This window comes from Asterias rubens, chromosome 14 (assembly GCF_902459465.1).
Source record: "Asterias rubens chromosome 14, eAstRub1.3, whole genome shotgun sequence".
Taxonomy (NCBI): Eukaryota; Metazoa; Echinodermata; class Asteroidea; order Forcipulatida; family Asteriidae; genus Asterias; species Asterias rubens.
Window position 1 is genome coordinate 2,191,952 of NC_047075.1, and position 133,724 is coordinate 2,325,675.

At 39.4% G+C, this 133,724-nt stretch overlaps 6 protein-coding genes across 9 annotated transcripts; 2 read left to right on the forward strand and 4 right to left on the reverse strand.

Moving 5' to 3' along the window:
• The first annotated feature begins 1,359 nt into the window (after positions 1-1,359).
• On the forward strand, positions 1,360-2,340 carry LOC117299548 (ryncolin-1-like). The gene has a single exon (XM_033783097.1). The coding sequence runs from the start codon at positions 1,360-1,362 to the stop codon at positions 2,338-2,340; it is 981 nt and encodes a 326-aa protein (XP_033638988.1).
• Positions 2,341-9,337: 6,997 nt separating this feature from the next.
• On the forward strand, positions 9,338-41,156 carry LOC117299423. The gene is made up of 6 exons (XM_033782960.1): positions 9,338-10,349; positions 35,901-36,617; positions 36,928-37,065; positions 37,659-37,796; positions 38,877-38,948; positions 39,512-41,156. Exons 1-6 carry the CDS (start codon positions 10,269-10,271, stop codon positions 39,824-39,826), a joined length of 1,461 nt encoding a protein of 486 aa, XP_033638851.1. The 5' UTR covers positions 9,338-10,268; the 3' UTR covers positions 39,827-41,156.
• Positions 41,157-43,959: 2,803 nt separating this feature from the next.
• On the reverse strand, positions 43,960-48,495 carry LOC117299469 (formin-like protein 20). The gene is made up of 2 exons (XM_033783009.1): positions 48,330-48,495; positions 43,960-45,248 (listed from the first exon to the last, which is right to left on the reverse strand). The coding sequence occupies exon 2, from the start codon at positions 45,233-45,235 to the stop codon at positions 44,147-44,149; it is 1,089 nt and encodes a 362-aa protein (XP_033638900.1). The 5' UTR covers positions 45,236-45,248; positions 48,330-48,495; the 3' UTR covers positions 43,960-44,146.
• A 6,781-nt stretch (positions 48,496-55,276) lies between these two features.
• On the reverse strand, positions 55,277-104,717 carry LOC117299088 (epidermal growth factor receptor kinase substrate 8-like protein 2). Of its 3 annotated transcripts, none has more exons than XM_033782511.1 (21): positions 104,668-104,717; positions 80,978-81,127; positions 79,951-80,051; positions 78,917-79,227; positions 77,905-78,066; positions 76,718-76,867; positions 76,096-76,166; positions 73,474-73,631; positions 72,585-72,697; positions 71,577-71,792; positions 70,589-70,812; positions 70,091-70,259; positions 69,578-69,666; positions 68,957-69,104; positions 67,880-68,140; positions 66,432-66,489; positions 65,737-65,817; positions 62,965-63,130; positions 62,159-62,291; positions 60,190-60,358; positions 55,277-57,441 (listed from the first exon to the last, which is right to left on the reverse strand). In XM_033782511.1, exons 2-21 carry the CDS (start codon positions 81,046-81,048, stop codon positions 57,422-57,424), a joined length of 2,871 nt encoding a protein of 956 aa, XP_033638402.1. In that variant the 5' UTR covers positions 81,049-81,127; positions 104,668-104,717; the 3' UTR covers positions 55,277-57,421. The 3 variants fall into 3 exon arrangements, with proteins under 3 accessions (XP_033638402.1, XP_033638400.1, XP_033638401.1); XM_033782509.1 differs by having other exon boundaries at positions 62,965-63,157; XM_033782510.1 differs by lacking the exon at positions 104,668-104,717 and adding an exon at positions 83,216-83,367 and having other exon boundaries at positions 62,965-63,157.
• A 14,898-nt stretch (positions 104,718-119,615) lies between these two features.
• Positions 119,616-124,163, reverse strand: LOC117299506. The gene is made up of 2 exons (XM_033783053.1): positions 123,989-124,163; positions 119,616-122,191 (listed from the first exon to the last, which is right to left on the reverse strand). Exon 2 carries the CDS (start codon positions 122,152-122,154, stop codon positions 120,613-120,615), a length of 1,542 nt encoding a protein of 513 aa, XP_033638944.1. The 5' UTR covers positions 122,155-122,191; positions 123,989-124,163; the 3' UTR covers positions 119,616-120,612.
• Positions 124,164-125,653: 1,490 nt separating this feature from the next.
• On the reverse strand, positions 125,654-128,985 carry LOC117299682. 2 transcript variants are annotated; one of them, XM_033783237.1, is made up of 3 exons: positions 128,713-128,985; positions 127,850-127,932; positions 125,654-127,286 (listed from the first exon to the last, which is right to left on the reverse strand). In XM_033783237.1, the coding sequence occupies exon 3, from the start codon at positions 127,077-127,079 to the stop codon at positions 126,546-126,548; it is 534 nt and encodes a 177-aa protein (XP_033639128.1). In that variant the 5' UTR covers positions 127,080-127,286; positions 127,850-127,932; positions 128,713-128,985; the 3' UTR covers positions 125,654-126,545. The 2 variants fall into 2 exon arrangements, with proteins under 2 accessions (XP_033639128.1, XP_033639129.1); XM_033783238.1 differs by lacking the exon at positions 127,850-127,932.
• Between the last annotated feature and the right edge of the window lie 4,739 nt (positions 128,986-133,724).

The window sequence follows — 133,724 nt, forward strand, 5'->3', positions numbered from 1 at the left end:
CGTACGGTACCGATTCACACAGGGATTTTCACTGTCATTGCAATGATGACCAAACCAGAAAATGTGACTAAATTCTCACTGATAGACAAGGGAGTAATGAGGTAATTGAAATGTGAATGGGATTTTTCTCGGAGATGCCTGGTATTAATGTTGGCTGCAAATTGCCTCATGTGACATAGCCTTGTCCAAGGCTCTTTATGCAAGCACCGGCCCGCTCTCAATTCACAAACTGCACAGATACTATACTGCACGGGACTTAACATTACTTAATACCGTGGGGTCGAAGCTTTGCTTTTCGAGGTATCAACGAGGTTACAACGAGGTAGGAAGAGACCTCGTTGTAACCTCGTTGATACCTCGAAAAGCCAAGCTTCGACCCCACGGTATCAAGTACTGTTAAGTACCGTGCAGTATAGTATGCAGTTCGTGAATTCAGAGCGGGCCCGTGCTTGCGTAAAGAGCCTTGGACAAGGCTACATTTGACACGGCCTAATCAATAAATTGTGATCATAATAATTATAGGGTTAGACAGTCCCGATGCATTTTTTATTTATTTATAAAAGACCGATGATGAAAACACGGGGCTGTCAGAGTAAAGCTGTACACAATCAGGTTCCATACAAGTTCTACCGCCAACAACATAGTCTGGCCTGAAGATTACTCTGACGTCACACTTCGGGGCTCGCGAATTTCGCCAGAAATCTGCCTGAGTTGAGCCTATGTCAATATCCTGATGGTCACGCGGTATGGATGTACCGTTAATCTTGCATTCATTCCGCAGTCATTATTATGCGTACACTGTTACATTATAAACATCATTATATGGATGTACATGCACTAATAATGCCATGTACGTTGTGTCCAAATCAATGGTTCTGTAAAGCCAATACTTCTATATTGTGGGTGAGGACAGGGGACCAGCTATGGTATAGCCAAGCTATTGGGTCTGACCAATACGCAGTGTTGTAGCTTTACCATTAAAGCCAATAAGTCACCTAATATTTGCAGCCAATAAAATTGTTACACGTTGATTAATTTACCAGTTGCTGCTATAATAGGTTGGTACTGAAGCGATGACGTCAGAGCCTTCATGGTATCTAATTTCACAAACTTAGCAGAGCCTTTATAGGCCTGTGTTATAGCTCAACGATCTCACAGTCGCCACGATCTCAAAGTCGCCCAGCAAGAGACGGTACACACACAAACGAAGACTACTGTACAACAAACGTTTTCTACGGTGGATGAACTGATACTTAAGACGACGAAATTATTTGTTGCTACCCTTGGGTTTGAGCGTCAATTTCTTAGCAACAATTAACTCACTTCATAGCCACATTATTTAACATTGCCAAGATCACCATGAAATATATCGTAGCCGTCTTTATGTTGGTTTGCTTGATGATACAATATGGCCAGTGTGAGCGATTTACTTCAACTCTGTATGGCGCTACCAACCGAGCCTTACTGAATCATGGGTTTCGGTGGAAGACTGCATCTTCTCCTGTGATCTGTGGGCGAGACTGCTCTATGGATCCACAGTGTGCATCATTCAACTACCAAACAGATAACTATGTTTGCGAATTGAATAACGTCACCAGAGCACAACACCCTGGTAACTTTATCGAATTGCAAGGAAGTGTCTACTATGATGAAAAGGCGGACACTCTTTCATTTATTGTTTCCGGTTTAAAGAGTAGCAGCAGTTGTCTGGAGTTGTATCAAGCTGGTTACCGAAGCAATGGCATATACACCATCTTTCCTACAAATCTGATTGATGGGTTACAGGTTTACTGTGATATGGAGTCAGATGGAGGAGGCTGGATCGTGCTCCAGAGGAGACAAAATGGCTCCGTCGACTTTTACCGTAACTGGACTGAATACCAATCTGGGTTTGGTGATCTGCAGAATGAGTTCTGGTTGGGGAATGACATCCTGCGTGACCTTACTGGATCAGGACAATGGGAGCTCAGAGTGGATATGGAAGATTTAGAGTCCAATACCGCTTGGGCTTTTTACGGTGAGTTTGCTGTTACAGGTGACAACTACACTCTCCATGTCGGTTCATATGATGCTCAGAGTACAGCAGGTGACTCAATGACATCACATAATGGAAGTCAATTCAGTACAAAGGACCAGGACAATGATGCAAGTGACTCAATGAATTGTGCGGTGAGATACAAGGGTGCCTGGTGGTATTTTTCATGCTTTCATTCTAACCTGAACGGAGAATACTTCAAACCGGCTGATTTGAGGATAAACGGACACGGAATAACATGGCAGGCCTGGAAAAGCTTAAACTCCCTGAAGAAATGCAGCATGAAAATACGGCAAGTGATATAATCTCAAATTCCTACCCCGGAGTTGGAACATGAATTGATTGACTTGTTGAACTGGAAGGTTATTTTCATTACTGTAAGAAATTCCCCAGTGCAAATGAACTGAATTGATTTGAGCTCAAACTCTCCGTGATGAACACAGATAATAACGAAACATCAACGTTAGGTTTTCTTATTTCAAAGAAAATGTAAGAAAATAAAAGATAAAAACTGAAACAAACTCCGATAAATTCAACGTGAAAAAAGATAAAAACCTTTATGTAGAAAGCTAAATAATGTCTTTGACAAAAGAACTGCAGATGGGATATAAAAACATCGGTCTAAAAATGTTGATTTCAACTCAATATATCAACACGTACAGTTTTAAATCATTTAACTTTCTGATTATATTATTAATGGTTACTTTGTGTTAGATTTTGACTGTTGCAGTGATGACAATTATATGTAAATCCCGGTTCACACTTTCTGCGAATGCGAATGTGATGCGAATTTTGACATCACAAAATAATTGGATAAATCGCATCAGTTGAAATGTGCTGCCAAACCCCTTTGAAATATTCGCTGCAAAAACGGCCATGTGACGTCAAAACGCGCATCGCATTCGTAGGAAGTGAACCAAGCTTTGGTAAAGTCCCGACGTTTCGACAATCTGATGTTGGCAAGAATAATTTAATCACACGGTTGTGTGCAAGAATTGGTTGAAATAAATAATTGCAAATATCAGCAGAACTGAAAAACTATTGCCTCAATTACTGGTATATATTTTTTTATATAATTTACGGAGCGGGAGTCAAATTTGTGGACTTTCAATTGAAAGAAATGTCATAATTTTTTTGAAAATGAATATAGATAATATTTAACATGGAGAATATGGAAAATGTTGATAATATTTTTTCTTTCAATTGAAAGAAATGTCATTATTTTTTGGATGACAAAAGAATAAACAGAAAGTTAGGAATGTTTCAGAAATAAAAAAAAATTGAAATAGTATTTCCTCTTTTAAATTTACTTAATGTCTTTATTTTGATGTATGTAAACCCTAGATTAAAGTAAATAAAAAAAAAGTCAGTTTTTGAATGACTATTAACATTCAGTGATTCCTGTGTGTGTGTGTGAACATTGTAGTGCTGTGAATAGTAAACATTAACTGGGGGGGGGGGGGTAATCGCGGTAACGTTTCTCAAATTGTGTAGACTCTATCTAAAGGGATTTTTCTTCCTGCGTGGACAATAATTATTTGCTCCGGATTTACCTTTTGAAATGAATTTTTCACAGATTAATTTTGTGTAAAACTACATTAATATATATAGGATTAAAACAATCGAACTGTTTCAAAAGCGTGTACTCTATCTTTAAATAGTGTTTCACCTTTTAAAAATATTTAATTGCCATAATTTTTATGTTGTTTAAACTTGAGTTTAAATAAGGTCTGGCGTTCGACCCTACTAGCAGTGTCTTTTTAGAAGGCTTCATAACAACACAATACTCAGAAGCAGGTATCTGGGCCCAATTTCATAGAGCTGCTTAAGCACAAAATTAAGTTAAGCAGAATCTGCTTAGTAAAATTAGATAACCGGGAAATACTCCACTCAATTGTTTTGCTTAAATACCACAAACAATGTATATGGCATGACATTTTGGCCAGTAACAATAATGTATAAAATCACTAATTTGGTATTTTGTGTTTACATCCTTTCGTGATCAAAACACTTCCCCCTTTCCATCCTCTTCCCCACTTGTTCTGTTTCCCCACTTCTTGTATCTCTGTTTTTTTAGCAAATGACGCAGCAGGCACTTCTGGTAACTTGAATTCCCACTGACACTTGTAAATCGCTACACCGCGCCCTCTTACTGCATGCATGATCCAGTCAAGTGGGTTGAATCATGCCGTAAGAGGGCGCGCTATAGCGACGTACACCCGAGCGCGGTACTACTCTACTATCGATCACTGACGTCTTGCACGAAGACTACCAAAACTAGATAGAAGTAATAAAGGTCATGCGCAATAGTCGTCTACCATAATAATTAATAGGCCTACATGAAAATAACAAACTTGTGAAAATGTTGGCTTAATCCGTTTAACTGAGTCAAAAGAAAAAATGTGTCAAATAAAAAAAATATGGTATAACCATGCAAATTATGTTCAGTGTGACAACCGAGCTGAACTTCGAGTTTTTTAATTTTCGAATAATGACTTTATTTAAAGAGGGAAATGTTTAATGGTTCTAGGAACTGGTTATCATAAAGCTTTCACACTCAAGTTAAATAACTATGTTTTGGATTCCAAACATGGAGATAGAAATAGTCTACACCCACGTCCAAACCAATCCTAGTGTTGGGGTCATGGATGGTGGATATCATGTCCAAAAACCAACCCCACACATGTTGGGGCCGGTCCCAACAGTTTGGGCATCTCAACTGTAGTTGGGTTTGCCCATTAGGACTCTACAATTCAGGCTGTAAAGTACAGGATAGCCTCCACCAATTCTCACTATGAAAAAAAAAAATACAATTTTTCTTTAAGAACCGTTCTTTTTTTTCAGAAAGAACTATTGTTAGAAAAAGTAAAAATAAAAACCCATACAACATCCAATTACCAATGTCCCAACTATAGTTGGGGGTTTGTCCCAACTTAGGCACTCAATTATTTGGGACCAGTCCCAATTATAGTTGGTGCGGTTGTCAAGTTGGGACGGAACAAGGATACCACGGCTGGTGGATATCATGTTAACCTCTTCTCAAAACCCTGCCTAAATCCCGCGCCTACGAACCCCCTTCGACGCTTCAGTAGGCCCCCTCGTACCCCGCACCTCGAGTGGACTGACCGAGATAATACCATAAGCACATGGAGACCACATTCCTACCCGCGTTAATATCGACAGATCCCAAAAGTCAACAGCACCAATCTGTACTCCGAGAAAATGACTCTATCAACCGGACTCAGCACCCCGGCATTGTACCACTCTGATCCCCCGTGCTCCCCCTGGTCCTCGCGCCGCTGGAGTCCTTTGGGTTTTCGGAGTCTTTATGGCCGTTCTACATTCCAGCCTTGTTCAGAAGTGGCTGTGATTGACTGACACATTCGACAGTTAACCCGTCTTGTCCTAGATTAGAGTTTCTAAATCGCATTTTGAAACTAGAAAGTGCAAAGGGGGCAATCTCCCAACAAAAGCACAAAGGAAACACTAGTCGAAGTTCGAAGGAATATTTTTCTTCAACAGTTTGAGAAAAAGAAGGGGAAAAAAATAAAAAAAAAGGCACAGGGGCTTCGTAAACGACGCCATTAACAGTGCTGTACTTCAAGGCACTGGACACTATTGGTGTGTCCCAACATATATAACAACTTGTCAAAGTTTTGACTCAACTCATCATCAGAATTGCGAGAGAATAATGACAGAAAAAACCCTTGTTGCATAGAATTAATTGAAATGTGTGCTTTTTTTTATTTATAATTCAGTGAATGAAAGACTCAATTATAACTAAAGCATGACTCAATGTATGACTCATGCATTACTCAATCAAGACACGAGCAAGACTCAAGCAAGACTCAAACATTTTAAAGTGCTTGCACTATAAAAGAAAAAAAGAAAAAAGAAAAAAAAAGACTCAAACATGTACCCCCAAAACTTTGAAGTATCTGATATTCTTTATTTGGTTCATTATGGTATCCAACCAGAACTGCTAATTTTGATGAATTCCGACTTTAAAAAAATGCTCGTTGCAAACGCAAGTTCAGTACAAAATTGCGCCCCATTGTTACAGATTGGAAATTATGTGTAGGCCCATGTAGGACTAAGAAACAAAATTACAGAAAACTGTCATTGGCATGTTTGAAATGTGGACACTTTAAAATTGCACCGTTTGGTTTAGGTGTAATATAGACAAGTTTCCCCCACACAATTGTGTAGGGCCCAGTATTGTGTCTTTCATCTCCAATGGCTTTGTTAGATGATGGGACACTGTATTCGATTGCACTGTTTCGTTTGGGTGTATACAGACAAGTTTACCCTAACCTAAAATTTAATGTAATAGTATTGTGTTCATCATTATCTCAAATAATGGCTAATGCCCTGCAGTGATTAAAACGTCAAGTTCCTTCCTGCCTGCCTCCTAAGGATCCGGACGCGCAATCCGGACCAAGAGACAGGTAAATAAACTACAAGCAAGTTTAATTACACGTTTAATTGTTTCCTCATCCGCGCTCCATGGATTTCCTAAGTCAATCAATCAGTCGATAATAACAGTCAATACAGGAAAGGAGGAACTGATTGATATTGTTACTGCAGCTAGAACAAAGCGCCATGTACACCAAATAATCGAGTCAATGTCAAGGTCATGTTAAAGAAACTGGACACTTCTGGTAATAATTACCAAAAATAACAGAAAACTAACTTAATGACGAGCAAAGGAGAGATGTTGATACTATTTTGTATTATATAACTGACATACAGATCCTTGTCATTTGATTGGTGGAACTTACTTCACGTGACATTCACTATTACTCCCATCCGCACCGGCGATCAAAAAGACCTATTCGCCCATGGGAATAGCATTTCCCATTCAACAGTTAGGATCATCCTTGTTCCCAATGTTTTTGAGCAGTACAGCGCCGCCGCGTCGCTGCTAAAACAAAGGAGCACCTGTGCAAAAGGTTGTCATCCGATTTGTGCATTGTTGCCGCTACGCGGCGCTATATGATTTTTGGTTGCCAGTAATTTGTGTGATTTTTCATAATGCTATACATCAAATGACAAGGATCTATTTTATTATGTCAGTTATATAAAACAAATATTGAGTGGCTTGTTCCACTTCACTCGGCTTCGCCTCGTGAAATGGAACAGTCTAAATTTTACCTTGCGACAATATTCCTCCCATTCCACTCTGAGCCACTCAATATTTTGTATACTATAAAACACTGTGAGAAATTTGCTCCCTCAGAACAAAGAGCTGCTCTGAAGTAGTTTTTGAGAAGGAGGCAATTTTTTTTGAATAAACTTCAGGCCTGAACTGAAGCCTTTTATTAGGCATCTGAAAGCACACACATTGTGCATAACAAAATCATAAGGCTACGTCCAACTTATGCAGGACGTCCAACTTCTGCAGGCTTCATCATGTCAGTATGTATGCTGCATGGTTGTGAAATTGTATGTACCTCGTGTGAAAGGACAAATTATTTGTTCTTTTCTGTCAAAGTTCTCTTGCAAAACTTGTCAAACATTGCTATTTTAGTACGACCATAAGCAAGGGACCCCAGTTAAAGTGCTTTCGTGTGAAACGAACATCGTTTATCCATGGTTTATCGGTCACCTCAGGTCTGCCAGAGATCCTGGCTCCATCTTCTGACGAAGGACTGTATCTACTGACTGGCGACTGTCCAAAGTGGATAACAAACAAAGACAATCAGGAAAACAATATTCCTGACTCCAAAAATACCATTGTATCCGGTGTAGATTATACCGCTAGCATAAACATGGAGCTCGAAGTTTAGAAGTATTAATGAGGTGCGGGTATGTCTAATGGTAGACTCGATTCAAGTCTCGTTCTCGTGCGAGAGGTCCCTAAGCATATCCGCCGTCAAAATGTAGGCATTGATTGTGGTCGCGGTTTGGGGAGTTTTCTGACGTTAGGCGATGGGACTGAATATAAAAGGACTCTCTTGGGACTTGAGTCAAGTCTAGTCCAATGAGAGAGAAATGGCATAATTGATAACAGTTGTGTCTCTCATTTTATTGTAAGGAGATGTCACACGATGGTACCAAAATGCATCAGACCGCGATCCCCTCAGAGACTGTTTTTTACAGAATTAACCAGTGATTTCATTGGATGTTTATCTCCTTTGCCCATTAGTTTACGCTATTATGTTATCTCTGTGGAATACAACCTTGAAGCCCCGAGGGTGTTATTTTACCTACCCTGTGCCCCCCACCCCTCCGCACGTGTTACGTTGTAAAAATTAAAATCTACAATTAACATTTCCAATTTGAGGAAATGGTATTAAGAACAAAGAGCAAGGAACAGGTACAACAAAGACAGAACTCTGAATTGAGCAATCAGTTCAGAACGATCACAAAACCTGACCAAGTTGACCAAAGGGGAACCAATTTGTCATTAAAAACATGTTTCATACTTGTCTACTTTTCGAATCATTGTAAGGACAATAATTTGGTACGACAAAGACAGAACACAACATGAAGCACCCATTCAGTACTGAAGAGTCACACTCTCTCAACAATGCCCAATCCGCAAAAAGGTCAAGGAGTTGTGACGTTAATACAATCGCATGACCTTCAACAAGGCCCTTCAAAAGAAAAAAAGAAACACCAACTCGTCACAAATTACAGCCAGTCCTAGAAGTTTTCTTCACACGACCCGGACCACACGGACCAAAAAGTGGCAACATTTTATTAAAGGCTCTGGACACTATTGGTAACTACTTAAAATCATTTCATTGTCAATAGTATAAACACTGACTTGGTACGAGCAATGGAGAGCTGTTGATAGTATAAAACATTGTTAGAAACGGCTCCCACTAAACATGGAGCAATCTAGTTTATTGCTCCATGGTCTGAAGTAACGCAGTTTTGAGAAGAAAGAGGTAGTTATTTCTCACTCAAACAATAAAAGACTTCAGCTGGAACTTTTTTTATTGTGCATATGAAAGCACACAAGTTCAGCAGAGTGTTTTTCCTGTCAATATTCTCTTGCAACTTCGATGACCAATTGAGCCCAAACTTTCACAGGTTTGTTATTTCATGCATTATGTTGGGATACACCAACTGGGAACACTGGTCTTTGACATTTACCAAACATGCCCAGTGCCTTTAATACAGCCCCACGTTGAAGTTGACCGTTGGACTACAATTATTATACCCTCATAAGAAAAAAACACACTATCACTTGGAATTGAGTGCAGCTTGACATTAGTGCGTACGGTCCTTCGATACAATCTGGTTTTGTCTTCAATGGTCGACGGGGTACCCGTGAAAAACCTTGAGTGCGTGTATCAACAGCTCTACGACCCTGGCCATTGAAAAAGGTGACAGGCCTATAAAAACACAACAACCCACTACAAGGCCCGTAAAAAAGTTTATCTGGCGATTGTAGTTTGTGGTACTTCAATGCGGTGAGAGAGCGTGGCCTGTAGAAACCGCAGCGGGGCTTGAAGTTCGCAGCACACGTCGTGTTTCTGTGGGACTGTTATTAGACCGGGAGTTGCGCTGAGCTAGTACGGAGCTGTTTTTTTCTTCTTCGTAAAGCGGATCAGCAGTTACAAAAGGAACTTCAGTGCCGTGAAAAGATTCGAGTGGAATCAAATATAAGCCAAAACCACAGCGAAGTACAGATTTGGGGCTGGTGACTTCTCATTCAGAGACACACGTCTTGAGTTCTTTACAAGTGCCCACAAGTTTCTTAGAAGGAAACTTTCGCGCTGTAAAATATACAGGAAGCCAACACAGTGCAGTCGGAAATCTGCAATTAGCGAAACAATTTATTGGTGAGCAGTGACGCTACGTGTATAAACATCGGCCCCCATTTGGGTGAGTGGTCACTCCACACTGCATGTATTGCGTCTTCAAGGTCAGAACGTGGAGGCTGGATAACTCACACTTGTTGCCACTACAAGCAGATGGAAAACCAAGCTACGGAGAAGTAAAATCTGCATTCCGTATAATGACGTAACTAATTACTTCAACTGACCACCATTTATTGAATCCGTACTTGCGAACCACAGTGTATTTCCTTCCTCTATGCACAGCGCAAGGACCAGCTAGATTTCCAGAACCAACTTCAGAAGGGTGACTTGGATTTGACGTTTCATTTCGTGGGAGGAAGGTTTGAAACAGGTGAAGGGTTTGGAGCAACAGGTGCGCCTAGATTTGTCTTTTTGTAGGAAGTGTTTTTCGTGGAAAGGAACAGTTTTTGTTCTTCAAGATGTTTCCGAAGGGAACAGTACCGGACAAGCTGGTGAAGAAGGAGGCGATGGTGTATCTTGTAGGTGAGAAGGATGTACAGGTAAGATATGACAATTTTTGTATATTTATTTAGTTTTTGTGTGTTGCTCAGTCTTAATAATAATAATAATCTTGTGTGACTACTGCAGTTTACTCGACCATTAATTTACCGTACAACTGGACACTTTAGTTATGTCAATGTCACGTGAGACGATGTCAATCTCACACACTAACATTAGTAACCTAGCAATAACACTTGGTTAACTCAACTGCAATGAATGAACAAACGAAAAACAGAAATAACGCAGAAAGACTTTCAAATTCTGTTTTGTGATGTCTTTGATTTCTCTTTCTTTGCATACCTCAACTTGTCAACCTGTTAAGTTGCGTTAATCGTAAAAGGCCGTGTCACACATTACTACCCTATGGTCACACGAGGCACCTTTAGTGCGAAACAGGTCAACTCGTACCCAAGTCAACTCGTACCCAAGTCAACTCGTACCCAAAATATTGTACCCAAGTCAACTCGTATCAAAGTCAACTCGTACCTAGGTCAACTCGTACCCAGGTCAACTCGTACCCAAGTCAACTCGTACCGTACAACCTTTAGTGGAGCTTCAGTACAGTGTGTGGGAAAGAGTTTCTATTCCAATTTGATGGATTTTATTATTCTGTTAAAAACTAAAGGACCCGTACGCTGTAACTTCTTAAAGTCACTTTGTAGAAAAATTTCACCGCCGAATGTATACTCGTTAACTAGTGCTGACCATAACTATAATACAAATTTCGTAGAGAGCTATTCGAGGCTAAAAACTATGGATGGAGGTAGTTGCGATAACGTAACCCTCCTCTCGCCGTCGGGAGGGAGGAGGGTTACGTTATCGCAACTAGGATGGAGGTAGCTCAAACCCGAAACAGGTCAACTCGTACCCAACTTGGGTACGAGATGACCCGAATTCGCTTAAACCAATGACCAATCTAACTTCGAATTAATAGTATAAGTTGTACCAGGAGAGACCATGCATTCTACTGCTGTATAAATGTGGAAAGTAGAAGCACATGCAAAGCCCACTCTATGGGTTGTCCATGAACGCACGAACACCCTCAAATGGTAAATTGATAAAGAAACATGCTATCAAATTCAAACGGTCGTTCAAACTCATTTTTTGAATCGCATCATTGTGCGCTCTGGCGTCACTGTGGTGGGTTGGCACTCATCCACCGGACACAAACTCATTGGTAAACATTTACATTTCCTATGTATTACCATAATACCTCATTGACTTAATTTTATGGCCAATGTTTAGTTTCCGGGAAAAGTTCCTTGACGTTTATTTACACATCTGTAAATCTTTTGTGACGCTAGGCCACCCCCATTAGCTTGAAGGTCACGTGGTTCCTTCTGGTCTCACACGCTGCTGACTGACCATGACCACGTAAACCCAATTCACTCGTAAAAGATTGCATAATACAATAAACGGTTTCAAAGAAATAATAAAACCGGGCTTTAGGCCTTCCGACTGGCGACAAGAAATCAACTTCCCAAGAAAATAATTAGCGAGTGTGATTAAATGCACTAAGCTGTTGACCATGATTGTAACCATTCACTATGATGTAACCCTAACAAACAAAAAAGTGACGTTTACCGCTCGTAACAAGGGTTGACTGTACATGATATGTACATGTACATGTATAACGTCGCAGTGTTTGGTGTGTAAAGTAAACCCATAATACGCATTAACTTGGCACAACTTGAGAAAAATCAATTGTTAGAAATGACTTGGACACGAAGTGACTTCGGTACGAAGTGACCTGGGCACGAAGTGACCTGGATACGAAGTGATTTGGGTACGAAGTGACTTGGGAACGAAGTGACCTGGGTACGAAGTGATCCTGGGTACGAAGTGACCTGGGTACGAAGTGACCTGGGTACGAAGTGACCTGGGTACGAAGTGACCTGGGTACGAAGTGACCTGGGTACGAAGTGACCTGGGTACGAAGTGACCTGGGTACGAAGTGACCTGGGTACGAAGTGACCTGGGTACGAAGTGACCTGGGTACGAAGTGACCTGGGTACGAAGTGATTTGGGTACGAAGTGACTTGGGACGGGTACGAAGTGGTCGACAGTCGGGCCATCCGCCTGTATGCTTCGTTTTTGAACACCAATGCATTTTCTCCTTGGTAAAGGGCACCATATGAGGAAATTGTAAATTTCTACTGGAGCATTTCAAGGGCATTAAGGCAATGACCAGGGAGCATGTATGCCATCGCCTTCGTTGCCCCCCATAAAGTATCATGATGTAGGCATACAAGTGCCCGAGCTGAACTGATATTCACCAGAAAATACGCAAAACCATTGCGAGTTTATTCTAGTGACGTTCCCCAGCTGTTTTACTATTCCATACACCAAATCATGACCAAACCTACTCCAGATTGTATTTCCTATTTGCAACCTACTCCAGAATATATTTCCTATTTGCAAATCCCACTAAAGCTCCTTCTAAAAAAAATAAATAAGGAGTTATGTGGAAATCCTAGCGAGGGGGTGGGGGGGGGGGGGGCACTACATTCTTCCTCTGTAATTGATTACGCCGAATGGTGTAGTGCATTGACCATTGACTGTTGACTGTTGACAAAACAGATACTCGATCGGATATGCAGTTGTACATGGGAGCTTTCCGTTGTAATATTTATGGTATGCAGAAAGGAAGGGAATTAAAAGAAACTATCTGGCTTAGTGTATAAAATTATACGCAGTGTAAACATTTAAATCTGTGCCCGTTCAACCGTAGTGAAATCAACAAAATGCCAATTGCCAGTTAAAACACCCGAGGACATGCTGGCTATGGAAGAGTGAAAAAGATGACGGACTTGTGAAATCACGAGTTAGCTGTCCAAGCATGGTACTTGTCTACTTAATTCGCACTTCAAAACACATCATCGTTGGGACTTCCTCCCAAACCCATACCTTTTTCCACACCTGAGGAATTATTTTACTCCTTTCACACGAGAGCAATTTAGCAATAGTTCCTTGCTAATTGTAGCATGATTGTTATCAAACTTACAAAATGTTCCTCGCGTGAAAAGACAACAACTTGCTTCTGTACTGTCCAAGGTCTAACTTGTGACAGTAGAGGAATTTAGCAAGGGTCCATTGCTTAATTGTAGCACGCTTGTAAAAAGTTCACCCTCGTGTGAAAGGACTAGGAAGCATCCTTTCACATGAGAGCAATTAAGCAATGGTCCCTTGCTAAATTATAACATGGTTGTCAAATGTTACCCTCGTGTTAAAAGACAACAATTTGTGAACTGTCCAAGAATGGGGTTTGTCAACTCTTTTCAATCATACATCAAACCACATGGTTGGACCATGGTTGGTTTCAACAAAGGTTCCTTGCTAAATTGTAGCAAGCCCCTTTCACACGTGAGCAATTTAGCAATGGTCCCTTGCTAAATTGTAGCATGCTTGTAAAATTTTACCCTCGTGTGAAAAGACAACAATTGTGTACTGTCCAAGCATGGTACTTGTCTACTTTCTTCATACTTCAAAACACATGGTTGGATCTCCCATGTTGCCCAAGAACCTTCATCAGGGATTATTAAGGAATTCGGCACTGTTGCATTTTTTTTTTCACCAACAGGCAACATGTGGCAAAGTGTCTGCTTATAATAGAGAAAAAACCATAATCATATTCTTGACATTCCATAACGACAGGTGGATTATGAATAATATTTTTCGGCTTGGAGGTGAGAAAGGTCAGCGGACTTTCTTGGGAAGTTTGCCAAGCCAATTATTATTATTATTATTTTTTTTTTTGAGGGGTAGTGCGTCCTTAGGGAACTTCGGCCCTTCTGTGGCAAAACAGTCTAAGTTTAAAATAAATAATGACTTTCAGGCATGTATGCTTCTTTTTTTGAAAGGGCAAGGGCACCAAGGCATGTTCTCCTTGTATTGGTAAAGGGCCCCTATACGAGGAAAATGTACACTTCTACTGGAGCATTTCAATGACACCAAGGCAATGATCATGGGCAATCGCCCTCGTTGCACCCCTGAAGTATCAGGCCTGAAATCAGACGGTATTTTCTTCTTCAAATTATAAAGAAATCCTGCTCTTTGGTCAACTGCTCTATTGGCCTGCGGACACTTTTTTTTCAAAAGGTCTTTGGAATCTATGAAAAATAACTCTGTCTGTTACTTCATCAGTGTATCACTTCGTAAAGTTTAAAGGCAGTGGACACTATTGGTAATTACTCAAATTAATTGTGAACATAAAAACTTACTTGGTAACAAGTAAAGGATAGCTGTTGGTATAAAACATTGTTAGAAGGTGTGACTCTAAAGTAACGTAGTTTTCGAGAAAGAAGTAATTTTCCACGAGTTTGATTTCGAGACCTCAGAATTAGATTTGGAGGTCCAGAAATCAAGCATCTGAAAACACACAACTTCGTATGACAAGGGTGGTTTTTTTTTTCTTCCATTATTATCTCGCAACTTCGACGACCAATTATTGAGCTCAAATTTTCACAGGTTTGTTATTTTATGCATATGTTTAGGGGCACCAAGTGAGAAAACTGGTCTTTGACAATTACCAATAGTGTCCCGTGTCTTTAAAAGACTCTGCTGTTTCCTCATGTTTATTGCTGCCATGTGCGCTATGATCTTGATGGAGTACCGCTCAATAACTTGTAATAACAGTTACCAAAAGATAGAAAGGCCATCATTTCAACATACCTTAGAATTTGTATCCCAGTTTCAGTGTATTTTTTTGTGTGCCCATGCACACCTGTGTTATAGATCTTAACCTTTTTGCAAAACAATCTTCCGACTTTTACGACAACCACGTGTTTTCTTTAACCCAACGGAATGGAGGATGATTGGTCCCTAGTGTTCAAAACGGAACTCTCGCATTATTTGAAAATTGGAACTGAATGTCGATGTTGTTGAAGGCACTGGACACTTTAGGTAATTACTCACAAAATATATGTTAGCACACGGACACACTTAGTAAAATGAGTAACAGAGAGCTGATGGTAGTTTAAAACATGAGCAACGACTTCCTCCGATTTAACGTAGTTTCTGAGAAAGAGGTAATTTATCAGACAAGTATCTCAATCTCAGGCCTGAGTTTCTGAAAGTACACGTGCGACAAGGGATATTATCCGAATCTTGAAGAACAGGTAAATTTAAAACACTCCTATCATATTAATAGAGTCACGTTTCGATGCAACAACAAGGATTGAAATCATTGAACGGTAGCAAAAGGGTTTCCCCCTTTCACCCAGCAATTAACTTCAAATAACTCAAAATCATTTTACTATGACCTTTTATGCATGACCGCCCTTCCCACTTTCAACTGAGCTAAAGCTGTTGACAGTTAACTGGGACAAAGTAAATAACTTCACTCATTGTAGTTTAGACAAATTGTCGATTGAGGAAAAAATGCTAAGCCTTCATAACCTTTTTGTAGAGTGCATTTACCTTATGTATCCACAATTTATTTAAAGACATTGGACACTATTGGTAATTGTCAAAGACCAGTCTTCTCACTTGTTGAAAATAACTTCTATCTCAAAAACTACGTTACTTCAGAGGGAGCTGTTTCTCACAATGTTTTATACTATCAACAGCTCTCCATTACTCGTTACCAAGTTAGGTTTTATGCTATTCATTATTTTGAGGTATTGGCAATAGTTTTCAATCAAAATGTTCACAAGCGTTAGACCTTCCAATACCCACCCCCCCTGCCCAAAGTGTACGAAGAAAAAATATTGATTTTCACACCCAGATACTTGAATTGCATGCAAACCCTGTTTATTTCTTCATTCTTATAATTCTTAATTTGTGCGTTGTCACTGCACTTGTTATAAAGTACAGTGTTCTCGAAGATCCACGCTGTATTCTAAAACCATGACAGGTGGCTCTGAAAAGAATATCATTACCACCCCCGCCCCACGTACCCCACGCACACGATCTATGCCTGGAAAGTAAACATTATCCCCCCACAGATTAGTACAAAAGGGATTTACATAATCCCTGGGAAGTAAACACGCAACATTCCACACTGTGGTATAAATAGTGGATTGTATCCTACTAAGCCATAGACCTTTATCACGGTGTTGTCATCTTGATTTTACTCCATTGCAACTCAATGTAACCAAACTGAGGCTGGATGAAATAATAGTCTGGTGCCATGTTTGCGCAATGAATGTTAGCATTCATTACTGTTATGGAAACAGGGAACACGACCAAGACGGTGACAGCGTGATAAGGGCTATTCTCGATGCACATCCATAATTTCGTTGTCACTACTAAAGTAAAACCATTTACCACAATTACACAGTGCAGAAAACAGATCGTGTTGGACGGTCCTAGCTCTATGGTTTGACTGTATAGACTATAGTCCTAAGCTTGCCCTACTACACTATAACATAACAATTAACATTATTAGCGCTATTCAATCAAGATCATAGCGCACATGAAAGCAATTAACATGGAAAAGGGTGAGTCTTAAGAACTTAACGAAACGTAAAGTTGGACAGGGGTCCAACACCGACTAGAACATCTTAGCATGGAGGTTCCTACCTCCATGGTCTGAGTTGATTCGATGAAATTAAAGAGAGTTAATTGCTTCCTAATTGTCTTATGGACACTCGTTAATTATGGGTGATCAATCCTCTATGATCAATCATACCGTGTTTTGGAGAGAGTGTACGGCGCAGGGTAGCCTTTTGTCAAGGACTTTGTGGTTTGGACTTAATAGAGTCGCTATACCAAGCGAACAGCAGGGAGACCAGGAAGGCCTTGGCAAGAGGCTAGTCACAGGGAGGCAACGCGGGTGATGGATTCCACCGGTCATTTGTCTTGAATGCACCTTGCAAGTTCTAGAACATTATTTCACTTTGGCCAGTTTATTTTTGAAAGTTCGCCAAGTGTAGAATGAGAACCATACAGTCATGCAACCTCGCCCCCAAACCGCGGAACATTTCTCCCTCTTTTTATATATAGAAGTACATGTAGGATATCAGTGGTGCCGACAATCCTGGGGGCGACTTCCGCTTACAAAGACGCACAGTCATTATACTCGATAAGTGCCAAAGGTAATCTTAAATGTTGATCGCCACCCGTTAATCCATTTTCACGCAAGAACAAAAATGGTAATGCACGACTTATTTGTTAGGTGTGAACTTCATTGGGGCATGTTTGTGTATCTTATAGTCGGGGTGGGTTTGTGGTGTGGGGTGGGGGCGGGGTGGGGGTGGGGATGGGTATGGTTTGGGGTGGTGTCACGTGTATGATGTGACATGTGACCTGACATGTTTACAAAAGTATCTTCTACTCTCTAAATGTGAAATAGTGAAAAACACCACTCTTTACATTTCGAGCTGTCCCTCATATGGCTCTTCAAAAAGAGTGGTGGTTATTTCACTCTTTTAGAGGGGTTTCACTCCAGGACAGAGTGAAAAAATCACTCAAAAAGATGCAAACTTCAATCTTAAAGAGTGGAAGACCACTCGAAAAAGAGTTGTCCTTCGTCATATGGCTCTTAAAAGAGTGCTTTTTCACTCTTAAGAGAGTAGTGTCGTTTGGTGGGGTTGGGGTGGGGTGTGGTTGGGGTGGGGTGAGGGTTTGTTTGGGCATTGGTTCGGGTGGTGTAGACGGTGTGACCAACATCACATGTTTACTAAAGAGCCAACCAAGGCTTGACTGTAACCTGCAGGCAGTAGGCACGATTTATACACAGCTCAATGGGGACAAAAACAATAAAATCTTGTATTATTTTGTTTGGAGATTGATTTCACCGTCTAGTTTGGTTCGTAGGCCTTGAACGCACAGCAATTTCCCTCGGGTATAAGGGGCACTTCTGTGAGAGGAAAATGTAAATTTGTTCTGGAACTTTGCAAAGGGCACCACTGCAAAAGTACAGGGCAACGCGGCATAATTTTGAATTATTAAAGTGAATGCTATTGAAAATCACATTCAAATCGCCTCAATCAAACAATCAGAAAATTCCAAAACCGTACACGAAAAAGTACATGCACTTCAATTTTATAATCCGTAGAACCAATATCAGATAAGAAAATTCAAGTCTATCGCCTGATAGCTACGGGTGCCAGCTGCGTTTGTTACTCTAATCTTTGACCGTGATCTATATAGCGAGTAATTATAGTGTATTAAGGAACTTGACAGCGCAAATACCGCAGGATTGCTCAAAATGATAGCGTAAACTGATGGTGTTATTTCCTTTTTTACTCAAGTCCATGCCCGTTATTGATAAGACATAATGACCAGGCTATATAATTGGTAACACACAATGACCATGCTATATTGGGTACTGTTTTTGTACGGCAGCTTACTTTCATATGGGATTTCTTGGAAAATATTAAGTTCTTTTTAAACCACAAGAGAAATGGCTGGCCGAGTACATTTTGAAATGACTTGTGGTTCAATAAAGACATATTTACTTGAGTGGGATGAGAACCAACGACCTCCGGTTAAATGTTTCGACCCGACACAAACTGAGCCATCTATTTTGAAATGATTTTGGGGGTTAAACAAAGGCATAATGACTACAGCGGGATTTGAACCAACAACCGCCGGTTTTAAATGCCGGTGTCAGATGCAACTGTGCCCGCCATGCAATACTGTCCGCTCCGGACACTTTTACATATGCAATCGTGTCCGGGGCTATGCAAAAACCTTCCGACGGACATGTATGACTAGACTGTAGGCTACATGTGGGTGCGCGCGTAAGCACTGAACCTACGTATTATATACAACATGAATATTCACGTATTTATGATTGCAGCGAATACCCAACGGCCGAGCATTTCCCATGTTGTTCTTCATAACATGCACTTTAGCTTGTAAACAAATGGCGAGTGTGTTCCGTCGACCAAGGGCGTTTAATTTACTGCAAGGACGGTTTTGCACGGGGGGCGGACACAACTGCATGGGCAAATGTGTCCGGGCGGACACAATTGCATTATGCAGCAGCGTCCGGACGGACACGACTGCATATGCAAAATCTTCTGGAGAACAATATTGCATATGCAATAATGTCCTCTGGATAGTCTTGCATAGAGGACATAATTGCATGCGATACCGGCACTCTACCACAACTGAGCTACTAGTGCCAGCTAGGTGGGCGGTCTCATCGTTGTTTCAAAAAGAAAGAAAGAAAATTATGTTTTTGGTCTGCCCTCGTTATATATAATTTTCTAATGAGCTATCGGACGGCCACTTGAAGGTGAGGGTCACACTTTAGGGGTATCGACCCAAGGGCACCGGGGCAGTTTCTCCTGTGTAAAGGGCACCTTACGAGGAGATTGTAAATTTCTACTACATGGAGCATTTCAAGGGCACCAAGGCATTGACCAGAGACCAATTGCATTGTGAATTATCGGGCCTGGATAACATCCACCATAGTAGGTTCGCTATTATTTAAAAACTACATCGTCATTTATTTTAATATAATCTAACTTCCGTCATGGCGAGGATTTTCCCATGCACTCACTTGAAATAATAAATAAATAAATAATAATTACATAAATAAATTGAAGGTCCAATGTTTCACAACTTAGCACAATAGTCACCCCGTCCCTGACCCTCCGGGGACTTGTAGGACAGGACAATCGTTTTATGGTTTATTGTTGGAAAATGAACATTGAAGAAGGTCAAATTTATAGAAGTTAAAGGCACTGGACACGTTTTGTAGTTTCTCAACATAAATATTAACCACAAAACTTACTTGTGAGATACGACTCCCTCTGAAGTAACATAGTTTTTGAGAAAGAAGTAATGTCTCACCTTAAAGATGCTATGTCAGATTTTTGGCCGATTTGACCTCAAAATGTTGATTTAAAATTCAATTTTGATGGGGGTCGAGAAAGTTACAAGCTTTCAATTGAGCCATTGCTCGAAAAATTCCGCCAATTATTAGTAGCAGCGAAATTAAGTGCTCAAAAATAGTTTTTGTCGGGATCCAGAATCCCGACAATATATCACGTGACCAATTCTTATGTGTTTTATAAGAAACATTTTTGTCATGGTTCCTGACCATTAAAGGTAAAACTTAAACTTTTTTTTCCGTAAGAGCGGGTGACTGATACTCTTAGAAATTTTCAATGTTTGGGGACATAGCATCTATAGTGTTTGAATCCGAGAACAAGACTTCCCAGCCTAAAGCCCTTTTCATGCATCTGAAAGCACCCAACAAGGCTGTTTTTTTCTTTCATTATTTTCTTGCAACTCCGATGATCAACTGATCCCAAATTTTCGCAGGTTTGTTATTATTGTATGCATTATATTTATTTTCAATGTTTGGGGACATAGCATATATAGTGTTTGAATCCGAGAACAAGACTTCCCAGCCTAAAGCCTTTCTCATGCATCTGAAAGCACCCAACAAGGCTGTTTTTTTCTTTCATTATTTTCTTGCAACTCCGATGATCAACTGATCCCAAATTTTCGCAGGTTTGTTATTATTGTATGCATTATATTGGGATACACCAAGCAAATATGGAGTGGTCTTTGTTGAGTCGACAATGCGGTTGCCCAAATTTCTGATTAATATGTCCTTATTGTTTTGGCTAAGTGTACACTTGAATAACACAGACAGAAAAATAGCTTCAATCAAGAAGTGAAACACGATTCTGTATACCCATGTCGCTAAAACTTAAAAAGCTTATTTCCGCTGTGGTCCTCTTGGCAAAGTGTAGGCCTAGAGCCCTAGTCCTTTCTCTATGCTGTTACCATAAGGAAAGGACCTTTGCTTGTACTACAACATAGATTGAAAGTTAACCCAATACCTCAGCCCTGAACCCAGGTCACCTCACCAATTTGGCAAAGGTTTACCTAGGTCAGATCGGAATCTCCCATCGGAACCTATACGAGGGAATATGTACCCAAATTCTTCTCGCTACGAGATATAAGAACAAGGCCAGTATTGCGGTAAGATTGATGGGTCTTCTGGAGGCCTCGTTACCCCCCATTTCCGGCGAGGGGATTGGGGGGGGGGACAACCCCTCTATCTACCTCCTTATTTTAGAAGAGTGGATGACGATGTTGGGTATAGGGAAACACCTGTTGATAAAACACCTGTTGATAAAACACAACAGCGGTTGTGCATTTATGATGCGTGTGCACACGGTCATGGGCCTGTATGCTTCGTTTTTGAAAATGGCAAGGGCGCCAAAAAAAGACCATGGCATTTTCTCCTTGGTAAAGGGCACAATATGAGGAAATTGTAAATTTCTACTAGAGCATTCCAAAGCCACCACCAAGGAGCGAGGGCACCAAGGCATTTTCTCATTGGAAGGGCATGCTATGATACTGGAGCATTCAACCAAGGGCACCAAGGCAATCACCAATGGGCATTTAGGCAATCACCTTCTCACCTCTTGAAGCTATTGGTGACCGTGTGTGAACTTGTCAAAAACAATACTTTGGAGAGTATTATGAGATTGAACAAAGTATCGCTGTAGGCCGAAGCCCCTAATATTTAATTTAACAACGGAAATTATGTTGTAATTAAATTATTTCTTAACATAGGAACACTGATCTGACTAATTACCTCTCGGGCCCTTTGGTTCGTCAGGACTTCTCCTTCATTCAGAAATTTGTTTCCAAACTGATTGCTTTCCAAACTTCTTGAAATACTTTAACCGACCGTACACCAGAAAGGGATGGTAATTGGCCACCAATGAACAAAATTACGTAGCCCGTTTTTGTGTCACTGCCAACTTACATATTGTTGTTTTCGGTAAAAATCACTAATATGCCTGCAAAAAGTATGAAATATTTCTGCTCATATCCTAAATTATCTCTGACCAATGGCTTTTTGTGTCAATGTTTTATCTTATCGTATACGTACAAAGCATTGGCCCATTTTGGAGGAGAAATTTCGTGGCATATTTTGTTAACAAAAACTGGTGACCTTGCAGCTGGCTAATAGTAGATTGCTTGTAAAAAAAATTGAATCAGGCGGGTATGCTTCGTTTTGAAAGGGTAAGGGCACCAAGGCATTTTCTCGTTGGTAAAGGGCACCTTGTGAGGAAATTGTACATTCTTATGTCGCATTTCAAGAGCACCAAGGCAATATGACCAGGGGGCGTGGGGGCAATCGCCCCGTAGTCTCTGTGAGGTATCAGGCCTGCTATGTAAGAAAAAAGCCTTGGCATTTCGTTGAGGAAAACTGAACTTGTGTCCATTTTTTGATTGGCGTGTAAAATTGAACAACGCTAAAGCGAAACCATAGACCTAACACTTTCAAAACCTAGTGTTACGAGTCAAACCTTACAATGCAGTATATTTCTATGGGAATTGGCGTTGAATCACCTTTGCTCTGTGATAAACCGCATGAGAAAAAAAGAGAGAAACAAGCCATAATCTGCGGTTGATTTCCCATGTTAATCGTTGTGTAAGGCTCAGCCTCGACGTGCCCGAAGGGACAGCGGTGCGGCCGTTGAGGCTTACCAGGCGCTGCGCGCTCTTGTCACACGGGGCCGCGCTCTCGTTGGCCCCCGTCCCCGAGGTACCCGAGCCCCGCTCGACCTCTTGAAACTTGATCCAAGGGCGAACAAGCAGTGTTATTACAACATTACCACAATATTATGACAATATTATCCAAAGCTACCATCAAATACTTCAATAGAAACGAAAGGAAGGTTACCCTTCTCAAATTTGCCCTCTGGTTATTTTACACGCTGTGTGACTGGAAAGTTGTGATTAGACAAAAAGCACCATACAGTATAATACAGAAAACGGCCATGTTGCAAAACTGTGAACTACTTGTGTAGTTTTTTATTTCAGCCAAAATATTTTAAGGACTTTTGATTTTGGCGAGGGTGACTGTAAAAGTCATAAGACAAAAAACTACGTGCAGTACAATACAGAAAATGGCGATCTTGCGAAGTTTTGAACTATTTTGTGTACTTTTGCATTTCAGCCTTAAAATATTCCAAGGGACTTCTATTCTAATTTTGGTTAAAGGTGACTTTTTCGTTATCTACTTTTAAGACTGTAGTACAATACAAAAAATGGCGATCTTGCGAAATTGTGTTGTGAACTACTTTTTGTACTTTTGTATGTCAGCCTTAAAATATTATAAGGACTTCTAATTTTGGTTAAGGGTGACTTGCTCGTTATCTACTTTCACGACTGCAGTACAAAAAAACAAATTGTGATCTTGCGAAGTTGTGTTGTGAACTACTTTGTGTACTTTTGTATGTCAGCTTTAAAATATTATAAGGACTTCTAATTTTGGTTGTGGGTGACTTTCTCATTATCTACTTACAGGACTTCCGTCCTGCTTAGCACCTTTTTGTGTTAATAAAGTAAAACTAACCGATCTTATAACATAATTATGAGTTTTGTCACTGTCGGGGAAAAAAATTCAATCTCTGAACTTGCTCTCAAAAAATGTAGACCTACATGTACTATGTAGGGACATAAAGCAAGGAATGTACAAATGCAGCTCTGTACTCGTGTGTAGGAATTTAAAAATAATCTGACCTTTGGGCAGGGCATTCCCTTAAAGGCAGTGGACACTATTGGTAATTGTCAAAGACCAGTCTTCTCACTTGGTGTATCTCAACATAAGCATAAAATAACAAACCTGTGAAAATTTGAGCTCGATTGGTCGACGGAGTTGCAATTAAGATAACTATGAAAGAAAGAAAAACACCCTTGTCAAACGAAGTTGTGTGCTTTCAGATGCTTGATTTCGAGACCTCCACTTCTAAACTTGAGGTCCCGAAATCAAATTCGTAGAAAATAACTTCTTTCTCGAAAACTACGTCACTTCAGAGGGAGTCGTTTCTCACAATGTTTTATACTATCAACCTCTCCCCATTACTCGTTATCAAGAAAGGTTTTATGATAATAACTATTTTGAGTCATTACCAATAGTGTCCACTGCCTTTAACGTGTTCCGTAACTGGTTTTTAGTAGCAACATAGAGCTAGGTAGAACAAGTTACTTGTCATGTCACTAGTCCTCATACAAAATTTCGATCTTGTTGCACTTTGGGAAAATCAGAAGAAACAATTTTATATTTTAGAGCTTTCACCATGTTTATTTATGTGAACAAAATGTACCAACTTTTATCCAAGAGCCAGATATCGTGCATGCAACTCCGAGGTGTTGCAAGTTTTTTCGTTTATACCCATGCCGTAAATCAGGGCACCTTAACCCTGCTTGGAGAAATTTTAATGATACCCTTTTTCTTTGATTTATGAGTTAACGTTGTCAACTCAAAAGCTAATTCCCCCAACCCAAGGTCAAACTATAAAGCTAAACTTAAGTAACGCTGTTTGAGCTTTTGGAATGTTTTTTTTTTCTTCGCATTTTTATCTTTTCCACTCCAACGTTTTTTATGCCCTGTCGTAAATTTCCCTCTTGCGTAAACACAAAAATAGATCTAACACCACCTGCATTTCAGCTGCGTTTCAAGCCCCTTATTGGGCCGTGGTCATGGTTAAGGGGTAGCCCTCTTTACAGCCACAAAAAGCTTAGTGCACAAACCGTAAAATTAACTGTACTATTCTCTATAATTTTTTGTATTTGTCGGGTATGAGAAGAAGAAAAACACCCCACATAATACCGCACCAATTTCGGAAGTGCTTTTAGGGCTTTTTGGGTATTCATAAAAGATTAACCGAACCGGCAACTGGTAAATTTGTTCCGGGTTTATTATTCAGTAACACGTATAGGTGTTTTTATTTTGTTACGTTGATGGTGATTATTATTTTCAAGATTTTTTTTTTTTTTTTGGGGGGGGGGGGATTATTCTGCTCGACTACAATGTCATAAAATTGATTTTTTTTTTATTACTCTTTGCCTGAAGTGTCTTTTAGAGAAAGGTGGGGTTATTTGTGTAACTGTTGTGACACTATACGCCAACAAGTCAATTTAAAGGTGTTTTAGGACTGTGGTCAAAAACACAATTGTCTAATTTTAGTTTGAAGGCTAATGGTCCAGACCTGGGCCCAATTTCGTAGAGCTGCTAAGTACAACAATTTGCTTAGCATGAAATTTGTTCCTTGATAAAAACAGGATTACCAACAAAATGTCCATTTGTTGCATATTTTTTTTTTACTGGTATTCAGCTGTTGTTTGCTTGTCCTGGACCCCGAAGTATCAATGTGTTTTACACGCGTGCTGAATATTGTGCATGTTGTTTGGGACTATTTTTCTCCCAACTCACACATTGGTAGTTTGCCTATTACAATGTATAGCATAATAGGCAAATGCCATATATTGTTGATCACACCAAACATTATTAATGTGCCAGCGACTAATTTGTCAGCTCACCAATCTTGTACTCCGTATATTATTAGACCCTGTCACGTATAGGTTACAAACTTATGTTCCAATTATGTTCCGACACCCCTAATGTATTTTCCAAAATCCTAACCCTATAACCCTTATCCCCAACCCTCACCCTAACCCTTACCCAAACGTGCACATCGTGAGGGGTTGTCAGGTCAGAAGATAGGGGGTGTCAGAACTTTAAAAGAGGAGTGTATAATATAGCACTGTGCCAGTCACAATCACTTCGTTTTCAAAATGTGTCCTATACACGGGCAATGTGACATGTGGCATCACATGTTTACAACAGAGCCACCAAGCCTGAACGATTTGTGCACAGCTCAATGGGTGAAATAATAAAATCTTATAAATTTATGGAGATTGCACTCTTTATTGTTAGCAACTTTTAATATGACGAACAAAACTTTTTTCAGCTGTTTGTCTTGCCTGGTAGAAAGGCACAATAATGTACATGGTCACACTAAAAAATTGTTTACAAAGATCGCATGGTTTATATTTCTCGATGTTCCAAACTATGCTCATGAGTTATGTGCAACAGTGACTGTTCCGATCAAAAAGTATGGTACGTACGATTGAAGCAAAGAGCTGTTTATGACTAAACCGGGGCAGCATTATACACCCTGACGGTTGTTGTAATAAACAACAAGTGGCAGTGTGGCCAAATAAAAAAAAAAAAAAACAGTTAATCGTCCGTGTTTTTCCAAAAAGAGAAACATAAGGGCCTTTTTATTTTTTATTTCTTTAAAACGTGGCCGCCAATCATTTTAATTAAAACTGGCCACAACCAATTCTTCAGTTCAAAGTCACCGCTAACTTTATGTAGTTATATATTCTTAAAAGATCAGGGCCCAATTTCATAGAGCTGCTAAGCACCAAAAATTGCTTAGCATGAAATTTCTTCCTAAATGAAAACAGGATTACCAACCAAACTCCATTTTGTTGCACATTGCTTGTAACTAGTATTCAGCTGCTGTATTATTCTGAAAAACACGTTTTCATGCTCAGAGCAAATTCTTGTGCTTAGCAGCTCTATATAATTAGGCCCATTAGGTATAATGAGAAAAACACAGATAAGTTGTATTTTCTTTAAAGAAAACATGAAAAAAGTGTGGCATAAAAAAAGGATGCGGGAGGGGACGCTAAACATGTTTTGTTTTTTACTCGGCCTAAAGGAAAACATTCAATTTGAGAGTGTTCGACCAACTGTGTATATTATTGCGAGTGTGTGTTTATAGCTGAACCTATGATGACCCCAAAGCTTCTACATAAACAACACCACGGGTAAAGGTTTCAAAAAACTTGAAAGAACAACTTCATAGTCAAACTGTGTGTACTGTAGGCATTTTTTTTTTGTATGTTTTAAAGACACTGCACACTATTGGTAATTGTCAAAGACCAGTGTATCTCAAGATAATATGCATAACATAACAAACCTGTGAAAATTTGAGCTCCTCAATATATTGGTCGTCGAAGTTGCGAGATAATAATGAAAGAAAAACCACCCTGTTCACACGGAGTTGTGTGCTTTCAGCAGATGCTTGATTTCGAGACCTAAAATTTTTAACTTGAGGTCTCGAAAACAAATTCGTGGAAAATTACCTCTTTCTCGAAAACTACTCCACTTCAGAGGGAGCCGTTTCTCACAATGTTTTATGCTACCAACCTCTCCCCATTACTCGTTACCAAGTAAGGGTTTTTATGCTAATAATTATTTTGAGTAATAACCAATTGTGTCCACTGCCTTTAAAACGTTTTGAAGTCAAGTGTGTATAACCATTCCGTACGAAAAAACAAAAGTGCTACGGTTTTTGTGCAAGGCCAGAAATACAATACTGACTTGCAAGTAGAAAGGAAAAGGAGATTGGTTTCCCCTCTTTCTGGACACAGAACGACCATTGCTCCATAGAACACGTGTATAAGGTGTTCATGAAGATGTTTAGAGACTCCGTGTAGCACCAGAAATACAATAAAGACTTGGACACAATCTCTATGCTTTATTTCAAGAGAATTTAAAGACTCAAGGAGACTTGAGAGGAAAAAAGGCTTCTTCTTTGTTTCCCCTTTTTCCAGATCCAAAACACCCATTGCTCCAAGAACACATGGTTCAACCATAGAGAAAGGATGGTTCAATGTTTCAACCAAGGTGTTTATTACGACTCTGTGCAGCACAGGAAATACAAAACAGACTTGGGCACAATATCTTTGCCTTATTGCAAAAGGCTCAAAGACATTTTGAGAGGAATAAATGGACTGGTCCCCCTTTTCCCCAGATCCAAAACAACCATTGCTCCATAGAACACATGGAACAACCAATGTGTTTATTACGACTTCTCACAGCACCAGATATACAACAGATTTGGGCACAATTCCTTGCTTTATAATAAGACAATCCAAAGGCTCAAGAAGGAGATTTTGAGAGAATCCTATAAATCCTATGAAATCACACGCGTGAAATACACCGTGAATGTGTTGTATATTACACAGTGACCCCCCCCCCCCCCTTGGTGGGGTGAGCCCGTATATCCTGCTTATCCCAGGGGGGGGGGCTTACTGGGTATGGGTGCCACGGTGCCAACTACATCCCCTTAGGATTAGGGTACCATGGGTGTCTAATTGGCGTAAGCAGCTAGTGCCCCACCCTCCTTAATGAAACAAGAATGGCTCCAATGTGTGTGTGCTCATTAGAGGGGGTCTTCTTAAAGAGGTTGCTGGTGTGATGTGTGAACCACAAATCGTCTTATCTCATTGGACGGATGATGGACGGGTATTATTGTGGGATGACGGAGGTAGTTAAGCAAGTCTGGTTGCGCAATTAACGAGTCGAGGAATGGTGCCTGGCTGTACAGTGAGCGATTCAGCATTTTTGCAAAGCAATTTTACATGCACACTGAGTGCTGATTATTGAGTATTGGGATACTTCTTAAAGGCAGTGGACACTATTGGTAACCCTTTTTGAGCTCAATCGGTCATCGAAGTTGCGAGATAATAATGAAAGAAAAACCACCCTTGTCACACGAAGTTGTGTGCGTTTAGATGGTTGATTTCGAGACCTCAAGTTCTAAACTTGAGGTCTCGAAATCAAATTCGTGGAAAATTACTTCTTTCTCGAAAACTACATCACTTCAGAGGGAGCCGTTTCTCACAATGTTTTATACCATCAACCTCTCCCCATTTCTTGTTACCAAGGGAGGTTTTATGCTGATAATTATTTTGAGTAATTACCAATAGTGTCCACTGTCCACTGCCTTTAACAGGCCCCGATACTTCACGGAGGCAACGAACGCGATTGCCCCCTTGCCTCCCTTGGTGCCCTTAAAATGCTCCAGTAGAAATTTGAAATGCCTTGGTGCCCTTGCCCTTTCAAGAACGAGGCATGCAGGCATGTTTCTACCTACCTCCACTGTCAGCATATAGTGTCAGGCTACACTTCCTTGGTTGGGATAGGCCTACTCATATGCTCTAATGTATTTAAGCATGGAGGAAGAACATATTTTCTTCCTCCATGATTTAAGTAAATACCCTGCCCCCCTAGGCCCGACCCCGCCCACCCTCATCTTACCCTTTCACCTACATCTTCTTCAAGTAGGTCTGCGGAATGTAATCCATGGTCCCCCCCCCCTAAATTGCTCTCTCCATCTGTTTCACATTAGAATCCATTCGGGAAAGTGGGATCTATGATATTACATGTACATCGTACATCGCGATGTACATGTGTATTTTAACCCCTCCTGGTTTGGGTCACTGGGTGGGGTGACTGTTTTCCTCCCTAGATTGTAGCTGTGTGTTAAAGGCAGTGGACACTATTGGTAATTACTCAAAATAATTATTGGCATAAAACCTTTCTTGGTGATGAGTAATGGGGAGAGGTTGATGGTATAAAACCCTGTGAGAAACGGCTCCCTCTGAAGTGCCATAGTTTTCGAGAAAGAAGTAAATTTCCACGTATTTGATTTCGATACCTCAGATTTAGAACTTGAGGTCTCAAAATCAACCATTTAAACGCACACAACTTCGTGTGACAAGTTTTTTTTTCTTTCACTATTATCTCGCAACTTCGATGACCGATTGAGCTCAAATTTTCACAGGTTTGTTATTTTATGCATATGTTGAGATACACCAACTGTGAAGGCTAGTCTTTGACATTTTACCAATAGTGTCCACTGCCTTTAAACCCCAGTCATTATTTTGGGGGCCCTTTCACGCGAGCACCAATTAACAAAGGTCCTTGGCAATGGGTGTTGTATGTCTGTCACCTTGCTCAATAATGTAACAAGCTTTTGCATGCTTTCCTGATTTTACCGACGCCCCTTGTTTTTCAGAGGGTGGAGGTTGAAGGTCATTATTGTTAATGCACAGAAAATGTACTCGGGATGATCTGTCCTTGTGATTTATCGCTTTAGCTGAGGCGATTTTTCAAAGATCTGTCTTGAAGAAAAAACCCACAAGGGTCCTTGTCATTATTAAACAAGGAGGACTGAAAAAGCAAAGGGTCCTTGGTTATTATATGACTTTCACACAACAAGAATTTGCTTTTTCTTATCAATGATATGTTTTTTAGTCAGTCTGTAAAGTGTAAAAGGAAGGACCTCATTGGTTATTATTATATGAACGCAACAAAGACCTCGCTAAAAATTTCACCAGGAACGAGGGCACAAGATTAGAGAAAGACCTTCTCACTAAATCTTACCCATAGATAAAGATCTTAAAACTGCACCATATAAAAAGTAAACAAGTAATGATGTATGTCCATTTGACCAGCGTCCACTTATTCACAAATTATCCAGATGCAGGAACTTGTAAAGCTTCATAATTAATGAGGATCAGATGAAACTTCGAGATAGCAACAAAGTTTCGTAATTTCATCAGAAAAGAGGAAACCTGTTTTTAGTTAAATAATTGCGCAACATCAGATAAGATTCCCCATGTATCATCCAACCAGCGTTATCTCGAAAGAGGAAATCTTCACTTCGAAGTAATCGCGTATGAACTCATAACTATATATGGAACGCCGAATGAGCAAAACGTTCTGATCATCGGTCAGATGGTCAGTCTTCTACATCGATCGATCGGTTCTTTTCAAAAAGCCGAAATTGAACGTGTACAGACGTAAACAGACCCTTTAAAGACACTGGACACTATTGGTAATTACTCAAAATAATTGTTACCATAAAAACGTACTTGGTACGAGCAACGGAGAGCTGTTGATAGTTTAAAACATCATGGGAAACGGCTCCCTCAGAAGTAACGTAGTTTTTGAGAGGGAGGTAATTTCTCACTCTAGTATTAAAATACTTCAGGTCTTTTTAGGCATCCGGATCGCACGAATTAATTGTGCAACAAGGGGTTTTTTCTTCCATTATTCTCTTGCAAATTTGATTACCAATTGAGTCAAAATGTTCATAGATTTGTTATGTTATGCATATGTTGGGATGTCTTTGACAATTACCAACAGTGTCATGTGCCTTAAATGACTTGACCGCAAGACTAATCATGACTCTGCACGCAAAATCCACATCAGTGATCAGTTGGTGATCAGTGATCACCGCTCATCAGTCAGTGACGTATATAGTTGGAGGGGAAAACAGCTTACAGATCGTGAGTCACACCATTAGGTCCCAGACTTAGAGGCAGACACGTCATGAGATAAGACAACTCATTAACAAACCTCCTGTATCCGCAAGACAGTATTAACTCTTGTGTATTTTATTAAGGGCGTGCGGTTCGACCACCCCGCCCTGCCCTGAAGCACTTTTCCCCCAGCACAGCACATGCTGTTTGAGGGACGACTGTTGTGAAGCACGCAGTTGCACCGGGGTTTTTGAGTGACTGGCCGGCAGGACCAGTCTAGCTTGTCTTTTCACTAGACCATCACCTTTTTCATTTGTCCGTATTTCATATTAAATAGGGACGTTTTTCAATGCCGAACCAGCCAGTCGGGCCACTTGGAGTGAGTTTTGACTAGGCGTCAGGTGTTAAAGTATTCACATTGCCTTGGATCGGTCGAGTTGGTCTTTGAAAAAGCGTTTGTAACCGTTTGTTATCAAATGCATATGGTTAGAAAGATGTTGTAAAAGAAGAATACAATTATCCACCCTCAAATGTTCACAGGTTTGTTATTTTATGCATATATTAAGATATACCAAGTGAGAAGACTAGTCTTTGACAATTACCTATATAGTGTCCAGTTCCTTTGGGTGGGCTTTTTCTAACAATGTTTTATTATACCAACAACTCTCCAGCGCTATTAACCACAGTAGGTTTTAGTTTATTAAAAGTACACCCTGCCTTTAAACATGTTTCTCTGGTGTGAGTGCTTCACACGAGTCTAAGTTTGACAAAGGAATGTTCTGGTACCCTATATTGTAAGCGTCGAAACATTATGTATGTGTTTCCGGTACTACTACAATTAACCGCAATAATTACTTGTCTACTTAAATTATGATTTAAAATGTCATTCTATTGAATAGTTACATTAATAAATCGTACTATACTCTAAAAACTTCAAACTATAGTCCAACCACACAAAAGTGCAAAATTCTCAATTCAAAATCCATACGGACTTTTCGACAACAAAATTATATCTGAGAAAATAAAGCGGTAAAACCTCCAGGTTATCTGGGATAGAATCCGAAATTCAAAAGCGAATTATTCGGAAGAATGGGTCCGACTATACGGCACGACCAATAGAGAATGTTTGATCAGCTTAGAGCGGGCTCCACACTCCTAAACAACCCCCGGGGAATCGCGCCTTTCAACCCCACGACAAATACACTTCCGACTCGGTGCACAATAGGTGGAACACAAAACCCCCCCGTTGGAAATCCGCTTCGAGAACACAGACATCAAAGATTTGTGTTTCCTTTCCCCCCTTCTATATACCACAGTGCAAAAGGGAGTTTGGATCGGATAATATAAAAAGGAAAAAGAATACAGGACTAACGAAATCGCGGTTGGAAAGAAACACTACGGGTGGCGATTTTTTATTTATTTTGTCCGGGAACAGTACCCCAGTACCTGAAGTTCTTTCAGAAAACATGGTGATATGGTACCCTTGTTACGGGGTATGCTCAAGGGTAATTACAATTGATCACAGGTGCACACTAGTGGTACATGGAATTTACCGAGTGGGTATTGGATGTTCTCCCCCGTTGCTGTGCTAAGTGAATGGGGGGTTGGAGTGTGAAAGGAAAGGGCGTCGAGTCTCTACTTGCCAAACCCCTGTCAAGATAACCTGTCATGAAATTAGACGAGCTTGTAAGGTGTCAGAAGTTGGTGACTGACAGTTGTGGTCTTTTCAAAGCATTTCTTTCTACTGGAGATCGTTTTTTCTTGGGATTTATATTGACGTGGAGTAACTTTATAATATCACACTCGTACAATCCACATTCTTTGAAGATTGATTTGTCTTACTATGTAGGAATGTGTGGTGCAATCCAGCACTTTTAAAGGAGAAATAATTATTATGCAATATAAATGTTGGTTTACCCTTGCACCGATGTGTGTTGCACTGCAGTATTTTCCCGAGCTATGTCACGAAACATCACAAGCATGTTACTCGAGTGGGATACGAACCCACGACCATATCAATTATAGAGCAGTGTCTTATCAATGAGACCACCGATATTGCCCGGTAGCTATACAAAAGTAGTTCGAATACTATATTTGAGCAGCGGGTACCATTTTTCTCTTGCAACTTCGATGACCAAAATCGAGTCCCAATTTTCACAGACTGGTTATTTTGTGCCTATTTTATGTTGGAATACACCTTGCTCTATGAACACACCGAAAAGGTCAGAGGTGGTGTGGTTCAACCCATCAACCCTTGTTTGTCCCGTGTCCGATGTACACAAGGGACGCAGTGATAATTGCAATAGAGTTCAGTCGCGGTTCAACCCTATGGAGGAGCTACCTCCATGCTTGGAGGTACCTCAGCCTACTTTTTTGATTTACACATCACCATGAGTGCCAGAAAACACACAAAATTCATCAGATTTTCTGGAATCTTCTACTTGGAACATGTGGCGTCTGTATGTCCCCCCCCCCCCTAAGACCCTCCACGAACTCGACCAAATAACATGATGTCCTTGTCTTAAAACTTTCCCCAAAAACATATTGTTGGCCCGACGTTTCGACCCCAGCACCGCGTTCAAACCAGACTTTACTTATGCTTAAAGGCAGTGGACACTAATGGTAATTGTCATAGACTAGCCTTTACAGTTGGTGTATCTCAACATAATATGCATAAAACAACAAACCTGTGAGAATTTGAGCTCAATCGGTCATCGAACTTGCGAGATAATAATGAAAGAAAAAAACACTCTTGTCACACGAATTTGTGTGCGTTTAGATGGTTGATTTCGAGACCTCAAGTTCTAAATCTGAGGTCTCGAAATCAAATTCGTGGAAAATTACTTCTTTCTCGAAAACTATGGTACTTCAGAGGGAGCTGTTTCTCACAATGTTTTATACTATTAACCTCTCCCCATTACTCGTCACCAAGAAAGGTTTTATGCTAATAATTATTTCGCGTAATTACCAATAGTGTCCACTGCCTTTAAAACTTTTACCCCAAAACACATTGTTGGCCCGAAGACTTTACTTACATGTGAAGTAATTCTCGCAATCTTCTTTTCCACACTATGCAAAGCTTCAAGCATCACAATTTCAAGGGCACCAATGCAATGACCAGGGCAGGGGCATGAGGGGCAATCGCCTTGGTTGCCTCTATATATGTGAAGTATACAAATTCTTGCAATATTTCTTAATATCTGTCACACACCATCAAATCTTCAAACACCGCAAAACCTCCAAAGATCCAGATTGTGTTTGTCAAAGCATGATCAAAGCTAGCCCTGACGGCCTTACGCTTTCGTATTATACTACAGTATCCGTATCAACAATATCAACGATGTTTTCGAGGAAACTGCGAGTAGGCATACCTAAGCAACGTTTGATACCAACAAGATAACGTTTCTGTTATCTGTGCTGCATATTGTTTTTACCTATACGCAGGTATTCGGCAATACTATTTCTCGCAATGCTTCTTATTTTTTTTTCACACCATATGCAAAGCTTCAAACATAAACCCCAAACAAATAAGGTATGTTTTTGAGGAAACTGAGTAGGCAACATTTTGATATCATAAGATAACGTTATCTGTTGCATATTGTTTTTTTACCAACGCAAGTATTCGGCTTAAGATTTTTTCCCGTGTGTGGTCGTCCGCGTCACCGGCTCGTAAAAGTCAAGACGCACACGTAGTCCCATGCGAGCAATCCCGCGTTCGTGAGTGAAGGGTTGCGAGTCCATGTGGTTGACCCACCACTAATTGCCAACAAAATGTGCTTATCATTACTCAACAACTCTTACTTGTGGCAACTGTCAAAGATCAGGGCAGACATGTAAGCTAAATTTGTTGAAAGGATAAGGGCACTAAAAAGGCATTTATTCCTTGAGGGCACCCTATGAGGACCCTATTGTAGTACTGGAGCATTTCAATGATACCAAGGCAATGACCAGGGGCCATCGGGGCAATCGCCGCCTTCGTTGCCTCCTTGGAGTACCAGTCCTGACTTGACTCAGTTTCATCATGTTTCATAAGCCTGTAAGCACACAAACTTGCTTAGCACAGAAAAGTATTGCTTAACAGAAATGGGTTACCAGCCAAAATTATAAAGTCTACATCGTTGTGACTTGTGCCCCACTCAATTTTGGCTTAGCATAGAAATGTGTATAGCAGTACTTTCTGCTTAACAGATTTATGAAATTGGGCCCAACACCCTCAAGTGGTGTGTGCCAGCATAATTCACCAACAAACCATGGAGGTAGAACATACCTCAATGAACGAACAAGCCTGTGGACATTTGGGCTCAATTATTGGTGTCACCGAAGTTGAAAAAAAAAAATGAAACGTTTACCGCGACGATCGGACGTTCAGATACCAAGTTATTGGGAGCATACTTTGATGTCACGAGTCACAATGGTGATACAGGAACCAAGTAATAAACACGCACAACTCTCCAATACTCATGACTTGCTGGTTTTGTCCGCTTTTTAAGTTACTCATGCGATGGATGACCGATTATTTTCGTAATAATAGACTTTGTGCGAGCTGTACATTCTATCACGTACTGCTCTTTACATGACAAGTCGGCCGTTAACTTTTAATTTCATGGGATTGTTTATTTTGTAAGCACAATTTTTTCGTCGAATTTACAGTTAAAAGCAGTTGTGACCTCCATTTCAACTTATTATTTCTTTTATCTCTTTCACTCTTCAAGGTTGCGCTGAAAAGAGCAAGCAGAACGGAGGTCAAAAGAGCAGCGATCTGCGCATGCGCCGTCGTCCTAACAACCCTCATCCTCGTCGCTGGTACACTGGGCTCCATAACACTGTGGTTATCATTCCACCACTCGTCACACATCGGCCATTACGGCCTGTTCGATGGGAACCATGGACACGCTGGTATCTTGCCAACTTCCGTTGGCAAAACCGAAAACGAGGCTGCGGCGGGTCACACGCCACACGGGGACAAAGGTCAAGATGACGTCACAGAATCTTTCACCGCGATGCCAGGGGTAGCCACTGATGCCGGTGACATCGTCATTGATGAGGGAGACCGAGGTTCCAGCCAATCAGCGACAACGACCGCTAAACCAACTCATCATGAGGAGCAGACGACGGAAACAGCGCCCTCTGTGGACGAGTCCAAATCCTCGGTTTGGGAGAGTTTCTCCGCGCCGTTGTACTCCTCCATTTTTGGGAGACCTTATGACTACAGCGAGTACGACGAGTCGGATAACCCGGAGGTAATCTCGGGGTCAGGGCTCATACCGGATGCTGAGGGCGGGGATTATGTTGAGATTCCGTACAGGCCGACCGGTGGTGGATCAGACTACTCGACCTATGACCCCAGCTACGACACCGGAAGTGACCCCGATGTGGACAGTGCTTCCGGGTCTGGCTCTGGTGATGATGAGGAAGGAGAAAATAGTGGGGTAAGTGGAACACAAAAAACAACAACCCAAAACGACTGCGTGGACACCAAAGTCATTAGTTATGCAAGCTAATTTGCATACTGAAATGGTTTAGGGCTAACCATGGCACGAACATTGTTATCACGCGCAAAACTTTCAACTTAAAATCCAAAATATTTTCATTAAAAAATTTCTGCTTGCCTTGTTTACACTTAGATAATGTTTTGTTGCTATTTAGCCTTTCAATATAAAAGAATCTGCTTGGGTCGAAACGTCAGGTCATTAACTACCTTTTGCAATTTTTTTTCATTCATTTTGTTTTTGTTTTTAGGATTACTTTGTTCCTACTTTTCAAGACACTCTCCAAGTCGTGAAGGAGGAGCGAGTTCCGAAACTGACCACTCCCCAGGAGTTTACGGCGGTCCGGTACCCGATACCGGTCACGGACTATCGAACCCTCTGCACGCCCGTGAGTATTAAAGGCCTAAATTTCGTCTTGGTTTCATGGTAAAGGGTTTAGGTACTTTGTGTAGGACACAAAACACAATGTCAACAGATTTACATTCAATTTACACAGTTTGAAGATAAATACTGTGGTAGAAAGCTTCTCTTAAAATATTATTTGCTGAGGTGGTGAGTTTTTGATAATGAGTAAAACAATGTCACTTAAAATAATAAATGTCGTCTCAGTACAACGTATTTACGCGACTCTCCTGAAAACATTGATCTGTGTGATTTCCACTTTTTTTGCCCAACAATCTGACGACTAATGAAGCTAAAATTTGTACATGGAAATTTGATTACATTTGTACATCTTCATTCACTGTGAGTATTCATGTAATGGTCAAAAACTAGATCAGCAAAACCCTTCAAGGACACAAGTGTCACGACCGGGACTGGAACCTACACTCTGCCGAGCAGAAACGCAAGAGCTTGAGTCCGGTGCTCTTAACCGCCCTTAAGCACTTTTCGTTTTGTAAGTCATTTAACAAAAATCATCCACGATAGAAATGTAACAGCTATCTCTGAGTATTCATGTATTTTAAAATTTATTCATGTCAGAAATCCTGTACGATCGGTTTCATGAGTGACGACAGAGTAGAGGTCATCGAGACTGACCTTCAAATGAGACCTCAGAAACTGACGGTTCTTCAACGAGGTGGTGGCAAACTGTTCACAATAATACGAGATGAGGCACAGGTAAAATATGTTCTTAATCTATTCATGTATTCATTCATTCATTCATTTTGTATTTTTTGACAAATCCAACAGCACCAATGTTAACATGTTGAAAGGGCAAGGCCATTTTCCATTGGAAAATCTTTAAAGTCAATGGGAAACTTTTGAAGGAGCACCAAGGCCAAGATCAGGGGCAATTGAGGCTTCCGTGGCCTGGCTGATTTTCTACCTTCCGCCCAGGTAGTAGTTAATAAATAGGACAATTGTTTCAGAATTAAGAAGTCTCCCGAATTCCGAAAATCTACTCCATGGTAGTAGAATATAAAGCAAGACAAGGTCTCAAAAGAACGTAATCTACATAGCAAGTATATACACCTATGGTGTTACTGCTTTAACCAAATTATTGATACCTCACCATGCAATGCCTCAAATCCCATAAACATGCAAAGAACATTACTCATGTTCGTGGTTGCGATGTTGGTATAAATCCCCCCTTAGTGCTTCCGTTTTAAATACCGTTGACAGGTAGCAAAAGACACCCTACAAGAATGCAACCAGATCAAGGACAATGACAATGTTTTCCCAGGCAGTGTGAGTCAGTTTTTCCGGGTCAAAATAACTAGGGATCCGAGTTATTAGAGACCAATTCTGAGTCATGTGTTTGACACCAAAACGGGGTCATGCTGGCCCGGATGTGGATATGACGTCAGAGGACCCTGCTCCGGGGCTCAGCTTCACCTGGCGCCGATTTCACAAAGATCTCAAATTGATCGCAACTTCAAATCAATCGTAGTTGCTAAGTAAAGTGTGATGTCACAATACAAATCTCTATGGTGATACTGAAAATTTGTATTGCGATGAATTTTATTGCTTTGTGAAATCGGACTTGTAAAATTAATGTCCACTGTCTCTATCCGTAAAGGATATAGGAACAGGTATTGGATTTACAGAACCAGTGATACCATTGGCTACAACGTACGTTCATAAACAATGTGTTTGATGTATTTTCCTTTGACTGTCGGTAAAAGGGTGTAATATTCTAGTAAGTATAATGCGCAACAAGAATAATTGGTCTGTATATTCCTGTGTTTATTCAATTAGGGCTACAGGGCGATATTATTGGAGGAGACCGGTATTTGTCTTCTCGCGAGACTTGAGGATATGCAAAACCTGGTGAGTGTATTACGGGAACAGATATACATAGATAAAGAAGATAATGGCCGCTCCAAATACTGCTTCTTTGTGGTTTTAAACAGTAGCTTTTATGAATGGTTGATACAATTTGCAGTTCATGGTTTGGTCGCCAGTGCAGCTATTGAAACAACAAAACAACTTTTTGGAGAAACAAAGTATTATTATTATAACGTGATCCTTATAGACTGGTCCCCTTAAAAGGGCTGGTATTGGCTTTGTATGATATACACGTGTACGCCAGATTGAACTGCGAATCTCCATGACCATTAAGGCCATGTGAAATGAACGCAGGGTCAAAGATGATTATGGACGTGGGCTGAGGCAGATCTCTGGGGTAATTCATGAGTCTCGTAGTGTGACAGCAGATGTTCAGGCTACATTCGATGGCTCAGGCTACATTCGATGGTGCAAACTACAACATGTGGAAACAGCAAAACAACATTTCTTAGAAACTAAAGTCCACATAACGATGATCAATCGCTGCATGTTATTTTGACCCCTTTCACTAATTCCGTTGTTCCGCTTTTGATATTTTCTTTCAGAAAATTCGCAGAAATTCAGCCAAGCCGATCATCGAGCAGCTCCGGGTGACTTTATCTCTCGAGCTCCCGGAGCAGCTTCTCGGCCAGATATCCGGTCCCATCACGGAGACCTGTCGCAACGTCCCCGTATTCTGGGCACAACAGGTGGGCGACGGTGACGACATCAGCATCATCAACAGACTCAGAAGGAGTCTACTGCCCTCAAGAGGCGGTGATTACAGGGACGAGTTGACCATAGAGGGCGGTATTCACTTCCAGTGTTGCTGGTGTGCCGACGAGTACGACCCGTGTCCGTGTCAATGTGGCTTCTTCTAAAACATCTTCGGAACAATACGCGTCTGTAAATATTTACATATTATTATTGACCTGCATTTATATTATTTTTTTTGTTAATTAATTTGTAAACGTATTTCTTCAGACAATACAAAATGCGATAATTCAATATAGTAACTATTTTTTGGCATGCAGCTAGCTGTATTTTTTCAATGGCTAAAATCGCTCTGTTAATACCTTAAACAAAATGACACATTGGAAGCACAGTGCACATAATAAGTGTTCATTTTTTTTTTTATCGAACCTCAACAAAGTAGGTCTACAGAGTTGAATCAGATAACTGTAACTTTAAATCTGTCGTATTTTTGTTCCGGTATTTGGAAAAGGGTGCACGCTCCAAACGCTTTAGGCCCATACAATAAACAATGCAGTCTGTAATTAATGAAAGTAAGGGCATTTTAGTCCAACAATTATTTGATAATTTCAGACGCAGATATATCTCGTGACAATCTGTTCATCTATGCTATACTTGTGATTAATCACAATCAGTATCTTTCTTTTGGCGTACAGGTTGCAATTTTGTGTTCTATTTTAAACGACATAAGAATCCGCCATTTTTATTTTTATTATATGACGCGGGTTTACTTTGCGGCCGACAATCAGACAGTCATTATTTCACTGTCTTATAAAAACAAAATGTGTTCATTTTTTCGTACCTCTTTATGTATATAATTATTATATAATTATTATAAACAATAGCATTATTATTAAACAAACTGAGATTGTAATAGATCGATGTAATCATTCAACGGACTTTATGCAGTGACGTCATCACTCCGCCATCTTGAGAGCTAAATAATGTGATGCAACCATAAAAAAAGAAAATCTGTGCGCGTGGCCCACATAATAGACTGAACTTTGCCCAATTTCATAGCGGATAGAGACAGGGATTGGTTCTGTATGTATACACAAGTCATGTACGTTAGATTTGACAGCGAATCACCAGAACCATGAATGCCATGTGAATCGAATGCAAGGTCAAAGGTGATTATGAACGTAGGCTCAATGCGTAAGATCTCTGGCGTAATTCACGAATCATGGGCCTCAAAGTGTGACTTCAGATGTTCAGACTACTATGTGTGTCGACTTCCAACTGAGGGCGCCCTACTCTAATGACGTCATGTGCACATAGTATGTTGTACAGTTATAGTTTCACATTACAGTTTCGTACTTAATTTTGATAAACCAATACTCTTTTATAGATTTTTTTTTTGTAAAAAGAAAAAGTTCAGACTATGCAAAATAACACTCTGAATTTGAAGAGACTTTTTGTATCGGATTAATATGTGAATAAATTACCCTTGATCTATAATCTTGAAAGTGGAAGTGTTTTATTATTCAAGTTGTATTGTTTACACATTGTAGATCGTACAAAACTGTGATTTCTGCCCTCACAGTAGACTTGATTCAAGTCTTAGATCGCGGTTCATATACTACTCCACACCCCAGCCAGCCATGAATAACGCCCCCACATTATTAGCTATCACGCCGGAGGTTGATTATAAGATGGCGCTGTTTGTAGCGGCTGTCAGGACGACTGAAAGCCACGATCAAAGACTTGGAACCAAGTCTACCCTCTTACATTCCAATGTGCTTTCGTCCCCTTGTTCGAATTTGGCGCCAAGTAAGAACGTACTTTAGACCTGTCCCTGCCGTTATCCACAAGGATAAAGTTAGGTATTGGCTTTAAACACATGCACGTCGGATTTAGATGTGAATCTCCAGGACCATGAAGGCCATGTGAAATGAATTGAGGTTAAATGTGATGATTATAGACGATGTGGACCTTTGCTTACATTCAAACCGCCCTCTGTTGAAAAAACACTGTATACGTCATGTTTCGCCGGGCAAAAATACGCGTAGTCATGGTAAGATTGCATACACCTTCTAGCTGGCTGTCAAAACACAAAGGTTTCGCCCGGTGGTATGCGCGCGAACCATGTTATGGTTTTCGAGTGTTGTCAGAGGTCACATCGTCTAAAATGACCGTGGGCTCAAAGTGTGACCTCAGATGTTCAGGCAAGAATGCACTGTGCTATAATGTTTAATCAGCGAGCTTTGAAATTGAATCTTGTTGTTTTTAGCGTCCTTTTGTTGTACCAACCCTGTGCATTGTCAATAATGATAATGACTGTTCGAAAATAAACACAAAATTTACTCTCTTTTTATATTTTATTATTTATAATTAATTTGTTTATTAATACTAATATTCTTGTTCATAATATTCATGCACAATGAAACGTACTTGGTACAATACCAAACATCTTTAAAATTTGACACATCAAGCAATTCATGACATACAGAGTTGACAAAATACTGAATTATTTGTTTTTGCAAGTTTTCGCCTTAAGGTTTTTAATATTGGCCGTTAAAAAAAAAAAAAAAATCGAAATTTAAGCATTGCCCGAGCTGGGCCCAATTTCATAAAGCTGCTTTAAAAAATAAGTAGCTGAGAAAAAATATGATTACCAGAATAAGGTTCCCAGCCAAACTACCATGTCACATGTACAATCTGGCGTGCCTAGAGAGCTCCTTTAATTTCAAATTGTATACACATAATAAGTAGATAGAGGAATGGTTTAGGCACACTTAGCCTTTCTGAATACACTGCTAGGTTTTTATTACTTTAAAGCTGCATAGTTAACGCACACACTGAAGTATAGTTGTTTATAGAAACAAACAGTTCCTGGAATGAAAGAGGTAACATTATCAGTTTCAATTTCATTTCAAAATCGCATCGAAACTGAAAGAGGAATATTTTTGTATTATGTTTGGGAATGGTTTGAACACAGTATAGATCACTGTCATTTAAAGGTAGTGGACACTATTGGTAAGACTAGCCTTCACATTTTGGTGTATCTCAACTTATGCATAAAATGACAAACCTGTGAAAATTTGAGCTCAATCGGTCCTCGAACTTGCGAGATAATAATGAAAGAACAAAAACACCCTTGTCACACGAAGTTGTGTGCGTTTAGACGGTTGATTTCAAACCTCAAGTTCTATCTGACTCATTTTGAAGTAATAGTTTTTGAGAAAGAGGTAGTTTCTCACAGCATTTGTAACACGAGAAAGACTTCGGGCTGAAGCTTTTCCGAGGCATCTGAAAGCACATAAATTTGTGCAATAAGGGTGTTTATCTGTCACAATTGTTTCCTTGCACCTTCGATGAACAATTGGTCCCAAATATTCACAGATAAATTTGTTAGTTTATGCATATGTTGGGATACTGGTCTTTGACAATAATTATTATTACCAAACGTGTCCAGTGCCTTTAAGATCTACACATATTATTTTGCACAACTGTGTAACTTTTGTAAGTCTAACAACTGGCATACCCTGATACAATGTCACATTATAATATTTCGATGAAAACAGCGCCTTTTTTTTAATTCTTAAACATGTATTCACAATTGCCGCATTTCGTGATTCGTAAAACATTTATATCTAAGTACATACAGCCGACAGAGGGCGCATTGTATACTTTTTTAAAAAGTCTATACTGCTGGCACACCCGCTCACAGACATCATCTTTGGTGAAAACAGGGCAATTTCAATAACTTGATATTATTTACATTTCGCTGCTTTTCGTAAACATTTAATTATGACTACGTCCATAAAAGCCTGAGAGGGCGCAATGTACAAGTTTGAAATAATTTCAGCTGCTAGCGATGTCGAGGTGCAAAATATCTCACCAAAACATTTTCCTGCAATTTCGTGAAGAATGTTTTTTTTTCGCTACGAAAACTAAAACAGTGTAGTATGACCAACAGCTTGCACTGCACTTTGATTTGAAACAAAATCTCGATGAGCTTACGGAAAGACAGCAACGACCAACATAGATATGTCGGTTGCAGTACAATGAACAATGCGGGCACAAAACCACTTTGTAAAAACAGCATAATTTTGTTTGCAGAGAGAGGTTAAGTAGAATTTGAGAGTCTTATATATGTACTTTGCAAGGTACATTGAGAGTCGACTTGTCTTTAGCTGTGCATGATACACTGAGAGTCGACTTGTCTTTTGCTGTGCATGATACATAGAGAGTCGACTTATCTTGCTTTGCATGGTACCCTGCTATGAGTCGACCTGTCGTTTGCTTTTCATGGTACATTGAGAGTCGACTTGTCTTTTGCTGTGCATGATACATTGAGAGTCGACCTGTCGTTTGCTTTGCATGGTACATTGAGAGTCGACTTGTCTTTTGCTTTGAATGATACATTGAGGAGTCGAAATGTATTTTGCTATGCATACAAATACATTTTAACACACAAACTGCACGGCTTTGAACTTTTTATACTTCTACATTTTAGTGTCAGTCTCATCCTCTTTGGGGACATCCTCTTTGGGGACATCGTCGTTCGAACCAGCCGTGGTGTCCTTGGGGGTTGACCTGGTAGCAGGCATCGGGGGTTTAGGCGCTCCCTTCCCGTCGCCTTTCTCCTCTGGCATGGTCGGAGTCCTCGGCCGGGGTGCTGGTGTAGGTTGAGGGGTTGTCTTCGTCTGGCTGTACGGGGGAGGTGGCATGGGTGGGGCACCTCCAGGGGAGTAGGGAGAAGGAGGTAAGGGCGGGGTGCTGAGAGGTTTCCCGCCCGGGGATTGTGTGGCGAAAGGGGGCGTGTTTACGGATTTACCCCTCTTCATCGGGGGTGCTTGAGGGCGGCTTGGCTCGACATTACAGCACATGAAACCATTATCTGATCTGTGGAGTTTCTTCTTAGCGGGGTACACAAACTCTTGCTGTAGGAGAAGAGACTCGCCGCTGAACAGAGCGATTTGTTTGTGGGGGGTTTGCTGTGTGGGAGGAGCTTCTTCGTAAGCCACGCCCTCAATTGAATGGAAGCCGCTGATTCGCTCTTGGAACAAGGTGTAGTCGAGGAGTGACAGGCCGTTCTTACGCGTGAAGACGTCTCTAGGCGGGGGCGTGACGTCACTGGAGGGGGTGTCTTCATCACCGTTGGGGGCGCCGTTGCTGGTTGGATTTACCAACTCGTGGTGCCCTGCTGCCCATTTTTTACACAGCTCAAGAAACGGCGACTGCTGCACGGACAGAATACGGATTGGTTTAGAAGTGACGAACATGCGCGCGCACGACGTGTCATCGGCGCCCAATTTGTTCTTATCGCGCATGGGCAGCATCACCGGGTCGTCGAGCCGAGTGGAATAAACATGGACGGCTGTTTCATGGTCCCAGTGGTCGCTAAAAGAGTACAGCTTTTTGTCCTTTTGTATCGTGGAATAGCGCAAGTCTACGGCTGTTATGTTACATTTTTTCAAGACGTCTTTTGTGAGCTTTGATCGAAGGAAATTGCCGAACGTTCCGCTAGAGGTACAAATGTCATTATAAATACCAGATAGTTCTTCCATTCGTTTTTGTAGACTGTCCGCCATGATGGAAATGATTCTGAAAGAAATAAATTTGATAGGAATTAGATGATGAGGATGTGCGCTATGTACCTCGCAGGTTTGTAAAAACGAACCCAGTAGGCCTATGTTATACTCTAGCTTAGGCCTAATATTAATAATTTAGTTATTGTGCATAGGGCTTACCAAGTAACTAATACATCAGTTAAAATATAATGGGATCAAGTCATAACTTGGCCCGTTATAAACAGTTACAACAAATAATTTAGTTACACTTTTAAGTTTACTTTTAAATTTATTTTTGTGGAACTCTCTACCACTTAATCTTCGATCTTGTCTTTGTACTGCAAAATTCAAGTCTCTTCTCAAAACTTATCTTATGTCACAGGTTTTCAATGACTAATTTTAATGTGTCTGTTTTTCTTTGTGTTGTGTTTTGTTTTTGTTTTGTTTTTGGTTTTACTGCGCCTTGAATTATTATTATTATTATTATTATTATTATTATTATTATTATTATTATTATTATTATTATTATTATTATTATAGTGAGCAACAGCTTTAGTTTTACTAAAACTTGTAATTAAAACCAATGTAAGCATGTCAGTGTTTTGTCTGACATGTTTCTTCAATTACATCTTCTTTTGCCTTCATGAAACACAATAAAACAAGAAAACATAAATCCAATGATTTCAATTTCCTGAAATCCAAACTCCAATAACAGATATCACGATACCACGACGCGGTAAACATTAGAGGAACTTCCGCATATTTAATAAAACAAATGTAGTTTCTATTGATGTATATGACTTAATTAAAGGTGAGTTGATTTTTAGATGAACTCAGAATTTATTTCAAAAATGTGGTAGATTTTTTGACATGAAATCCCTTTTCAAAAGGTGGGATACCGTTTTTGAGAATTTACCAAAAACATGGAGCGGCAATGTCCATGCAGGAAGAATAATTCGTAATAATTGGACGCCATAATCCGAGAAACGTTTTATCGTGAACTATTTTTAATCACTATTTTGTTAAACTTTTTTTATCCAATCCTAAATAATATCTCTTACTTTTCTTTTTATTTGAATGACGTTATATTTAACTGTATAAAGGTTTATTAAAACAACATAAACCAAGAGGCTAAATGCTGAATTGAAACTCAAAATATACTACAATGAAATTTCCTTGATTAGGCCTAAATGTACCAAAAGAAAAGAAGAAAAAAGGGAAAACAGATAATTAGGCCAACAAATAAGACAATAAAAAAACCACTAACATTAAAAATTATCAAAACATTTGCAGGCTCGATCTTATATGCAAATAAAGAAATATTTAAAAAGAAAAGAAGAAGAAAAAGATGAGAATTACAATGAAAAAAGGAAAACACACAACAATATAAACATATAAACACACAACAATATAACAATGTTAAAGGCTTCATCTTATTGGCAAAGATTGAACAATTTAAAAATAGAAGAAGACGAAGTTGACAAAAGAAGAGAGTCCCACTGATAAAAAAACCCATTAAAATTATCCAAAGATATAATTATTACAGGCGCGATATTTGCAAAGACTGACAACATAGGATTAAATCTTTCGTCAACAGGACGTGGGACGACAGATATAAAGTGAAAAACAGGAAGACAAGATTTGACCATCCATGTCGCTGTCTGCGTTTTGGGATTAGACAAAGGTGAATAGAGAATGATAATTGACAACGTTCCCTTTTGGACTAGTTGCCTCAAGGAAAAGTGATTCACATCCTGTTGTTCTCGACAAACACAGTTGCAAATAACAAAATTTGAAAAGTTTATCAAGACTTGATGAGGAACACAATTGAAACCATTCTGTGATTTGTATGTATTCCACGGCAACCACAATGTCTTATCATGCTGTTTTTGTTGCCTTCTTGTTTTGTCTGTTGTTAGTGATTCTCCATTGTTAGTAAATCACATCAAAATCAAATTTCAAATATGCTTAAATCAGTAGTTACTATGCATTACATATGATTCTCAATTATAGTAAATCAATATCAAAATCAAATTTCAAATATGTTTATGTGAGTCATTATTATGCAATACATCATAAACAAATCAGATACAATCAAAATGAGCAAACAAATTATACAAATAATGCAGAATAAAAACATCAGATAGGCTAATGAAATTATACAACAAGACAATGAAATTGACAAGTTCTGGAAAGAAAATGGATATAAAATGTGGTAAAAAGGTTCAATCAATTTCACTCATAAAATAAGTATAGGCTAAGTTAGTAAAGGTGTGGTCTGGTATATATTTCAAAATCACACTTCAGTTTAGTAACAAACAAAATCACAACAAAGCACAATCGCTGCCAAAGGCACGGCGTACTTGTGGTAATTGTCGAAGTCTTTTGTGAATACCAACATCTATGCATAAATAAACAAACCTGTGAAAAACTGGGCTCAAAATTGGCCATCAAAGTTGCAAGAAAAAAAATGAAAGAAAAAGTTGCTGCACATGATTGCGTGCTTTCAGATGCCTGACATTTTCACGGACTCAATATTATTTCGTTGGAAAATTACCTCTTTCTCTATAAAAAAATAACATTGTTTCAAAGGGGGTACTTTCTAACAATGTTTTACAGCTTCAAAATTTCTCTAGTGCTCTTAAAGGCACACCTTGCCTCTAAAGTAATAAACACAAGCACAATCATTCTTAAAAATAAAATCACAGTAAAACATATTAAAAAGGATAACGTTCCGTATGGCGCCACCACTTTTTCACTAATTTTTACAAAAAAGGATATCTCATTAAGGTAAATTAGATACTATATTATTTCATATCAAATGAAAAAGTGGTGGCGCCATACGGAAACTTTTCCTTTGGCTTTTCTAAAGGTGTATGTTGAGGTAGTAATAATAGACTAGTCGTACATAATGACAAAACAGTATGCATGACTGAATAAAATAACGTAGAACATGCAGTATGATAGGGGCAAGACCTACACTATGCAGAAATGACATGTTAATTGTTACGGTGCACTGACTAGTACCGCAATAAGCAATGGGTGAACCCCTTTAGCATATTCCTACACAGTACACACTGTGCCGTGTGTCTACACAATTCTTAATATCACTTACTTTTTTACCGTGTCACCACACCGCAGCCCTGCCGTCCGTTTCCTCAAAATGCAGGCTCAATCTTATCTTACAAGGAAGAAAAACAGAGAGTTAAATCCCTGGTCAAACGACGTGGGACAACGACAGAAAGTGAAAACATGAGCCCACTAGCAAAAGCACCGCACCTTTCCCTCAATAACCTTTGACCTTTGCGGTGTAATCGACTCTACAGTATTCGAAACTAGCATCCGAATAATGCATTTACCGGTCGTACAGTACGTCACTACCAACGCACTCACATGATCGATACTGTACTTCAACACCACGGGCTAACTGAATAATGGCAGGGTCGATATTTTCACCTTATAAACAAGCATAAAAAGCAGCAAGTGAATTTTGTGGAACAACAAACGTACGCAAATTGGGGGCGAATGGGGGATGAGTGCGTCGTAAGGGCCCGAGGGGTATGGGTTGAATGCACTGAAAAGAAGGCGTGGTATTCACACATTCCTTCCTCCACGTTCACTCATAGAGGAAAGGAATTTTTTTCTGACTGTTGTCCACTGCTATCTTCGTTGCTAAATATAGTGGATGTTGACAAAACGACCTTTGTTTGTGTTTGTTTGTTTGTCTTTTTTTAAAGAAAAATTTGCCTTTGAAAATGGGATTTTTTGAGCCAGCAATTTTTTGTTTAAAAACTGCAAGTTTTTGTCTAAAAGCTGCAGGGGTTAAACATGATCTTTGGACTGATTTTAAACCTTTTTATTTTTCGGCCATTAAAAATGTTTTTATTTTATTTAGGATTATTAGTTATAAAAACTGCAACTTGTTCTTTTGACTGATTTTTAACAATTTAAACTCGAACTGAATTCGAACAATTTTAATTTTCGGCCAATTTTGAAAAATGGACCTTTTTGGGCCAGGATTTTCCAGGGGTTAACTTTAATCTTTGACTGATTTTGAACCAAAAATGTTTTGTTTTTTTTGCCAGGATTTTCGGGTATAAAAACTGCAGGGGGTTAAACTTGTTCTTTGGATTCATTTGAGACAATTTTATTTTTCGGCCAATTTTTAAGAATGGACCTTTTTGAGCCAGGATTTTTTCGTTAAAAAAATGCAAGGGGTTAAACTTGTTCTCTTGACTGATTTGGGACAATTTTATTTTTGGCAAATTTTTAAGAATGGGCCTTTTTGAGTTAGGATGTTTTCGTTAAAAAACTGCAAGGGGTTAAACTTGTTCTTTCGACTGATTTTGACCCGTTTTATTTTTCGGCCAATTTTTAAGAATGGGCCTTTTTGAGCCAGGATTTTTTCGTTAAAAAAATGCAAGGGGTTAAACTTGTTCTTTTGACTGATTTTGACCCGTTTTATTTTTCGGCCAATTTTTAAGAATGGGCCTTTTTGAGCCAGGATGTTTTTGTTAAAAAACTGTAAGGGGTTAAACTTGTTCTTTTGACTGATTTTGACCCGTTTTATTTTTCGGCCAATTTTTAAGAATGGGCCTTTTTGAACCAGGATTTTTTCGTTAAAAAAACTGCAAGGGGTTAAACTTGTTCTCTTGACTGATTTGGGACAATTTTATTTTCGGCCAATTTTTAAGAATGGGCCTTTTTGAGCCAGGATGTTTTCGTTAAAAAACTGCAAGGGGTTAAACTTGTTCTTTTGACTGATTTTGACCCATTTTATTTTTCGGCAAATTTTTAAGAATGGGCCTTTTTGAGCCAGGATGTTTTCGTTGAAAAACTGCAAGGGGTTAAACTTGTTCTTTTGACTGATTTTGACCCGTTTTATTTTTCTGCCAATTTTTAAAAATGGGCCTTTTTGAGCCAGGATTTTTTGTTAAAAAAACTGCAAGGGGTTAAACTTGTTCTTTTGACTGATTTGGGACAATTTTATTTTTCAGCCAATTTTTAAGAATGGGCCTTTTTGAGCCAGGATCTTTTCGTTAAAAAACTGCAAGGGGTTAAACTTGTTCTTTTGACTGATTTGGGACAATTTTATTTTTTTCGGCCAATTTTTAAGAATGGGCCTTTTTGAGCCAGGATTTTTTAGTTTGAAAACTGCAAGGGGTTAAACTTGTTCTTTTGACTGATTTGGGACAATTTTATTTTTCGGCCAATTTTTAAGAATGGGCCTTTTTGAGCCAGGATTTTTTCGTTAAAAAAACTGCAAGGGGTTAAACTTGTTCTTTTGACTGATTTGGGACAATTTTATTTTTCGGCCAATTTTTAAGAATGGGCCTTTTTGAGCCAGGATATTTTCGTTAAAAAAACTGCAAGGGGTTAAACTTGTTCTTTTGACTGATTTGGGAATTTTTTTTTTCGGCCAATTTTTAAGAATGGGCCTTTTTGAGCCAGGATTTTTTGTTAAAAAAACTGCAAGGGGTTAAACTTGTTCTTTTGACTGATTTGGGACAATTTTATTTTTCGGGCAATTTTTAAGAATGGGCCTTTTTGAGCCAGGATCTTTTGCTAAAAAAACTGCAAGGGGTTAAACTTGTTCTTTTGACTGATTTGGGAATTTTTTTTTTTCGGCCAATTTTTAAGAATGGGCCTTTTTGAGCCAGGATTTTTTCGTTAAAAAAATGCAAGGGGTTAAACTTGTTCTCTTGACTGATTTGGGACAATTTTATTTTCGGCCAATTTTTAAGAATGGGCCTTTTTGAGCCAGGATATTTTCGTTAAAAAAATTCAAGGGGTTAAACTTGTTCTTTTGACTGATTTTGACCCGTTTTATTTTTCGGCCAATTTTTAAGAATGGACCTTTTTGAGCCAGGATTTTTTCGTTAAAAAAATGCAAGGGGTTAAACTTGTTCTTTTGACTGATTTGGGACAATTTTATTTTTCGGCCAATTTTTAAGAATGGGCCTTTTTGAGCCAGGATTTTTTCGTTAAAAAAATGCAAGGGGTTAAACTTGTTCTCTTGACTGATTTGGGACAATTTTATTTTCGGCCAATTTTTAAGAATGGGCCTTTTTGAGCCAGGATATTTTCGTTAAAAAAATTCAAGGGGTTAAACTTGTTCTTTTGACTGATTTTGACCCGTTTTATTTTTCGGCCAATTTTTAAAAATGGGCCTTTTTGAGCCAGGATTTGTTCGTTAAAAAACTGCAAGGGGTTAAACTTGTTCTTTTGACTGATTTGGGACAATTTTATTTTTCGGCCAATTTTTAAGAATTGGCCTTTTTGAGCCAGGATTTTTTCGTTAAAAAAATGCAAGGGGTTAAACTTGTTCTTTTGACTGATTTGGGACAATTTTATTTTTCGGCCAGTTTTTTAAAAATGGGCCTTTTTGAGCCAGGATTTTTTCGTTAAAAAACTGCAAGGGGTTAAACTTGTTCTTTTGACTGATTTGGGACAATTTTATTTTTCGGCCAATTTTTAAGAACGGGCCTTTTTGAGTCAGGATGTTTTCGTTAAAAAACTGCAAGGGGTTAAACTTGTTCTTTTGACTGATTTTGACCCGTTTTATTTTTCGGCAAATTTTTAAAAATGGGCCTTTTTGAGCCAGGATTTTTTGTTAAAAAAACTGCAAGGGGTTAAACTTGTTCTTTTGACTGATTTTGACCCGTTTTATTTTTCGGCCAAATTTTAAAAATGGGCCTTTTTGAGCCAGGATTTTTTCGTTAAAAAACTGCAAGGGGTTAAACTTGTTCTTTTGACTGATTTGGGACAATTTTATTTTTCGGCCAATTTTTAAGAATTGGCCTTTTTGAGCCAGGATTTTTTCGTTAAAAAAATGCAAGGGGTTAAACTTGTTCTTTTGACTTATTTGGGACAATTTTATTTTTCGGCAAATTTTTAAAAATGGGCCTTTTTGAGCCAGGATTTTTTAGTTTGAAAACTGCAAGGGGTTAAACTTGTTCTTTTGACTGATTTTGACCCATTTTATTTTCGGCCAATTTTTAAGAATGGGCCTTTTGGAGCCAGGATTTTTTCGTTAAAAAACTGCAAGGGGTTAAACTCGTTCTTTTGACTGATTTTGAACCATTTTATTTTTCGGCCAATTTTGAAAATGGGCCTTTTATCTTTTGGCAATTTTTTTAGAATGGGCCTTTTTGAGGCATGATTTTTTGTTTAAAAAACTGCAAGGGGTTAAACTTGTTCTCTTGACTGATTTGGGACAATTTTATTTTTCGGCCAATTTTTAAGAATTGGCCTTTTTGAGCCAGGATTTTTTCGTTAAAAAAATGCAAGGGGTTAAACTTGTTCTTTTGACTGATTTTGACCCATTTTATTTTTCGGCCAATTTTTAAGAATGGACCTTTTTGAGCCAGAATGTTTTCGTTAAAAAACTGCAAGGGGTTAAACTTGTTCTTTTGACTGATTTTGACCCGTTTTATTTTTCGGCCAATTTTTAAAAATGGGCCTTTTTGAGCCAGGATTTTTTGTTAAAAACTGCAAGGGGTTAAACTTGTTCTTTTGACTGATTTGGGACAATTTTATTTTTCGGCCAATTTTTAAGAATGGGCCTTTTTGAGCCAGGATCTTTTGCTAAAAAAACTGCAAGGGGTTAAACTTGTTCTTTTGACTGATTTTGACCCGTTTTATTTTTCGGCCAATTTTTAAAAATGGGCCTTTTTGAGCCAGGATTTTTTGTTAAAAAAACTGCAAGGGGTTAAACTTGTTCTTTTGACTGATTTGGGACAATTTTATTTTTCGGCCAATTTTTAAGAATGTGCCTTTTTGAGCCAGGATTTTTTGTTAAAAAAATGCAAGGGCTTAAACTTGTTCTTTTGACTGATTTGGGACAATTTTATTTTTCGGCCAATTTTTAAGAATGGGCCTTTTTGAGCCAGGATGTTTTCGTTAAAAAACTGCAAGGGGTTAAACTTGTTCTTTTGACTGATTTTGACCCGTTTTATTTTTCGGCCAATTTTTAAAAATGGGCCTTTTTGAGCCAGGAGTTTTTGTTACAAAAACTGCAAGGGGTTAAACTTGTTCTTTTGACTGATTTGGGACAATTTTATTTTTCGGCCACTTTTTAAGAATGGGCCTTTTTGAGCCAGGATCTTTTCGTTAAAAAACTGCAAGGGGTTAAACTTGTTCTTTTGACTGATTTGGGACAATTTTATTTTTTTCGGCCAATTTTTAAGAATGGGCCTTTTGAGCCAGGATTTTTTAGTTTGAAAACTGCAAGGGGTTAAACTTGTTCTTTTGACTGATTTTGACCCATTTTATTTTTCGGCCAATTTTTAAGAATGGGCCTTTTTGAGCCAGAATGTTTTCGTTAAAAAACTGCAAGGGGTTAAACTTGTTCTCTTGACTGATTTTGACCCGTTTTATTTTTCGGCCAATTTTTAAAAATGGGCCTTTTTGAGCCAGGATTTTTTTGTTAAAAAAACTGCAAGGGGTTAAACATACAAACATTGGTATAATATCCATAATTATGAATTACACAAATCAAGAAATTGTGATTCAGTAACTAGACGACAATATGTTTATTCTAGTCATTGTGAAATCAGTGGTTAGCTGGGGGATTCGAACCCACAACCTTGTAATTGCAAGTCCTGCAGTGTAACCACTTGAGTGACTGAGTGTGTTACACAACATACGGGACCAGCGGCGTAATGTCCCATCCAAAGCATCCCAGTGTCTTGCTTAAAGGAGACAAGTGTCACGATCGGGACTCGAACCCACACTCTGCTGATCAGAAACACAAGAGTTTGAATCCAGTGGTCTTAACCACTAGTCCAGGACACGCCACAAACAACATACCGACCAGTAACAAAGTTGGCAGACTAGCAACAAGCTACCTGGGCCCAATTTCATAGAGCTGCTATGCTTAGTATGAAGTTTCTTCATTGATAAAAACAGGATTACCAACACAATTTCCACGTGATTTTCAGCATAAGCAAACAACAGCTAACTACCAGAAACGAGCAATATGCAACAAACGTAAATTTTGGTTGGTAATCCTGTTTTTATCAAGGATGAAATTTCATGCTAAGCAAATTTTTGTGCTTAGCGGCTCTATGAAATTGGGCCCTGTTCCCACTGGCTATCCGAACAAGTCAAGGGCAAACCTTACAATATCAACAAAATCAGCCAAAAAGTTTTGTTTTGGTATAAATTCTATGAATATTTAATATTATTGGATTCGAATACATAACACAGCTGAAATACTGAAACTAACAATTTAAATACACGTATGATTTAAAATAGAAAAAAAGAAAGAAATATGATTCATTACAATATACAGATCCTATTGGAAAAATTTACATAAGTGAGAGGTCAAAGGTTAATATATGCAAATAGCTCTACAGCATAAATAGTCATGTGACGACAGAGCAACTACTTTGCATATTGAGTCAGTACTGTTGATTCTCCTGCTTTTTAATAAAGAAAAATTCCATGGCTAAGTTTTTCCTTCAAGGACTAGTTCTGCAGGTAATTTCCCCACAAATGTTTAAAGACTCTCTAATGACTGTCACGATTACAGAGCGAGATGGGGGGGGGGGGAGGGGGGTGCTAAAGAGGGACTCCAAGGCCCAATGGATCCCAAACCGAGTTTGATCTTGGAGCACCACTTTAAATTGACATGCTTCCCCTTTTTAAAGACTTATTTTGAAAGTAAAACTGATTAATTTTTGTTAACTGTTTTCTTTTTGCAATGAGAAAATCTGCATAGATTTTGGTGGAATTTTTTTTCTTCAATTTTTTATATTTATATTTTTATATTTATAAAAAGAATGCACTAAATGCCATGAGTTATTTCGAGTTAAGTTTGAAATTTAAATTCCCCTGTCGCGTTAACAGTTTCTCAAAATTTGTATATTAAAAATAATAATTGGAGTACATATCCTCGCACCACTTGAAATTACAAACTTGTACAACGAATCCTACTAGCTTGGTAGGCACATTCTCATCAAATGAAACATTAGTTTTGGTTTAAGGCCGAGTCACACTGCAGCGATAACGGAAACAACAATGATCACGACGCAAAGAGAACACATTCTATTGGTTGAATTGCTCAACGCAGAATACGCATAGCTCATTCAACCAATGGAATGCGTTCTCTTTGCGTCGTTATTGTTATTGTTCTCGTCATGGCTGCAGTGGGACCGCGCCTTTAGACTCGGCCTAAGCCGGATAAGCCTAAGCCTAGTTTAAAGGAAAACAAATTTACAACAAATATTCTCTTCTTCTCAAGTCAATCCATTATTGATGACCCTTCACCTTAATTTAACATACCTTATACATATTTACATATTCAAATTACGAGGCACTTTATGCAAATGAGTAGTCTTTTAAAGCTGCATATTCAATCGTTTCACGTTCAGTCTTTTAAAAAGAAACATACAATTTCAATATTATTTGATTATATGTTGGTTGATTAAAAAAAATACGAAGTGAGTCTAAACTAAAAGAATACGAAGCGAAGCTACTTTAAAAATACACTAGTTACACCAAAAAAGCTTTCAAACTGTTTAGGTTGTCATAGGTGCACGATACAGGTTTGCAGTGAAACAAAATTAAAAGCTTAAAACGTACCATTCATAGCATCATTCAAGATTTACACCATTAACAAAATGACATAAACAAAAAATTAATAATAACAACTAATAATATGAATACATGAATAAAAATAAGCTAACATATGAATATTTATGATTTTTATGAATATAAATGAGGTCTTATGACCCTTAAATTGAATATATACATAATCTGCTCTTTAAAAATTTATACAACTGTCTTCCCTTTAACACTGATTATTTCACCGATATCTAAAATAATTTCATTTATAAATATCAAAACATAAATTCTTTCTCTCTCTCTGCTCGACAAAAACATCCGAATAACTGAATATTAATAAGCAGTCGCTCATATCATGAATAATAATCACCTTCAAAAATGCATAATAATGATTGAAATGTATTATACATGTTCAGGTTACACATTGCTTGTATATAAATTCACACATTGTTAGTACACCAAATTAAAAACATAATTTTTTACATCTGTTTTATCAATTTGTTTATCATCAATATCTCAAAAATATTTGAATATTACAATCATCTCTTTTTCCATACAGGCGGTTCTCAACACAGGGCCTCCCTAACACTTTGCAATGGGGGGGGGGGGGGTTGAAGTATAAAATGTACAAAGCAAACGATTGCAAAGTTCTTGGTCGACGTTGTCTACTGTATGGCAATTTGTTGCTGGCCATTACTCCAGGGTTTGGCTAGAAAAATTGATGAATCAATCGGCCAGATTCCATTGCTTTTGTGAAATTTTAGTCAGAATGCAGAAAACAAAGGCTCCCTTTGTTGAATACAGAATATGGCGTGGATATTTGGAAAAACTGAGAAACCTTTCCCGCCACGTATGAGGACAATTTACATGCAATAAAACATAGTATAGAAGCAGGATGCATGGAAGTGGATAGCAAAACATATGGTGAGGCTGCAGAATTCAAATGAGGTTTGCTGAGGCCACACAGAAAGGCTTAACTGAGGCTTTAACGGAGGCTCGAAAGCATAGTAGGTATGGGGTTTCAATAATAATAGATATAAGTGACAGGTTGTTTCCAATTGGGTCTGTTGAGGCTACATAATGAGGCTACAACCAGTAGGAGGTACATTATACTGAAGCTTAAAGCATGGCAAATGTATGGGGTATCAGTAAAAGACATCAGTGACCTGTTGTTTCAAATTGGGAGTCTGTTGAGGCTACACAATGAGGCTTAACAATGAGGCTACAACCAGTAGGAGGTACATTATACGGAAGCTTAAAGCATGGCAAAGGTATGGGGTATCAGTAATAGATATCAGTGACCTGTTGTTTCCAATTGGGTCTGTTGAGGCTACATAATGAGGCTATACAATAAGGCTATACAACGAAGCTACACCAATCAGAGGTACATTGAACTGACGCTTAAAGCATGGCAGAACTAAGGCATGAGGTTTCTAATATGATAGAGATCAGTGAGATGCTGCTTCCAATGGAGGGGCCCGCTGAGGCTACACAATGAGGCTACAAAATGAGGCTACACCACGTAGGAGGTATATTGAGGCGAGGCTCAAAGCGTGGTAGAGTTGATTTATAGGGTATCAGTAATAGAGATCAGCCACCTGTCGCCTCCCATGGTAGGAATCTAGAGGTACCGTGGGTCTACCAATAGAATGCAGAGTCTGTGATGATGAGAAAAGGGTGGATAGAAGGTATGAGGAAAGGAAAGCATGCAAAAACCAACAAAGGCAAAAAATAACCACAGCAAAACATAAGCAAAAAAAAAAAAACATTCCCAGATAGGTCCTTTGCAATAAAGCTGCTAAAGTCAACACTTTAAAGGATATGAAATCAATGAGTAGGTTACCAGTTACAAAAGACACACATGATATGGTATTTTGGCTGGTAACCTCTTCCTGTGCCCAATTTCACAGAGCTGCTTAAAGCATCAAAAGTAGCTAAGCACAATAATATGTTGCTTACCAGAGCAAGGTTACCAGTCAAACTAACATGTCAGTTAATGTCAACTTGCGTCTGGAATCCTGCCTCTTTTTCGCTTAGCAGACAATTGTTAAGCACTATTTTCTTCTTAAGCAGCTCTATGAAATTGGACCTTGGCCAAGTATTTTTTTTCAGCTTAGCAAATTTTGTGCTTGATAAGCAGCTTAATGAACACCTTGAGGTCAAATCCCACACCTCTTAAATGGTCAACAAAAGAGACATGCAAAGCACTTTCAACAAGTTGAATATGAAACTCTCAAATACACTAGACTTTTGTCAGGCTCCAGGGTCCAGTTTCATAGAGGCTGCTTAAAGCAGAAAATACTGCTTAAACAATTTCTGCTTAGCAAAATTAAGCAGGATACCAGCCACAGAAAGTACACCTGAGGTGGTATTTTGGCTGGTATTTGAGGTTGTATTTTGGCTGGTAACCTTATTCTGTTAAGCATAATTTTGTTGTGCTTTGCTATTTTAGTGCTATTATGCAGCTCCATAAAATTGGTTCCTGCCATGTTTGTCACACTCCCGTGTTTTCATTGTATGAAAAAGAGGCTTGACTCAAATTAAGTTTTGAGCCTCAGTTTGGTAACAACGATCTTATTGGGAGACAGGCAAAAACGTCTGAATTCTTGAAAAAAAGTCTCACACTGAGCGTGCAAAGCAATGCAATAATGAATATTCATGAAGGTGTAATTAAGCCACTCCCACTTTCATTTAAATCTACTGCACTATCCGATTACCGGCATGCAAGAAAACAAAGGTGAACTAAACATGACTGTACATTTGTAAAGACACTAATCACGAATAAATCGCTCAAAGCTATGTCTACTAGCACTACTGACTGACCATATCATCATGCAATTTGTATGATAAACTATCTGAAGCAGAGATTTTCAAAGTTAATTCTAAAAAGAAAAGAAAAAAAACATCCCAAGAGAGAAGCCTGTCACCACAGACAAAAATTGCCAAATATTTAGCGGGACTGAATGCTGTCATTGAAAGGTGGATGAAACTTACGACTAGATGGCAATAGGTGCAGAATAAAAAAAACAGATTTGACAAAATTAGTACATTTGAACCTTAATTTCATATAGTTGGAGTGGGGGAAGCTTACATGGCATACTTTGCATATTATTATATCAAGGAGGTTATTTCATGTAAACTAGGTGTTTATATATGAGGTTTAATAAGTGGTAGGTACGTGTTTTGGTTACTTTTAAAGCCATTGGACCCTTTCGGTACAGCAAAAAAAAAAAAGTTCACAGATTTACAAATAACTTACAGGGTTTACAGAAGGTAGTGGTGAAATACTTGTCTTGAAATATTATTCCATGAAATGCTTTACTTTTTGAGAAAACAGTAAAACAATATCAATTCTCGTTAACGAGAATTACGGATTTATTTTAAACACATGTCATGACACGGCGAAACGCGCGGATACAAGGGTGGGTTTTCCCGTTATTTTCTCCCGACTCTGATGACCGATTGAGCCTAAATTTTCACAGGTTTGTTATTTGATATAGAAGTTGTGATACACGAAGTGTGGGCCTTGGACAATACTGTTTACTGAAAGGGTCCAATGGCTTTAAGAGGAAAACAACTCTAAAGGGCAAGTTTAATATCAAATAACATCAACCCTCCTACTGTGCAACTGCTTAATATGACCCACACGACTTTTGAATGATAGATTCCAGCATGAAACATGATATCATACAGTATGGTAAATATCAATATCATCCACTGATTTTGAATGATAGATGCACTGTGTCAGCCTGCAATATGATATAAAGTGGTGAATGCATACAGAGTATACAGTCAACCCTCTCACTCTTTGACCGTTCAATATCATCCACTGATTTTGAATGATAGATACACTATGCCAGCCTGCAGTTAGGTGTAAAGTGGTGATTGAATCTACACAGTGCACACTCAACCCTCTCACTCTTTGACTGATCAATATCATCCATGGATTTTGAAAGATAGATATCCTTTGCCAGCCTGCAATATGATGTTAAGTGGTGAATGCATACACAATATTTAGCTCTGTACATGATGTTTAACCACACATAACCATATGAAAAGTAAGGTTAACAAAAGGCCAAAAGTGGCTCAACCATGGGTTAAAACGGGTTAACAATGGGTTAAAATGCGTTAAATGGTGGATTAATATGGGTACAAAATCATATCAAATCCATAAAGATTGTTTACTGTTGAGCAACACGAACATAGTATATTTACAAACTGTTTGACTACAGGTCACGTAACCTACAGATTGGCATGTACATGTAGCACTTAAGAGTTGAAGAATCTTACAACGTACTATAGTAGAAATGTTTCACAAATATTCAACAACATTTGTGTAACATTTATACAAACTACGGCTATCCGTGATTTTAAATTTTTTAGTTTTGGGAGAGATATTTAGCTACCTCCGTAACCAGGAGAGGAGCCGTTCAACCCCGGTGGGGTGGCCGGAGTAAAATCTGGCGGGGGCGAGTTGAAGGCTTGGGCATCCTGATCGTTGGAATTGTCTGAGTCTGAGCGCACTTTCCGTCGATCCATGATTGCCTTGAGCTCAGAGGAGGAGGTTGTGGATTCCTAAAAACGATAAATAATATACAAATATAACATGGTTTGAGGGTGACTAGTCGATATCAGCTCCCCGAGGTATGGGAAGTTTACAAACTAGTTCCCGAGGCGAAGCCGAGGGAACTAGTTTGTGGGGAGCCCATCGACTAGTCACCCAAAATAAACCATGTTTATTTGGTTTACTATACTTCATACATATTCAGTTACCGGACCATGAGTTTTGAGCGAGAGAAAATGATGACTGTGAAACAAAATGCAGAAGTTTGTTCATGTGTTGCATGTCGCTAAGAGAGCGCTGTTCGTGCAGGTATACAAAACAGTACCACGATCAATAGCGCCCTTGCAAGGATGACGTCGCATAATGGTAGTGCGCATGACAAGTAGAAAAGCTCCCGAGGAACTATTACTTGTCATGCGCATTTACCACAGGCGTGAATACTCACGTGCGCGCTTGGTAATTAGCAATATTAACACCTGGCACGTGGTGGTGAATGGACCAATGAGAACTCGACACCCGGTCATGAATATGTATGAGGGTATACATGTAGTAAAATATAATACTACATTCTTATACACTGCTTTATGACATCCTGAAAAGCCTATCAAAGCACTTAGTGTTTTCCACTACAAGGTACGTTAAGTATTAAGTATGCACCTTGTAAACCCTTGTAAGGTGCTATATACTCAGCACCTTGAGTACCTTGTTTGGTAGTTTGCGCACATGTACGTGCGCAATATAAGACTTTGATATTATTATTATTAGAAAGTTTCATCGCGTTACCAAGAACCCAGTGCACTTGAATTTTTATCGAAAAGAAAAGGGGTTCACCCCGGTGTTCCTGGCTGGATTGGCAGCATATTGTGCCAAAGCACCTTGTACACCCTTAAAAGGTGCTACGTAGGGTCTAAGAATTCATCACTGCAATAACCTATCTTTCTGAAAGTTTGTATAAACTCAGCGCCTGGAGTGCCTTGATTGGTAGATACGTACGCTATATAAGACTTCAATATTATTATTATTATTATTATTATTATTATGCGGGCATGATATTTTATATACGACTTAACGTCCCCTCTGAAGGACACCGCAACAATAGACAGGGCTGTATGCTTCGTTTTTGAAAGGGCAAGGGCACCAAGGCATTTTTTTCTTGGTAAAGGGCACCCTATGATAAAATTGCAAATTTGTACTGGAGCATTTCAAGGGCACCAAGGCAATGACCAGGGGACACGGAGGCAATCGCCTTCGTTGCCTCCGTGAAGTATCAGGCCTGAATAGATAAGTGTCTTGCTTAAGGACATGAGTGTCATGATTGGCACTCAACCCACACTCTGCTGGTCAGAAACACCAGAGATTGAGTCTAGTGCTCCTAACTCCAAAATGAAAAGAAGTTTCAAATCCTACTTGCTTTAAGGTTTTGCATCATTTTGTTACTCGTCGATGTATGAAGTTACTTGACTGGTTCAAAGGTGAGGAGAATGATAGTGTATAGTGCATGTTATTTATCCAGTATAAGAACAACAAAGACTAGTGGGAACTGGATAGAACCAGAACAAGCAGTAACTTGTACTGGATGGAACCGGTTTGCACAAGTCAAAACCAGCTGGATTTCCTAAACTCCCCATTTGAAAAAATGTCCTTCTCAATACATATATCTAAACCGAATTCAGAGAACTAAACAACAACAACAACAACAACAATTGTTAGGACTGGTTAGAACAGGTAAACCCTCCACAAAGACTAAATGAAATCCAGTCTGGACCAGACAGAACCAGTCCGAACAGCCTAGAAAATTAAAAGTAACTGACCTCTAGAGTTGCTTTCTGTACCATCAGTTGGCTGTAGACACGGTTGGCATCGTCGAAGCAAACCTGGCGTAGCTCTTCCTTGGTCAAGCTGAACAGCTGGGCACCTGTTAGGACACCCAAACTATCTACAGTCCTGGTGAACATGTGAAGAAAAGTGACAACAAATTTAGAAGTAATAATAATAATAGTAATTTGGGAAGCTGCTTATCCTTACCAGCAGGACCCAATTTCATATAAAAAGCTGCTTAACGGTATGGAATTTTTTGTGCTACATGTACCTGTAGGAGAAACATTTGTTTAAGCAAAAGCGTAATTTCAGTTTAGCAAGAAAAATGGGCGACCATCTTTCATGTTTACCACTGATTTGTACCAGCTGGATGGTGCGCTTGGCGTGCCCCTGCTAATAGTGTTTACATTGAGTACTGGTATGCAATGCGATTGCTTGCGCGTCACACCTATGTTTAAACACTTCTGGTCGTGTTTATATCACAGGTTAGCAAGAAAAATAGGTGACCATTTAACTTGTTTACCATTGATTTGTACGAGCGGGATGACGCGCTTCAAGTGCATGAGCTAATAGTTTTTATACAATTTATAGCATAACGTTGAGTACTGGTATGCAATGCGATAGCTTGCGCGCCACGCCTATGTTTAAACACTTCTGGTCGTGTTTCTATCACCCGTTTAACATTTGCCATGTGATGTCCTCTCGACCAATCAAAATGGATAAACTGTCCCGGTTAATTAATCGTATAGAACTGAGCCTACGAATTTTTAAAACAATTTTTTGAAAATTTGAAACTTACAGTTTGCTGAATCCTTTACTCTGTAGCCACTTAGTGACATCGTCGGCTGATGACAGGTAGTTGATTTTGACATTAGTGTTGCTGGTGCGTCTAATGTTGTAATTCCTCGGAGGTCCCTGGTTGACCCTCTTCATGAGTTCCTCATGAAGGTCAAGATGTGTTCTCTCTGCACGTGGTGGGATTAAATCTTCAACTGTTTGGTCCGATGGGGGGTGAGGGTTTGAGGTTTGAGGGTGATGGGTGTGCGGTGTTGGGGTTTGGGAGTATGGGGTTGTGAGGTTAAGAGGTTGTGAGGTGCAAGAGTTTTAATTTTTAAGGGTTTTGGGTATGAGGGTTTTGGGTATGAGGGTTTTGGGTTGTGGGATTGTGGGGTTGTGTGGGGTTTTGAGGGTGTTCGGTTGGATGGTATTAGGTTTGAGGGTATGGGGTTGTTAGGATATGGGGTTGTGGTTGTGTGGTTATAGAGTTTGAGTGTATGGGGTTGGAGGGTAATGGTTGAGTGGTTTTGAGGGAAAGGGGTTGTGGGGTTGTAAGATTTGGTAGGGTGTGGAGTGCGAGAGTTTTAAGGGTTTGGGGTATGAAGGTGTGAGGGTTCGGGGGTTTAAGACAATTGGAGTTGTAGGATTGTGGGGTTGTGTGGTTTGAGGAGTGTGTGGTTTGAGGATTGTGTGGGATTTGGAGGTGTGGTGTTTGGAGGGTATGGTATTGTGGGATTGTAAAGGGTTGTGAGGTTATAGGTTTGCGAGGTTGTTAGATTATGGGATGTGAGGGTTTGAAAGTTTAAGGGTTTGAGGGTTTGAGGGTTTGGGGTTTGAAAATGCGAGATTTGAGTTGTGGGGTGTTAGAGTTTGATGGTGTGAGGGTTTGGTGCGGTAGAGGTAAATTGTGCAAGTGAGGCAATTTGGATGGCATGGATGCAATGAAAAGTTGCGGCAAGTTGGAGGTATTTTTTTAGGAGGTGGGATGTGATGATAAAGGGGATGAGTTTGGAGAATGAAGAAAAAGAATTGGGGAAAAATAGGATTAGTTTGAGATGCAAGAAGTAAGATGATGATATTTCAAAGAGGAAATGGGATTGTGAAAGATTGAAGATTGAAAAGATGGAAACACGAAAGAATATGAAGAGGACGTGATGAGATGGATATAATGTACAGAAAAAAAAGAGAGAAAAAAATGGAACATGGGAAATAAAGGATGTGGCAGAAGAATGTGAAGATTGTCAAGATGCAAAAGAGGGGAAATGTGGATTGTGAAAGGGGTGAAAGTCATGAAGAAATGGAAGAATATTAAGAGGATGTGTATAGGGAAAGCAAAAAGCGAAAATTCACAAGATGGTAAAGAGAGGATGTGGCGGAAGAATTTAAAGATTGTCAAGATGCAAAAGGTGAGAAACGGAGGAGAATTAGACACAAAGGAGAGGATTGAGGGACAAGATGAAGAATGAAGAGGGGATGGAGGGAGATTTGTAATGAACATGTTTGGGGGTGGGGGTGGGGGTTGGATGGGGTAATTGGATTGGAGAGAAGTCGCAGCATGATTGGGGAAGGAGAGAGAAAAAAGCATTAAATTTGTTAGTGTCCGGAGACCAAGTCAATACATGTATTAAGCAACATACAGGGATACCATTCCAGGGGCGAAGTTACATTTGCATCACTGCAGTTAAGGATTGGAGTACTTTTGTAACACAAAACAAAATGTCCACAGATTTACCTTAAACTTTAGACCGTTTGAAGATAATGATAGTAGAAAGCTTACCTCAAAATATGACTACTAGAGGTGCTGTAGTTTTTGAAAAATGAGTCAAAACATGTCACGAAGATATGTTTTACAAGCTAAAATAATTTTCGTCTCTAGAGCCAAAAATTATTTCTGCGATTTGTTATACTCTTTTCTCGAATACTACAGCACCTCAGTAAGCAATATGTTAAGGGAAGCTTTCTACCATCATTATCTTCAAACTGTGTGAGTTTTAATGTGAATCTGTGGACATTGTGTTTTGTGTCCTACGAGAAGTACCCATATCCTTTAAGAAAGCATACCTGCCAAGCTGGTGAGAGGGATACACTGTGGAGGGAGATTATTGTTCAATGCCAGGGTCCAGGATTAAGCTGTCGAGGAGTGGATTTCACAAAGAGTTGAGACTAGTCTTATCTCAACGTGTCGCCCTAACTTAGGACTAGCCTTAAATTGTTAATATCTCTCCTAGGCCTAGTCCTAAGTTAGGACTAACTTTGTGAAATCGACCCCCGGTATTTTTGTTAAACCTTGGACATCAGGACAGTTCCGGGAATAAAGGAACAGTTGTCATGTATCATAAACAAGTTGGGGAAAAAAAACCCCAAAACAACAACAACAACAACACAGATATAAATAACCCAAGTTAAATTGTTAGTTATGAAATTATATTACAAGTTCTCAAAGTGCAAATAGTTTTTTTTTAACAAACAATTTAAGAAAAGTAAAAACTGTTGAAAGTTGTGCGTGCAAATGAGTTATCTGGGCCCAATTTCATGGCTCTGCTTACCGCCGAATTCTGCACTTACGATTGCGATTCCCCGCTTAGGTGCAAGCGCCGAATTTCTGCGCTAGCCTTGTAAGTGTAGAATGCCTAGTAACGTGAAGTACGCACGCGCAGAAGCCCAAATTCGCCGCTAACCCGTGAAACACGCTTGCCGTAAGCACAGAATTCCCTGCTTCCGAAAGCGCTGATTCTGTGCTTACGGTAAGCAGAGCCATGAATTTAGGCCCTGGTCTTAACTGACAACAACTTACCACTAATTCCCTTCCTCTGGAGTTCTTTCTTGCGGAGAGTACTCTTCAGCTGGGTGGCAAAATCAAGGCTGTTGTTTTCGGCTGGAGAAATATTTTGTCAAGAGAATTAAGAAACTAACTCAGTAATTTAAAACAAATTATATTTTAGCTAAGAGGAAGGACATTTTATCTAGGGCCCAATTTCACAGAGCTGCATTTAAGCACAACAAGTAGCTAAGCACAACAAGTAGCTAAGCACAACACTATTATATGCTTAGCAGAATAAGGTTGCTAAGTGTACTGGGTTCTTTTACGTGCATTACACAATACGTGGGACCAACGGCTTTTAACGCCATCCCACTTGAAGGACACTGCAACAATGGTTTAAGGAAACACACATATCATAACCTAGACTTGAACCCGCACTATCTACTGACCAGAAACACAAGTGAGACCATACCCAAAAGGAGACTGCTTGGTGGCAGCAGACTTACCGAGTAAAGCCATTGTTCTCAAAATTGTGCACATGTTTGGAAATTTACCCGGTAAGTCTGCTGGCACCTAGCGTTAGAAAAGTCTCCCATTATTTGAAGCATTTCAATATCGTCCATCAACCATACACATATTTAGAAACCTTTTTGTTTAGCATTGCCTGTCTAAATTTCTTCAGAAATAAAAAAATATCCAGAATCAGGCCATCACTGGGAAATACTTACATCTTAGTGGAGGGGGTGCGCTTGGTGGCCCAGGGGGTGGTGGGGGTGGGGGTGGTGCCTGGAAAAGAAAAGAAAAAAAGCAGATAAGATTGACGGGAAAAACAGTAAGTGAATTGAACTGAATTGAATTGAATGGTTTATTCGTCTCATATATTTAAAAAACACATGAAATTTTAAATCCTTTTGTACAGCAACATATAAAATAATAACATTTAAAAATGCACAAGTTATACCACAATACCGCAGAAAACAATCACCTTAATAAAAAAAAAAAGAAAAAAAAAAATTATAAACAAAAACATTAAAACATGAAAGAGTAGTGGACCCCCTCCCCCAAACTAAAAGAGGCCAAATTACACAGGAGATGCCAGAAAAAAAAAGTAACAATTTAAATACAGTACATAGGGCTGGACGCATTGTGCATAATGTGTTAAGCAAGGGAGACGAGAAAGATTACAGGAATGTTATTGGCCCAGACAAGGGGTCGATTTCACAAAGAGTTAGGACTAGTCTTAACTTAGGCCTAGTCCTAAGAGATGTTAAAAACGTATGGTGAGTCCTAAGATAGGACAAGTAATAACTTGAAATAAGACTAGTCTTAACTCTTTGTGAAATCCACCCCAGGTGTGGATTTCACTAAGAGTTAAAGACTAGTCTTATCTCAAGTTAGGACGAATTACTCTCACTTTGAAAAGATAAATCAAAAAGTCTGATACAACAACAAAATCAGCACAAGTTAATACATTGGGCTACTCTGTTAATTTACATAAATGAATATTTAAATCTACAATATCCATATTCATTACAGGTGGAATACAAACACCCTTCTCATTGGTTGGAAGCTCTTCAGAGCTACTATGTTAATTTACATTAATGAACATTTAAATCCACAATATCCATATTCATTACAGGTGGAATACAACCAGGCTTCCCATTGATTGGAGGCTCTATGGGTGGAATACAACCAGGCTTCCCATTGGTTGAAGGCTCTGCGGGTGGAATACAACCAGGCTTCCCATTGGTGGAAAGCTCTATGGGTGGAATACAACCAGGCTTCTCATTGGTTGTTAGCTCTTCAGAGCTTTCGGTGATCTCATTTTGCTTTTCTTCTTGTTTAGCAGGGGTGGTTTCTTCAAGTTTCAGGGAGGGTTTTGTCAACAATTTCTTTCCGTGTTTGTTATTTTTCTTTTGCATAACAAAATACCACCTCCACTTAAGAATGTGAGCGAAAACAAACATCCGTAGGCAAGAATAACAAATTTGAGAAAGTGGAGAGAAAAAGTTGTAATTAAAAATTTTAAAATAATAATAATAATATCAGTGTCTGAAAACTTGTTACAGATGAGAGAACGTTTACATTGATCGCTTTATGAAAGGGCATTTAAACAAATGTGAAATCCCCTCATTATTTAACTTGAAAGACACCCCTATTTAATAAATGGACTCACCTGGTTGACCATTCTCTGCGTCATAGAGTTGCTGCTGTTGAAGGACTGGTCAAAAGAAGTGGTAGCACCGAGTAGAGGGGGTGTTGGCGGTGTCTGAGGGGAAGGGGCATGGTGGTTTGAGTTGAAGTTCGGGTTGCGCTGCGGGGGTTGCTGTTGCTGTGGCTGGCTTGTGGCTACGCTGGTGAGGATGGTTGAAGGTACGTAGCCGTACTGCCCGGACGAGTTCCGAACCTTCCACCACTTGCGATTGTCCTCCAGAAGCTGCACAAGAAATTTCATGGAAACATGAACACCAATGTTTTAGGGTGTAAGCCTTAATACATGTATGACATCAGGGGCCAATTTCATAGAGCTGCTTAAGCACAAAATTTGGTTATAAGCACGAAAATAGATTTTACACATGTTACTGTCCAAAATTTCATGCCATATACATTGCTTGTGACTGGTATTGAGCTATTGTTTACTTAGCATAACAATTGAGTGGAGTTTTGGCCGGTACTCTGATTATACTAAGCATTGATTATTTTGCTTAAGCAGAATTTTGTGCTTAAGCAGCTCTATGAAATTGGGCCCAGGCCTGATACTTCAAGGAGGCAAAGAAGGCGATTGCCTCCATGCCATCTGGTAATTGCCTTGGTGCCCTTGAAATGCTCCAGTAGAAATTTATAATTTCCTCATAGGGTGCCCTTTACCAGGGAGAAAATGCCTTGGTGCCCCATCCCTTTCAAAAACGAAGCATACAGGCGTGTGACATGGAGTGTGACCACGGACAACCCACGCAGTCAGGTAGGGGCTGAAAACCCAATCCACAGAAAGGTGGTACTGGCAAAAAAAAAAAAAATTAAACAATTGGTGGTGACTGAAAGTGGGTGAGGTCGGCCGTCTCACAAATTAATGAACTTGGACAACTCTGCTGTGAAGTAAACATGCCTGGTGAAGGATTTAAAAACTTTATACAAACAGAATAATACATGTTTGAAACAAGTTTACATCTTCAAGAAATTTAAGGTAAAAATAATGTAAACAAAGACATCCTCAAAACAGGACATTTCCTCACAAATCACAAGTTGTTCATACCTCTAATTTCTCTCCAGACATGATGGTCAACTCTTTGACATTCCGAGCCACAAAGTCAAACATGGGTTTGACATAACCCTTGACCCCCGGTGGGAGGGGTGTGTTGATGACCGGCTTGGGGGACACTTGAGGTGGGATGTCAGGACTTCTGCAATCAAAGACAAACAAACAAACAAGTTTGGAATAGAATTTACAGCGACAAATTCAGTGAGATCCATCAGTGTCAATTGTTTTTTTAACATTTCAATTTTTTTCCGTTTTCTGTTTGGGATCAAATTAAAACTAGAAAGCAGGCAAGAGATCCAATGAAATCCATCATTGCTAATTGATTTTTAATATTTTATATTATGTAGCATGATAGACCTTATATGCACATGACGTCATTTGAGTAGGGCGCCCTCATCTACAGGTCAAAAGAGGTCGTTCATTGGCCAAACCTGTGCGCCGCGCGAACAAAATCTGTTCATTTCCACTATTTCATAATATATATACCACTAAGATGGCGGTAAGATGACGTTAATTTGTAAGATCAAATTCAAAGTCTTGCTTTAGATAAAATTACTAAGAGTTAACACAGGCGATTGGTTTTTTTGCGACATAAAAAACATAACTGGATCTGACCTTGAGGTGACTGGTCGCTGGTCTGACATCCCACTGCTGCTGCTGTTTCTCTTGTTTCCGTGGTAACCACCATCTGAATAATCCGAACCCTGCATGTATTCAAACAAATTACAAATAATGTGAAGTTGGATGTTGGTTTAGTTTGAAACCAAGATGTCCCAGGTCAAAATTCCAGTTGAACCTAGTTAACTGGGGTCAACTGGTTCAACTGGATAGTGATCAAACTCGTCCATTTTCCATATTAACCAACTGGTTTGGACTAGGTTTAACTGTGTTCAACTAGGTTGAAATTATAAACCAGTTGGTTTCTGTCCATTTTCCATATTAAACCAACTGGTGTTAACTGTGTTTAACTAGTTCATCAACTGGTTTCAACTAGTTCCAGTTAAACCCAGTTTAACTAGGTTCAACTGGAATTTTGACCTGGGGTCACATGTACCCTCTGAACCCAAGCCATGAAACCACCCAACAAGTGTTCCAAATATGGGCACGGTATATTCTTGTCATACTTACGCTCGGAACGCGTTCCCTTAGCTCTCCCCGAGCCACTGCGGCTGCGTTCGCTGCCACTGCTGCATTCACGTCGAGGCTTGTGTGATGATCCGGCAGTCCAGGTGGTGCCCAGCCATCGTGGAAGTATGGTGTATAACGGGGTACCGGTCTCTCTTTGGGCCACTCCGTTCTGCAAGCCATGAAATAAAGACAAACGTTGTTTTAAAAATTTGCCAAATCATAATTATTTTGACGAAATGTCCATGCAGGAAGAGTATTCTGCAATTAGGGGGATAACTCAGGAGCATTAATTCAAAAGTGACTTTAAAGCCAGTTTTCAGTGGCATTAATTTTAAAAGTGATTACCCAAACGAATACCTCCCCTTTAAGCAGCTCTATGAAATTGGCCCCAAGTAATTATGGTTGATAAGCTGTTTGCAGCATGGCAATTCCTTATGCTGGCAAGTTCAACAGGTTTCAACTGACTAACTTTAAAAAAAACTTTAAAGGAGCGCTTACGATGGAATCGTCCAAGCTCTACCGAGCGACCTCCACAGGTCAGCTTCACGAGACGTCAGGCAGTTCTGCAGAATGTCAACAGCTTGTGGGGTCAGCAGCGGAGAGACGATGTTGGATGCCAGCTCGGTGCTCTGGCAACTCTTGATGATCAGATCCAGCGGGACCATGAGGAAGTGGATCAACTCTGGTGCGTTGGGGTCGTGGATATGATTCTTGAGCTTAGCCTGAGTGGATGGAAGAAAGTAGTGGATTTAGTGGATCAAGTGAGTGAAATACCTACAAAAATAAATAATTCTTTCGGTGGATCAACTCTGGTCGTGCATTTGATTCTTCATATTCAGTGGAGTTAGTGGATCAAATACAAAACGTTAGTGGATCAACATTTGCGCAAGAAACCAAAGAAATTAAGAAAATCCTGGTGCCAAGTCAAGTGGTATATTATGTGAGGCTGCAAGCATACAAAGCTAAAACTCATTTGAGATTGGCTATCAATTAGTGCAGAATTTTCTGCGACCACAAGGGACAGTTTTTCATAATTTTTCTCTGATCCAGATATGTGTAACAAACTGAGGCTGTTAAGAAAAAATAGTCTGGTTCCATTCATTGCAATGAATCTTAACATCCGTTACTGCTATAGACCATTCTTTTGCAACGTCACAGCCCGAGTTTTTGCCAACCCAGATTGGAAAACTATGGAAAGCCGTAAGTGCAAATTAAGAAAAGATCGCTATTTTTTGTAACAATGTAACCAAATTTGTTGATTTTGTTAAAAACAAAACAAATAATTGTGAGAGGCATTTTATTTAATTGAAAATTTGCAGGAAATGCTGAATTTGGTTAAAACATCTGTTTTTAAGATTTAGTGTTTTACTAACATTCGGCCGACCATGCCAACCAAGGCGGTTTGTTTATCAACAAAAGAAAGGTCTATTGGATGCATGGAACATAACCAAGATGGTCATCAATTTTAGTTTTGGTCGAGACATACCAGCAGATTGAAGCAGAATTTGAACTTCTTCAAGCACTCAATGTATTCCGACTCTGGCGGAGGGCGAGATCTGGCGAGGAGAAGCCCGTCACCAGGCTCACGTTTCTTGCTCTTGCGCAACTTGCGTCTACGAACGAGCTCTGTGTAGGCCTCGGCCGCCTTCTGTAGGAGACCGATGAAGGCTTCAATCTCGTCGAAACAGTGGTTTAAAATCTCCTGAAATTCAAGATAAGGTACAATATTTGTAATAAGGTCTTTGAGGTATGGAATTTGAGCATAGAAATAGAACCCAGAGAACGCTGAGCTCGGCCACCCTCTGTGTCGTCTGTGGACGCGGCGTATTGATACCGCGAGATATGCCTGTATGGCAAAATGAGCATCACGTGACACAGGTGTATAGCAAAATGTCAGCGCACATAGACCGTTTCTAGTGTGTTCAAAGGTCAAAGATGATGTCACTGCATGCCATACATGCGTAAAAAAAATAGCGTACGCGCGTCCATAAAAATGGTCTCATAACGAAATCGCACGCACAATGAGACACTCAGCATTTTCTGGGTTATATTTCTATGGATTTGAGGCATTGCATGGTGAGGTAACGATGTATATTCGGTTTGTGGTAACACCAATTGTATATCTACTTGCTTGGTAGATTACGTCTTTGTTCTTTTAATAACTTGTCTAGGTATATTTCTACTACTGCAGAGTATTTTTTAGAATAATCATTGCTTAAACATTTTTAACCTTTTCATTTCATCATTGGTTTATTCTTTAAAAACAAATTCCCATGGCAACCAGAGGTCGAATTACAGGAAAAAAGATTAAAATTAGAAAAAAATCACACTATTACAAATTTAAGAAAAAATTGGTTTAGGAGAGACAAATATTTACAATGTAAAATTGTTTTAAAAGTTGCGAAACAGTAATCTGGGTCAAAAGAAATAATACGAAATCAAAATTTACGACCTTGGCACTGAAAGAGTGCGTTTAAAATCGACTCCAACTCACCACATCTCGTTCCGTTCTCATCGCCAGCATCTCCAAGGGCTCGTCGCTGTCTGATGCTCGCATCGGCAGAGACTTTGGGTACTGGAAACCACGATTAACCCCATTTCCACTTGCTGCAAACATAAGTTTCAAAGTTTCAGAAGAAAAACAAATATGAGTATGTGAGAAGATCTAAAAAAAAACCAAAAAAAAAAACAGATCCAACATTTTTGTAGAGTGGTCTGCTGGCCAAATGGCAGACAAAACACCAGAGTCAAAATTCTCAAGTTTTCCCAATGGTTAGTTCAGTGTTAAATAAACATCCCTGTTTGTTTTGTTTAGTCTTTTCAGTGGTTAAAGCCATTGGGACCCTTTCGGTAAACAGTGTCGTCCAAGGCCCACACTTTGTGTACCACAACTTCTATATCAAATAACAAACCTGGGAAAAATTTAGGCTCAATCGGTCATCGGAGTCGGGAGAAAACAGCGGAAAATCCCACCCTTGTTTCCGCGCGTTTCGCCGTGTCATGACATGTGTTTAAAATAAATCCGTAATTCTCGCTATCGAGAATTTATATTGTTTTAATGTTTTCTCAAAAAAGTAAAGCATTTCATGGAATAATATTTCAGCATTAGTCTTTCACCATTACCTTCTGTAAACCCTGTAAATTATTTGTAAATCTGTGAACTTTTTTCTTTTTTTTCTGTTCCGAAAGAGTACAAAAACTTGTCATATAAAAGATCAAGTGATTCAGTGGTAAAGAGTTCTAGAGTTCTAAAGTTAAGCTTGCAAATAAAAAAACCTTTTGTATTGTTTGTTTTTGTAGGTCCTTTGATCTACAAATTGTCAATGCTTTTATTTATGTTTGCTGGCAAATAAAATGAAGTCAAAAATCAAGCCTTGCTTTACCTTGAGCAACAGCAGCAGCTGCAGCGAAAGCTGCCACCTTGTTACGGACGTTCCCCTCTGATGGGGGTTGGGGTGCAGGCTCATCAGGAGGGGGTGGGATATACATCTGTCTGTCATCGTAGTGAGATGAGTTCCTGAGTTCTGTCTTCACCTCCGTCCTGTTGAGACAATCAAAGGAAAAAAAGTTAAGTTAACTTCACTTATGTACATGTAGACTTAAAAGGTAAGTCACACATTTGGTCATTGTCAAAGACCAGTTTGTTCACTTGGTGAATCCCAACATATGTATAAAATAACTACTGTATCAAGTAGTATGAGACCATGGCCCAATTTCATAGAGCTGCTAAGCATACAAATTTGCTAAGCATGAAAATTCTTCCTTGATAAAAACAGGATTACCAACCAAATGTCCATGTTATTTTCGGGATAAGCAAACAACAGCTGAATACCAGTAACAAGCAATATATGCAACAAATGGAAATTAAGTTGGGAATCCTGTTTTTATCAAGGAAGAAATTTCATGCTAAGCAAATATTTCGTGCTTAGCAGCTCTATAAAATTGGGCCCTGGACCCAAAATTGGGGATCCGCCACTGTAGTGACACATGACATGTGATGTGTACCTGGCACGAAATGGCTCAGTATACAGTATGTTGTTCAAGTATGTTGCATACTCTTAACAATGTTGGTCATTCACATACTGTAATAGAGCTACTGTTAGCACATCAAAGGCAGTGGACACTATTTGTAATTACTCAAAATAATTATTAGCATAAAACCTTTCTTGGTAACGAGTAATGGGGAGAGGTTGATGGTATAAAACATTGTGGGAAATGGCTCCCTCTGAAGTAATGTAGTCTTAGAGAAAGAAGTAATTTTCCACGAATTTGATTTCAAGACCTCAGATGAAGAATTTGACGTCTCGCAATCAAGCATCTGAAAGCACACAACTTCGTGTGACACAGAGGGTGTTTTTTCTTTCATAGTTATCTCGCAACTCCGACGACCAATCGAGCTCAAATTTTCACAGGTTTATTATTTTATGCATATGTTGAGATACAACAAGTGAGAAGACTGGTCTTTGACAATTACCAATAGTGTCCAGTGTCTTTAAACAATTAATAATAATAATAGACAATTCTTAAAAAGCACATATCAACGTAAGGTCACGCTTTATTAAGAGAGAAAGAAATATGGCAAAAAATGTCAATTCAAAAGACAACACTTGCTGCTCAGTCCATTTCATTTGATATTTTTTTCAATACATTCTACATTTTTTGTTTTCTATACTTTCACCACTAAGTTGTCTGCATGTGCGAATTTTAATGTTTTTTAAAGTATTTTTATGTTAAACCCATTAATACTCTGTCTGTTTTCTTGTTTCAATCGTAAATTTTTGTAAATGCAATGTAATTTTGCCCGTGGCAACCAAATTTAATGTTTTTAATTAAATCATGAATATTAAAATTGTTTCGGCAGGGTTGGGAATAAAATATGTATGACACAAATACAGCAACTGAGGCACAAGTAATCTTTACGCATGACAAGATATGCTTCGCCTCCTATAATACTTGAATCCAATAAAATTTGCCCCCAATAAAACCGTGTCCTGGTTCTGTATTGTTATTAATACTTATGCTGGTACATCTGGAACGCAGACAATGGTTCCAATGTCATGTCGTTTCTGTGTTTTTTTGTCTTATACAAAATTAAGCTGTCAAATATGACCGTTTAAAAACCAGGGCCCAATTTCAAAGAGCTGCTTAAAGGAACACGTTGCCTTGGATCCGTCGAGCTGGTCTTTGAAAAGCGAATGTAACCGTTTGTTATATAGAATGCATATGATTAGAAAGATATTTTAAAAGTAGAATATAATGATCCACACAAGTATCACTCGAAATTGCGTGGTTTTCCTTTTACCTCGTCGACAAATTTAACTCCCATAACTGGCCGACCGTGTTAGTTTGCAAAGCAAAAGGAAAACTACGCAATTTCGAGGCAAATGTGTGTGGATCATTCTACTTTTTAAACATCTTTCTAATCATGCATTTTATAACAAACGGTTACAAATGCTTTTCAAAGACCAACTCGACCGATCCAAGGCAACGTGTTCCTTTAAGCAGAAAATATTGCTTAACAACTATGACAACTCTCTGCTTAGGAAACATGAGCAGGATACAATCACAAATGATGCATGTGACATGGTAGTTTGGCTGGTAACCTTATTCTCGTAAACATAACTTTGTTGTGCTTAGCATCTTTTTGTGCTTAGAAGCTTTATGACATTGGGCCATGATTTAAGTCCATTTTGTTTTGCATTTTTATAATGTGGAATGAAGTTTTTCTTAAGGCCAGGGTTCAGATTTGTAGAGAGGTTGCTTATGCAGAAAATTATACTCAACATTTTTTGAGCAGGCAAAACTTAGCAGAGTACCATTTAAAGGTGCATGTGATATAGTATTTTGGCTGGCAATCTTAATCTGGTATTGATGTGCTTAGCTCCTATTTTGGATTAAAGCAACTCTATGAAAGTGGTCCAGTTTCTTTAGTAAGTTAGGGCAGGTAGTTTGTTTGAAATGAGGTTAAAGGTCAAAATTTGATATGGGGTCAAAGGTCACTGTACCTTGTTGTTCTCTTCCGTCTCCCTTGTGTATAATCAATGTTCCTTTGAAGCTCCTTGGCAATGACATCAGCCTGAATATATGAATATATGAATATATGAATGTCAACTGAACTGGACTGCAGGAATTTTTGTTTACACAATTTTGTTTGATGCACGTCGCCAGACACACAAGGCCTGAAGGCCAATTCAAGATGTGGGCTACTATTTTTCCAGGGAACGTTGCCACCTACTCCTGAGGCTGAAACAGGGTGACCCCCTTTACAGTCCATATGGATGTAGGCTTGGGTATCATCCATCAGAAGCCTGGCTGGTAGAGCAATGAAAGCACTACCTCCCCAACTTTCTGAAGCAATCATGGTTAATTGTCTTGCTTTTAAGGACACAAGTGTCACGACCGGGACTCAAACCCACACTCTGCTGTTCAAACACTAGAGCTTGAGTCCGCTGTCTTATCCGCGGGGCCATGTCGCGACACCCTGGGTAGGGTGTGGTCAATGTTTTTCAATGGTTATTTCACTTACAGGTACTTGGTCACACTGGAAGACATATGTCTTTGGGTTTTTGACAGGTTGGGTGTGGTCAATGGGTGTGGTCAATGTTTTCAATGGTTATTTTCACTTACTGGTACTTGGTCACACTGGAAGACGTATGTCTGTGGGTTTTTCTCGCCGACGAATTTGAACTGAATAACGAGAATACTGTTGTAGTTACACTGGTTGAGCTCTGCGGACACAAGGCTGATGTCGTTCATTGGGAACCTCTCTATCTCACCCTAAAATGAAACGTAAAGATTTAAAACATTTGTTTTCGACATGACCAATATAATCTTATTTTATTTATTTATTTATTTATTTTTTCGGGGGGGGGGGGGGGGGGGTTGGATTTACCCATACACCGATGTGTGTTAGCACTGTATACTCAGTACTTCCCCCGAGTCCTGCGAACAAATATCACAGGCATGTTACTCAGGTTGGATTCAAACCTATGACCCTTAAGATTGTAGAGCAGTGTCTTACCAACTGGACTACCGAGATTGCCGGTAGTTCAAATCCTGTATTGGCAGAGGGTACCGCAAAACAATACAATCTAGCCTGCGGGAAATGCCCCTGGCTCAATTTCATAAAGCCTGTAAGCATGAAAAATTGCTAAGCATGGACAAATCTTGCTTAAACATAAAAATGGTTACCGGCCAAAATTCCATAAAATTGACACTATTGCAACTGGTGCCCCTCTCATTTTTTGCTTAGCAAAGAAGTTTGCCAAGCATTTTTTTCTGCTTTTAACAACTTTATTTTCATAGAGCTGCTTAAGCACAAAATGTAGCTAAGCAAAACAAAATGATGCTTACTAGACTTATAAGGTTACCAGCTTAAATATCATGTAACATGTTAAATAATTTACAAATGTTATCCTGCTCATTTTCACTTAGCAACAAATTGTTTTAAAGACACTGGACACTATTGATAATTGTCAAACACCGGCTTCTAACTTGGTGTATCTCAACATAAGCCTTAAATAACAAACCTGTGAAAATTTGAGCCCAATTGTTTGTCAAAGTGGCGAGATAATAATGAAAGAAAAAAAACCAATGTCACACGAAGGTGTGCTTTCAGATGCTTGATTTCACTTCTTTCTCGAAAACTACGTTACTTCAGAGGGAGACGATTCTCAAAATGTTTTATACTATCAACCTCTCCCAATTACTAGTTACCAAGTAAGGTTTTATGCTAATAATAGTTTTGAGTAATTACCAATAGTGTCCACTGCCTTTAAAATATATGTTTTCTTCCCTTCTATAACTTAACATACCCGTGAAGCCGCATCCACGATCATGATATCTCGATCGGCGACTTGAAGGAGAACAATTTGAGACCAGATCTGTCCCTTAGCGTCGAGCCTCTGCACCTTGCGTATCACATCCTCTACGGTAACTAAGCCTTCCTTACGGTCCATAGTGAATGTGCACAAATGCTGTCAAAGGAAAAGAAACACACATTAAGGTCGGAAAATCAATGTGTCCGATGGTCCTCTAGCGGCCGTGAATGGCTCGTACAAAAATGCCCAGAGCAGCCACAAGTGGATTGTACCAAAATGCCCATAGCCTAACAGCCACCAAGCCCTCCTTACGATCCATAGTGAATGTGCACAAATGCTGTCAAAGGAAAAGAAATACACATTAAGGCCTAGCTTGAAAATTAATGTGTCCTTTAATCCTTTAGCGACCACAGTGGCCCGAATGTATCTGTATCTGTATTGGTCTCCATACCTGGTGAGGTTGTCATCGTAAAATGGCTTGTAAACAAAATGCCCCAAATCATCCATAAGCGCAATCAGGGCATGTTGACGTTTATTTAGATTTTGTTTTGAAATATTGAACAGAATCTTGAGCATTTCCAATATCTAAACGAGATAAAACGAAGGCATGTACTAGGATCAAAGCCGATTTGTCATCCAAAGTTCTCCGGAAACTGTTAAAACTTCTCTACTTGTTAAAGGGCATTGTACTTTGTCCACAGATTTACATTAAACTTACACAGTTTGAAGATTATGATAGTAGAAAGCTTCCCTTGAAAATTTACTTACTGAGGTGCTGTAGTTTTTGAGAAATGAGTAAAAGTAATAATTTTCTCATGAGACGAAAATGATTTTGACGTGTTTTACTCATTTCTCAAAAACTACACAACCTTAGTTGGCAATATTTGAAGGGAAGCTTTCCACTATCATTCTCTTCAAACCCTCTAAGTTTAATGTAAATCTGTGGACATTTTGAAAAAGTACCCGAATCCTTTAAGTTCACTAATATGTTTTCAAAGTATCCTACCTCAATAGGGAACCTCTTCTGCTGCACATACACATCGATCTGTGGATTCCTCTCCGGCTCCATCGACGGGTCTCTCTTCAATTCCCGCCTCGGCCCGTCTCTCGGCCCCTCCCTGCTCACCTCCCTCTGGAGTTCTCTAGGAGGCAGCTCGTTTCTCGGCATCCTCTGGTTTCTGTAGATCTGGCCGCCGGGGTCGCGCTGCCCGGGGATGCCCATCTGGGGGTCCATCGGGGGTCTGTGGACGTCAGCGCGAACTGCGATGCGTGGGTCGTCTCTGGGGTCGCCGTAGGCTTGGCTGTTGTTGTATTGACCTAAGGAGGGAAATGTTTTAAACCCATTATATTAAATAATAGTGGCTCCTTATGCTGTTGTTGTATTGATCTGGGCTGGGGACATTTTTGAAACCTATTGTGGGGATATACAGTAACGACATAATGCAGGGCTAAAGTCCTCAATCAATTACATGCCATGTTGTTTAAACAGGTGTGAAGGTTTTATGCAATAAAGATCCTCATACAGAAAAGATGAAATTAATCAAAAAGTGTGTCACTTTTCTACAATTATGCAATAAAGATGAAGTAATCAAAATGTGTGTCACTTTTCTACAATCACATCAGCAGTTTTTCCTCTATGCTGTGAATTTAACATGATCGGCCATTCTTGACTCCCAAAATTGGCCGACCATGTTTCTCTTCGCAACGTGAAGGGAAATACATGCAGTTTCGAGTCATGTTTGTGTGGATAATTATGTTCTACTTTTAAATTATCTCTCTAACCATTTGCATTTTATAACAAATGGTTCCAAACGCTTTCAAAGACCAACTCGACCGATCCAAGGCAACGTGTTCCTTTAAGACTTTTTGGGAGTGACTGAAATAAAGTTGTCAACAACTTTGTTATCTTCTTACAGTATTTCAAGAATACCGTTTCCTGCGGTGTCATGTGGATTTTTGCCTCCAAAGTCACCTGTGTAGATCTACAGGTTTTTAAAATGGAAACTCTTCTACTATGAGATCACATAATTTATTATTTACCATTTGAAGGTCGGCTTGGGCCGTTGGAGTCTCTGAAGGGGCCAGCAGGGCCAGGCCCGTACCCGTTGCTCATAGCGTGTCTGTCTATTCCGTTCATACCACTACAAAAACAAATACAAAAGTTTGGTTAGGAAGACACTATAAGTAAATAGTAAACGTCCGGGTACAACAATGTGTAAATCTAGTTTGTGAGAGTGTTGGCTCAAAAAAAGAGCAGGTGTGCTATCAACGTTTCGAACAGTAAACTCTGCTCATCTTCGCAAAAGTTTGGTTAGTTGTAGGATGTCACGGCCTAGCAGTTTACAATGTAATTGTTGAGCATCAGATTCAAGTTCTGGTTGTGTAGTCATCAGAGTGGGGGGTTCAAATCCCAGAGCGCCGCTGGCCCCCGCGAGCCACCTCTCCGACGAGTGTAACGCTCGTGGGAGACGGAGCGCCGCTGGCCCCCACGAGCCACCTCTCCGACGAGTGTAACGCTCGTGGGAGACGGAGCGCCGCTGGCCCCCACGAGCCACCTCTCCGACGAGCGTAACGCTCAAGGGAGACGGAGCGCCGCTGGCCCCCACGAGCCACCTCTCCGACGAGTGTAACGCTCGTGGGAGACGGAGCGCCGCTGGCCCCCACGAGCCACCTCTCCGACGAGTGTAACGCTCGTGGGAGACGGAGCGCCGCTGGCCCCCACGAGCCACCTCTCCGACGAGTGCCTCCGACCCTGCACTTTGCCGTGCACCTAGAACACCGTCTTTCCACCAAGTCGGGGCCCCGTGCCGGGCCCCCACGGCAGCCGGGCGAGAGCCCCGCAGCCCTCCTCGGCCCTACTTTAATAACGGACCGGGTCGTCACGTAACGCTCGTGGGGGACGGAGCGCCGCCATGACACTTGTGTCATTGAGCAAGATGCTTTATACCATAATTGCTTCTCTTCGCCCAGGGGTATAAATGGGTACCTGCAAAGGTAGAGGTTGATATTGTATTTGAAAATTGTTATTATTATTATTAAGTAAATATTATTAAAGTGAATAACTTACTTGTTTGAAGCGTTGGAGTGACTGTAAGCTGGTTCACCGTAGTGGTCTTGTACCCCGACTGGGATAGGCATGGTGACCACGCCAGACAAGGTAAGGGGTCCTGACTTTCTATCTCTCCCTGTTTCACTGGTTGCTACTTGATGCTAGAACCTGCAGTTACAAAAAAAAAGAAAAAGACAAGTTTTTAAGAGAGAGTTGTCAAAGAATGCTGTTTGCAGAAATCTGTCCGCATATTATGTAATGAGGTCAAACTAAATGAGTCATTTGTCGGAAATATCAATAAGAAGAAACAAGACATAACAGGCCATCTTGAGAAAAAAAGTTTTGTTTTCTTCATAAAATTAAAATGCCTAAATATATTTTATATTTTTATTTGGCAAAAAATCTTCCTTCCCGACAATAACATAAAAAGGGGTTAAAGATAGCATTGAAAGAAAGGGTCCTGTCAAAGCCGGTTCGAAAGTGGTCACTGTCAGTTGAGATGTCAGCACTTCACTTGTGGTTACTTCATTACGATGAACAAGTAACAAGCCACTGGTAGTCTTACCAGTAAATGATGTGGCTCCGTTAAACACCTTACATTTCACTATAGTGTCGTTGTCACTTATTGTCAATCTATGCATTGTCATTTGTTCACAGCTATCACAAAATCGAAATCGATAACTTTCCCTTACTCGTTGCCATAAGCCACCACCAGGATTATTGTACATTGATTTGATGAACCAAACGTATTTCAGTCGGTACTCAATAAACAATTAAACTTTAAACCCCATTTTCTCAGTTTCATTCTCTCACATCTACATGTAGTGTTTCTACTCAATGACAACTTTTCAACCAAAGCTTTGGTAAGGCGGTATTACCATGGGGTTTTGACAGTATCAAAGCTGCTCTTTTCAAATGTAAATAAAACAAAAATGATCTGAGTCGACACACGACTCATTTTGCTTGATCACATCACAAGTGTGTCAAAACCTCTTGGAGAAAACAGCGCCCCACAAAACTTTGGCGTACGCAAGTACATGTAGTTTCCCTAGAAATATGTAACTCGTTTCTCACTCACAGAGAACATTTTCGAACACACTGGCAAATGCAACGAAACGCCCGAGTTGGTAAAAATTACTGCGGTTTGTTCCCACTCCTACATTACAAAGCAAGAGTGTAATGGTGTTATGTTCCACTGTAACTGATACAAACAATGGCTTCTACATTTCCACATGTGTTTTTGTTAAAGGAACACGTTGCCTTGGATCAGTCTTTGAAAAGCGTTTTGTGACCGTTTGTTATAAAATGCATATGGTTAGATAGATGATGTAAAAGTAGAATACAATGATCTACACAAATATGCCTCGAAATTGTGTGGTTTTCTTTTTACCTTGTCCAATAACACGGTCGGCCATTTATGGGAGTCAAAATTTTGACTCCCATAAATGGCCGACCGTAATAGTTCGCGACGTAAAAAGAAAACCATGCAATTTTGAGAGATACTTGTGTGGATCATTATATTCTACTTTTACAACATCTTTCTAACCATACATTTCATAACAAACTGTTTCAAACGCTTTTTATAGACCAACTCGTCCGATCCAAGGTAACATGTTCCTTTAATCACATGTAAGACTATTCCAATAGAAATGCTGGTTTCTTTCACTCATAATGAAACTGATATCAACCCATCATGTCAACAATAGAACAAACAAACACAAACCAGAAGTGTAGCAAAAGGGCGGGTAGGGATAATGACACCTTTCGCCTATAACCTAATGTGCATGTTTAAAAGGCTTATATTTATTCCTTTTCTGGAGAAGGAAAAGGCAAGTAAACATAGTTTACTAGTCTTGTGGGCTGGTGGGCTCCTTTACAAAAAGCTTAAACCCAAGGCTACTATTCCATTAGCCCAATTCCACCAGCCAATGCCAAAAGTCTCCTATAACACCACAGAAAGTTACAAAGTATAAATCCAAATCGGTCCAAGCTGAAGAAGGAAAGTCGGCAAGAAAACTTCTCATCAAACTTATTCATACTTCAGTCATTCTTGAACTGTACATACAAAGGACTACATTCGTGATCTATCAAACCCAGAATGATCACTTTTACTAGGAACCAATTTCTAATTTGTCGAAGAAGGAAAAGGCAAGTGAAACGCACACTAAATAAACTGGCCCAAAGGGGCTACTTTACAAAAACCATTCAGCCCAAGGCTTGCTCTATGAGTATTTAAACACAGTCAACATTACAAACCTCCGTATGTATAGTTCTATCAGCCAATGTCAAAAGTCTGCCACAGTAAATAACTCCACAGAAAGTTACAAAGTATAAATCCGAATGGGTCCAAGCTAAAGAAGGAAAGTAATTCTCGTCCTGGTACTACATTCGTGATCCATCAAATCCAAATGATCTCTTTACTAAGAACCGATTTCTAACCGCATCAGGATTCCGGTTTTCCTAAAAATTTCACCCACGCCCTGGAAAGAAATCGACCGAGGACAGTGTAGCTGAACTCCACTCTGAACTATAGTCTCTTACAAAAAGAGTCGCTGAACCGCGTACTGAAATAATATCCGCCCAAGGTGAGGCCAAATCAAAAATAAAACAAGTTTAGCGTCCCCCACCTGCTTCATTTTTAGAGGCCGCCCCTACTTTTTTTATAAAACCAAAACAAAAACACTTAAACCTAAACAATCTCAGACAAAAACCGTCGTAAAAAATGTGTTGGGCGGCCATCTTGTGATAAAAAAAGCAGAAAAAAAGCCTCTCCTTCCTTTTTTTTATAAAAAGGCAGGATGGTACACAGTTTTTATTTTTAATTTGGCCTAATAAACTTATGGTGACATCATGTACACCTTCAACATGTGAGCATATGGGAGTCACTGGTATGGCATAGTTCTAAAGAACTTTGTGCTCGCTCAACTGGCTAAACTTTTTCAATAACCAGGATAACAGGATTTTCAGTATAATACAGGTATGGAAACGCAGTATGAACTTCACTCTTCTGATAACTATCTCATCTTCAAATTCAAACCCGAGGCGGCCCACTTTCAGCCCTGTTTGCTTCGTTTGTTGAAAGGGGCAAGGACACCAAGGCAGGCGTGGCATTTCCGGAAGGTCACAGAGGCCATGGCCTCCTGGTCTTGGCCTTGGTGCACCTTCAGAAGTTTCCCATGGACTTTAAAGACACTGGACACTATTGGCAATTGTCTAAGAACAGTCTTCTCACTTGGTGTATCTCAACATATGCATAAAATAACAAACCTGAGAAAATTTGAGCTTAATTGGTCGTCAAAGTTGCAAGATATAATGAAAGAAAAAACACCCTTGTCACACGAAGTTGTGTGCTTTCAGATGCTTGATATCCAGACCTCACTATCTAATTATGAGGTCTTGAAATCAAATTCGTGGAAAATCACTTCTCTCTCGAAAACTCTACACTTTAGAGGGAGCCGTTTCTCACACTGTTTTATACTATCAACCAAGTAAGGTGTTTTGCTAAAAATTATTTTGAGTAACTACCAATAGTGTTCACTGCCTTTCCAAATTGAAGTGCCCTTTTCAAAATTAAAATGGCCTTGCCCTCTCAAAACTTAACTTCAAGGCCTGCCAACCCAGGTCAAAATTCCAGTTGAACCTAGTTAACTGGGGTCAACTGGTTCAACTGGATAGTGACCAAACTCGTCCATTTTCCATATTAACCAACTGGTTTGGACTAGGTTTAACTGTGTTCAACTGAGTTTAAATTATAAACCAGTTGGTGTCTGTCCATTTTTCATATTAAACCAACTGGTTTTAACTGTGTTTAACTAGTTTATCAACTGGTTTCAACTAGTTCCAGTTGAACCCAGTTTAACTAGGTTCAACTGGAATTTTGACCTGGGAAGAGCACCATATTAGAAAATTGTAAATTTCTACCGTAGCATTTCAAGGGCACAAGGGCATTTCAAGGACACTTTAAAAAGAGGCAATGACCAAAAGGGGCATGGAGGCAATTGCCTTTATGCCTCTGTGGATTTATAAGGTCTGCACTTCACTTAATCAGTCAGTGCCCATCTCACTCGTATGCCATTTGACTCGGGGCTGTCCATGCTGTTTGCGTCCCAAAATAAATTTCTTCCGCCATTCGATATAACACCTGATGAATACCAACATTTAAAAAGCATACCATGTGAACAGCAGCGACACCGTAATACAGTCCGACCCTTTTGACCTCAAAACTGTTATGGCACTATATGTATTAAACTCAAAGTTATCAAGGATGGAGTTGATATGAAAGAGTGGCTTTTGTAATTGCTAGGAGCAACAATAGAGCTCACGGCTGTCTACGCTTCGCTGCTTCCAGCGAATTTCATCTTTTCAACAAGCGGTACGAAGGAGGAAGTGTGTGCAATATGTTTGTACCGGATTAGGCGTGTACTGTCAAGTACAATTACCAAAAATTAGGCCGATTTGAGGGAGGTTTTTTTGCAGGGAAGCATTGACTTCAAGTTTGTATTCCAAGTACATTATCTTTTTTCCAGAAGACCGTGGCTGGGGCACTTAGTGCCCAAGGCATGATTCGAACCAGGCTCCTAGAAGTGGAAGGTGAGGGAAGATACCTCTACACTAACTCAACCACCATTGAAGTACACTGCACTATGATAGAATCCTCACTTTTCCATTCCTCACACGAAAGTAAAAAAAAATCTCCAGCCAAAAACAAGTTCATTGCACATAAATCCCCTAAAATCCACACACTATACTATCCCAGCAGCTCACAATCAGTGCATTACATCGGTTACGAGTTCTTTACAATCGATAAATACCGCACATTCCACTCGGCATTGTGGAAATAAAGACGCTTTTGTGCGACCATGAAAATGCAAAAAAAGTTTGGGTGGAAATTTTAAAATACATTCACAGAAATGGGTGTAAACAGTTCGGCTTTAACCCCCGGGAGGTTTCTGAAAGCAGGAAATATTTTGGGTGAATGGCCTATAAGTGGCAATATAAAAACAAAATCAGAGGCCAGTCAATGTCAAGTTGAAATTTACTTTTGTAAGGATGACAAATAATGGAGCGTTGTGGTGGGTATGTGAACTGTTTAGTGAACATTTCTGAAAGGGGGGTAGGGTGAGGGTAAATGCTTGAAATATTTAGTGTAGAATTTGTTAACAATTTTTAGAATTCCTTGCGTGACAGACTTTGGTACAGTTCGTGTTTTTCTCGGATAGAATTTCCTAATAACTGTCATGAAGAATCAAAGAATGCTAAAAATGATCAGTAGGCCCTATTTGTTTTTCAAGATTATTAGGCTAGTTTTGTACACACGTATTAACTGTATTTTGCAGACCACCTTGACTATGTACTCTCCTAAAAAAAAAAAACTGTTTAGCATCCTTCTTTTTTAAAAAAAGGAAAGAGGAGTGCCTTTTTTTTTTTTTTTCAAAATAGCTGGTCGACACGTTTCTAATGACAACTGGCTAGGCTGTTTTTGAACATAAAAGGTTGACAATTTTCAGACTTAAATGTTCATCTCAAGTTGTTGTAATTTATCCTTTTGTTTTGTTAAAAAAAAAAGGGAGCGGCCTCTAAAAAGGAACGAGCAGGGACGGTAAACATGTGTTAAATTTGGTTTAAGTATAGAAGGCAAACTGCACATTAATGTTTGCTTAAACTGAATGTAACTGGGATTTGTACTCCAGCGCTAGATTCCACAGCGGTTAAGATGGATTCACACTTAGGATCGATCTTGGCTCTTTACGAAACGCTAGGATTAATCCTACCTCGAGTTAGTACGAGTAACTCGTTCTAACTTAGGATGGGTTCAATGCGTCCTACATCTATGGATACCGAACTTAAAGACACTGGACACTATTGGTAGTTGTTAAAGACCAGTCTTCTCACTTGGTGTATCTCAACAAGCTCAACTGGTCGCAGTTGAGAGATAATAATGAACGAAAATCACCCTTGTCACACGAAGTTGTGTGCTTTCAGATGCTTGATTTCAAGACCTCAAATTCTAAATCTGAGGTCTCGAAATCGAATTCGTGGAAAATTACTTCTTTCTCAAAAAACAAATTCTTTTCAGAGGGAGCTGTTTATCACAATGTTTTAAACGATCATAACCTCTCCCCATTACTCGTAATCAAGAAAGGTTTAATGAAAATAATTACTTTGAGTAATTACCAATAGTGTCCACTGCCTTTAACTTGTCCTGACCTGAGATTTATCCTAAGTTAAGAATAGTTTGGTGAAATCGAAGGATTGTATCACCTTTCTTTTTGGAACCGTCGGATTGTTTTAATTCAATATAAAGAGATTATGATACAATTTACTAGAGAAAGTTTCATGTCAAAAGGACAAGAAGGTGGTCTTGTTTTTGAGACAATTGCGGAAAATCCGGAGTGTCCGAGCAGGAAGAATAATACTTAATTGGAATACAAAATTTGAGAGACGTTACTATTACATTAGTAACACTTCTCAGATTCAAATTACGGGGGATAAAAACTGAACAACTTTCCCATTATCTTTTTGTTCATAAGCTGCAGAGGCGTGATTGCCTCTATGCCCCTTGGTCTTGGTGCCCTGAAAATACTCAAAATTTACACTTTCCCCATAGGGTGCCCATTACCAAGAAGAAAATGCCTTGGTGCCCTTGCCCTTTCAAAAATAAAGCATACAGGCCTGATTCTGTTTGGTCTACGCAGAGTTATGTGTAAAAAAAACTTGCATGCCATACATGTACATGTAGCACAACCATAAAATAACCTACATATAAAGTTATGGTAACCCATTCACCCAAGCCCTAAGTAAAAAGCATTGAGTCCTACTTTGAAGGGAGTTTATCAAAGTTAAGGGTCAGTAATCTTTGGAAATTAGGATTGATGTCAATCGCTAATCAAAAAGAGAGCTTTAGTGATGGAGGTAGACATTTTTTTTTTTTAGAGAATGGGTTTTTGTTAACCGTGTTACGCTTCGGTACTCGACAACGGATCGAGCATGATCGCACGATGGGAAGGCAAGTGTAATGGAACTTTCCAGTTTTCATATTGTTGTTTGGTTTTCAATCGCATATTATGGCAAGGTCAGATATTGAGTTTGGAAATGAAAATAAAAAAAGGGCGGGGTTAGACCAAAAAAATGAGACTGTTGGGCGGGTTGTAATGTGGGCGTAGCACTTTTTTCTCCTGTATGAAGGATCTGTAAGGTTTGCAGAAGCAGGCCGTGAACTTCGCTCTTGAAGGGGAACAGCAGTTTTCCTCTGGTAAGGGGCACTTCTTTCAGGAAAATATAAACTTGTATTGAAACTTTGCAAAGGGCACCTAACGGTGCCCACAGCAAAAGCACAGGGCACCACCGCAATTGCTGTGGTGCCCTGTGGTTCCCTGTGGTGCCCTGTGGTTGCCTGTGGTTGCCTGTGGTGCCCTGTGGTTCCCTGTGGTGCCCTGTGGTGCCCTGTGCTTTTGCTGTGGTGCCCTGTGGTGCCCTGTGGTGCCCTGTGCTTTTGCTGTGGTGCCCTTTGAGAAGTTCCAATACAAATTTGAATTTTCCTCCCAGAAGTGCCCCTTACCAGCTGAAAAATTACTGTGCCCCTTCAAGAACGAAAAACAAGGCGTAAACTTGTTGGTCCCCTGGGTTGTGTATAACGCACGTAAAAGAACCCAGTGCACTTATTATAAAGAGAAGGAGTTGTGAGCCATTACATACATGTAGTGAGACTACAATGTATGCAGAAAGGAGGTCTTGTACTTCAAACGTAGTCCCCCATACGTTGTACATGTACCTTGCCGGTAAATACTGTATGTAGAAGCGCCTTCACTGAGTGACGGATATGAGCGCTACACAAGAAGCCACTATTATTAATATGATTTATTATTATTAAAGTCAAGAAAATCCTTCACAGAAAACCAGACTCCTGATTTGCAGATGATTAATGTAACCCACGCCTGTGGAGGCAACGAAGACAATTGCCTCCGTGCTCCCTCATGCTCCCATGCCTTGGTGCCCAATAAATACTGTCACACTGTGTTAGCCAGAGGGGTGTCTGGGTGTCTTTTGGACACCCTGTTTTTAATTTGGACACCCTGTTTCATCTGTCATTTACATGTAAATTTATTGTAAGTGAACAATTTGGACACCCAGTTTTAAAATTTCCAGCAAACTTGGACACCCTTTTACCAAATCCTGGCTAAAACCTGTACAGTAGAAGTTTACAATTTCCCCATAGGATGCCCTTTGAAGGAGAAATGCCTAAGTGTCGCCCTTGCCCTTCAAAAACGAAGCATTCTGGCCGGGTAACCCAAACTACCAGAACTGTTATTTCCCTATTGGAACCCACTTCACACAGTGTAATTTCATACATTCCCAACGGTGCAGAGTTCAGTTCCGGAGCTTTGGTTTCCTAGCCACACTTTCCCACAAAGCCAAGCTCGGCCGATTTTAACCTTTGGACATATTGGTTCCCTGCCAGAAGCAAGGCGACGGCATACACAGCACTACATCAGGGTGCCATTGCTGTGGCAACGGTACACACAGAAACTGGGTTATCCTAACGACCCTTGATATTTTGAAACCACTCGGAAATTTATAAACACACAAAAAATCACAAAGGGGCGCTTTCCTAATAAATCAAAGGATGGCACAAATTGATTCTTGAAGCCACTGCTAACAGGTGCATATATATACTTCTATGGTATGGCATATGCGTAGACGGTAACATACTCCTTTCCCTACAGTGTTAGTTTGCCGAATTCCCTTGGCGGGAAGATCATCTAATCAAACAAACAAACAAACAAACAAATAAGACAACAACAACGCAAACACAACAATCTTGAAACCATTTCCCAATTTCCTGATTTGTGCAATTAGACGATAAAGCAATGTTTGTATGACATGTATGAGAGAGATTGTCTGTATCCAGCTTTGTGGGAGTTGGCCAAGTTCCCTTGATGGGAAGATCATCTAATCAAACAAACAGACAAATAAACAAACACACAAACAAACAACAACATCGACAGCAATCTTGAATCCATTTCCCAATCATCAAGGTGAACATTCAGTCAGTGTCCTGCGATCAACCAGGCTGATTGATCAGACAATCAAGTTGTAATTGTTACAATTTGTTCACGAGGATTATCGATAGGACGGCCCGAGGGCCTTGTTATCCACTTTGTAAAGGACCACCTACTGACACAAGGATGTGACATAATGACCAGGGTACTTCATGACAACTCTTTTAGGAACTCAAGAGGGCGCTATGCGGATGACCTCTAGACTTTCTTGGACGACAGAACTTTGCGCGCCCCACTTTTGAAGGGCGTGCACATCTTATTGTAAATCTGAATTCAGGCCTGATACTCCAGGCAACAAAGGCGATTGCCTTGGTGCCCTTGAAATGCTCCAGTAGAAATTTACAAGTTCCTCAAAGGATGCCCTTTACCAAGGAGAAAATGCCTTGGTGCCCTTGCCGTTTCAAAAAGGAAGCATACAGGCCTGTGTAGCTGGCAAAGCGTCCTATTGAAAACATCGCACCAACTTTTTGTACAAGAAAATCCTGCTCTATCACCGCCATTCTGAAACAACCTCACTGGCTCCCTGTCTATCATGTATACTACCGGCTTAAGCAATTAGAAAAAATGTAAATTTCATTGCTGGGACATGGGAGGGGAAAAACAAAATCCCTACCTATACCTACCCTATGTTTTTGGGCCCGTTACGCCAACCTAACAATTTTTTTATGCCTAAGTGGTGTCTATGCTTCAATGCAAACATTTACATCAAAAGAACATACTTACAAAAAGGTGGCCTCTTCTTTTTCATTTAAATATAACTCTACCCCGAATTTGCAAAGTCACTTTTCAAGCATATCCTAATACGCCCTGGGCACATTTCAAAACACCCTAAAGTTCTTCATTATGTAAGGAGCATGGACCCTTGGATAATCCTGTATGATAGACGATTACCAAACAAAGTCTACAAAGTCTACAAAGCTCCAAGTAGAATAGAAACTGAGTGGGTGGAATATTGTCCACTCAGTGATCTTCTCAAGCTTGATGACAAGGAAAGGTATTGGCTTTGTATGTATTCAGACATACATCAGATTTAACTGCAAATCTGCAGAACCAGGAAAGCCATGTGAAGTGATGCGAGGTCAAAGGTGATTATGTGGGCAGATCTCTGGCGTAGTTCACAGACTTATTGAAGACAAACAGGCCTAATAGATACTTCACAGAGGCAATGAAGGCAATGCCTCCATGCCCCCTGGTCATTGCCTTGGTGCCCTAAAAAATGCTTTGACAGTAGAAATTTACAATTTCCTCATAGGGTGCCCTTAACCAAGGAGCCCCTTGGTCTTTCCAAAAAAAATCGGCTCAATTGGTTATCGAATTTGCAAGAAAATAAATTCAAAAAAAATGTGTAGTAAGCATTCAGAGGGAGCTGTTTCTCACAATGTTTTATACTATCAATAACTCTCCATTGCTCATTACCAAGTAAGTTTTTATGCTTATATTATATTTTGAGTAATTACCAATCATGTTCAGGGACAGAGCCTTTAAGTTCAACATTAAACTTGCACCAGGTGTAGGACAAAAATCATGGAGAAGTAAACACTGCATACATCTTATCTAATGTAAGAGACTATTATGGAACCAAACCGCCGAAGGACTTCAACTCTAATGAACTGTGCAATACGTTTTTATTAATCTTGATGAACCACTGAGCTAAGTTGAAATCCCATCATCTACAGGTGCCCATTTGCAAGTCAATTTGTCCTTGTCTGGCTCAACAAGAAGGGTCCCCTGATTAGGGAAAACTACTTTAAGAATAGGGGGGGGGGGGATAAGGGCCATACGACTTTGAAAACTTGTTTCTCACACTGCTAAGAAGGAATTTTGTTCAAGTCATTGAGTTTCCACATGACACGAAAGTTTATATCCCAGCAAGCTACAGGTGCCCATTTGCACGTCAGTTTGTCCTTGTTTGGCTCAACAAGAAGGGTCCCCTGATTAGGTAGAATTACTTTAGGAATAGGGGGGGTAAGAGCCATACAAGTTTGAAAACTTGTTTCTCACACTGCAAGAAGGGATTTTGTTCCAAGTCATTGAGTTTCCACATGACACGTATGTTTAAATCCCAGTAAGCTACAGGTGCCCATTTGCAAGTCAATTTATCCTTGTCTGGCTCAACAAGAAGGGTCCCCTGATTAGGGGGAAATTACTTTATGAATAGGGGGTATAAGGGCCATACGAGTTTGAAAACTTGTTTCTCACACTGCTAAGAAGGGATTTTGTTCCCCAAGTCATTTAGTTTACACATGACCAAGTCACACATCACATGTGCACAGCCCAGGCTTGATACTTCACGGGGGCAACGAAGGTGTCTCCATGCCCCCCTGGTCATTGTATTGGTGCACTTGAAATGCTTTAAAGTAGAAACTTATAATGTCCTCATATAGGGTGCCCTTTACCAAGAAGAAAATGCCTTGGTGCCCCTGCCCTTTGAAAAACGAATCACACGGGCTTCTGAGAGTCCAGACACCAAATGAATAACATCACGTGATTACGTACCTGGGATTATTCCAGGTAAATAATTGAACATTGTACTGTACCTCAAAATAAACACACTGTTTACATTTTATAAGTTTTATTAGTTTACGCATCATAATTAGGAAGTGGACTTCAATGCGCCATGGAGGTAGAAATATAGGATTTGAGGCATTGCATGGTCAGGTATCAATATAGATTTGGTTTGCGGTGTTTTATCTACTTGCCAGGTAAAGTTTGTTCTTAGAGAACTGTCTTGCTTAAAGGATTTGGGTACCTTTTCAAAATGTCCATAGATTGTAATGAGTAAAACAATGTCATGAAAATACGTTTGTAAATGATTAAAATAATTTTCGTCTCATGAGACGAAAATTATTTTCATGACATTGTTTTACTCATTTCCCCAAAACTACAGCACCTCAGCACATAATATTTTCAGGGAAGCTTTCAACTATCATTATCTTCAAACTGTGTAAGTTTAGTGTAAATCTGTGGACATTGTGTTTTTTGTCCTACAAAAGTTACATAGACCCTTTAATTCTACTATTGCGGAGTAGATTGTTCGGGTGTTCGGGGGACTTCTCAGGTAGAAATAGTTGCGCTAGCCATGTCAGTAGCACTGAGAAGCAGGAATCTCCTCATGTACCAGACTAGTCCCCTATGTATTAATACACAATTTGTATGCACATCGGATTCAACTGCGAATCTCCACAAACATGAAGGTCATGTGAAATGATGCAAGTTCAAAGGTGAATAGGTACATGGGCAGATCTCTGGGGTAATTATGACATTCGATGTTCAGCCGTCGATTTCACCAAACTCTTCCTAACTTAGGATTAGTGTTAGGACTTAAGACCAGTCAAATTCCGTCTCCAAAGACGTTAGGACGCAGTGAAACCATCCTAAGTTAGGACGGTTGCCCGTCCTGACTTGAGATAGGATAAATCCAAGGGTACCCATGTACAAGCTAGTGTATCGGGTACATATGAATAAATTGCGGGTCGATTTGGCAGATTGTGGCTGCTACTAAGTTAGCTGATACGCCCCAAAACAACTTGAAATCGTTTTTGCTTTGATTAAGGTGTGCGTTATGTGTTTCGGGGGGGGGGGGGGGGGGTTTGATAACGCATTCACAGAAATCATCAAGGCAAAATTATTTAAAATTCCAAAGATTATACAGTCTGGGCTTAAAACATAAAGCCAAATAAAAACCAAGATAAAAGATAAACACCAAGTAAAAAACATTACATTGCGAAGATCTTGAACAAATTCAGCAAGCTCAGGCAAAAATTTGGATCATAATGCCAGCCCCCCCCCCTTCAAAACAAACTAAGACAGGATGGAAAAATGTATGACATGATGTAGTCTGGCCCCTTTTCATTTTTTTAAGACTCAGTGATAATTGAATGCTATTGAAGCCAGGGAACGTGACCATCAATCATTAAACGCAAACTACATTTAAAACAAAATTATCCAGGAAAGCTTGCTCCCTTTTACCGAGAAACGTAATTTTACAGCTTCCTGGCCCATTCTAGGAGTCATCATTGTGCAGTATGGAGTTCTTTTCATGCCAATTTGGATGGGGGGATTATCTATTATAAAGGCGAATAACAAATAAAGTGTTCTGGTTATCTTTTGTACACATTGAGCCACCAGTGCCAGGTAGTGTTACATGTACATTATGTAAAACTGCTTTTCATATCAGTGAGCCAAGTAGTGATATTTTACAATAATAATGGACCAGTTTTCATATGTGGCACTTTTTCTATGGGGCAAACTCGAAGCACTTTGTATCAGGCCTGATACTTCACGGAGGCAACGGAGACGATTGCTTCCATGCCCCCTGGTCATTGCCTTGGTGCCCTTGAAATGCTCCAGTGGAAGTCTACAATTTCCTCAAAGGGTGCCCTTTACCAAGGAGAAAATGCCTTGGTGCCCTTGCCCTTTCAAAAAATGAGGCCTACAGGCCTGATGCAACATGTATCATTGTTTATTTCCAGACAGTTTTTTTTAAGTTTCTGAATTGTGAGACCCATTAATGTAGCAGTTTAGGGTTAACAGGGTGCTGTGGAGCATACAGCAGCCCTGCCAGTAACACATCCGCAACCCCCCTTCTCTTTGCGATAAGTGTCAAAAACTGGGTTCTTTTGCACACAACACACAGGACCTGGAACTGTACATCCCATCCGAAGGACAGTAATGGAAAAAGACAGTGGACACTATCGGTAATTGTCAAAGACCAGTCTTCTAACTTGGTGTACCTCAACATGCATTAAATAACAAACCTGTGGAAATTTGACCTCAATCGGTCATCAAAGTTGCGAGATAATAATAAAGAAAAAACACCATTGTCACCTGAAATTGTGTGCGTTTTTGGTTGATTTCGAGACCTCAAATTCTAAATCTGAGGTCTGGAAATCAAATTTGTGGAAAATTACTTCTTTCTAAAAAACTATGGCACTTCAGAGGGAGCCGTTTCTCATAATGTTTTATACTATCAACCTCTCCCCAATACTCGTCACCAAATAAGGTTTTATGCTAATAATTATTTTGAGTAATTACCAATAGTGTCTACTGCCTTTAAGTGTCTTGTATTAAGACATAAGTCTTTCAAGACTAGGCTAGATAAATCCCTACACGTCTGAAATAAATACACAACTTCGTATGACAAGGTTGTTTTTTCTTCCATTAATATCTCGCAACTTCGACGACCAATTGAGTTCAAATTTTCACAGGTTTGTTATTGTGTGCATTGTTGAGATACACCAAGTGAGAAGACTGGTCTTTGACAATTACCAAAGGTATCCAGTGTCTTTAAGCTGTACAATGCATTATATATTAAAGGCGGTACGGTGTACATTTTTTGTATTTATATACAAACCTTTGGGGGTAAACCCATCGACCATCTTTCCCACCACAAACAACCCTCAAGGTTTTATAACAACTAATTCTGTTTCTTTCTCCATTCTATTGTTCCTTTTTTTTTTAGGGAAACATGGGAGTCATGTGCGTCTGGGACAATGTTATTTTTCCACTTGCCATAATGCTGTTATGTTATTGTGAGTAATTTCTTCTACTTTTAAATTTACTTTTTTTTTTTGGTCAGGGACATATTAGTGTTGTATTTGTGAGAACTGCAACATCATCCTAAGTAGGGACTTGGCTTTGATGCTGCTTCAAATTGTTCTCGAAACTTCCCATTTTTGTTTGTGCGGTTCGTACATGTACTAACCTTTTGAATAAAGAAAATGACATCTTCAAAGATTATGCAAACAACTTAAAGGAAAACTCAGGGTGTAGCTGTTTTCATATGCAATAACCTAGATGATGTAGTTCTTTGCAATCCAAGTAAATATTTCCGTTATTGCATCCAAGGTCACACAAATCTATCAACATTTCCCGCACTTATTTTTCAGGGCGGCTTGTTTTATGAAGCAAGTCAAAGCGTTCCCTACAAGCCGACTTATGATTCAACGGACATTTTGCCGCCTGACTGCCCACCGAATGAGAAATCAATACAAGTTATCTTTGTCACTTTATAATCATCCACTCGTGAGAACAAACCAATCAATTAACTTACATGGCCAGCACTAAGTGTGGTATTTTATCCACATACACCGATGTGTGTAGCACTGTATACTCAGTACTTTCCCGAGTCCTGTGAACAAAATCACAGGCATTTTACTCGGGTGGGATTCGAACCCATGACCTTTGCAATTCTAGAGCAGCTGTCATACCAACTAGACCACATCGGTGTATATGGGTAAAAACCAAAAATTAATATTCTTTATCCCCGATGCAAATTTAACATCTATTAAAGACTCCCATAAATGGCCGACCGTGTTAAGTTTGTCAGGAAGTTGCTAGTTGCATTAACATTGTTAATGCAACTAGCAACTTCCTGACAAACTTAACTCTAGTGCCTAGGGTTATGTATCCATGCACTTCAACCCCACAAACCAAACACAAAGCTACACAGACAACTTGCATGTGAAGGGTGTCCTCAAAAATAGACAGACACAAGCCCATGCCTTGGATCGGTCGAGTTGGTCTTTGAAAAGCATTTGTAACTGTTTGTTATAAAATGCATATATGGTTAAAAAGGTGTTTTAAAAGTAGGATACAATGATCCACACACATTTGCCTCGAAAGTGCGTGGTTTTCCTTTTACTCTGCGAATTAACACGGTCGGCCATTTATGGGAGTCAAAAGTTTGACTCAAAAGTTTGACTCCCATAAATGGCCGACCGTGTTTGTCACGAGGTAAAAGGAAAACCACGCAATTTCGAGTGATACTTGTGTGGATCATTATATTCTACTTTTAAAACATCTTTCTAATCATATGCATTTTATAACAAACGGTTACGGACGCTTTTCAAAGACTAACTCGACCGATCCAAGGCAACGTGTTCCTTTAAAGGCAGTGGACACTATTGGTAATTAGTCAAAATAATTATTAGCATAAAACCTTACTAGGTAACGAGTAATGGGGAGAGGTTGATAGTATAAAACATTGTGAGAAACAGCTCCCTCTGAAGTGACGTAGTTTTCGAGAAAGAAGTAAATTTCCAAGAGTTTGATTTCGAAACCTCAGATTTAGAATTTGAGGTCACGAAATCAAGCATCTAAATGCACACAACTTCGTGTGAGAAGGGTGTTTTTTTCTTTCATTATTATCTCGCATTTTTGACGACCAAATGAGCTCAAATCTACACAGGCTTATTATTTTATGCATGTTGAGATACACCAAGTGAAAAGACTTGTCTTTGACAATTACCAATAGTGCCCACTGTCTTTAACGTCTGATTTTGTGCTAACTGTGTGGTTTCCATTTTAATGGTGCTGCTAACCGCAAGCACATAAAAAGGCATACTAACCTTCCAGTGCTTACTGTTATAAATGAAAACAGTCAATGTTGTCACCTTACAAAGGTCTACTGTACATGTTACATACACCCCCCCCCCCCCCAACACAGCCAAACAACAAGATTTTTCATTACGTCAATACGAACATAAAATCTCTTTGAAAACACCACTGACAAAGCCCTTTAAAAGAAGAAAAATTCAGGTTTTCCCAAAGAAAACAAATAATGGTCCATTAGGGCAGACAGGATTTAGAATGCTTTTAAATAACAAGTTTCAAAACATTTGTACATTAGCACGGCGAACCCGAGGGTTAATTTTGTTTCCACATTGTTGTCTTTCTTCAACTGAAGGGGAGGATTATTTATGGTTTAGCTCTATGTTTTTTTCTTAAACAGGGCCCAGTGGAACGTTACATGTAAGAGTTTAAAGGAACACATTGCCTTGCATCGGTCGAGTCGGTCTTTTAAAAGCGTTTATAACCATTTGATATAAAATGCATTTGGTTAGAAAGAAGTTTTTAAAGTAGAATACAATGATCCACACACATGTGCCTCGAAATTGCGTGGTTTTCCTTTTACTAACACGGTCGGCCATTTATGGGAGTAAAAAAATTTGACTCCCATTTATGGCCAACCGTGTATGTCGACGAGGTAAAAGGAAAACCACTCAATTTCGAGTGATACTTGTGTGGATCATTATATTCTACTTTTAAAATATCTTTCTAATCATATGCATTTTATAACAAACGGTTACAAACGCTTTTCGAAGACCAACTCGACCAATCCAATGCAACGTGTTCCTTTAACACACGGAAGGAATGCTTTTAAAAGTTATTGACTTGCCAATATGTTACCTGAGAATTTGCCCATGGGAACGGAACAAACTCCCTATTATGATTTTCTGATTATAAAATATTACATTTTCATTAGTACATGTACATACATGTACTACAATAGGGTGTCGTGGCCGAGCGGATTAGAGCACCGAACTCAAGCTCTGGTGCTTCTGTTCAACAGAGTGTGGGTTCAAATCCCGGTCGTGACACTTGTGTCCCTGAGCAAGGCACTTAACTATAATTGCTTCTCTCCACCTAGGGGTAAATGGGTACCTGTGAGGGCAGAGATGGTTCTTGTGATTGATTTAGCCGAGTAGCGCATATTAATGTTGCACAGGCTGCATACTCCCAACTAGGGAGCTGAGATGGTTTAAGGAGTGAATTAAGGCCCAGTGACCAGCCGTCAATTTCACCAAACTCTTCCTAACTTAGGATTAATCTTAGGACTTACGACGGGTTCAGTTCCATATCCAAATACGTAGGACGAATTGAACCAATCCTAAGTTAGGACGGGTTGCTCGTCGCAACTCGAGTTAGGATTAATCCTAGCGTTTCGTGAAATCGGCCGCTGGGGTAATAATTTGGGACGCCCTCCGGGTGTGAAAAGCGCTATATAAAAACGGGTTGTTATTATTATTATTATTATTATTGTTATGTACAGGGGCACAGAGGTTTGAAGGGGCTTCCTTTGATGTAAAATTGTATTGAAACTTTTCAAAGGGCACCACAGCAAAAGTACAGGGCACCATGGCAATTGAGTGTCGCGGGTTATTTCAAGGCCTGTGGTAATCACAGAACTGTACCAGGTATGACACTGACAGTACAGGCAGCCATACAGAGTCACTTACAGATGCATTGTATTGTAAAGAGGTGTTAAATTTACCCAATGGCGTTAAGACCATGTGTCACTGCGTTAAATTTACCCAATGGCATTAAAGGCAGTGTCCACTGCCTTTAAGACCCTGTATTGCGGTGTTGCTGTGTTAAATTTACCCATTGCGCAAGAACCATGTTGCTTTGTACAGTAAACTATATCAGCCATTCCATTGTGACTCGCGTGACAATCTCACTGGTTTTTCAACTTTTGAAAGATCTATACTCCAAAATATAACACATGGCTCTCATGTAACTCAATTTATATAAACTCAGTGAAGAGCCCTATAACAAAAAATAAAAAAGGAAAACAAATTGTGTAGGTATCATGTTTTTATAGGAGTTCCAAAAATGTGACTCGCGTGACTGCCAAAAAATGAAAGGTGTTGCATCCCTGTATGCCATTGCCCAGTCGTGAGAACTCAGAGGAACTTTTTAGTTCCAGATCACTTTTTTTTTAAGTACAAGAGAAGCACTATATTATACAATAAAAAGTACAAAATAAAAAGTTTTAATAAAATAGAAAATTTGTTAAATGCAACGTGACTCGCGTGACAGAAGTTTGTGACTCGCGTGACAAGTGAGAAAATATACAATAACTAAACAGGATACTGCATAACAAGAACATTTTATTTCATTCAGAACACTCAGAACTTGAAATTGAATCTTTTCATAAAAGGAAGAAACACCTGAAGCAACATTTAAAGGAAAAATAATCTGAACAGGCTTTGACTTAAACATGGTAATGTTGGGGTGGGTCTGAAAAGAATTGGTGGTTTAACAACACTGTCTGGTCGAAACGTTGAGTTGTTAAACCACCGGTTCTTTTCAGAACCACGCAAACCTATCTATAGAGAGAACCCTTACTAGAAATTATTATATTGTTTTGTGATTGGGTAAAGGACTTTTTTCTCACTATGCTTGGCAGAAATTATTATATTGTTTTGTGATTGGGTAAAGGACTTTTTTCTCACTATGCTTGGCAGAGTGGTTAAGAAACCACAAATTTTGGTGTGAAGTTCTAATGGCATTAGACTGTGTTAGGCTGAGTACATGTAAATTCTAATAAGTAATTTCTTTATTGATGCCCCCCTCCAAATCTAACTTAAGAATACTGTCTTAAAATATCCAGTTTCATCAAATATTTTTGTTTGTTCTTGTTTTAAGTTTATCATTCCTTGTATTATTTAAATAATGCAGGTAAATTATTCAGATGTGAGCACATTGTACAGTGCAGTATGCAGTGTACATGTAGTTCAACATGATCTGCTGACAGTGTGCCAAGTTATAATTGTACACTAATAATTCCTTGTTCTAACAAAAAATTGGGCATAGTAGTATGTTCCAGTGGGCTGGGGGTGCTTTGGTAACATTCCATAGACATCATCCCCAGAATACTTTGGTAGCTTTTGCTAACCATGTGCATTAAGTGCATTTGCCTTGACTCGCGTGACAAACTCGAGGGTGTTTTTTTTTTTTAGGTAGAAGGCCTAAGTAAAAAAAACTAATTAATTCTTGAAAGACCCTTTGAAAAGACCACTATTATGAGAGAGAAGAAAAAAAATGTTATGGGTCTATAATAGAAAAAATACTATAATCATTGTTTTTGTGACTCGCGTGACAGTAAAACGAGGGTAAAAATTAACTCCCATTTTTCAAAAGTTAATAGTTCAAAAAGGCATATTTAATTTTGGCGGTCCTTACTAATGACTCTTTGTTGTTTATACATAATGATTAAATCTGAACACCTATTGCTTCATGATTTTTTTTTCAAAACCTGAATTTCAAGGATTTTTCAGACTTTTGTGTACACTTTTTACCCTTTACTCCCAAGGCTGCCGCAAAAAAAATAAAGAATATTTTTATAAAGTCTTTTTAGAAGAAGAAGCACTAGGTGTTCTTGTTCCAAAATAAATGTAAAAACTTCAACAATAACCATTTTAAATTTTTCACTATGAAGCGCAAATACCACGGAATGGCTGATATAAATAACCTAGATCGAAAAGACACCAGTATGGGTCTGGATTTTAAGAAGCCATACAAGTACACGAAGGCTTTACATGTATGTCTCTCGTCTTCCTACCAGACAAGACACCTACTGTAGACACACAACCAAGACAATACTGAGACAAGCCCTTACAATTAACAGCTGCAGACAACAATTACGTTTAATATGGTTTGGCAGTTACTAGGCCTGGGCGAATCATTCGAATATCCGGTTAATGGCGAATAGGTTTTCCTATCCGTAACCGCGAATGCCTTTTTTGTCTTAACCGGATATCCGCATAGGGCGCTAATACCTAAAACCGGATAATTCTGTAATTACAACCGAGTAACCGGCTATTCTTTAATATCCGAATATCCGCGGACGTCGGGCGACAACTGATATGAATGTTTTGTCTGAATCCTTATGAAACTTGTATTAAGACAGCATAAAACAGCATAAATTAAGTATTTAACTATGCTCACCTCCGTGAAGAGTTAAAACAATGACATTTCTGACGTACTTTGTTCAAAGATTACAAAAGTTTTCCTTCACGTAGAGTCAATCACGATCAAAAGAAAAAGCAAATCGCCATCTTTAAATTAGATCCGGTCATTTTAAGCCATGTATTTAAAGGCAGTGGACACTATTGGTATTACTGAACATAATTGTAAGCATACAAACTTACTTGGTAACAAGCAATGGAGAGCTGTTGATAGTGTAAAACATTGTGAGAAACGGCTTCCTCTGATGTAACATAGTTGTCGAGAAAGAAGTAATTCTCCACAAATTTGATTTTGAGACCTCAGAATCAAATTTGGAGGTCTCGAAATCAAGCAATCTGCAAGCACACAACTTGGTATGACAAGGGTGTTTTTTTTCCCCATTATTATCTCGCAACTTCGACAACCAATTGAGCTCAAATTTTCACAGGTTTGTTATTACACAAATGTTGAGATACACCAAAGCAACAGACTGGTTTTTGACATTACCAACAGTGTCCATTATCTTTAATGCACAGAATGGATTAAAAGTGAAGACCAAGTGAACGCTCCATGGATGGATGAACTAAAGATCTCTGTAAGAAGTTATTTTTGTTGGCGTCTCCACTAAACACAGAAAAACTCTCCTCCAGCATTAACTTTTGTGAAAGACTCGACTGCGCACACTTCAAAGAGTTTGCTTTCGAATGAGCTGATGTGAACAATGAACACAGTGAATCTATTTTCTAGATTCCAAGTCCGGACAATGAATTTCCAACAGATGATGGGCAGTTTCCGGATAATCCAGCCATTATCTGACAATTGGGGGTTAAGGGAGTTCCGAATGGTTTGGAGAGTCAAGAAGACTGACCAATTGAAAGCTTCTAGGGAGATAGGATGCCCTTTGGATAAAAATACCTTGGTGGCTTTGTCCTTTTAAAAACGAGGCATATGGGCCTGAGCTGATGTGAACAATAAACATGGTGAATCTCTTTTTTCTAGATTCCAAATCCTGACTATGAAACTCCAACTGATGAGAGCCAGGTTTCGGAAATATCAGGGCAGCCTTTTATCTGATGGGGATTTGGAGGTTTAGGGCCTAGAGTCCCAGGGTTCAGTTTCAGACAGTCCTAACTTGAAGGCATGTATGCTTCGCTTTTGAAAGGGCAAAGGCACCAAGGCAGTGGTAAAGAGCACCATATGAGGAGAGTGTACATTTCTACTGGGGCATTTTGAGGGCATGAAGGCGTTGACAAAGGGGCATGGAGGCAATTGCCTATGTGCCTCAGTGAAGTACATGTATCAGGTCTAGGATAATACTGAAAGCTTACTGTACATTACATGTACAGCAGAGCATTTGTAAAGCGCCATTTCAACACGATTAAAGCGCTGTGCAGTAGACTGTGTTTCTTTGAGTTGACTGAAATTTGATTCTATTTAAAGGGTACAAAGTGTTTTAATACATGTACATGTACATGTACATCCTTTGACAGATTTCATGCTGTGGACGTGTAATCAACTTGTTTCCTCTTTTGATAGTGTCCGGAAAAAAAACGTAGGTTAAAAGTTAATTACAAAGTAAAGGGCTGACAAAGCTGCACACACTGTACGTATGTAGTCAAAGCGGAAACTTTAATGTTGCCTAGTAACATACACAAAGGCTTCAGACTGCTTGGTGTATCAGCAATTTAATAAACGAAGTGCATTATTGCCAGGGAACACTCACATTTTGTACACAGTGTATTTGGCAATAGACTTAGCAAGTCTCATGAGACTTTGCAAGTCTGTTGAGTATGGGATTTAAGCCCTTGCATGGTCAAGTATCAATGGATGTATTTGGTTTGCGGTAATACCAAGTGTTTATCTACTTGCTGGGTAGATTGTGTTCCTTTAAGAACTTGCATTGCTTTATATTTTTCTGTCACAGTGGATTAAATCTCCATTCATAAATACCTCAGACAGTTTCGCTATTCCAATTGGTGGAGAGCGCATCAAGTGGGTGTGTATAAACCTTTGTTTATGACCAGTAAAAGCTTGCACCTGTGATTATTAGACAGTTTCTTCATTCCTATTGGTCGAGAGCAACGGCTGGGACAGTTGTGCCACATCACGCGATACGCGCGACGCGCACAGCATTCCCTTATAAGGAGTTGTTTACCAGAGGGCGGTGGAGAGCCCTACCATTTCATAGCTGGAGGGGTGTTGTGTTGAAAGAAATCATTGAACAATTATAATTTTTACATTTATTTTACTTTTTGACCCATACCGAAAAGGTAAATGAATGGAAATCAAAGTGTGTTGAATCGGTTTTCAACTAGTGGTTTAAACCCGCCGAGGCCTGGTTCTTGATAATTTACCTCGACTTCGTCTCGGTAAAATTATCAAGAACCAGGCCTCGTTGGGATTAAACCACTAGTTGAAAACTTCTTCACCACACATTGATTCCTTATTAAATCTCCTGAATTCTGAAAAATCTACTCCGCAGTAATGTAGCAAGAAAAGTTCTCAAATAAGAACATCTACCCAGCAAGTCGAACACACATGGTGTTAATACAGCACACTGAATACAAGTCTCTCGAACTTCCAAGACCAGGTTGAACCTACTCATATTGCAGCAGGTCTGATACTTAACGGAGGCAACGAAAGCGATTGCCTCCATGCCCCCTGGTCATTGCCTTGGTGCCCTTACAATGTATAATGCTCCAGTAGAAATTTACAATTTCCTCATAGAGTGCCCTTTTATCAAGGAGAAAATGCCTTGGTGCCCTTGCCCTTATAAAAGCAAAGCACAGTCCTGTTGCAGGGTTCTCCCCATGCACTAGCTAGCGTATCCGGCTAGCGTGCCGATAGGCTCATATTTTCAAACACAAAAACACGACAAACAAACATTTTAAACGATGGTATTTCCATCTAATAGCAGTGGGGGTCAGATTTGACAGAGCTTTTAGGAACAGTGTCCTCAGCACTGCATGGATCCAAGAGCAGGAGTTATTGTCATGTGAGGGAAAAGAAACCTGATTTTCTTCACAAGGGTGATTTGAAAAGTCTGAATTCAGTTTTAAAAGTCTGAAATTTGTCATCCCTGTAAAACAAGTATCCATGAGCTTTGCCAACCAAGACTGAAGAAAATATTCTTACCAGGAAATGTTTCTTGAGCTTCAACCTTCAAGCGACTCGATGAATTTTCCTGCAAGAAACAAAGTAAAAAAAAAATTATTTCATGATGTTTCGGTTGATCACACAAAATATGAACACTGCCAGCATAGTAGTAGTACTTTGTCAGCTCTAGCAAAGGTTTTGATAAATGTTTTGGCCCAACTCACTGTGAATGAAGATGTATACTTTAGTCTAATAATCTACCTACGCGTATATTGTAGCAGCTTCATAATAGTCGTAAAGTTTTTGAGAACTAAAGGTGAAAATCACACGAGTAATGTTTTCAGGAGAATCACGCTACAGAGCTTCAGCAAGTAAATTAAAATTGCCAAGCTTCACATCATTACAATCAATTAAGCGCGTCATTCAATCCCAGGAATTCACAAAACAACTACTAGCCTCGTCTGACACAAATCAATATCTACTGATCAATACTATTGATCGGCAAAATGCCAAATTCAAGGATGGCCAATAATTAGAAGATTAATCAATAGATCGGTGATTGACCTAGTGCTAAGCTCTGGCTGGTATCATGCTGTTAGAGGCGCCATAATATTGATTAGAAAAACACAGAAATTATTGACAAAAATAGGCAGTCATTTATATATGGAGTGTTGTTGAAAGTCAAGTCATTATATCAAATTCTGGCAGGATTTTAGTTTTTTTTTTTACAATTATGTTTTCTATTTTCTGACATCTGGTGGTCAATTTAGTGTACAATGCACTTGATATATTTACTCGCCTTCTACCTCTAGGACCATGGTTCCGATCCAGCCGATGGCAATTAGGGGGGGGGGGCTCGGTCCTAAAAATAAAAATAACTTCTGCTTGACACCTAAAAGTTAAACCTGATATTGGTTTATTTTTTTATTTTAAGAGGCCACGCAACATGCCCCAGGTCAACTGTCATCTGTTGGATTTGGTTGTTTTTATTTTGTTGACACAACACGCTAAAAGATAAACCTGAAGTGTTTTAGCGATTTTAAGTAGGATTTTAAACTTTGCATGGTGGAAATACGAGATAGAAAGGTTTGTGGTAACACCATGGACCGATTTTACTAAAAAACCTTTAACTTGATATTAAAGGTCTGCTGATATTTTGAAAGGGCAAGGGCACCAAGGCATTTTCTTCCTGGTAAAGGGCACCCTATGATGAAATTGTGAATTTCTTCTTTAGAGCATTTCAAGGGCACCAAGGCTATGACCAGGGGGCATGCAGGCAATCGCCTTCGTTGCCCCAATGAAGTATCTGGCGCACGTGAAGTAACAGACGCACAAAGTTAAAACCGAATAAGTTAAAACTTCTTAAAACCGACTTTAAAATTTAGTAGTATGGTGTCTGAACAACCTCTATGCATGCCATTCCCATATGATACAGTACTCCAAGATCCCTTAGTCCAAGACTTTTAAATCCTAAGAGTCAATAGATTGAATTTACAGAAAGGGAGTTTATAAAAGGGGGGTCCATAGGGGTAGGGCCAGGCTACAAAACTGGGTGTCACTGTATGAACAACACCTTACTGTGTTGACGTATAGTGAGTCATTTACATTGTACCCCATGGAACCCTATTATGAGCCCAAAACGGGTCCTTGGGGAGTAACCAGAGTACATGGGGCTTGGGTTAAATGGGCGTCATGCAGCCTGGGTGCACACCATGCAGTGACTGCCTGCTAGAGGGTCAATCTTTTAATGCTCCAGTAGGCGCATAATAATGAGCGCATATTATTTCATTTCACTTTCAAAGTTTGAGGAACCGCTCGATTTTTTTTATTCCTCAGTAGATATTATATTTAATAAACCCATCCTGCTTTCTCCAGAAGACGATCAGAGCACTCTGATCGAAACGTCAAGTTGAAACCAACAGTTCTTTTCAGAACGAACCCAAACTCATTTTGAGATTATCATTATTACAATTACATGGAGTTACCTTAAACTTTGCTATCCTATTTCCACCAAGCAAAGTTTCAAATCCTACAAACCTATCCTGTGTAAATTGCATTTCAAAAGGTGGTCACATTTTTGAGATATCGCCGAAAACCCGGAGGAAGAATAATTCATTTACTGGAATTTTTTACACAATCTGAGAAAAGTTTTGTACAGTAGTTTTCTTGATAGAAAATTCAAACTTGATCTTGATGGAATAATTTGGGGGAATAATTTAAGGGGGTAAAGACTGGTATATTTTTCCATCATCACACTACTTCGAAGTGAAACGTATGAAGAAAAAAAATGTGGGCATGGCACAAAAGTTCACTTTTTATAGGGCAAAGGTTGTGAAGCAATTAATCCATGTTTATTGGCTCAGCTAATCCATGGCTACTCGTTGTTTTTATATTGATTGGACTTTAGACACAGAGACTTAATGTACACAGTAACACAACTTTTTGGTCCTTGCATTTTTAGATATCTCAAATCAAAAGTAACATAAAAATGTCTGGAATTTTATGAAACAGAAGCAAGGGAAGTATAATGTATGGCCATACAATAAATGAAACTTATAAAACACATGACTTTAACAAGAATGTTGTTTTTGCATCCTCCTGTAACAAAATGTGCCAGTCTTGTGATGTGATAACACGTACAAAGCGCATTGCGAACAGCATAATTGTGTAGTGTGTCCCAATTTGTTGAGCAAATACACTGAATGCACTCCACGAGCGTGGTCTCTATGGTAAGTGCAGACATCTTTTAGCCGGAATTTTATCTTCTTCGGACATTTCTGACACAATCATACCTCCATTTTTTTCTAGCAACATCTCCTGCATAGCTCATGAGTTTAAAGTACTTAAGTATGCATTTTTTAAATGAAAAGAAATTGCCCATGCTGTTTTTTTTTTGTTTTTTTTTTTTGGGGGGGGGGCGAATTTAATTGGGTACATTTTTAAAGTAGGGAACTTACACACTCACACACACTCAATAATGATCAGAATAAAAATTAAAAATAAGTAATAAAAGAACACATTTTCGACCTACATGTACCTACCCTAGTTCAAATAATGAAATGTAACCGGAAACAAAACTTTTTTTGGGCAAATTGAAATACAGATTTTACGTAATGTCGCTTCCTGTAGCGAAAACTGTTGTTCTCGAGGCGTGATAAATATGTTCAAAGCGCATTGCGAATTTGATATCTACACAGATTATTACACAGCTGTACACAAGACCTTTTGGGTCAAGGTCCATCTACGGAGATTACAAAGATAGCTGCAGAAGCTTTCAACTATCCTCCACCCGACAACAAAAGCGGATTCCTCAATGTTATCAACTACGATCTTCCATAATAAGATTAATACCTAAATGCATGCCAGTAGTTGATCACGTTGCTTTGACGCACTTTGGTTACCAGTTACCATTCATCATGTGACTGCTTCAGTGTTTAAAGGCAATTTCATGAATCTTTAATAAATTCTAACTGTTTTTAATACAGGGAATGTTCATTGTAAACTACTACAGTGTAGTAAGTTTTAGCATTAGCAAGGCTTAGCAAGGCATTGTATTTTACGGAGGTCAAAGCCTCTGTTGTCCTGGTCTTGGCCTCGATGCCCTTTCAAAAGTTTCCATTATGGAAGTGTCGTGGTTGAGCGGTTAAGAGCACCGAAATCAAACTCTGGTGTTTCTGATCAGCAGAGTGTGAGTTCGAATCCCAGCCTTGACACTTGTGTCCTTAAGAAAGACACTTAACCATTCGTCCTTCGGATGGGACGTTAAGCCGTTGGTCCCATGTGTTATGTAACGCATGTAAAAGAACCCAGTGCACTTATCAAAAAGAGAAGGGAATCGTCTTGGTGTTCCTGGTCCGATCGGCAGCAAATTGCGCCACAGCACCTTGTAAAAACATTACATGGTGCTATCAGAATTAGGTCTCATAATTCAAATGTAGTCCCACATCTGGCAGGAAATACTGTATGTTACAGCGCCAGGAGCGTCACTGGGTGTCGAACATGTGCGCTAGATATAAGAAGCCACAATTATTATTTATTTAAGATTTTCCAATAGAAGTGCCCTTTGCAAAATGAAAATGGCCTTGCCCTCTCAAAGATGAAATTCCAGGCCTGGTGTTTAGTTAGACAGTTACACAAATCATAATAAGTACAGTATTTCTACCTGTAAGATATGAATCCAGGTAAAGTTTATTGTATTGATAAACAACTATGTACACAAGTCTTCACTTTCTCCCGTTAACACTACAGTTGTCTGCTGGCAATTATGATTTGCTGGCCAGCATGACCATGATGTAAGCTTGAAGTGATTTTTCCCCCATTGACTTTTTCACGGGAGTCAATCCTTTACTTAAAGAGATTTCAAGTTTTAAAATTTGCAATAATTTGTTGGCGGACCACTCCTCAGATGCTTTGTAAGGAACCTACATTTTAACAACCTTATTGATTTACTATTTTAAATTCCAACCCATTCATACCCAATTTATCAATGGGCCATATTTTTGACCGCGTGAGGGCGCTCTCAATCACTTCCGGGGGTATATTCATTCATACGCAAAACAGTTTTTAAAGATTGGAACACATTATAACCACAGACATCTAATCCATCACAGACAATAAGACTTTAAAAGGAGCCGTTATAATCCACCTCTAAAGCAAATTGAAACTACGGCGCAACAAAAGTGACAGAACGCCTATTAATTTGTGCAGGGCAAATCGCGTGTACCCCCGGAAGTGATCAAAATACTATTTATAGCGCCCCCGCACGGTCAAAAATAAGGGGCATTGACAAGAAGTTTTTACAGGACAACTAAGGAATTTCACAGCACACAAAAAAAAAACAGAATATCCTTTTGAAACAGAAATCTGACTCAGTTAGTTGAGTGTTTGCACACAACACCCTAGAAACCATTATTTGACCCGTTAAAAAAAAACCTTATCACCGACTTGGCAATACGCTTGGATTAGGAGTCAGAAGTAAGAACGTACATGTAGCTGCGTAAACAATTTTAAGCTTTGCGTACTTCAAATAACTGCGCAAACACTTAGCCAACCTGTTTCGACCTGAATTAATTTGAGCATTTGGTCTTTGTTGATTTTAAGGCACTGGACACTTTTGGTAATTACCCAAAATATTAACATAAAACTTACTTGGTAACGAGCAATGGATAGCTGTTGATTAACAGGAAGGCAAGTTAACTGTAACTTCACCAAAATAAAGAGGACATACCAAATTGCAATGATTTTGTATAGTATTTTTAAATTTTGAATGGTAAAACTGAGATTAAAAAAGAGGAAATCAGCTGATCCGAGGAAAAGTTAGATGCCTGTATATAAACAAATTAGAGAAACGGCTCCCTCTGAAGTAACTATACAAAGTTTTTGAGAAATCTGAGGTACAAAGACTTTAGGCCTGAAGCCTTTTACTAGGCATTACTGCAAGCACACAAACTCGTACAACTAAGATGACCAATTGGGCCATAATTTTCACAGATTTTTTTATTTTATAATGCAATTATTGGGATGCACCAGTGAGAATAATCTGGTCTTAGAAATTTACCAAATGTGTCCAGGGGTCGATTTCACAAAGAGTTACCTAGGAGATATATATATAAATTGCATGGATAGTCCTAAGTTAGGTTGAGTAACTCGTCCTAAGTTGAGATAAGACTAGTCCTAACTCTTTGTGAAATCCACCCCAGTGCCTTTAAGTGCAAACAGTAGCTCTATTATGTGAATGACCCACATTGTTAGAGTATGTGACATATTTTGAAAACATATTGTATACAGTGTACTGAGCCATTACATGCCAGGTACAGAGTATCATCGCACCCAATGTTTCACAACAATGGCGTACCCCACAATTTGAGTCCAGGGGGCCAATTTCACAAAGCAATACAATTCATCGCAAGACAAATTGTCAGCATTACCATAGTGATTTATATTGTGACATCACACTTAACTTGGCAACTACGATTGCTTTGCAGTTAAGATCAATCTTAGCTCTTTGTGAAACAGAGGCAACGGAAGGTGACTGCCTCCATGCCCCCTGGTCATTGCCTTGGTGCCCTTGAAATGCTCTGAGTTACTAAGGAGTAAATGCTTTGGTGCCCTTTCAAAAACGAAGCTGACGTAAGGCGACTGCCTCCATGCCCCCTGGTCATTGCCTTGTTGCCCTTGAAATGCTCTGAGTTATTAAGGAGTAAATGCTTTGGTGCCCTTTCAAAAACGAAGCTGACGTAAGGCGACTGCCTCCATGCCCCCTGGTCATTGCCTTGGTGCCCTTGAAATGCTCTGAGTTATTAAGGAGTAAATGCTTTGGTGCCCTTTCAAAAACGAAGCTGACGTAAGGCGACTGCCTCCATGCCCCCTGGTCATTGCCTTGGTGCCCTTAAAGTGCTTTGCAGTAGAAATTTACAATTTCCTCATGCTAAGGTCTTTAAGGAGTATTGGTGCCCTTTCAAAAACGAAGCATAATGTACGAAAGGTGACTGCCTCCATGCCCCCTGGATATTGCCCTGGTGCCCTTCAAATGCTCTGGACAACAGAAATTTACAATTTGCTCATACTATTTATGCAGTAACTAAGGAGTTATTAAGGAGTAAATGCGTTGGTGCCCTTTCAAAAAACGAAGCTTACGAAAGGTGCCCCCTGGTCATTGCCCTGGTGCCCTTAAAATGATATGGACAGCAGAAATGTACAATTTGCTCATACTACATGTATTTATGCAGTACAGGCCTGTATGCTTTGTTTTTTCGAAAGGGCAAGGGCACCAGAGGCATTTTGTCCTTAGTAAAGGGCACCCTATGAGGAAATTGTAAATTTGTACTGGAGCATTTCAAGGGCACCAAGGCAATGACCAGGGGCCACGGAGGCAATCGCCTTCGTTGCCTCCGGGAAGTATCAGACCTGCAGTAAATGCATTGGTGCCCTTTCAAAAAACGAAGCATACACTAACACGGCTGTATGTCATGTCTCACCACAACATGCCATATCCCACAATTTGAGCTCCACTGTCATGACTGTGTACAGTGAAGTTGACAAAATTGCCACATGTACACACAATGTGGTTTGATTTCATTTCAAGGGTCGGACAGGTTGTATTCCAAACTGATAAATCATGATTTCAAAACGCACAAGAATGACATCGAGATAAAATAATACGTAGAGTGTTGTGAAATGGTTTGAAATAAGCACTTCTGCCAAAGATAACAGGGTTGGTATTTTTTCTTTTCTAGAGACAATTTTTTTGGAAGCAATTAACATTCTAGTGGCATGACACACAGACAGACATCTTGAGCTACAAAGTGCATGGTTTAACGTGGATAACAGTGTGATGAAACAAAATGTTTAATTCATTAGAAATAACACTATGGATTAAAAACAGAATTTACCCTTCACATTTCAGCGACTAGACAGCAGGACCAGTTTGTTTAGCATTTCACAAGTCTGCTATCTTTTTCAATGGTCCATATTTTATTTTCTATGTTTTTCAACACCTTGTCATTGGCATGGGACTTGTCATTTGATTTCACATGCACTGGTTATAGGGCCTTTGAGGGTTTGGGTACTTTTTGTACGAAATCGAGTAAAAAATATTCATAAAACTAGTTTTTGTCTCAGTACGTAGTGAGTCGAAAATTATTTTACCATGTTTAAAAGACTACGCAACTCTCCTGAAAACTTTGCTGTGATTTTCACCTTTTGTTTCTCTAAAAAAAAGTCGGACAGAGAATCAAGTCACGCCTGTAGCAGGCCTGATACTTCACGGAGGCAACAAAGGCAATTGCCTCTGTGTCCCCTGGTCATTGCCTTGGTGCCCTTAAAATGCTCTGACAGTACAAATTTGCAATTTCATCATAGGGTGCCCTTTAACAAGAAAAAAATGCCTTGGTGCCCTTGCCCTTTCAAAAAAGGAAGCATATAGCCCTGCTGTAGGCAAGCTTGCTAAAACTTTCCTTCCTCAATACTCAGACCGTAGCCTCTATTCTCAAACAATACAGACTCTTACAGTCTGTTGCTCCCTCAAGTGCCGTGAGCGCCATGAGCGCCTGTCTGGGCGGATGTGGTACTTGTATGTTCTAACTATTAGTTCAAACAAATTCCTCTTTCATTCCAAAACATGCCATACCAATCCCCAGGCTGAATTCAGTGGTGGGAGTCATTCACTGACAAAAAACATCTGGAACCAACTGGTATTCAGGTGCATTGAAATGATTTTCACCTTTTCGTAAACTCCTGGATTTTAAGGCCGTGGACACTTTGAGCAAGTTCGAGTGCGCACATTAAGTCCACAAGTGGTCGGCCACAGACTAGCAACGCACATGCGCAGTGACGTACTCACCCGAACGGCTCGTTTGGTAGTCTAGTCTTGAAACCTTCCACCTTTTCGCTAAAGTGTCACTGGTTCCCCTCTGCGCCTAAAACACATGTTAGAATGGAACAAGCTGTTGGGACCAGTGAAGAAACCATGGGCTCAACCAAAGGTCGACCAGCCTGAGTCAAATGGTCAACCTTTAGTTAACCATTGTGCACACTCGAACTTGCTCTATACTGAAAATAATCGTTAGCCTTAGCATAACAACTTACTTGATAATGAGCAATAGAGAGCTGTTGGTAGTATAAAACATTGTGAGAAACGGCTCCCTCTGAAGTAACGTAGTTTTTGAGAAAGAAGTAATTTTCCACGAATTTGATTTTGAGACCTCAAAATAAGATTTTGAGGTCCTTACAGGCATCTGAAAGCACCCAACTTCGTGTGACAAAGGGTGTTTTTTCTTCCATTATTATCTCGCAACTATGACGACCAATGAGTTCAAATGTTCACAGGTTCGTTATTTTGTGCATGCTGAAATACACCAAATTGATAGTTTCCAGTGTCTTTAACAGAAACACTTTAACAATTGCTTTGTCAATAATGAAAAAAATTGCTACAAACATCTGCAAAGAATAACGTCCCAATTTAACTTGTTCATTTGGGGTCAACAAAAAGTGTAACCATGATTGTGGCTGGTTTTGTGGTTACAGTGCAAATTATCATTCAGATAATACAACAACTTCCTGCATTGGTCTGCAACACTTCCGGAGAATCTATTGACCTTATTTATTGCGCCACATTCCCGTGCGATAATCCCTTATTGATTGCTGTATGATCTCTGAATGGGAAGGTTTTCCCCCCGTATTATTTAATCCACCCTAAGGGGGGGTACGGGGACAATTTATTTTTGTGACCTGCCCACTGAGAAAACAAAAACCATTCATCAAACTACATTCGGATAACTTTCCGTATGGCGCCACCACTTTTTCACTCATTTTTACAAAAAGGGATATATCTATCAGGTAAATTAGATACTATATTATTTTATTTCGAATGAAAAAGTGGTGGCGCCATACAGAAACTTTTCCCTACATTCAATAGACTGTGTAACCTTTGTTTATTAATAGAACGACCTCTATGGAAGTGTCGTGGCCGAGCGGTTAAGAGCACCAAATCAAAACTCTGGTGTTTCTGATCAGCAGAGTGTGGGTTCGAATCCCCAGCTGTGACACATGTGTCCTTGAGCAAGACACTTACCCATGAGCAAGACACTTACCCATTGCTTCGTCCTTCGGATGGGATGTAAAGCCAGTGGTCCCACGTGTTGTGTAACGCATGTAAAAGAACCCAGTGCACTTGTCGAAAAAAGAATGGGTTCACCCTTTCTAGAGCAGTCTTCATGATTGAAGATAGTTGCACTGCTAGACAAACTGGGGCCCCTGCTAGACAAACTGGGGCGAGCCCATTCTCTTTGCGATTAGTGTGTACTGGGGTGTCTTTATGCGCATCAATAGTTTTTATAACAGCACACAGGAGCTACAGCTTTACGTCCCATCAGAAGGCTGAAGCAATGGTTTTGTGTCTTGCTTAATCGCTCGGCCACGCACGACACTTCAGTACGGTTTGTGTCATAATTTTACCGATTATCCAAGAGTTTGGCAGCTCCACTGCGAACTGTTGAATGTAAGACACTTACTCAAATAGATTGTATTATAACACTAACAGTGATATTAAATACAAATAATTGGGATAATTTTCCGTATCACGCCACCCCTTTTTCACTCATTTTTACAAAAAGGATAATCTCCATGTAATTATGAGTGAAAAAGTGGCAGAATAAAGATGGAGAAAGTTATCCCAAATGTCACTTTTTGTTTTATATAGGAACTTATTTACCTGATTGATATATCCCTTGGAAAATGAGTGAAAAAGTTCAAACATTGTCAAATCAATGTATTCCGTACTATAATGTGCCCGTGCCACGGCCCCAATTTTTTTCAATTATATTTTATGAATTATCTAATTCACCTGCAAATTCACTTGACACTTGTGCACTATTTTCATTCAATACAAAGGAAGAAAATATGATGTTTTAAGTCAGAATCTTTGAATTGTTTACCCATTGAAATTCTCTTTCGAATGCCTCTTTTGCACCAGCGACAGTCGTTACGGCCGACCATCCCCTCCCCCGGCACCGCAACAGTGTACCGTCGAGTACACGGAGTCGAAAAATTGTGACACCAGCCACTTTCACCAGACTGCTGAAGAAGTCAGATTTTTCTCACCACAAAATACCACATAAAACCAAAATGACTTACCGATTTTATGCCTCCTTCTCGTCGGTAAACCTTGGTCCAGGATAAATATCGTAATATCTCCTTCAATTCTCCTTTTAAAAAACACCAACATCGGAGGAAAAGAGACCGGTGTTCGTGCCTCTAAATTTACCGAGAATCTACGTTGGGGTTATAATTCTCTCTCTGTATGTAGTACTTCTTCATTATATTGTTGGGCGTTGTTTACGAATTGCGTACTCTTTTACAGGCACTATTTTTGTATGGTACCCGACTACCAACGGATGTATTTTTCTTCACTTGCAGAGATTCCGTGCATCAGACTATTCTGATTGACAGCCCAAAAGTAAACTTTTACTAGTCCTTTGTCGTATTTTTGTGACGATGATTTTAACTTTTGGATTTGTTTTGTACCCGGTTGGGTTAAAACTGACATTGATTCAGTGACACACGATGTAATTAATGGTAGGAACATTTTTAAACTAAAAGAGTCGATATTTTGTGTAATAATGCACCAAGCGCACAACCACCTACGCCAGAACGACTTTTGCACAGTCTAATGTGATCGTAATCTAAGTTGAGGGCGCCCTCGGGCAATTTTACGGGCAGTTGTTTTGGAATTTCCCGCACGCGTTACAATAAAAGGGAAAAACCAGAAAGAAACAAAAAAACAGAAAGAATCTGTTTGTTATTCCCAGAAATGCACGAACAAGTTTTGCCCCGAAGATTTATTTTGGAAAGAATAAAGAATGAATGATTGTGAGATAAGGCAAATAATGTTACTTAAGGGGAAGGGGGCAGCTTTCCCAGAAAAAAAACCCTTATTGAAACGGCACTATAATAGAGTAAGACCAAAACATTGCTCATGATTAGACAAAAATAAACATCTAGGCCCATTTTCATAGAGTTGCTACCAGATTACTTCAAAAGTTGTATACTGTAGCTGTGCACGAGAAACTATATTATTTTTGGCTGGTAACCATATTCTGGGGTAAGCTTTTTTTTGTGTTTAAGCATGGAATTATTATAGGACTACCCCCGTGCATGGTTTAAAGGCACTGGACACTATTGGTAATTTGTCAAAGACTAGCCTTCACAGTTGGTGTATCTAGCTCAACATATCCATAAAATAACTAACCTGTGAAAATTTGATCTCAATCGGTCGTCAAAGTTGCGAGATAATAATGAAAGAAGAAAACACCCTATAGTCACACGAAGTTGTGTGCGTTTTATAGATGGTTGATTTCGAGACCTCAAGTTCTAAATCTGCCGAGGTCTCGAAAACAAATTCGTTGATTTTTTTTTGAAAACTATGGCACTTCAGAGGGAACCGTTTCTCACAATGTTTTATACCATCAACCTCTCCCCATTACTCGTCACCAAGAAAGGTTTTATGCTAATAACTATTTTGAGTAACTACCAATATAGTGTCCACTGCCTTTAAGCGGCTTTGTGTAATTGGACCGGCCATGTGTTGAAAAAGTAAGTCAATTGGAATCAACGGTAACGTCGTGATTTCCATTTTTTATTGCAGTAGCACAACAAAAAGCTACGGGAGACTTTGAAATCTAGGTGGCAGCAGAAGTACTTGGTAAAATAGTCCATTGTTTGTTGTATAGGCCCTTTTCGAAATCAAGGCTTTGGCTTGCGGGCTAGACTCCACAAGTCATTTTAGAAAACGTGTGCTATCCTTATGGATGGATCTTCTCAATCAGGCAGACAGATCCCAAGCCTGAACCTATAGCCCAAGCCGTGGTTTCGAAAGGGCCGGTGTCGCATGCAATTATGTCCTCTATTGCAACACTATCCGGAGGACATAATTGCATATGCAGTGTGCAATAATGCCCGCCGGACGGTTTTTGCGCACCGGACACGACTGCATATGCAAAAGTGTCCGGAATGGACAATATTGCATGACGGACACAATTGCATCTGACACCGCCCACAGTCACTAATTCAACGCCCATCGTCATGCCCACAAAAAGTGGCCCAAACGTTTGTTGGAGCATAGCAAGTGTTGCAGCGACTATGGTGCAATGCTCGTGAGCTTGTCGTGTGAAAAGCAGTTGTTCATGATTGATTCGGTTCGAGTTTCAAATTCTGATGCACTCGGACATTGTCCATGAAACAAAGCAACGAATAATGACACTTTTTTTATATACAATATTGAGTAATCTGTGTAAGGACACTTCCTGTATTTCAATTAATTCGTAGACTTCTCACTGTTTAACTTCCGAACTATAAAATACATTCAAATGCTAACATGCTAAATACTCACTGAAAACTTACTTCAAAATCAAAACAGATTCGAATAAGAGCTTTCAAAAACTTATAATTTAGACACAATATTATGAGATGAATATTTCTCATCATTAATCCTTATTATGTATATATAGTCACACTGACATCATCGTTGATGTTTTCACTTTAAAGTTGCGTGACCCGATTTTTGCAAAAAAACAACAACAATATTCTGAATGATTTTTGACAGGATGTTGCCGTTTCATAAAGAAAAAACATCAACATTTTTAACTTATACCGGCCACGCACTAGCCTTTTGTCAAGGCCTTCATGACCTGGACAGCTTCTTATACAGCTGCTTTCCCAAGCGACTGGAAGGGGAGACCACGCACCTAGAGTCGTGGCTTGCTGTTACGCTTTGTCACTCGACTGCGTGCGTGGTCTCCCCTTCCAGTCGCTTGGGATCGCGGCTCTAAGAAGCCGTCCAAGCTACGAAGGCCTTGACAAAAAGCTATGCCACGCATGGAATAATTCACAAAATAATAATGTGACATGCAAAAGTGTGTTTGTTGGTGGACTTGAGGAAATGCAATTTGGCGAAGTATGTTTTTATTTATTTATTGATATATATATAATAATATTTTACTCTTTGTCGTGCAATTACCTCACTAAAACAAAAGCTTGTAGCTGCCGCCAATCTTGGCGTCACAATTTATTGTTAACTTTTCGTTAAAGATTGTGGAGCAATACATAACCGGGCGTGCTGTTAAAGGTAAAGTTGCGGCATGAGCCCGAACAGTTGCGCAGTTTGTATTTAAAAGCTTACCTGTTAAATAGATAAACTATAGTGTTCGTCTAAGAAATGCTGTTAATTCGAAATCAGTTAAAATCTGTTGAATTTTTTGAATATTCAAACATCGTTTGTTTGCGATTTTTTTTCTTTTATGTTTGCGTGGTTTCCGTTTAAAGATACAGCCTTCCATCCAGTTTGCATGAAGGATTGGACGTTCTTTATGTCACACTGCAGAGAGCGTCGAAATTCATAACGGGTTCCAACCGCAGCAGCATTCGAACATACACTCTTAACAGAATACAGTTAGGTCAACTGAACCTTCGCAGAGACTAGTGTTGCATCTTGTTACATATTTCTGTCCATAAATCACGATAGTGACGTTTGTAACAAAACGATGACCCGAAATTAAACTACAACTACTCTAAGAATATTCCACCGAAGTTAAAGCCTTCAAGTTTGTGCAACAGTAGTTTGCTTTTGCAAGAAAAGAGTCAACTAATTCAAAAAGCCAGTAAAATTTATATACAATTTATACAAAATCTCTTAAAGGCAGTGGACACTATTGGTAATTACTCAAATTAATTTAGCATAAAACATTTCTTGGTGACGAGTAATGGGGAGAGGTTGATGGTATAAAACATTGTGAGAAACGGCTCCCTCTGAAGTGCCATAGTTTTCGAGAAAGAAGTAATTTTCCACGAGTTTGATTTCAAGACCTCAGATTTAGAACTTGAGGTCTCGAAATCAACCATCTAAACGCACACAACTTCGTGTGACAAGGGTGTTTTTTCTTTCATTATTAATCTCGCAAGTTCGATGACCGATTGAGCTCAACTTTTCACAGGTTTGTTAATTTATGCATATTATGTTGAGATACACCAAGTGAGAAGACTGGTCTTTGACATTTTTACCAATATTGTCCACTGTATTTAAGCCTTTCCCCTATGGGTAATATTACTTAAATAACATGTTGAGAGATTGAGGGTTAAGATTATTCTTTCTGCTTGTACATACATAAACTGTATCTTATTTTCGGTAATAATATTTAAAGGATTTGGGTATTGCAACACAAAACACAATGTCACAGATTTACATTAAATTTACACCGTTTGAAGATAATTTTGACAATAGAAAGTGTCCATAAAATATGAGTTGCTGAGGTGCTGTAGTTTTTGAGAAATTAGTAAAACAATGTCATGAAAATACGTTTTTACATGCTAAAACATTTTTCGTCTCATGATCACTGAGACGAAAATCATGTTCATGACACTGTTTTACTCATTTCTCAAAAACTACAGCACCTCAGCAAGTAATATTTTCAGAGAAGCTTTCTACTATCATTATCTTTAAACTGTGTAAGTTTGTGTATTAATCTGTGGACATTGCGCTTTGTGTTAGAAAAAAAGTACATAGACCCTTTGAGAAACGCTATATCTTTTGAAGTTAAATATTCATAAATGTTTGTACAATTTGTCCTCTTCATTTAATTACATGCTTATGGTTGTATTAACTAATATTAAAAACAACATTTCTTCCGTAAGAACGTCAAGTATTTAAAGGTTCGCATTGTTTTCGGAGTGCACTTTTGGCTCAAAAACGTTTGTTATGAACATGGTTGTAAGATATTTTAAAAGTACACAATTAATCACACGAAAAATGTCCGTTCAGTTTTGGATTTCCTTTTACTTTGTGGTTTGGCATGGTCAGTTATTTTGTGATTTGGCTCTTCGAAATGGCGGACCGTGTTAGTTCACAAAGCAAAGGGAAAACCACACATTATACTCTGAATGAGAGGTTTTCAAAGTTAATTAAAATGATTGTTGTTAGGGACCGATCCATTTTATGATTTAAAAATAAATATCAGGCCTTTAAAATTAAAATCTAAAATAATTATTTTTAAATAAAAAAATGGATCGGTCCCTATTCCCAACCCCTCTGGATTAACTTTTACATCCCTCCAAATATATGACTGCAAGGGATTATTAAAGTCTACAACATTAAATGATACAACTAAAACATCTTTCCAACCATTCATTTTAACAAACGTTTTTTTTTTTTTCCAAAACGCTGAATCCGAAGACAACAAGTTAAGTCCTTTTATGGTTAACTCAGCCTGAACATCTGACGTCACTTTGAGGCTCTGTGAACGCCAGAGATCTGCCGTTAAGCCAACATACATTGTCACCTTTGACCTCACACCATTTCACATGGCTTTAATCATGGTTATCGAGATCCGCAGTTAAATCCAAAGTGTGTATACAAACACAACGTGTGAACATCAACCAATACACCTGTCCTTTGCGGGTCACAAGGACAGGGTACCAGTCTACCGCTGGCATTTGCTACCGGTAAGTTTGTGATCGATAAAGTAAACCATTTGTAATTGGTCTCCTTGCATGATGGTGGTCCAACATTACTGCGTTTTTCTCGTTTTTCATTTCCTCAAAGTCGATCAGATCTGGTGACGCCACGGTGCGACTATGTCCACCTTCTGAAGTCATTGACTGTATGATTCTCGGACTGGTTCTCCCTGGTTCAATCTCGCCCCTGGTGGCGCTCTTCAAGTCAAACATGGAGTCATCTACCGAGGCTGGATCGGTAGCGATTGGCTGTTGGTGAACCGTTGATACGAAATCCCTGCCCTTCTTCATTTGCAGCTGCACACCGTATATCTCAACATAGTCATCTCCATTGGTTTCTGTGTGGTTTGTAGAGGCGGTAGTCTGGGTTACATTTCTCTGACCTCCCAACCCGTTTCTGTCCTGGTAACATCGCTGTTGTTCAGTAAGGTTAGACACGTCACCATCTTCACTGGTGCTCACTACTCTCACCACCGTCTCTCGATTTGAAAGCTCGCTGGTGTCACTGACGTCATCTGTTTCTGTATTATTGGTTGGTTCACTTTCTTCAAAAGTGATAGGAGAACATGTAGCAGGTTTCTCGCCATTTTGTCTGATGTCGTCTGCGTCGGCTGGTTGTGTATGTTTTTCAACCCACGTTCCCGTCGAACTTTTATGAAGTTTCCGGTCGTTCTCGTCGCTATTGTCTGCAACTGGGGACGAAGTTGTTTCCTCTAGATTCAGACGGCTGCCATCTTGGTCCTGTGATGACGTTTCGTCAGCCTGGGTCAGATTTTCATCTCGAACCAAGGTCCCCAAAACGGTGTCCACGACCGATTCGGCGATAGAGGGTATGATGCGACCTAGCTCTGCCTTCAGTTTCGTCATGCACATGCCGATCAGCATACTGCGTAAATCGTTCGCTCCGCTGCACCTCGGAAGACTTTGAAGAGATGCTACAGAACCTGACCTCACGATGTCACCTTTTGGTGGTGTGGACATTTTCCCAGAACTTTCTGATGAGCTTTCAGAACTCCGTTCGAACTCCTGGGGTCTGGGTTGACCTGTTGTGGACAGGTCCTTCCAGTATGGGATCATTTGACCGTTCCGGTTGTTGTTATTGTTGTTGTCTTTGGCGAGCTTTGCTTCCAATTTTTTCACTTGCTTGTCATGGCTGGGACTCGCCATGTGTTGTTTCATCGGCGACGGGCCAGAGAAATTCTTCATGCATGGGTTACAGTAGTACAGGTGCCCCGACTCGTTCGGCGTGCGAGTGTTGATGTCGCCATCTTGGTGACGCCACAACGAACGGGAACCAACGAGATCATCCCGCGCAAACCCGTTTTGGGGCTTCGGCGGGGACCGCTCCGAGGCCGTTTCTCCGTTGGGTTTTTGAGAAACGCAGTTCCTCCTAGAGCCGCCCGGCTGACGTGGTTTACCGAAATCTTCTTTTTTCCTGTGCTTCTTGCCCGTGAAGTGCGACTGCGCGTGGGTTTCTGACGTGAATGTGACGTCACAGATGGAGCAGAAACTGCCGATATCCATTTTGGGTGTAGGGGGGGTTACGAAAGTGCCACGTGACCTGTCCAGCAAAATAATAAGCAATTATGAAAGCACCGGTTTTTAAAAGAGTCTTCCAGGCAGTGAAGCCTTTCTCAGACATCTGCAAGCACAATATTCTATGCAACAAGTTTGTATCTTGTATCATTATTTTCTTGCGACTTCGATGACCAATAATATTGAGCCGAAAATTTCACACGTTGTTGGGGGGTAAACACCAAGTATATATATAGGATACAGGGCAAAATTTCATAGAGCTGCTTAAGCACAAAATTTCGCTTAAGCAAAAAAATCCTTGCTTGGTAAAATCAGATTACCGGCCAAGACTCCACTCATAATTGTTATGCTAAGTAAACAACAGCTAAATATACCAGTCACAAGCAATGTATATGGCATGACATTTTGGCCAGTAACAATCATGTGTAAAATAAGCAAGCTGGTTTCGTGCTTAAGCAATTTTTTTTGCTGAAGCAGCTCTATGAAATTGGCCCCTGGTCTTTGACATTAATTACCAAAATCACACTCTTCCTATATGACCACAAAAACGTTCTTGGAAAGAACACTTCGAGAGTTGTTGATAATATTATCAAACATTGTTGAAAATTGCCCCCTTTTAAATAATATAGTTTAAGAACAAGCTATTTTTTTTTCACACACAAAAAGGGCATGAAGCTGTTGTCAGGAATCTGGGAAGGCACTACTTGTATTATTCTCTTGCAAGTACGACTACCAAATTGATCCTAAATCTACTTGGTTGTTTATGCATTTATTATTATGTTGGATTACACGAAAGTGGGGGGCTGTGGTTTTTGTGAAGCAGCTCTATTAAAGATGCTATGTCAGATATTTGGCCCCAAACATTAAAAAATAGATTGTTTTGAGTGAATGGTTTTACAAAGAGTATCACCCGCTCTAACAAAAACAGTTTAACTTTTACTTTTAATGGTCAGGAACCATGACAAAAATTGAAACGTTTCTTATAAAACACATAAGAATTACTCACGTGACATATCAACAAACTAATTTGGAGCACTTTATTTCACCGCTACTAATAATTGGCGGACCTTTTCGAGCAATGGCTCAAATGAAAGCTTGTAACTTTCTCGACCCCCATCAAAATACCTATTGAATCTTAAATCAAAATGTTTGGGTCAAATCGGCCAAAGATCTGGTATAGCATCTTTAAACTGTACCATACAGTTCGGTATGGTGGCATAAGTTAATAATAATAACATAACGTTTATAAGGCGCACAGTATCTGGATGGTACCATTCAAAGACGCCGGATGCTAGCAAGCAGACAAATTGAACAAATGAGTTTTGAGGTTGTGTTTGAAAGTAGATAGATCAGGTGTGTCCCTCAGTTCGACTGACAAGGAATTCCAGAGACGCGGTGCGCAGCTGGAAAAGGCACGGTCTCCGTAACTTGCCAGACGAGTTTTTGGAACATAGAGTATGTGTGATATTGATGACGATCTAAGGCCTGCCGTCGATTTCACAAAACTCTTCCTAACTTAAGACTTATGTTGGGACTTAGGACGAGTCCCAACCCTGCACTGTAGTATGCAGACCTTAAGATTAATCCTAAGTTAGGAAGAGTTACTCGTCCTTACTCGAGATAAGACGAGTCCTAACTCTTTGTGAAATCGACCCCTGGCCTTATATGTCGCTGCTGTAGAAGATCAGTATGTAGCAAGGAGCTAATCAAATTGATGGAACTGGGGGAGTTTATTGGCCGAAAACAACGATGTATCACACCGTTTTCTGTCAGTCGAGAATTTAATAACATAATTATCAAAATAAATTAAACCGCGTCTTACCTTGTTGTGTTGTTGTTAAGGCTGAAAGTACAGCTCAGTCCACATAGTTAACAGGCTAAAGCTTGCATTTAAAAAAGTCACATGAAGGAGACTATAAACTCATGACCACACTCCATGGAGGCAAATGATGTCCATTGTTGCAACAACAATTCACATAAAGCGTCAACATACCTGGGTTTGCAATGCTATTACGTGCAAAATGTAAACGCGAAGGGAATTTTTGTTGTGTATTGCCCAATTCGTATTGTGTGAGTCATTAATCGGGGAATCCCCATATCACGCAATAGCAGAGCTAGACTTGTAAACAAGCCGTTAAAAGTCTGTCGCGGTGATAGCGAAACGGCTCTTCAGCAATTATCTCGTGAGAGGGTGCTGCTCTGCGCGAGACTACTAAGTACTCTCACAGCTGCTATCAACGCGACAGACATTTAACGACTTGTTCACAAGTCTATAGCCGAGCCTGCCGCGTAATTATTGCATAGACGTGTTGTCAAGTCGTTATTGCGTGGTAGCGGAATACACTTTGTGGCTAGCTCTCCGCGAGAATGCGGAGATGGTAAGAATGCGTGTGTCACTGCCATTAACATTACAACCGACCTGTCACCAAGTCTACGTATTGCAAGGTGCGGGGACTTTTTGTGGAGGCCCCCGATTTCACAGAACTAGTGCTATTTATGGCGTGTATTTATTTATTTTAATTTTTTTTTTTTTTTTGGGGGGGGGCGTAATAATACCGAAGGGAACCGGTTTACGGTGGGTCTACTTATAAATTAAAATAGGAAGATTTTTAGGCCTACTGGTCCGAGGCAGCGTCTTCATCACCCCCTGGTCACGTGTGTAAGGCGTCAATCGTTTTCACCACATCAAGTTTGAGCAAACCATAACATTCCGTAAATCAGTGAAGCGTAATATCATCGCAAACTGTTGAAGCATAAGTATAATAACACACAAACCAAAGGAAAAACTTAAAGCATAACCAAATAAGCGCCAATATATATATTGCACAGGCAAAAACATACCCCAAAACACACAAGTTTTCTAAGCACAAAGCATGTCTGATAACCAGAATAACGTAACCGTTACCGTGTGGTTATAAGCATAATTTAAGCTAACTTGCTTTCGTATACTGAAGCTCAATGAAATTGGGGCCAATAAGATCGGTGGGGGGGGGGGGGGGGGGGGTAGTGGCCAGAGTTTGCGGTTCATCCGAACTTTACATTTTCAATTCAATTCAATTCATAAATACATTTATTTCCATGCTCTCATAAAAAAAATTAACACCAGTTACATGTATTACGGAGTAAAGCAAAACATTTCTTTAAAGAGTAAACATGAATAAACAAATAGAGTACGGGTCGTTTTGGCAAGCATAGGCTTGTAAAAAAACAGCCAGACAGACAAGAAAACGAGACAACCAGACATACAGACAACTCGATAATGAACATTACTAACAACTCGATCATGAACCAAACTTATTTTTTTAGCTTTCTCTGTTTTTATTATAGATATTATATAGCCATTATTATATGGCACAATGAACACTATTATGTCAGGGGGTCTTTTCGGATTCATTACTTGCCCGGTTATTAAAAATAATATTCAATAATTAATTAATTCTCTTGTAATGATAATGTTCTATATTAATGGTGTAAACCTCATGTTTTGAAAATTACTCTTCTTAACGTTTATTTACATAATTGGGTTCTTAAATCATCCAGCGTTTCTCATTACAAAATTATTGTTTTGTATAATCCGCCATCTTTGTTGGGAACTTAGAGCCCAGCCAAGGTAACTCAGCAAACTCAAAAATGGAATTATAAACACCAAACTGGCAACAGCCAAGTCTCTTTCACATAAAAATAAATTAAAGGTACAGTATACGTTTGGTTATGACTCTGAAAATAAATGGCATTAAGAACCTACTTGGTTAAAGTACAGTATAGCTTTGGATAGTCAAATGCATTTTGAGAAACATTTCAGCTTGAAGTACTGCGGCTATGGAAAAAGATATCACTTTTTGTAAAAATATTTGAAAATCAGAGTAACGCTTCTCACTGTGTATTCATAGGGATAAATCTTACTGCGTGGATACCCCTCCGGATTTTTATGCGATTCTCAAAAACGTGACCACATTTTGAAAAGAAATTTTTGTAGGTTAACTTTATATTGACGTATACAACTATCACTCACACAATCGAACGGTTTCCACAAAAAAAGGGTACATTTTGCCTTTAAATACAAAACAAACGTGTACAGTCATATAAATTGCACAAATCAAGCAATATTGTTATTCAGTAGCTATTATAATTCAGACAACAATACTTCTTCTATTCCCAGTGAAATCAGTGGTTTATCTTGGTAGGATTCAAACCCGCAACCTTATGACTGCAAGCTATGGCGGTAGCGTCGACATTGTTCTCGGCCCATGCAACAAACGGCTATAGTCGTGTAGCCGAAGTTGAACGCCCAAACAGTAATCAAAGGTCCTAAAACATTTCTCCCGTCCACATGCGATAGTTCGTGTTTAGTGAGGGTTTTCCCAATCAAATATAAGGTCTTAATGCCTCCGATTGTAGTTATCGTAATACCGAAGTGGCATGTCCCCAGGCTCCACACTACCCATTTCCGTAGAATCATCACCACAGTCTGGTTCCTTTTCACCGGGTGTGACGTCATGTCCGGAAACGATGCTGTTGCTGCTCGCATCTGCTTCCGTAAACTCGGCATCATCGTCCGAAAGTGTTTCGTCCGCAAGATTTGGTATCTCTATTTTGAGCAGGAGATTCTCGTAGTCTTGACGGCAGACGCTAGTTGCAGCTCGGTACGCCTCGTCAACTGCCGTCAACGAGAGACATGTTTCGTCAACAGCAACACCCACCCCGTCATCCCCCGTCGTATCGCAGTGGTCTCCGGGGGCACATTGCGGGGCGCTCGGTTGATTTTCTCCTTGTTGGGACACGTTCTGGTTCACCGCACTGTCGTCCAGTGTTTGATGTTCCACATCCGAGGCTACATTACGGTCACCAAGTGACTGTTCTATTGAGGTCGGAGTTGCACACATATTCATCTCCGCCATATTGTCAGCTTTCATGTAGGCCCAAAAATTCAAAATCTTCCTACACGTGCTCCACCTTCAGATTAGTTCCTTAACCTTCTCTTTTTGCGCTCATTACAACGTGCCGCAGTCTTCAGTGTTGGGCGCAGAAACTGGAAGAAGAAGAACTTTCTCTTAAGTCTTCTGTCGCTCTAATATGATCTAAACATTGAGTCAGCAGTTGTATCCAAAGGCTTTTCAGTCCTATTACGACAACAAGAGATAATACACAAAATGTCACTGAATTGATGTAAAACAAATCCTCACTAACCTCCACTTTGTTTATTGACAGTTTAAAGAAAGCTAATAATATTTTAAGAGGCGACCGCTCGCTCTTCCAGGAATTAAAAACCAGCATTTTACCCTTCGAACGCGCTTCTCGCACAGCGCTATGGCGCGTATACCGCCTGTCTCATGTGCTAGACTTGACTCAAGTCCCAATTTAGACTTGACTCAAGTCCCAATCCCGTGCCATTGCCAGAAAATTATTGTTTTGTGATGCTCTGCATTCCCCATCCCGAAGTTCCGCATTCTTGGGATCACATTTGGGGCAACCAAATGCAGTGCATGCTACCGGACCACTTCGGTAGCACATGAGTAATTTTTTAAATAATGTCTTACTACTTTAAAACTTTAGGCATCCACAGCAAGTACGCATGCGTGTGACGTATTATGACTTTCTAACAAGATTTAAACCGCTGCATAAATTATGGAGGAAGCTTTAGGCTTTTGCGGCTGCGCTCTACTGTTTATTAATCTTTGCTTACCTTTTGGGATTAACTCCAAACAGTCGATAATCTGCCGTTGATTTCAAAGATGGCGAATGAAGTTGTTTCTGCTGATGTATTGCCTAATTCACCAATATAAACCACACAGTAGGCTACACTGTTTCGAGACTCGAGGCTATCTGTAAAACAGACTGTGTCCCTCGTCTTGATAGTACATTGATCACCATGCGCCCACACAGGAAACTAGACCGTCTGCTCAAGTTGCGTTGCAGTGGCAGTTGTTACGTTATATACGCGTAGTTGTTGTGAACACAACTATTCAAATGTTTTGGTTGTCAACTTGTTATCTCTAATGTGTACCAATAGCAAACAGTTTAAGCACATGGCACTTTCCGTGACCTTATTATGACAACAAGAAAACAAGTCTCTTTAGAATGTTTTTCTTTTCTTGTTCAGTTCTGAAGCGTAATCTTTTTGGTGGGTTGTTTTAATTTTTACGTCCCACTCGGAAAAGCCATAACAATTTTGTGACCGTAAAGCGAATCCTCCACCGCTAACAGTTCCACGGAAAATGTGGTTGAAGTTGTTTGTTTGGTTGTGCGAGGATTTAACATTGAACTAGTCATTTAGTACGTGCCACAGTCAATTTATTACTTTGGGTTGTTGCGAAATGCGCCAGGATTGCTCACACGGTTGGAAGTCGCCCAGAAATTCATAATCATTTGGACACCATGCAATTATTTGTGACAACGCAACTTTGGGTTGTGGTTTTGGCAGGCCCATTGTGTGATCTGTGAGTCATTACGTTTGATGAAAAAGGTCGATTGCATTTAGTTCTGGACCTAATTTCATAGAGCTACTTAAGCAAAACAAGGAGCTTAGCACAATAAAAATATGCTTACCAAAAATGAGGTCATCAGCAAAACTACCATCATATATAATATTAGTGACTGTATCCTGCTCATGAATGTTCTGCTTTGCAGACTTGTTAAGCAATATTATAAAGCGACTCTAAGAAATTTGGTCCTGGTGCTTTTAGCAGTGTCAGACGGGCCCCGTTTCCTTCCCGGTGTAGCCTACACGCACCATGCGTCCACTGTTCGCTTCCCATTGTGGCATATTATTTTCTAACGTTGATCCAGCTACTCTTTGTGAAAAAAATGTTTTTCAACAAAACGAGAACTTTGACCTTTTTTTTTACAAAAATGCACAAAATAAGTCACTATCGTAAGCACTAACTGTATTATTGTACTCTGCATCAATAATTTACAATACATTTAAATTCTATCCACTTCCTTTCGATCGTGTCATGTGATGATGTGTAATAAATTTCCCCCAGCACGCAAGTCTGAGGCATGCAATCATGTTACTCACGCTGAGCGACTTGATCGAAGACTAAGCACAGTGGCCTGATGAATGGGCCGTTCGCCTTTCTCATCAAGGGAAAGTCCCTAAAATATGAAATTATTTGTTGGTTAGAAATTAGACTTGTGGACAAGTCGTTATATGTTTTTCACAATGATCAAGGCATGCCTGTGGCTGTATATGACATGAACTCTCGTCCAGTTTACTGCACGCCACAGTTACCAATTTACTTCAACGTGAAATGATTCTCATAGTGCTGTATAATATCAAAAACTGCTGTACTTATATTCTAACCAATTAAAATATTTATGTGACGTCACTCTATTGCTGAAAGTGTAGATCGAAACGAGACCGTTTAGAATCTACACTCAAAGGCAGTGGACACTATTGGTAATTGTCAAAGACTAGCCTTCACAGTTGGTGTATCTCAACATAATTATGTATAAAATAACAAACCTGTGAAAATTTGAGCTGCACAGTACTGAAAAAGACGTCGGACCGTACCACTGGGCACTTTTGCTCTTGTGAGTCTGACCAGCCATGCAGACTGACCCCATCTTTAGTTATTTTGCTGCATCCAGCAGCAATACACTTGGTTGGCATTGCCGGAAAACACATTGCATGTACTTTAACGTCTGTTAATCGAGTCTGCCTCGATTGACGTCACAAAAGGGGTAGGAGGAGTCACCCCAAACAACATTATCTATTTTTAAAACATATTTGCATCGTTAAAAACAATTTCTAAACAAATTGTTTTATTGTAACTCAATAATACACTTATGTTTGAAAAAATAAAAAATTCAAGGTGACTTTAAGTGCCAGCAATTTTATGAGTGACTATCAAACGTAGACTTTCCCCTTGAACTCAATTAGGAATGATTATAGGAGACATAACGGCAGATGCATTTAGTTATCTTTCACTGTGGATTTTTTATTAAGTTTTTTATAAACTGTAAACAAACAAAACATGATATTATTTGCACGAATATATTATTTCAAATCGGAGGAACACTGACAGTGAGATCGCCAAATAAAGAAAAAACTGATCAAACAATGATTTTAAACATCAAAAACAAATTGTCATTCATGTAAATGTTTAACGGTATTAAACAGGATTGGTAGAGTTTACAAGATAGTTGCAGACAATGTTCATGTTTTGTGTGATTAAAATAATTGTTAGCATAAACCTTTCTTGAATACGAGTAATGGGGAGAGGTGGATAGTAATAGTATGTAACATTGTGAGAAACAGCTCCCTCTGAAGTGACATAGTTTTCGAGAAAGAAGTAATTTTCCACGAATTTGATTTCGAGACCTCAGATTTAGAATTTGAGGTCATGAAATCAAGCATCTGAAAGCACACAACGTGGTGTGACCATGGTGCGACCAGGGTATTTTTTCTTTCATTATTATCTCGCAACTTCGGCGACCGATTGAGCTCAAATTTTCACAGGTTTGTTATTTTATGCATATGTTGAGATACACCAACCGTGAACACTAGTCTATGACAATTACCAATTGTCCAGTGTCTTTAACCCATTTTGTGAGTCTGGAGAAAATAGTGAACAACCAAGCACAACTTTTCAGAGCGTAAACACATTGTCAACATTTTTGGTTCAAAAACAGAAATCAGCTATTGAATTCTTTGTTTAGGTTGTCAGATACAGTCGTCTTGAATATCACTTCATTTCAAAGGAAAGTATTTGTGTATCTCCTAGGACTAGACTAGTCCTAAGTTAGGGCTAGTCATAACTCTTTGTGAAATCGACCCCAGTGCCTTTAATCGAGTAATGGGGAGAGGTGGATAGAATAAAACATTGTGAGAAACAGCTCCCTCTGAAGTGACATAGTTTTCGAGAAAGAAGTAATTTTCCATTTATCTCCTAGGACTAGTCCTAAGTTAGGACTAGTCCTAACTCTTTGTGAAATCGACCCCAGTGCCTTTAAACAAACGAAAACAATAAAATAAAATAAAAGCACTTCAGATAATGAAAGCAAAGAAAGCCGAAAAATACACACACAAAACACCCCAGAAAATAACTTTTTGGTAGATGTTTTTTTCATAGTACTAGATAAATGTACACTCCATTATATACATTGTAAATGTTCAGATTAATGCTTTATATGTACATACATTAAATATTCTTTCCTTTTTAGTAAGTTTATACACACAGCAACTATATAATTAACTACAGTATTAATTTTTAATATGCATTTAGTTAACTATCTATCTGACACTAGTTGCGACATTCTGCTAAAAACCAAGGCCCAGTTTCACAGAGTTGCTCCAAAAACAGACGATTTTTTTTTAATTTTGGTTTTTACCCATACTCGTACATCACCAAGTCCTGTGAAAAAAAAAAACCACAGGCATATTACTCGGCTGGGATTCGAACCCACTCCCCTTGCAATTCTAGAACAGTGTGTTACCAACTATAGACTACCGAGATTGCATGGTAGCTAGAGGCAGTTCGAATCCTATATGTTTTGGCAGCGGGTACCACAACGATTTAATAGATGTTAATTTCCGCGATGCAAATTTGACATCTATTATAGACAATGACGGTTTTGTTTATTTAGATGATCAAAGGAACTCGGCAAACTCCCACAAGGGGATATAATCACCAAGCTGGCAACAGCCAATCTCTCTCATACAAACATTGGTTTAACGTCTATGATTATGAATTGCACAAATCGAGAAATTGTGATTCAGATACTATAGACGACAATATCTATTCTAGTCATTGTGAAACCAGCAGTTAGCTTGACAGGATTCGAACCCACAACAGTGCGCTAGAGAAGTAGATCACAGAGCATGTCTTCTTGTATTTGAAGAAAAATACAGCATATTTGTCGTTTACTAAGCAGTCTTTCAAAAGTCTGAATTCTGGTTAAAACCTAAAAGCGGGACCAACGTCACAAACTAAATAACTTATTATTTAAAGTGAATTCTCATAGACAGGGCAGCCATTTTGTGAATACCAAGTTTTTATAAATATTCTTGTGGATATATTTAAATAAATTTGAATATAATTTGAATACTAATTTACAAATGTATGGATGTGATTACAAAACTGACTTGATCCAGTCTTTGAAATTGAAGATAAATTTTTACTGCACGGTTGAAGAATACTGAGTGAAATATGGATGGAATTTCAAAATAATTTTAATATAATAGCGTTAATTTGTTTCATGTGGGCTAAAATTCACAGAACTGCGTGGCAGCAAAAAGTTGCTTAGCACAGCAATATTATGCTTACCAGATTAAAGTTACCTGCCATGTAAAACATACAATTTTTTTAGTAGTATCCTGCACATATGCTAAGGCAGTGGACACTATTGGTAATTACTCAAAATAATTATAGCACAAAACCTTACTTGGTAACGAGTAATGGGGAGAGGTTGGTAGTATAAAACATTGTGAGAAACGGCTCCCTCTGAAGTGACGTAGTTATTGAGAAAGAAGTACTTTTCCACGCATTTGATTTTGAGACCTCAGATTTAGACTTGAGGTCTCGAAATCAAGCATCTGAAAGCACACAACTTTGTGTGACCAGGGCGTTTTTTCTTTCATTATCGTCTGGCAAATTCGCTCAAATTATTACAGGTTTGTTGTTTTGTGCATATGTTGACATCCACCAAGTGAGAAGACTGGTCTTTGACAATTTACCAATAGTGTCCAGTGTCTTTAAGCATGAAAACAGCTTAGCACATCAACATTATGCTTACTAAAATAAGGTTACCAGCCAAAGTACCAGGTAACATTGACTGAACTGGTAACCTGCACAGTTTTGCTTAGCAGGAAACTGTTAAGCAATCTGCTTAAGCAGCTCTATGAAATTGAGCCCTGGGATATTTTACAGGTCTCCCTATTAGCGAGGAATATTGCTTACTAGGTTAAGAAAGATTGGGACTCAAGCCCACAGATCAAAAACTCCAAACAAATTGCCCCCCCCCCCCCCAAAAAAAAAAAAATAAAATAAAATAAAAAAAATAAAAAATAAATAAAGTGTTCATCGTGACATGTTTAAACTGGTTGTTCAGAAAACCTTCTTTTCAAGACACCAATATCTTATTTCCTTAAAATGCTGGCTGAATTTATAGCAATTTGTTTTTCTAAAGACACAATTATTATTCGCTTTAATATCATAATTGGAGTATACAAGTGCATTTAGAAGTTGACTTTTGAACAGTACTATTTTTATAATTCGTAGTACTGTGTGATTGCATATGTAATTGCTTATCATATGGGAAAAGGGAGAGTGTGGTAAAATGGGGTCTCTAATGACTAGTCAATATTTCAAGGGAAGTTTTCTACTATCAACATCTTTAGACTGTGTAAGTTTTAACTGTGATCTTAGACGAAAAAGTGTCGGCCAGATTTTCAGAATCTTTTTCTTAATGCCATAAAAAAAATTGTTTGCAAGAGTCAGACATACGTAATATTATATCTTTACAATTGTGGATACAATATAATACAATGTGCCTACATTATGCAGAAATGTCCAACACTTAGTTCTCCCTGCTATTGACTGATGCTTTAATGCCAC

What these genes read in the sequence shown, in the direction of transcription:
- LOC117299548 (XM_033783097.1), top strand. Translation starts at nt 1,360, where the DNA reads ATGAAATATATCGTAGCCGTCTTTATGTTGGTTTGCTTGATGATACAA.
- LOC117299423 (XM_033782960.1), top strand. Translation starts at nt 10,269, where the DNA reads ATGTTTCCGAAGGGAACAGTACCGGACAAGCTGGTGAAGAAGGAGGCG. An exon ending in AGGAAGGAGAAAATAGTGGG is followed by an intron (nt 36,618 to 36,927) that starts GTAAGTGGAACA and finishes TTTTGTTTTTAG; the next exon opens with GATTACTTTGTTCCTACTTT. An exon ending in TTGAGGATATGCAAAACCTG is followed by an intron (nt 38,949 to 39,511) that starts GTGAGTGTATTA and finishes ATTTTCTTTCAG; the next exon opens with AAAATTCGCAGAAATTCAGC.
- LOC117299469 (XM_033783009.1), bottom strand. Translation starts at nt 45,235, where the DNA reads ATGGCGGACAGTCTACAAAAACGAATGGAAGAACTATCTGGTATTTAT.
- LOC117299088 (XM_033782509.1), bottom strand. Translation starts at nt 81,048, where the DNA reads ATGCCTATCCCAGTCGGGGTACAAGACCACTACGGTGAACCAGCTTAC. An exon ending in CACTCCAACGCTTCAAACAA is followed by an intron (nt 80,052 to 80,977) that starts GTAAGTTATTCA and finishes TTGTTTTTGTAG; the next exon opens with TGGTATGAACGGAATAGACA. An exon ending in AATTCTGCTTCAATCTGCTG is followed by an intron (nt 70,813 to 71,576) that starts GTATGTCTCGAC and finishes CCATCCACTCAG; the next exon opens with GCTAAGCTCAAGAATCATAT.
- LOC117299506 (XM_033783053.1), bottom strand. Translation starts at nt 122,154, where the DNA reads ATGGATATCGGCAGTTTCTGCTCCATCTGTGACGTCACATTCACGTCA.
- LOC117299682 (XM_033783238.1), bottom strand. Translation starts at nt 127,079, where the DNA reads ATGAAAGCTGACAATATGGCGGAGATGAATATGTGTGCAACTCCGACC.